Source organism: Lontra canadensis, unplaced genomic scaffold (assembly GCF_010015895.1).
Source record: "Lontra canadensis isolate GAN:19392208 unplaced genomic scaffold, GSC_riverotter_1.0 scaffold184, whole genome shotgun sequence".
Classification (NCBI taxonomy): domain Eukaryota; kingdom Metazoa; phylum Chordata; class Mammalia; order Carnivora; family Mustelidae; genus Lontra; species Lontra canadensis.
In genome coordinates, this window is record NW_022631178.1 from 332,965 (window position 1) to 456,713 (window position 123,749).

Below are 123,749 nucleotides of genomic sequence, written 5' to 3' on the forward strand. Positions count from 1 at the left end.
TGGAATGTTCTGTGCCCTGTACAGGCGCTGGTTCTTCAAGGGTTACAAAGTCCCAGCAGAATCTGAAAGGAAATGGAATTCCTGGCGGCCCTAATTTAAAACAAACAAACAAACAATGTGGGAAGGAGAGGAGGAATGCCAGGCATGTGGGCCCGTTTCCCCTCCCACGGGGCCTCCAGGGCCCACCCAGGCTCCCTCCAGCCTCTCCGTACTCCCTGCAGAGAAGCCAAGAGAATTATTAACAAAAAAGCAATCAAAAGGGCCCCAAACCCTCCTTCTGGCCCCCTTCTATTCCCGGTGTGAGTCCTTGATAAGAAGTTATCACCCGCAGAGCTGAGCATGGTAAGCAAGTGCGTGTCCTTGTCAGGGCAGCTGGGGGTCCGGGTGGGAGGTCCCCATGGTTCCAATTCTGCTCAGTCTGGGGTGTAAATGAACCCCCACGGAAGGTTCCAGAGACATGTGTCACAAGAAGAAATAACCACGAGATTTGCGGATTGTTGGAGAAACACAGGCTTTTTAAGACACCGTGTCTCTAGACCCGTGGCCCTGTGGCCCGGGCACATCCCGGCTCTGTCCGTGCACTCTGCCGGAACCCCACACAATATCTGGAAATGACACAAGAACATTCCGGAGGCCAGAGGCCTTTGGAGATAAACACGCCGTCTCAGTAGGTTCGTTTTTATTGTCGGGACCTATTTTATCTTCAGCAAAAAGGAAGTTGCCAAGAAAACAAGGCAGAGCACAGAAGCTGACTTAGGGGGCCTGCACCTGCCCTCCTGATTCTAGACTTTTTCATCAGAAGAACGTCTGGGAATTTAAACCCTGTTGGATGGATAGAGAAGCTTGGGGTGGGAGGCAAAATGTAGCTTTCTTTAAAAAAAATAAAATAAGGACGTTGGGTTTTGGAAAAGAAAGATTGTCACCTCGGCCCTCCTGGGTTTTTCTTCTTGTTGTTTGCTGGCCTTTGCTGTTCACATAGGAAGGCTCTTGGCTAACAGGCTGGTTGAAGGGAGGAGGGGCCGAGGGCCAGAGGATCAGACCGGTGGCAGGGCCTAGCGCGTCTGTGCTGGGGAGGCTCATGGCCCCTGTGGAATGTGGGGCCAGGGGAGCCAGAAGCACGCGTGTGCTGACCAGCGCCTGGGTTTAGGGCTGGCCGCAGCCCGTGGCCCCCGCGAGTGGTGCGTGCACATCGAGAGGCCGAGTCGGTGCCGAGCGTATGCGGCCCGGGGCAGGAGGGGCACGGCCAGCGAGATGAGGGCCCGTGGCCGCCACGGCCGGGGGCTCCCTCGTGGCGGGTGGACCGGGAGGAAGTGCCGCTGTCAGAAACCACGTTGAAGACGATGTTTTCCAGAGCCTTGGTTTGGGGAGGTGGAAGGTTCTGGAGACGGACGGGAGGGGTGCTGCTCCAAAGTGAGTGTGCTTGGCTCCTGCCGGCCGGGCCCTTAGGGAGCGGCTAAAGGGATACATTCTATGTTTCGTGTGTTTTGCCACATTTTCCTTTAAAAACTGATGTTTCGGGAAGAATTTCCGGATCCTTCAGGAAGTTTTAGGTCACCAACGGGCACGAGGGAGAACAGGGGAACTTCTTCTAGAGAAAACAGACTAAAGCCACAAAATGCAAAGTTTAAAACCTGCTCCGGGCAACAGCCTTCAAGGCCTTCAAAACAGCTGCTGTGGTCCCCTCGGGCTGACCCCTCGGGCTGACCTCCGGGATGTCCGTCCCCAGCCTCCACCGCAGCCCCGGGTTTAACTGTCAGCCAGCCGAACCCAGGCTTGGGTTCAGGCGTATCGAGGCGGAGGGGACAAGAAAGGCTCTGGGGCCGGTTTCGGAACCGGGGGAAGGGGGCCGTGTGGCCAGAAAGCACAAGGGTGACGGGTCTTCGGATCATTCTCAGCCACAGCTCGGGAGGTCGCCGCGGCCCCGGGCCAGGCGTGCGGTCTGCGCACGGTCCATGGCGAGCCGCTGCCCTCGTCCTCCAGGAGGCACGAGCAGCTACAGGCCCGTCCTGCCAGGAAGCCCCCAGGGACAGGTCTCGCGGACTCGGGGAGTGTCAGCCGGCCTCTGAGCCGTGCCTGGCGCACGCGGTGTTCGACACACGGATTTTAAGTTCCCGGAGGACATATGTGGACAAACGGCCAGAGGAGTGACGAGAAGCGCCGTCCCCGTCGGCGGCCACCCCCTGGCTCCCGGCGCCCCCAAGCCCCTTCCCGTCCATGGAGGAGCCCGCTCTGGGCGTGTCACCCACGTGGAACCGCAAACCTTCCGTGTCAGGGTTGAGCAGTGGCGTGTTTACCCTCCGGAGGAAGGGACATCCCACCAGGCAGGGACGGGGCTTTTAGCCCCGACATCCGGGCCCACGTGTGTCACCTGCCCTCGCCCCATATCGTGGTGCGGCTGGTCGTCCGGCCAGCCTCTGGGCAGAGATGTCCATCCAGGGCCACGCTGGAATCCGGAGCCCGTGGCTCGGCCCTTCTTGCCCCTCCGACTCCCCTGGTCCCCCAGGCAGCTGGGGGCAGACGCCCCGGCGGGTGCAGGACGGGCCTCACCAGACCCTTCGGGCTCACCCCCAAGCCCGGCGCCCATCCCTCGGGCCCCCGGACAATGGCAGTGGGGACACAGCGTCTCTGCTGTGGGAAGGGCTGGTCTCGGCATCGGTCACCTGCTGGCGCCTTCAGACCAAGGAGGGGGCGCCGGCGCTGCCCTGGGCCCAGGCAGGTGTCCCTACAGCCCCAGGGGCAGCTGCCCGCGATGCAGGCTCAGGTGTCTGTCCCGCTATAAAATATTGACGTGGCCCCAGTGAGGGGCTTGGTGTCGCGGGTCTCATGTGTCACCTGTCACGAACCCCACAGCTGCTCAGCCTTTGGCCCAGAGTCCAGGCCCGCCTGGGGTGGGGGACAGTCCTTCCTCTGTGCCTGGGCCCTTCCAGAAGTAGCTTCTGACCAGGACCCCCAGTCCGCTGACACGGGGGCCCAACTGCTGGGGTGCATGACCCCGAGGACACTTGGGGCAGGTTGCTCTGGGGGGCCACCCCACCCCGCCCCCAAGCCTGGAGCCCCCCAGCATGACAGCACAGGTGTCCCTACCCTGGCCAGTGGGCATGGAGCCGGCCTGGACCCGTCGGACCCTTTGAGAACAGGCCTCAGGCCCTGAGCGACAGGAGCCACGGCGCCCCCACGGAGGGGGGTCACAGTGCACCAGGCCTGGGCTGGGGCGGTGGAGGTGGCCGGCCCCTCTGTGCCTATGACCCCGAGGACAGGCAGGGGCGGGTGAGCAGGTGGCCACGGGATCGCTTACCACTCGGCTCACGTTCCGGCCCCATAATCGAGACATCTTCCTTGTCATGAATTTTGCAGAGCTGAGGAGGCCAGCGGCTCTGCTCGCCCTTCACAGCCTCTGTCCCGCCCGCCCAGCCCCCCATCCAGGTTCGCGGGAGAGCCAGGCTTCCTGGGGCCCATCACCATCACCCAGGGCCGCGAGCGGGCAGTCGGGGTTTCCGTAGCACGTTGCAAGTGTCCTCCAGTGCAGAGGCTGGCAGCCAGGACCAAGGTGTGGGTGGCCAGCTCTGTGTGGAAGGGCGGCCTGGCATCTCCGGAAACCTTGGTGCCCCCAGGGTCAGGGCCACCTCCCCCAATCCCTGCCTCTGTCATCATACAGCTTCTCCCTGTGTCTGTGTCCAAATTTCCCTCTTAGGAGGACACTGGGCGGTGCCTCAGGGCCGCCGCCTGACTCCCAGGCCACCTCATCGTAACCTAATTCCGTCTCCAAAGACCCTATTCCCAAGTAAGGTCGTGTTCATGGAGCTGGAGGTCAGCATGTAGACACATGTGCTGGGGGCCATGATGTAACCCACCACAGACCTTTGTGCTTCCCTCCTGTGCTCTCGCCCCTGACTCCCCAGGGACCGGCTTGCACCCCGGGTTCAGAGCAGCTGTCCCCTTCCTGCCTCTCTCTCTTGCAGTGGCCACTTCCTGTGGGGCTGGCACAGCTGCCCATGTTGCTACCTGTGGTCCTGCGCGTATCCACCTCCCCACGGCTCACTGCCCAACAGACATCCAGACATGACCACGGGCCTCTGGGCCTGCATCTCTGCCATCAGCACCTCGATGGAGAGACCCTGGTCCCCCCACATGGGCAGTGCAGAGCAACCCCTTCCACGAGGATGGTGTGGACCCGGCCAGCACAGCCGGCAGGAGACAGGGCCAGTGGCCACAGGCAGGAGCCGTGTGAGCAGCAGGGACCCCTGATGGGATGATCGCAGCCTGGGGACGTCCTGCGGGACCCCCGGCAAGCCCTCCTCTGACCTCCCAGGGCATCCACACGAGGAACCCCGGAGGGTCTGAAGCAGAGGGACAATGGAAATCCCGTGGGGTCAGGACGGGGTCCCGGGACACCAGGGGGACCGCAGCAGTGACGTCCAGTGTAGCTGGAGGGACACGAGCCCTCGACACGGCTGGTGGGTGGCACAGACACAGAAGGGCACATGGGGCAGCCATGGGGGAGGACTGTCCGCAGGTCCCTCAGAAGTGTGGACATGGAGCTATCGTGTGACGAAGTGAGTCCACTCCTGGGTGTTTGTCCTGGGCTGGTCATGTCACTTCAAAACACAGGTGTGCTGGAGTCCCAACCCCAGTGAGGGCCATTTGGAATGCAGGGTCTTTACAGAGGGGACCAAGTCAGGATGAGGTCATGAGGGTGGCCCGGAGCCAGCGTGACCAGCGTCCTTACAGAAAGAGGACAAGATGACACACAGGGACGCCCGCGAGGTCATGGGCAGAAGACAGCGTCTGTGCGCCACGGAGAGCGGCCTCAGCAGGCCTCTGGTATCCCCCATCTCCACCACTGGCCTCCGGAACCCCTAGTCTCCCCGGAGCAGCTGGGCCTGCGGGTCCCTGCTGCAGCTGCCACAGGAAATGCAAACCAAATCCACCCAGAAGTGAGAGGACACAGGTGTCCACACGGAAACCTGCACACATGCTTGGCTCGTGATGTGGGACAGCCCGGATGCCACCAAGGGACGAACGGACAAACACCACACGCGGAGCATCCCCGAGCCACGAGCAGGAGCTGCCCCAGGTCGGACCCGAGCCACGACGCGCGGGGAGGGAGCCAGACACAGAAGGGCACGTGGGATGTGAGTCCCCGTGTGTGACACGTCCACGGGATGGGAAGGGGGCTCACAGGGGCCAGGGACTGGGGGAGGGGCTGGGAGCTGACAGTTGAGGGGGACGGGGCTCCCTGGTGTGTAAACTGCATCTCACTGAGGCCATTGCGGGAAAAACCGTCTCGTGCTGGTAGCTTTAAGTCTTCCGAATACCGGCCGGCAAGCACAGGCCCGAACAGGCCTCCCAGAGCCGGGTGCCGCCTGCCCGCGACTCTGCTGTCCCCAAGAGCCCCCTCCTGAGTGCAGGTTGGCCGGCCCTCGCGTGTCTCTGGACTTTCCCTGAAAACACGCGTAGCCCGTCGGTTCCCAGCCTGTGGTGTGTCTCCCCGGCCCGCCCTGCACGCACGTGCCCTCCTGTGGCCACCCCCTAGCCCGTCCGGCTGCCCGTCCTGTCCCGGGACACTCGGGTGTCTGCGGTGGGACGTCTCCCAGCCGGGGCCCTGCGGCTGAGATGTGGGGCTCCCCAGTGTCTTACCGGAGGCTCCCATCTTGTTGGTTAGTGTCTGTGTGCTTCCCTCTCTGCTGCGCAGCCGCCCAGCCCACCCCACCCCAGGACCCTCCGAGGCCCAAGGTTACTGTTCCCTCTGCCTTCGATGCTGTTCCCTCCACTGGGCTCTTTGGGACGACATCTAGCCTGCGCCTCGGCCCCACCACCTGCCCACGCGTGGGGGCCTGAAAGACTGGAAGGGGCGTCGGATGGGGGAGACGGACCTCTGGTCCCGCAAAGCAGAGAAGCGTGAGGAAAGGCACGAAGCCGCCATGTCCGGCTGTGGGCTGGGACTTCCGCCTGTGCCGGTGTAGACCCCGGAGTTTACGGTGGGTGTGACGGGGACCCACACGGCTGATTGCACTTGGGTTGTGATTATGTGGCTTAAACAGCCACGTGGGGCCACGGACCGCTTTACTGGGTGGTGCAGACTCAAATGCGGCAGGTTTTCGTTCAGCACGGACTCTGGATCTGCAAATTGACTGACCCCGGGGTTTGCTTGTATTTGCAAAGGTGTTTATACAACCTCTTCGCAGGTTTGTCAAGTCTACTGTGGCTTGATGCTCCGGGTGAGTTTGTGGTCATTCCCGAGTCCACCGAGGGTAACTGGTGGGCACGGTCTTGCTGGGGGGAACCAGGCCTTGTGGGGATAGCTCAGGCTGGAAGGAAGGGCCCTTTCTTTCTTCTTTAGATTTTATTTGAGAGAGAGGGAGAGCATGAGCAGGGGGAGGGGCAGGGGGAGAAGCAGCCTGCCCGCTGAGCAGGGAGCTGGACGGGGCTGGATCCCAGGACCCCCAGATCACAACCCGACCCAAAGGCAGATTCTTCACCGACGGGGCCCCAAGAAGACCCCTATCTGCGGTCTAGTTTGCGCACGTGTTTTGCACGTTTGTGCTTTTGGCAAGTGCTTTTAGGTCGGCCCCACGTGTCCCCGGCCTCAAGAAGGCTGCCACGTGCCCTCTGGAGGAAATGCGTATGTTGGACGTGCCGTGTTTGTGGCGCTTGTCACCTGTGACCTCGACATTAATGAGTCACTACCGCGCGCCCCGTCAGGTGTCTTTCGACAGACATGCGTGCAAGGACAGGCAGTGGCGCGGACGGGCAGGGGCGATGCCATGGCCGGAGGCTCCCCCCGCTTCCTGCGGGGCGCCCTTCTCCAGGCTCAGCCATCCCGTGCCGTGGGGACCTCGTGGAAGAAGGACCATCAACAGTATTTCCTTGGCCGAATTTTTACTAAGCTTTAACTTACATCCGGCCTGTTGTCCCCACCACCAAGTCTTGTCCCCAGATGCCCCCTCTACCCCCTCGGTCAGTACTGTCTCCCATCCCGGCTTCTGTGACTCGTTCCTACACGTTTCTCTCCGGTAAACACACGGGAGATGGACGGCCTGGGCTTCGGGGAAGCATACCAGCGACTCAGTGAGACACTGCCAGCCCCCCTGCCGGCAGCTACAGCTCTGCCCACACGTCCTCTCCAGCGGAGGGCGTTCCCGGTGTCACAGGAAGTTCTCAAAAGCACCTTTATTAGACGTAATTCATGCCCTTACCCTTTCCAAGCCTACAGTCCAGTGGCTTTTAAGGTACACAGAGCTGTGCAACTCTCACCGCAGTCAGCCTGAGAACATGCAGGAAAGAAATTCTGGCCATCAGCCGTCACCCCCGCCCCTCCCCAGCCCCCCGCCGCACGAGCACCTTCCCTCCGTGGAGGGGCCTGGTCTGGCAGTGTCACACGCGTGGACTCACACCCCGTGCGGCCCTCTATGTCTGGTTGCCTCCCTGAGCGACCTGGGCTCGGGGTCCGTCCCCGGGGCAGCGCGTGGGGGCCTGGCTCCTGATCGTGGCCGAGGGACGCTCCCGCGTGTGGGGGGCACCTTGGGTGTCCACCACTTACCTGCTGGTGGACGCTAGGTTCCTCTGCTTTTTGGCCGAGTCCTGCAGCGGAGGGCGAGGGTTGGGTGCACGCCTGGAAGCGAAGTTGCTGGGTCTCATGCTAACTCTAGGCTGAGCCCCCAGAGCACTGGCCAGACCGTCCGCCCCACGCCCTGCAGCCCCCCAGCCAAGGTGGAACGGCCTGGGTCCCGCCGAGCTGGGGCCTTGCACAGGCTGGGGGGCTCAGGCAGCTCACCCAACCCTTCTGTATTTGGGAAAAGGAAATGAAAGTATTTCCTAGCTGAGAATTAAACGGTTACAACAGGAAAGCACACAGGGAGGTACGAGTCGGGCTGTCTGGAGCGAAGAGACAGCTCGGGGGCAGGCCCTGGAGAGAAGAAGGGTTCTTGGGTTTGCGGAGGGGAGTGGCTGCATCTGGAATGGGGTCAAGGATGAGAAGGCCCTTGAGAGGTGACCATGACAATTCACGGGAAGGACCTTGCAGGGCCAGGGTTCCCCCAGAGGCTGGGGGCTGGGCAGGGCCCGGCGGGGGAAGGGGAGGGAGAAGCCAGAGGCTCCCACCCCCACCATAATGGAAGAGGAGGATGGGCTCGAAGCCTTGGGACTGGGGAGTCTGGCCCCCGTCACAGGGCAGGAGGCAGGCTCTGGTGTGTCATCAGGCCAGAGTAAGCCATTTTGGTTTTGCCTCCCTGCTCTCTGTGGCCCAGGCCAGGATCCCGGCCACCCAGCTGGGGCAGGGGTGGGGCTCCAGCTTGCAGGGGCTGGGGGCAGCCTGCTTGGTTCCCCCCAGCCCCTGCTCAAACAGTCTGGTTGGAGAATGGCTCTGAGAAGTGGGGAGGCAGATGTGGTGACGTCCCCGGCCCACTCCCTGGACCCCTGCGCTGCCCCCACCCGATTGCTTTCATAATCCAGGCACAAATAAACAGACACATGAATAAATATTCTGAAACCATTAACCATTTCCATTTGAAACACAGGGGAAAGCCTACAGGGAGGCCTGGCTTGGTCCTACCTCTTTGTTTTGACAAAGGAGTAAACTGAGGCACCAAGGCACAGCCCCCCCTTCTGATCTGAAGAGAGGAATGGGGCCCCAGCAGGTCTCCCTGCCAGGGCCCAGGATGCTGGCTGTCTCCAGCCCCGTCTGGCCCCTCCCTCCCTTGCCTCTGCCATGGAGAGGACCCTTTTCCAAACCCTCTAACGAACACGAGGCTATCGCCGGTCCACAGTCATCCCTGAATCATTTATGAGGGAAGCAGCTGGCGGGCTGGGATGGGAGAGAGAGGAGGCCCGGCGGCTCCTACTGAAGTCAGGGGCGTCCACCTGATCCGCACACGCTGGGCTGTCTAGTCAGGAGGGTACGTCTGTGTCACAGGCCTCCAGCCTGCGGATCTCCTAACCGCGGAGATCAGTATGGATTCTCACCAGAGGCCCTGGCCCCTTCACCTTGGGGTCCAGCAACCAACAAGATTCGGGGGTGACCTGAGACCTCATCTCAGCGCAGACCGCTCCCAGTGTGGCCTCCTGGCCTCCCTGCCAGATTCTTTACCTAACCCTGGCCTGGATTTGAATGGGTGCGGAGCGCCAGTGCAGTGTGGAAATGAGAGGTGACGGCCTCAGCCACCTCGGTGGGGCACTTCGGACAAAGTCCATGGGCAAGGGCCCGAAAGAGGAGTATTTTAGGGAAAAGTCTCCCCAATACAGTCAGCCTCACACAGGAGGCCTGTGTAAATGAGGTCAGAACCAGACAGGCGGCCAGTGGTGTGGGGGTGTGGGCCTGCTGGCCGCCAGCGCTGCACCAGGACCCCTGGCCGGGCTGTGATGGGAAGTGGGTTTCAACACCATTCTGACAGTCTACACTGTCCAGTGCCAGCTGCGATCTTCTCCGCCCCCCCCACCCCGGGGCTGTGACACTGCCATGTCCCCTCGCTCCCCGCTGCTGTCCAGTGCCCAGGGAAGGAAGACCAGCAGCCGGCTCCTGGGGGCACCCACGGCGCGGCTCAAGGGGGAGACCTGGAGGGGGCAAATCCGCGGGAGTGTGTCAGAGACCCTCCTAAAGCCACGGAGAAAGTCATGATTAGCGGTTCTGGGGCTGGATGGCCTGTCCAGGCCGGGAGGCTGCCGTGCAGGTGTGTCGAGGCTCGGTGGCGCGGGGTCTGGTGCTCCAGCGAAGCCGGCCCGAGGCAGGGCGCCCACCCAGGGCAGCAAAGGTCACTCCTCCCCGCTCTCCGGTCAGGCCCAGACTGGAAACCCCCTCCTCCGCACGGACGCACAGCGAAGGGCATCGGGGGCGGTGGCCTCCGCACCCGGCGTCCACTCGGGGTGGTCTCCCGGGTCCGCGCGCAGTGCCCCGCGCGGAACTCCCTAGGGCCCTGCACGACCCTCCCTGCCGTCAGCGCTCTCGGGAACACGTTCAGGACGTTCCCTGGCCGCCGAGGTGGAGACGCAGCCCGTCCTGCAGAGCCCAGGACGGCGGGACGCTGCTCTGTGCGCCCGGAGCGCAGCCCCCCAACGTGGGCAGGGCGGGAGGACCGTCGGGGGCCATCCCGCACCACATCACGCTCTCGATATCGGAGTCCAGCCGCGCAGACGGAGCCCTGGCTAGTCTGAGACGGGCTAAGCGGCCTCCGCTTCCCCGCGTGCCAACCTAGGAGGAAGGGCTCGGTGCGAACCAGCCTTTTCAGCCACGTGCCCTAAAGCAAGATGGAACCTCACAGGTTCCCTGCCCGACTCCAAGATGGCGACCACCAACCCTCATGCCCGTGGACGGCCCCTGCCCATTTGCAAGATGGCGGCAGCCTGGTGGAAAGCGCGCTTCCCGCCGCCTGACTCGCCACGTACCCACTCTCAAGATGGCTTCTCCTGCAAAACCCCACGCAGGAGAGCAGCTCGCTCACTGGCTCAGCCTCCGTGATATGATCCCGCCTTCTCTCCCCTCCCCCGTCTCCACGGGTCGTTTCCGCTTCGAGCCCTGACGGACGGCCGCCTTCCCCAATGGCCGCCTGACATTCCTCTTGGCTCCACCCACCCCGGCAGCCTCCGAGCCATTGGGAGGCGCTGGCAGAGACCCGCGGCGCCCGCCCCGCCCCCTCCCCGTGGCGGGAGCCAATGGGCAGAGCGCGCGGGGGACGTGTTCGGGCGTCTCCGCCATTTTGTGAGTCTATAACTCGGAGCCGTTGGGTCGGTTCCTGCTATTCCGGCGCCTCCACTCCGTCCCCTGCGGGTCTCCTCCGTGTGCAATGGACGGGTAAGTATTGTCTCTCCGCGCTCCCCGACGGCCGTCTCGCGCTCCATTCCTCCCCTCGCCGCCGCCTGGGCATCTTCGGGGCCGCGGGCCGCGCGTCGCTCCGCCTCCGCCCGGGTTCACGGGCGCCCCCGGAGTCCCTCCTCTCCCTGGACCTGGGGTGCGGCCGCAGGGGAGGTTGCCGGCGGCCGCCAGGCGGGTAGCGTCCCCTGGGCTGGGAGGGGGTGGGCCGGGCCCGAGTCCTGCCCGTTTCCGGCCCCCGCGCACTTCGGCCCGAACGCACGCGGCGGCCCCGCCGCCCTTCCCGCTTCCCGTCCGTGCCCCGCGCGCACGCGCTAGCTTCTCGCGCCCCGTGTGGGCCTTCCCGCGCCCCGTACCCCCTTCGCGCGCCCGGTGTGGCCCTTTCCGCTCCCCGTCGAGCCTCCGCGCTTGCGTGCGCAGCTCTCCGCGTCCCCACCTCCCCCCCTCCGCCGTTGGGCTTTGCGCGTGCGCGGTCTTTCCCGCCGCGCGGACTCTGTCCTGGGCCTCCCCCGCCCGCCGGGGGCTCGGGCGCGGCCGGGAGACGCCGCCCTCCTGCCCGGAAGGGCGCGGGCCCGCCTCCGCCGGCCGCCGGGCCCCTCCCCGTCTACCCACAAAGGATGGCCGCGCGCCCGGCCCCCCCGCCCCCCCTTTGTTCCCTCCCGTCGGGGGCGCCCCGGGCCGGCCGTTCCCCGCGGGCGGAGCCCCCGGCGGGGCAGCCGCTCGGGCCGGGGCCGTGGTGGCGCTGGCTCGTCGCAGGTCCTGGGACGTGGGGCCGACGTGCCTGTGTCGGAGGGCACCTCGTGTTGGAGCGCTGGGCTGCTGGTCCGGGGGGAAGGGGTGGACTCTCGCGTGGAGGGCGCCTCGTCGTTTCCCCGTGGGGCGGGGCGGGGGCCACGGCTTCCGGAGCCGGAGGGTCCCGCGGGCGGCGCGGCCTCCTTCCGCCCCTGGGCTGACTCCCGGGCGGGGCGCTCGACGCCTGCAGAGTCACGAGTGCCGGGGCCTGGGGTTTGAAATGATCGGTTTCGGGCTGACTCGCATCCGGGCCTCGAGCGGGAGGAGCGCGGTCTGCTCGCTGGGCGCCGCCGCAGGGTCTCGGCCGTGCCGCGGCCTTGCCCAGGGAGGGCTCCCCGACCCCCGCAGAGAGGCCGTCTCTTGGGAGACCTCCGCGCGAGGCCCTGCCAGGGAGTGGGAAGCTGGAGCCGCTCCGGATCAGCGCGCGAAGCTGCGTGCTTTTCATTCTTCGGGGTTTTCTGGGAAGCTTTTTTCTGGCTCAGGAAGGGTTTTTAAAAGTCGGTTGATAATCAGTGCGTGGGTGGTTTCTTGTGTTGTGCTGTGTTTTGATAGCGGGAGGTCCTGCTGTGAAGGACCCCGAGCAGGTGAGAAAGGGCAGGTGAGGGGTGTGGACCCCATGACTGCAGCAGTGTTTTGAGTCCTGCAAGCTTGGTTCCCCGAGGGCAGGAGGGAAGGAACCAGGAGGTGGTCGAACCAAAGAGGGGAATAGTGCAGGAAGCTGGTTTTTGTCGGGGGGGGGGGGGGGGGCGCAGGGGGCTACCCCAGGGCCCCTGCCGGGTCTGAGTCTGCGACAGCCTTTCCCTGGCCGTGCTGGGGGCCGTTGTGATGACACGGTGGGTTTGTCCAGGGGCCTCCAGGCCTTGGCGCACGGTTGGGTAAACCCCTTCCTGGAATGATGCCCGTGAGTTGGCGAGGACCTGGTCCGTTTGTAGGTGCTACCGCAGTGCCCTTGGATGGTGCTGAGAGTGGAGGCGGGCAGGGCTGTGGGAACCCTCCCTCCGGTAGCCATGTTTTCCTCCCGCCTTCCGTGCAGGCCGCCTGAGGCAGGGAGAAAGTCCAGGCACGCGGAACCCGGTTGATGAGTAACCGGTGTTAATTGTATGTGACCGCTTCTGCGGAGCTACCCCCAGCCTTCCACCCTTCCAGTGTTGAGCCCCTGCCCCCCAGATCCCGAGGTCTGACCCCGGGGCCTGTGAGCCCTCTTCCAGCTGGTCTCCTTGCCCATTTGAAAACGTTCCTGAAGTGCTTCCGTGTTCCGTGGAACAGACCACAGTGCGTGAACCTCCGCGTCGAGGGTCCCTCCTGCGGTTTTTGCTGGGGGTGTCTTTGTTTGGGTCCCGTCTGGAGGCGGGGCCTGGGGTCCTGCTGGGAGGGAGGAGGAGCTGGAAGACAATGGTGGCTCCTTTTCAAGCGGAGGTTAACACAGAACGACGCTCACTTCCCTGCCTTCCGCAGTCTCCTGAGCAGAGGGCCTTGGAGGGGGATGTTGTGCAGCCAGAGGCCACGCTGGTGGCCATGGGGGGGGGGCCTCCCAACATCCCGGTGGCAGCCGCTGGGACAGGGACGGCCTCGCCCGCCTGCTGAGATGGCGGCACACCGGGCTAACTGTTGTCCTTTCTTTCTCTCTGCAGCATTGTCCCAGATATAGCAGTCGGTACAAAGGTAGGCGCTTCTGGCTCCGGTTCCTCCTCACGCTCGCTCAGCCTCAGTGTGCGCTGACCCGCGTGGGCCCGTCTGCTCGCCTCCAGTGCCCCCGTGAGGCCCCGCCCAGCGGCGTCACACCCGTCCCGGGCTGGTCCCGGGCTGGGCCTTCCGGGCCGTGTGGGCTCCAGGGCCTCTCCGCCGGCGGGAGGCCTGCTTGTACCCACTCAGGCTGAAGCGGCTGCACACTGGGGCCGACGGGACAGCCGCCCGCGGAGGCTTGGCGTGCCCCTGGTTTGGCGTGGTCCGCGTCAACGTCTTGCTATGCCCCGGGCGGTTTGTGGGGTGGGTGGTGGGGCCGGAGGACAGTGGGGGCTGCTGCTGGTGGTGGTACGGATCGCACGGCCTTTGCTGCGAAGGATTCCGTAGCCTTTCCGAAGGGGGGGGGGAGCCCCGCGGTCTCTGCGCAGGAACTGCGTTCCTTCCGAGAGGGAGGAGTGAGAACCGCCAACTCGGGGGGCGCGCGCTCCGCACAGGAAGTGGGGCCGCGGTGATTCTGCCCCCAGTGGGGGACCAGGCCTGCGTGCACCCACGTGTGTGACTTCCAGGAACCCTGGGGCTGATGGCGAGCCCTGCTGGTTTGCCGGTTCCCAGCTCTGTCCTGGCGGTGGCTGGGAGCCGGGGGAGTCCCCCCTCCGCGGTCGAGGTTCCTGAGCTCCCTACTGGGGGCTCAGGTGACCTGAGCCGGCAGCCAGATGGTTTCTGGTCAGTGGGCCATGATGCCTGGGCTGGGTTTCACTTTCCCAAGTGGGTTTTTGTCTTCACACGCTGCCTGTCCTGATGTTCCTGCAGATAAAACCTGTTTGTTTGGCGGCAGGAGGGGGGAGAGGGACTTGCATCGGCAGCATTTGTCACAACCACAGAGAACGTCTGGGTGGCGAGTCATCCTCCCCCTTGCCGTGGGGGCCGCCCTCCAGCTGGGGCAGCTCTTCAGTGGCTGTCCTTGGAGTGGCCCCCTTTGGCCATCCTGTTCCCAGGGGACCCTTGCTTCCAGAATCGCAGCTGAAGGGACAGAGAGACTCTGAAGGTGTTCTGCTTGGGGCAGGGGCTGAGGCGCACTGCCCGGCCACTACCCCTCAAACCTGTGCCCAGCCTGCAGGGGAGGATGTGGCCAGCTGTGCAGGAAGGGGGTGCTGTCGAGGTTTTTAGCTCTCGGTGGGAGAGGTGGTTGCCCGCTGCTGTCCCGGCAGAGCGGCCCTGAGCGTCGCTTGAGGGTCGCATCCTGTTGATCCTAGATGGGCTCCGGGGTCCATGCCTGTGGGGCCTCCCCCATGCTGGCTAGGAAGAGGGCCTGGCCTAGCCCAGCTGCGCATGGGGTCTGTCCTTGGGGGCAGTCGCCCCTTGAGCCCCGTGTTGTCTCAGTGCCTTAACGTGCTGCTGAGCACCCTGGCCCTGTGTCCTGGGGGTGGGGGATGGGAGCAGGAGCTGACAAGTGGGCACTTGGTCCTCAGGACATGGTTGCAGGGGGACAGGGTGGCCAGGAATGCTGCTGGTCCTGGAAGTCAGCCTGGCCCACTCCTGGTCAGAGGCAGGTGCCCAGAAGCCCTTTCTAAGGCTGTATGGCTAGCAGATGGGGGGGTCCTTTGTGAACCTGCGGGGGGAGGTCAGGGTCTCAGGCCAGAGACAGAAGGGGCTTTGCTATGGCTCAGGTTAGTGGGATCTGGACGTGCCTCCCCTTGGTGAGTGTCCTAAATGCTCTGGGTCCTGGGTGTGGGTATCGCAGGACGCAGCAGCTGGGGGGTGCTTCGTAACGTGCTCTGTCGCCTGGACTTCCGCGCCCGTGTGGGACCGGGCCTTAACAGTTCATTCCTCTTTCTGAGCTGTGATGCCGATCTGGGGGCTGTTGGCCTCTGAGGGGCAGCCCAGGGCCTGTGGCCTCCACAGAGATGTGGGCTGGGAGGCCCTCCACAGGTGCCGGCCTATCCTGGGGCCTGGGTCTGGGTTCAAGCCTGCTGGAGCTCTCTGAGCCATGTGGGTCAGTGGTTCCTGGTCCTTATCCCCGAGGGCAGTCTGAGCGTCTGGGCATTCCTTGTGCTGCTCTCACGGGCTGCTGGGCATGGAGGTTCTGAGGGGTTGTTGGGCGCCGGCACCAGCAGCGGGGAAGCCCCTGAGCATCCCTAGACGGCTGTGCGAGGCTAAGCAGGCAGTTCGGAAGAGGGGTGGGGACGTGGTATCCTTGAGACATAAGCAGGTGGAAAAGGCGGTTTGGGGGAGGAGGGGTGAGGCTGCTGGTGGCCCGGCTGGGCTGGTCTTCCCCGTCCCTGCCACGGCGCTGGGCCTCGAGACTCTCTCTGGCTCCCGGTTTTGCATCGAGACGTTCCTTGAGGAGTTATTCCTGGTTCCTGGTCATGGAGCCCAGGACACAGCTCTCGATCCTGGGGTCCGGTCTGCAGAGGGCAGAAGCGTTAGGCGGGAGCCAAGTCCCCGACCCGTGTGGTTCTTGTCGAGAGTGGTTCTGTCCTCGGGCCTCCGTGGGAGGGACGGCTGCCTGCTTGCTAGGCCCCGGGTGTGTCTGACGTGCGCTATACTGAGACCGGCAGGTGCACACGTTTGTGGAGACACAGCGGCAGGCCACACGTCCCCAGTGTCGTACACAAATGGGCCTTTGGGGTTTCTAGGTCCTCTTGGGCTCCCCCAAGTGCCCCCACCCCTCACTGGACGGCGCCGCCCGCTGCATCGAGGAGTAGTATTTCTGTCCAAAGCCGTGAGGGCAAGGCTCAGGTTCCCTCAGATGCCTGGAAAATAGGGCAGGCTCCTGGGGCTAAGCCGCGTGGCTGCCACGGGACAAGGGGGCTTTGTTCCCCGGGCCTGCCAGCGGCCCTGTGGTTGTCGAAGATGGTCCCCCAGTCTTGATACGGGCAGGGCTACAGGTGAGCTCTCTAGGACGGTGAGTTTGGGCTCGTCCCCATGTGGCCTTGTCCGCACACACGGAGGGTCTGCAGAATGGAACGGCAGTGACGTACGGGCAGAGCCTCTGTAGGGTGGTCCCCCACCCCGCCCTTGGGAGAGAGCAGTGCCGTGGGGTCAGGACCATGTGGCCGTGGCGAGGGAGGGGTGGTCACAGCTTCGGGTACCGTCGTAACGCCAGGTTGGAGCAGAGAGGGGGGCACAGGGTCTTGGGGAGGTGCTCTGGTATTTTGTTCTGCTCCACACGCCCCTCTCTCTTCGCAGCGGGGATCCGACGAGCTTTTCTCTGCCTGCGTCACTAACGGACCCTTTATCATGAGCAGTAACTCGGCTTCTGCAGGTAACCCCAAGCACAGGCCCCGGTTCCTGGCTGAGGGGGGTTTTCTCCCGTCCGTCCGGGCATGCTCTGCTGCTTTGGAGGACACTTGGTGAATTGGCCCTGGCTGTTATGCCCTGGAGCCCGGTTCATTCTCACCTGACTTCCCTGTGGACGGTCAGACAGGCGGGGTGGATACCAGGCGTGGGGGCTGCCTTGTCCTTGCTGTGGCTTGGCAGTCGGGGAGGAAGCTGGCTTCATCGGACCCGCATGGCGCTCTGTGCCCTACAAACCGCTCCTCTTTGCAGCAAATGGGAACGATAGCAAGAAGTTTAAGGGGGACAACAGAAGCGCGGGCGTGCCCTCCAGAGTTATCCACATCCGGAAACTCCCGGGCGACGTGACAGAGGGCGAGGTCATCTCCCTGGGGCTCCCCTTTGGGAAGGTCACCAATCTCCTGATGCTGAAAGGGAAAAATCAGGTACCTGCCTCAGCCGTGTAAGCCCCCATTCCCAGGAGGGCCCCGGGGGTCTGGGCCCGGCTCATGCCCTTGCCCTGCCAGGCCTTCATCGAGATGAACACAGAGGAGGCCGCCAACACGATGGTGAACTACTACACGTCCGTGACGCCCGTGCTGCGCGGCCAGCCCATCTACATCCAGTTCTCCAACCACAAGGAGCTCAAGACAGACAGCTCGCCCAATCAGGCAGTGCGTCCCCGGGCAGGGGACTGGGACGGGGCGGGTAAGCACGGGAGCTGGGGGCGTGGGACTCAGGGCCGCAACTGCCCCTCTGCCCCCACAGCGGGCCCAGGCCGCGCTGCAGGCGGTGAACTCCGTGCAGTCCGGAAACCTGGCCCTGGCCGCCTCGGCTGCCGCGGTGGATGCTGGGATGGCCATGGCCGGCCAGAGCCCAGTGCTGCGGATCATCGTGGAGAATCTTTTCTACCCCGTGACTCTGGATGTGCTCCACCAGGTGAGATGGCCGGGGGCTTGCGGCTGCTCAGGCCCTGGCCCGGGCCGCAGGGGTCCCTGGGCGGAGGCTGACCGCGTTCCCCCTCGCAGATCTTTTCCAAGTTTGGTACAGTTCTGAAGATCATCACTTTCACCAAGAACAACCAGTTCCAGGCACTGCTGCAGTACGCCGACCCTGTGAGCGCCCAACATGCCAAGCTGGTGAGTGGGGCCCTGGGACCCCCGCCCGGCCGGCCAGCACGCAGCCAGGGCCGCTCACGGGCCTCTCCCCGCAGTCACTGGACGGACAGAACATCTACAACGCCTGCTGCACGCTCCGAATCGACTTCTCCAAGCTCACCAGCCTCAACGTCAAGTACAACAACGACAAGAGCCGGGACTACACGCGCCCTGACCTGCCTTCTGGTGACAGCCAGCCCTCGCTGGACCAGACCATGGCCGCCGCCTTTGGTAAGATGTCCGGCTGGGTGCCCAGGACCACCGTGTGCCGTGGGAGGCGAGGACGCATAGCTCAGTCTCTGCCCCAGGCGCCCCGTGACGCTGGCTCTGCCCAGGGAGGTTGGTGCGTGTTGCTCCTTGCAGGGCCACACGGCCCCCAGCCCAGGCCGCCTGCTGGGTGTGGGTCACGGACACACGCAGCCCTCGCTTGCGGCCGAGGCGGTGGGTGCGATGATTAGTGTCTCGTTTGTTCCTAGGTGCACCTGGTATAATGTCAGCCTCTCCGTATGCAGGAGCTGGTTTCCCTCCCACCTTTGCAATTCCTCAAGCCGCAGGTACTCAAACACTTGACCTTGGTCCCCACCGTCGCTTGTGCATGCCCACACACCTTTCAGTAGTTCTGCTTCCACGGGCAGCGGACGTGGGCGCAGTCTCGGGGGGAGCCCGCCTTCCTGGGTGTGGGCCTCTGGGTTCCCCGAGGAGCCTGGACAGGGCAGTCATAGGGCAGGGCCATGCAGAGAACCTGCTAACCCCACAGTGTCTGGTCTGGTTCCCTTAAAGCACCTCTGGGCGAGGACGAGCACGCACGGTGGTTGGAGGGCTGTGTCCCTCGTAGATGCGTTTAAGTGGTCCGGTAAGCAGAGCCGCGTGGACGCACGTGAGCGTCCCCCGCCCGGGGGGCCGGCCTGTACTCACGACAGGCTCAGGCCTGCGGGGCCCACCCGCTCGTCGTCTGCATGGGGACGGGCGCCTGCATGCACGCTCGGCTGCGGCCCGCCCGGGGCTCAGTTCTGCGTCCGCGGAGCGGAGCTGTTGTACTGTTGGGCGCATGTAGACGGGTCCAGACCCGGTGCAACCTGTGCCATGAAGAGAGGAAGGAGAAGCTGGCAAGGCTGCCCAGTGGGCACTGGGCCGAGTGACTCCTTTGCATGAAGACAGGCAGGACCCATGCTCGCCTCTTGGCAGTGAACCCTGGGCGCCGTTGCTCACCTCCCGACCGCTCTTCCCTCTCCAGGCCTCTCTGTCCCCAACGTGCACGGAGCGCTGGCCCCCCTGGCCATCCCATCGGCGGCGGCGGCGGCGGCGGCTGCGGGCCGGATTGCCATCCCAGGCCTGGCCGGGGCGGGGAATTCTGTCCTGCTGGTCAGCAACCTCAACCCCGAGGTACGTGCCTCTTCCTTCCAGGCTGTCGGTCCCGGAAGCCCGCGCGGGGAGTCACACTCAGGGTCTTAGTGCGAACGGCAGCAGGCTGGGCTCCTGTCTGCCCCAGGAGCCAGGGTCCCTCGGGGGTCCCCCTGCGGGGCGCGGTGCAGCCCCTCTGCGCTGGCCCGCTCGCTGCCTCCTTCCTCTGTGCTCAGAGTTCTCTCATTCTTTACGCCTTGTTGACGTTTCCAATTCCGTAATACGCAGAATCGAAATGCTTTTTGATACGTGAAAGTGGTCCTTAGAATTTCTAGCCAAACTGGGCGGGTCTGAAGCGGCCCGTGGGAGCAGGAGCGCCCCGCAGCCGTGGGCCGGGGGATGGCCATGCCGTGCCCGTCCCCACGGCTGTGTCCAGCTCAGAGAGAGCTTGGGTGAGCTGGCGGGGCTCGCGGTCTTTGACTCTGGGAAGTCGGGACCGGCCTTAATGAGCGTTTCAGACTGTGCTGTCATCTGTCTGCCCCTCCTGTGACTTCCTGGCCTGGGGTGGCCGGCCCGCGGCTTGTCCGGGCCCGACACCAGCGAAGCCCTCCACTAACAGACTCGCTCCGCCTTGTGCTTGTGTGAGCCTGGCGCAGGGGCCCGTCCAGCGGGCGCGCAGGAGGCAGCGGCCCCACGGTCTCCTGCCCGCCTCGGGGAAGGGCCTCCTGCTGTGTTGCGAGGTGAACCTGTGACTTGTAATGTGTGTAGATCTTGACTGATGGAGCGCTCGTATTTCTTATGTATTTACTGACCTGTGTTTTTTTGCTACTTTTTTTCTTTTCTCCCCTTCCCCTTTCCCAATTTGTTTTCTTGCCCTGATCCGGAATTTCTTTGCCAACTGACTGCACGGTTCTTCTGCTTCCTGTTGTTGCTTGAAACAAAACAAAACCATAAATAAATAAAAAAACAAAATTCCCCCTCAAACCCTGCTCTCCGGAAACCAACCTGCCCTTGAATATTAACATCCTGACAACTTCATCATCCATCAACCTGCACGCCTGCGGGGCTGCCTCCTCGTGGTGGACGATTGGCATCTCGCCCCCTGACCTCTCCCTTTCCCTGTCCCTCGCTGCCTTGCTCTGCTGTCCTCTAAAGAGAGTCACACCCCAAAGCCTCTTTATTCTTTTCGGTATGTTATCATTCACACTTTTATTACCTTGTTTTCATTTAATGGAGGTTATTTTTGACGCCCTAAGATGTACTATGAGTTTGCAGTTGGGCCCTGGGCCTCGTTACGTGGCTTGCCTTCGGTTTGCGTATTTACCCGACTCCGTAGACGCATGGTTTATTGCCCTGCATGCTTTTCGAAGAGTTAAAACGTGTTGGTAGCATGCTAAAGTGATGGTTCTTGGCCATTGACCTTTCCTGGATTTTAGGACTTCTCTGCTGAAGGTAGTCCTCCTGGTAACGCTCCCTGTGGTAGCCGCAGGGCCCAAAGGCAGAATAAGCAACCTTCGGGAAGAGCCGGCCCTCTGCGGGGTGCGCGGGGCGGGGGGGGTGGCTGGCGGGGGAGGCGCCTCCGGGCCACAGGCAGCTCAGCGCCTGTCCCTGTGCTCTTGAAGGCGTGTACGGCGATGTGCAGCGGGTGAAGATCTTGTTCAATAAGAAGGAGAACGCGCTGGTGCAGATGGCCGACGGCAGCCAGGCGCAGCTGGGTGAGGCGGCAAGGCCCGGGCCGTGGTGGGGCGGGGCATCCCCGGGCCGGTGCCCATGGCACCTACAGTCACACGTGTCCCGCCCCTGCCCCCCCCAGCCATGAGCCACCTCAACGGGCACAAGCTGCACGGAAAGCCGGTGCGCATCACGCTGTCCAAGCACCAGAATGTGCAGCTGCCCCGCGAGGGCCAGGAGGACCAGGGCCTCACCAAGGACTATGGCAACTCCCCCCTGCACCGCTTCAAGAAGCCTGGCTCCAAGAACTTCCAGAACATCTTCCCGCCTTCAGCCACCCTGCACCTCTCCAACATCCCGTAGGTGCCGGGCGCGATTTTGGGGGGCCTCCCGGTTGCTGGGGGAGGAGCCGGTGCAGGAGGGGCTGGGGCACGCCTGCTAGACGTCCTTCCTGGGCCCCTCTCAGGCCCTGCCCGGGAAGCAGCCGTGTTCAGACCCTTATCCCCGCAGGCCCTCGGTGTCTGAGGACGACCTGAAGATCCTCTTTTCCAGCAACGGCGGGATCGTCAAGGGGTTCAAGTTCTTCCAGTGAGTGCCCCCTGCCCCCCCCCGCCCCGTTCCCCCCCGGGGCCCGCCCCCCCGGCCCCCCCCCCCCCCCCCCCCCCCCCCCCCGCCCCCTAGGAAGGACCGCAAAATGGCGCTGATCCAGATGGGCTCCGTGGAGGAGGCCATCCAGGCGCTCATCGACCTGCACAACCACGACCTGGGCGAGAACCACCACCTGAGGGTCTCCTTCTCCAAGTCCACCATCTAGGGCTGCTGTGGACCAGCCTGCCGGTGCCCGGCCACAACTTCCATCATTCCAGAGAAAAGCCACTTTAAAAAGCAGCTGAAGTGACCTTAAAAGACCAGAGATTTTATTTTTTTAAAAGAGAAATCAGTTTACCTGTTTTTAAAAAAATTAAATCCAATTCACCTTACTTACCCTGGGGAGATGGGGTGCCGGCCTCAGGCTCTCGGTGACTAGTGGACAGTGCGCCCTGCTCCCTCCCCAGCCCCCCCAGCCCGTGCCTTCTGCAGCCTCTGCGGGGTGGGCATTCCCAGACCTCGACTCGGCTATCCTGTGCCTTACAACCCACTGCTCTGGTGGAGCTCCTCCATGGGGGTGGGGGGGGGCCTCCCGCGTGGGATCATGTGCCTGGTGCAGCGGGGGGCTGTGAGCTGCAGGGTCCAGCCAGCACCCCAACCCGTTCAATCAAGTGTGTGATTCGCCCCAGCCCCAGGGACCCCAACCCGGGGCAAGGCCCCGAGGGCACCGGCCGCCTCCAGCTCTGAGCTCCGCCCCTGGAACCTCTGTATTAGGCTTCAACGCAGCTGCAGAGTCTGTGCCCAGCAATATTTCGACTTGACCAAATACTCTAATCTCCTCATTTATATGCAAAAGAGATAGTTTTAAGTAACTTTTTATATAGCAAGATAACAGTGGTATGAGTGTATTCTCCGTTTCCTCGTGCTCTCACCTTGCATACTGTACTCCGACCTTACTCCTTGTGCTGAAGTCGCGGGGCAGGATCCAGTTTCCAGGGCAGGCCGGCTGGGGGCCGGTGCAGGGGAGCCCCGGTCTTTCCCGAGGACACCCCCAGATGCCTTACACCTAATGGTCCCCCCACCCCCACCCCAGGGGGGACAAGCGCTCTTAAAATTTTCAGGGTTTCCGCTCTCCTGCAGATTTTGGACCAAAGTTTTGTTTGTTTTTTTGTCTGCCTCTAACGCTGGGGCCCCAGGAAGAGGGACAGCGGCCCCCGAGTCTTAACTGTCTCCTGCCCGTCGTCCTGCACTCACGGGTCCAAGGGGCTCCCCTGTGAGCAGACCCCATGCTGGCCAGCCCCTCCCTCGGGCCTGGACCCTCGAGTTTCCGTGTTGGGGTGGAACAAGGGTGTAAATATTTATAATTTTTTTATACCTGTTGTAAAACGAGGGGCAGCAAACATGGTTTTTTATAAAGGTGACACAGATGTATATTTTGGTAACCCACAGTTACAGGCTCAGTATTGTGACGGGGAGCGCGGCGCATCCCACGGCCCCCCCCCCAGCGGCTTGTAATGCAGAGAGAACCGAATTAAAGCAATTTTACAACTCCTACCTTTTCTGTAGGCTCTTCTGTTCATACTGTAGAGGGTAGCTGGCCAGTCTGCTGGACTTTGGAATAAATGTCTCTGCACCCTGCACTCGATCTCTGGTCTGCCTGTCTTCGCTGCTGTTCCTCTTCTGTGTGAACTCAGCTGCTTCCCTCGCTGCTGAGGCCGGGTGGGCTCAGGGGAGCCAGAAACATGGGTGCCCAGGGTCTGGCCACCTGCGTCTGCCACCCCCACCCCCAGCTGCAGGTCAGGACCTGGCTCCCTGCAGCCCCTCCCTCGTGTGCAGGGGGGTTCCTCACACCAGTGACTCAGCCAGGACTCTGGTTGCTTTCGACCTTTTATTGTCTGATGGTGAAATCGTTCACCCCCCCCCCCCCCCGGCGCCCGCCCTGTGGCCACCTACACCCCCATGCGCCATCCCAGCCCCCCCATCAGTCCTTGAACCTCCGGGCAGCCTGCATCTTGCGGTAGTAGCTCTCGGCCTCCGCCTCGCCCGCGGTCTCGCGCTCGCCCAGCACCAGGCCGCCGGCCTTGCGCCTCAGCGTGGACTCGCGGCTGGCAGGGCCCAGCGCGCCGTCAGCCGTGCCCAGCGGGGGCAGCCCCTCACCGGTGGCCAGGTTCACCGTGGCCACTGCCCCGAACCGCGGCTCCTCTTGGTCCACGTCACTGATGGACGAGCCAGGGGACACACCTGGCGGCTTGGGCCCCACGCGGAAGCCGCGAGCCGGGTCCCCCAGCTCGTAGCCGCCCTCACCCTCCACGCCCTTGGCTGCGCCGCCCGCCGTCTTCCATTCCCAGGGCCCATTCCCCGCGGACAGGTGGACCACAGGGTGGTGGGGCGCATGTGCGTCGATGGTGACAATGCTGGCTGAGTCGCGGTCCGATGGCGAGCGGTACTGCGAGGAGTCGGAGCTGGCGCTGGAGGACGAGGCGGTCTCCGCCACCTTGGGGCCGGGCCCGCCCGGCGCCTTGGACATGGCGATCACCTGCAGCAGCCGTGGTGGGTTGGCCACGCGGGGTTGTGCGGAGGCTGCGGCCGCCGCTGCCCCACTCTTCTCTGCCATCATGAGCCACTTGGCCCGCACGGTCGCGCTGCTCTTGGGAGACAGGCCCGTGGCCGCCTGCGCCCCCTCCTCAGGGATGTGCACCAGCGGCTGCGGCCCGGAGCGTGGGGGTAGAATGACCCGGGGCCCGAGCCCCGGCCGGGCCTGGACAGTGGGGTAGAGTGAGGGTGGGGCCCGACCCCCTTCCTCGCCCTCCTCCTCGCCCTCCTCCTCCTCCTCCTCCTCCTCCTCTTCCTCTTCCTCCTCCTCTTCCTCCTCCTCCGCCATGGGCTCTGTCGGTGCCCGCAGGTGGCCAGGGCTGGCCTCGTCCGGCAGCCCCAGGCCTCGGCCCTCCAGCGACTTCTGCTTCCACTCGCTGATGAGCTGCTTGGAGCGTGAGGCGTCGAGGGGCACGTGGATGGTCATGTGGCGGCGAGCAGGGTCATCCAGCGAGGGTGTGCTGACACGGGGCAGCGTGTGGCTGAAGGTGACCATGTTCTCCTTGCCCATGGGGCTGCGTGGGGCCAGCAAGTCCACGTCCACACTGGCCCGCTTCAGGCTGCCCAGGGAGGTCTTCTCTCTGGCTACCGGCCGGGGCCCGCCTTCCAGCCGCCCCGGTGGGCCCAGCTCGTCCGTGCTCACGGACTTGTTCTGCTGGTACACGGAGTCGTGGCCCCGCTGGGTCAGTGCCCGCAGCGCGTCCTTGGCCGGGGCCAGCGCCGTCGGCTTCTCTGTAGTTGGGGCCTGAAAGTTGCCCACAGCGTGGCAGGCCTGGGGGTGAGGCGGGGGCTGAAGACCAGACTTCTCACCAGGCAACAAACCTGCCCAGGCGGTCTGAGGGGAGAAGGCTGGCCCTCCGTGCAGATTCAGAGGGCAGAGTCCCACCCTTTCCCCAGGGAGACAAATTCTGGTCAGGCCACTCACGCTCTAAACACTCAGCAAGTCTGGCCCCTGAGACTCTGACTCCCACATTCCAAGGGAGGAGACCCACCAGAGTCCGCCCAGGGCAAGGCCAGTCCTACCCCCCTCCCACCTGCTCGCTGGGGGTCCGCCTCACGCGGCTCACAGACCTCCCCAATCCCACCATCCCTTGGGGACCGCCCCCCACCTCGGACCTCCCTCTGGGGGCCGGCCTCCACCCTAGGACCGCCCCCCAGCTCGGCGCTCCCCAGAGGGGGCCGGCCTCCCCCGCCCCCTCACCAGGTAGGCCGCGATGCCAGCCCCGATGAGGAAGCCGGCGTAGACGTCCACGGGGTGGCTGCGGTACTGCGTAATCTGGGTGAGGCCGCAGACGCCCGCTGCGATGGCGAAGGCGAACACCAGGATGGGCTTGAGCAGCTTCGTGGTGTCGGAGATGACCGAGTTGAAGTACATCTGGGGGCGGGGCGGGGCGGGGCGGGTCAGAGCGCGGCCCGGGGCGGGGGGAGGGGGGGTTGCGGGTCAGAGTGTGGGCCGGGGGCGGGCTGGGGGCGGGCCGGGACTCACCGACACGTAGACGGCCGCGAAGGCGGACAGCGTGGCGTGCTGCGACGGGAAGGTCTTCCTGGAAGAGGCGGCGGGTGAACGCGGGGCGGGGCGCCGCGACCCCCGCTCCGCTCCCCCCGCACAGCCGGGCGCGGCGGCTCACCGCGCGGACAGGATGGCGTGGGTGTCATGGCCGGCGCAGATGTCCTGCGTGATGTAGGGGTTGGCCTCGCACGACGTGCCCAGCAGCGTGTAGTTAGGCTTGCAGACGGTCAGGAAGAAGGGCGCGTGGTAGCCCGTGGCCAGCTGGATGACGTCGGTCACCAGGGCGGTGGCGCACAGGCCGAACACGTGGACTCCTGCGGGGCAGCGCCGTCAGGGCCGGGCGGGAGGTGGGCCCAGAGCCGGGTGCGCGCCGGGGCTGGGGACGGTGGGGGGGCGGGGAGGGGCGGGGGCGACTCACCCACGAAGCGCACGGTGCGCCGCAGGAAGGAGTTGAAGCTGCAGCCTCCCGCGCTGATGCTGCCCTCGGCCCCGCCCGGGCCCCCGCCGCGGCCCCACAGCCGGGACTGCGCGCAGTAGAGCAGGCCCTCGCCGACCATGATCTGCCCGACAGCGACAGCGAGGCGTTCAGCCGGCCGCCCCCGGGGCGCCCACAGGCCAGCCCTACCACCCCCCCAACCCCGCCACCCCCGCGCCAGGCACTCACCGAGGCCGCAGGGGCGGCGAAGGCCAAGCTGAGGAGCATGAGCAGAGGGATGAGCTCCTCGTTGGTCCCCACGTACGGCATGGAGAGCGCCCGGTCGTAGCACTGGAAACCCACCTTGGCCGGCTTGAAGAGGTCCGTCAGCTCCAGGAAGTAGAGGGACACAATGGACGACGCCACTATGGGGAGCTGGGGGGGGGCAGCAGCCAGGGTCACCCCACCCTTGCTCACCAAGCCGCCCGTCCCTCCCCATGCAACCATCTGTCCCTGTGGTCCATCCGGCCGGCCGTTAGCCATTCTCCACTCCTCCCGGCTGCACGGCTACTGCTTCAGGGACCTCCTGAAGGACACTGGCTCTCCCTTCTGGGCCACGGGTCTCCAACCAGAGCACCCAGAGGGGCCAGGCTGGGGCTGGCACTATGGGGACCGGGTCTGCGGGTGCCGGGGGGATGGGGGGCCTGGCTGCCTCAGGAAGTAGCCCTCTCCATTTCCCGGGCGGTGAGCAGACACAGGTGAAGCCCAGAGAGGCCTCCGTGTTCACTCCTGCCTTCGACGTCACGGGGGTCCTGGCCCTCCGTCCAGCCCTGACTGGGGTTCTCCAGAGGGAAAAACAGCAAAGCTGGCTTTGTTAAGGAGCTGGGCTCTTGTCCAAGGAGCACTTATTGAGTGCTCACTGTGTGCAGGAATGAGGCCCAAGGCAGTTAAGCGACGTGGCCCCAGCCATCTGCGGGGCTTGAATCCTGGTTCCGGCACCCCCCTTGCCTCAGCTTCCTCAGCTGAAAACGGGAATGACAGTCACCACTTCCCAGGGCTTCAGGACAGAACTGGATGAATTAAGTATACAGAAAGCGCCTACACAGAGCCTAGCACATGCGGAGCGTTTAGTTATTCTCTCCTCCACGACCATGAGCACCATCGGACTGGGGCGGCCATGGACAGTGCACAGGGTTTCCAGCGGGGCCTGGGAAGAGCGTCCATGGATCTGTCCTGCTCTGCGGACATGGCTTTCCAAGCTCCCAGGCGGTGTGGGTGCGGCCGTGACACCTGCCTGGCTCCCGCTCGGGACCTCTGCCCCAGCCTCCTCCCCGCCGGCAACATGGGCTGGCAAGGTCCGCCCCAGAGCCCCCCACCCCCAGAGGGTCTCTGTGCACCCACTTCTTGCATGTGGAGACCTGGAGACCAAGGAGCATATGAGGCCACAAAGCACGATGCCCCGCCCACGGGCTTGTGTGTGTGTGCACACACCCAGGAAAGAGTCACAATCGGAGAAAAGCAAATTTTGCGCAGACACGGGGCCTTGCGAGCACCCGACCGGTCAGCCTCCGAGGGCCACTAGCACGCAGTGCTGATGCCTGGTGGTAACGGGCACGGGCGCCCCATAAAACGGCCTGGCCTCCACAGTGGGGGGCACTCTGGGGCCTGTCCCCAGGGATGTGATCCGCAGATAAACTCATGTGGGGCAGACCAAAGGGTTTTCCTCCCAGGAGCGTCTGGGACAAGCCCTGAATGTGCAGCCACCCTGAGCTGGGGGACTGCAAGCAGAGGGCTCGCGGGAAACAGCCAGGAGCAGAAGCTTGTCTAAAAAGGTGGGGGGTTGTCTGGGGGACTCAGTGGGTTGAAGCCTCTACCTTCAGCTCAGGTCCTGATCCCAGGGTCCTGGGATTGAGCCCTGCATCGGGCTCTCTCCTCAGCGGGGAGCCTGCTTCCCCCTCTCTCTCTGCCTGCCTCTCTGCCTGCTTGTGATCTTTCTCCGTGTGAAGTAAATAAATACAATCTTAAAAAAATATATATATATTTTTTAAATAAAAAGGTGGTGGGGAAGGGCTGCACATCTGATAGATTTGAGTGGGCGTGGAACTCTCTGGAAGGATGCAGGTGAGAGCAGGGGGTGAGGAGGGCCAGGCGAGGAGGACCTGGGGGGGGTGGGGGGGGGAGGAGGAGGGGGGGGCGCGGTGAGGAGGACGGGGGGGGGGGGGGGGCGCTGAGGAGGGGGTGGTGAGGAGGATTGCAGTGATCCAAGAAGATGGGGATTTGAATGCAAATTTGAAAAACAATCAGTTTCTGCTCCTTGTGGAGGGACCCAATGGCCTGGCCCTGAGCCACTGACTCTGTGACCCTGCGGGGGAGGGGGTGTTGCCCAGGACCAGGGGTCCTGCGTGGACCCCTCCATTGCGGGAGGGGGTTCCCCTCCACCCTCTCCCTGGGTGGATGCAGCAGGGGAGATGTGGCCACAGGATGTATCCCAGGCTGGACAAACCTCCCCTGTGCCGTCATCAGCACTGAGTATGTGCCAACTGACTGCATGGAAAGTCTATTCTTCTAAACACTGGTGAAGCCCTCGCTGGGTGCCAGGCCTGTTCTGTCAAAGGCTTATGCGACGCCAACCTCCCGCATTAGCAGAGGAGGGCTCTGAACTCAGACCCCGAGTCCTCACAGCCCACCTGCTGAAGGAGGACCCTGCAATCCAGCCACCGGGTGGCCCCAGGGCCTTGCTCAAGCCGCCCCCCCGCCCCGCCAGGTGAGTTACCGACCCGGACCCCAGTCTGAAGGCCCCACTCCCCAGCATTTACCCAGACTGTTTCCTTAGCCCGGAACACGCGGCTGTGCCTCCCGAACTCCTACTCGGCCTGCACAGCCCGACTCCTCTGACCCCCACACCCGGGCACCCTGGCTGTGCCCACCCCTGTCCTTGAGCGGCAGAGGCCCCCGAGGGCGTGTGGAACCGGGGCCTCCGCCCCCGCCCCCCCCGGTACGCCGCCCCCCGCCCCCCTCACCTCCACGAAGTAGAAGCAAGGAAGAAGCGTCATGCTGTCCTTCGGGCTTTTATTCTTCTCCTTGGTCGCGATCATGGTGCCGCGGGCTCCACAGGCCGTGGCTGGAGGGGACAAAGGAGCGCTGGAGGAGGGGAAGCGCAGGCTGAGCCCTGGCTGGGGGGGGACCCGGTGCCCAGCGCCTGCGGGGGAGGGGCGGGTACAGATGCGCAAGAACCGCCCCGGGAAACTGAGGCTGGGGGAGAGGGGTGCCCCTGCGTCCTCCCCCTCCCCGACGCCGCGCAGTGCGGCGCTGCCAAGCAATCCAGCTGCGGGCCCCCCCATGCACCGCAGATGGGGGGTGGGCAGGGGCCCAGTAGAGGGCGGGGCCGGCCGGATTTAGGAGCCCCCCCCACGCCGGCTGGGGCCGCTGCCCGCGTCAGGGCGGGGGTCCCCGGGGTGGAGCAAGGAGGGTCCCGGCGGCCGGAAAAGGGGTGCGGCCCGGGTCCTCCGCTCGCAGGCCCCTCACCTGGCGCGCGGGCGCTCGGAGGGCGGAGCCGGCGGGCGCGCGGGGCGGGGGCTGCGGCGCGGCGAGCACAAAGCGCGGCCCCTCCCCCGCGGGGGCGGAGGGGCGCGGCGCGCGCGAGGGCTGGGAGGGGAGGGAGACGCGCCCGGCCCGAGACCCTGCGCCCGCGACGGCCTACGTGCGGCGCGAGGGGCGGGGGCTCTTTGTCTCGGCGCGTCGGGGGCGCCGCACGCGTCCGTCGCCGGGCTGGTTCCCCGGGCGCGCGCCGGGCCCCCGCTTCCTGCGTCTGGGGACCTCGGGGGTCTCGGGGGTCTCTGGGGTCTCGGGTCCCCGTAAGGGCGGACTAGGGCCGGGGTCGGCGCTCCCCTCCCCTGCCGGGCCCCTCGCGTCGGCCTCGGGAGCCCCCTGGACGCTGGGCGAGGGGCGGGGTCTCTGGGTCCCGGGGTCCCCGGCTCTCCGTGTGTCTTGCGGGGTCGCCGCCTGTCTCTGCCCGCCCCACGCCCGGTCTCTGTCCCCTCCCCGGGGCCCGCCGCTCGCCGGGGCGCGTTTCCATGGCGAGGGCCCCGTGCGCCAGCGCAGTCTGGAGACTAGAGAGGCCCGGGGAGCTTGTCCAGGTCCCTACCGTGCCCCCCCCGCCCGCGCTCTCGCCCGGGGTCTGCCCTTTGCTCTGCGGGTCTGCAGGCCCCTCGCCAGGCTCCCAGCGGGCCGAGGCGCACGGCACGACGCCCCGGGATGCGGGGCGGCGGGTACGGATCTCGCGATGAATGCGGGGTGCGCACCGAGGTGGCGCTTGGGGCTGGCGGGCGCTTCCCCCTTCCCACGCACACCGTGTGGGGTAGGGACTGGCTGACCCTTCATCTTACGAATGGGGCACCTGAGGCCCCGGGGAACTTAAATCACTGTCCGAGGTCGCCAGGCCTCAAACGGCAGGATTTTACTCGGTTCATTTATTCACAAACTCGAGCGCCCACTGTATACTGGACCCTGTAGAGTCTCTGGGGAGCCACTGAGAAGTGGGCAGACCCTGACTAATCCTGAAGTTAAGCGCCTCGTGGGAACAGAGGGTGGGGGCTGCATTAATTGAGCGCCTCCTGTTTGTCGCCTGTGGTCTTTATTTCTGTTCAGCCATTTAGACCCCATCCCTGTTGTGGCTTGGACCCTTCCGGCTTTCAAAGAGACAGCTCCTTGGGCTTTCAAAGACCATGGTCTGTGTGGTGAAGACTGAGCTCCAGAGGGTTCAAATCCACCTCTCCGGGGCCTCAGTTTCCTCACCTGTAAATGGGCGTGACGAGGGCTGCATCGGACTGGCTGGCCCACCTCCCCAAGACCTCGGGTGGGCAGCGGTTCGGAATCCAGGTGTTGAAAGGTGTCCACAAACAGCCCTCCGAAGGCAGGAGGAGAAGGGGGAAATGGGGCTATCTCTCTTGGGTGCTTCCTGGGGGCAGGAGCAGGAAGGGTTGTCCTGGGGCCCCCCTGACATCGCAGGGGTGGGTGGGAGAGGGTATGGGGGGGAATCTAAGGGTCATGGGTGGAAGTCCTTCTTAATATCGGATCCCCGGTGATGGAGATGGGCAAAGCCTGGCTGTGGGGGCACATCGCCCAGCTGGGGAGCCTGGACTTGTGTCTGGGACACTAGGGACCCATGGGAGAGTTTAGCAGGAGAGAAGGGCTGAGCACAGGGCGTGCTGCTCAGAAACACGCCAGTACTAACTCACTCACGGCAGCTCCTGGGGGATTGGTGCACGGGGACCCCGAGGGCTCCCAGGTGGGAAGGGACGGAGCTTTCTCCCACTGTGCTCTGGCCAGCCTGGTTCATGGGAGAGGAAAGGGTGGACGGGCCGGATCAGGAGGGGAGAGGGGAAGCAGACTTGAGGACCCTGGACTGAGACAGAGCCTGATGGGCACAAAGGGACACTGCACCGTGAGGCTTGGTGAGGACCTGGCCGACGCCCCCATGACTCCAGCATTCCACCCTGACACCCACTCCCCAAGCCGCCCGTGGGAGGGGAAAAGCACCCTGGAAGAGCCCCCCACAGCTCCAGACACTCTGGTGTCCCCGAGGCATGGGGGGGCCACCACCCTTCTCAAACCTCTCAGTCTCACCTTAGAAATAAATCCATTTTAAAAAATGAACTGTTTGGGGGCGCCTGGGTGTCTCGGTCAGTTAAGCCTCTGCCTTCATCTCAGGTCATGATCCCGGGGTCCTGGGATCAAGTTCCACATCGGGCTCCCTGCTCAGCGGGAAGCCTGCTTCCCCCTCTCCCTCCACCTGCCGCTCCCCCTGCTTGTGCACACTCAGTCGCTCTCATAAATAAATACAATCTCGAAAAAAATGAAAATAAATTAAAAATTAGTTGTTTTAAGGGCACATGGGTGGCTCAGTCGGTGACGCATCAGCCTTGGGCTCAGGTCATGATCCCTGGGTCCCGGGATCAAGGCCCACTTCTCCCTCTCCCACTCCCCCTGTTTGTGTTCCCTCTCCCGCTGTGTCTCTCTGTCAAATAAATAAATAAAAGCTTTAAAAAAATGAGCTGTTTTAAACTGTGCCATGCAATGGTTTTTTAATATCTTCACAGAGTTGTGTAAGCATCATCAGTCTAATTCCAGAACATTCCATCACTCCAAACAGACCCCATCTCATCAGCTGTCACTCCCCAGACCCCGGCCACGCGAGCCCCCTTCCCTCCCATGGATGAGCCTGGTCTGGGCGTGCACTCACACCCCGCGCGGCCTCCTCTGTCTGGTTCCTTCCCTGCGTGTCGTGGGCTCGGGCTCCGTCCCCCGGGCCACACGCGGGGGCGCCTGGCTCCTTGCGGCTCCTGCGTGTGGCCGCACAAGCGTATGGACATGTGGGGCAGTCCCCACCCTCTGGCGGCCGCCAACGTCCATGCGCACAGGTCTGTCCGCGTCCCTGGCCCTAACCTTCTCTGGGGTGTGCCCTCCGCAGATCTTCCTGAGAGCAGCCAGACTGTCCCCCAGCAGTGTCTGTGGCCCCGGTCACCCAAGGCCTCCAGAGGCCGGTTCCAGGGTCTCTCCTTGGGGCCGTCCTCGGGGGACAGGGCGGAGTCTAGTTGTGGCTCCGCCCACCTGCGCCTGCTCCCTGGCGCCCCGTTTCCAGCATCTTTTCACAGCCCTTAGCCCTTTGCACTCTGTCTGTGGGGAGTGTCCACTCAGCTGCTTTGCCCGTCTTGAAACGGGACCACTTGTCTTTCTGTTGTTACTCCTAAGACTTCCTAATTTTATTTTATTTTTATTATTTTTAAGATTTTATTTATTCATTTGAAAGACAGAGATCACAAGCAGGCAGAGGCAGGTGCAGAGAGAGTGGGGGAAGCAGGCCCCCGGCTGAGCAGAGAGCCCGATGCGGGGCTCGATCCCAGGACCCTGAGATCATGACCTGAGCCGAAGGCAGAGGCTTAACCCACTGAGCCCTCAGGCGCCCCCGAAGACCTTCTTTATATGCCCCAGCCTTGCTTCTCTTCCCCCTTCGGGGTCCTGGATCTCAGGCCTCCCAAGACCCTGCTGAGAGGTGAGGGAGGGGAGGCCGCTTCTGCACCCGCAGCTCCGGGGGGCTCCACGGGGGGCTCTACCCACTTCGTAGGTGCACACACTGACGGCGGGTGAGGACCCGCCCAAGTTCCCAGATAAAAACTGTCCCTGAAGGTCACAGAAGGCCACGTGGCGTGGGATTCCACATGCACGACACATCCAAACCAGGCTCGTCCTGGGACGGGAAGGGGTCTGGGGGCCGGGGACGGGCCGCTAAGAGTCAGGAGATTTCTTTCTGGGGTGTTGGGATGTTTAACACGGTGGGGGCTGCGGAACTCTGGGAAGGGCCTAAGGGCGCCCGCATGGCACACTTGACCGGGTGCCTCACGTCCTGCGGAAACGGTGACAAAGGCAGAAGGTGATGAAACGTACAGCCCAGGGCCAGTGGGAACCCGTCCCGGGCCTGCTGCCCCCATGGCCCGGTGGGTGGGGTTGGGTCCACCCTCACTCAGGCTGGGGAGATGGAGGCCTACGAGGGCATTTTGACTGGCATTCCCAATGCCGCTACCACGGTGGGCGTCTGTTTCACACGCGTCGTATGCCCGGTCTCCGCAACAGTGACTGCATCGGGGGAAACTGAAGCACGGGGCAGGCCTGTTGGAGCAGTCCAGGCCCGCCCTGGGAGCAGGTGGTGGTGGCCTAGGGCAAGACCCTGTTTTCCCGCTGGCAGAGGCTGACCGCACATCTGGGGAAGGGCGTGTGCCTGGGTAGGGGGGCCGCCAACTCCCCCCGCCCCGCCGCCCTAGCCCATCCATCGGGCCAACATGCAGACTCCTGGCTGCGCTGGCTGGCCTTTGGCAACCTCTGGGGCCAGCGAGTGCCCACCCCCAGCCAGGCATCTCGTCTGTGCTGGGGGTCCAGCTTCAGGATGGGAGGCCCAAGTGGGGGGGACCAAAAGGTCCCAGCCCCCACGCCCCTGGACTCAGAGAGGGGAAGCAACACAGCCCCAGCCACACAGCCAGACCTGCCCAAAGGGTCATGGACCTGGTGGGGAGGGGAGGCTGGGGTCTCCCCAGGGACAGGGCTGAGACTGAGGTGCGCCCCCCATCCCCACCAGGACCCCCAGCGGCGAGGGGACTCACTTCTGAAGGCGGGGTGGGGGAGGCTGGATCCTGGCTCATTTCCTGGTTCCGGGGCTGCAGGCAGCGGTGATGGGGAGGAGGGAGATGGGGGGCTCCGGAGAGCAGAAGGGTCTCTGTCTCCTCATCGGGACGCAGAAGGGGATCCAGCCGCCCGGTCCCAGGGGCGCTGGGGAAGGCCGGTGTCCACTGGGAGCAGCAGCAGAGGCCGAGCTGCCCACAGAATCCGCAGGACCTGCTCCGGCAGGTGGGGACAGGACAGGGCTGACGTGGGGGCGCCAAGGGAAAGCGGAGCCGGTGGGGGCCCCGGCCGGCCAGCCTTCTGCTGCTGGAGCCCTGTTCCTGATGTCTGCGGGTGATAGGCACAGTCACAGGGATTCTTCCGTGGGCCCCGCTTCGCAAGCGTCTCGGGGCAGCCACACCCGTGGAGCCAACCTGCGTCCCCCCAGCAGAACTGGAGACGTCCCACGTCCCCACATTGTTACTGACACCGGCTGCTACAACTGTGACATTTTGGGGGAAGGGTACCTGGCTGCGGGGCCGGCGTCTCCTGGGCAGGCCCTGCCCTCCGGTGCTGGCGGGCTGGCAACAGCCTTCCAGGCGGCCTGAGCCCTGAACCCGCGCCCAGCCCCCTGCTCCCGGCTCGTGGGCCCAAGGCCGTGGTCCACAGCAGAGCTAACCCATGTGAGCTGTGCAGACCACTGGCCTTGAGGGGTGGAGGCCTGACTTTCCAGAAGATAAGGCCAGCCTGCTTTCGGAAACCCCTGCCCAGGATGCCGGCAAGTCCGGCCGGGTCATGCCAACCGGCACATGACAGCCTGCCTGGCCTCTGCGCCCCCACGCGCCGCCCCCGTCCCTCGAGAAGGTGGCCTTCGGGGCCTCTGTCCCCCTCATCCCAGGTCGCCCATTTCCCAGATGAAACCCCCTCCCCTTTACCACCATGACCTGGCTCCCGAGTACTGATTGTCCAGACGTGAGTTGGAACCAGATCTCTGTCCCAGAACAAACCAGTGATTCTCCTTCTGAGGGGAGGAGCCCCGCGGCTGGGACCCCGTGGCCAGGATCCCGTGGCAGAGGACTACCCAAGCAGGGATTGGAACCCGGGTCTCTCTACAGACTGAAACTCATGTTGCTGCTGCTCTGGCCCCGGCTGGGCCCCAGGAGGCTGTCTCCTGACTTGGTTTCCCCATCCACTGGACCGTGATGCCAGCCTCCGCAGGAGCCTGGTGCTGGTACCCCTGTCCCACAGGCCGCCCAGGGTCCTCCAGGCCACCACAACCCCTTCAGACCAGTATCGCCCCAATACTGGTGGGCTGACAGGCCGTGCCCGGATCAGGGGGACTCCTTGCACAGGAAGAGAGCTACTCTGGGATGAGGCCCCCATCCCAGCTCGAGCGTTGAATGGGAGTCAGATGTCTCAAACATTCGAGCATTTTAATAGCGTGAGAAATGGTGTTTATTAAACTCCAGTGTTGAGCGCTCTGGGATCGCTGGGGGCCATGGGGAACAGCATAGGCCACAGCCTGCCCCTTTGGAGCTCCAAGGCCCCCTGGGTTTGGGGAGTCAGACGTGGACCAGGGTAAGGCTGTGCAACCTACAGCTGGGGACTGTGGGTTTGTGTCCCGGCCGGCATACCAAACTAAGGAGACACACAAGACAGAGGTACACACGGGACATCATGCTTGTTTTGGGGGGCAGGGCGCCCGACCCAGCCTTGGGACATCAGGGAATTCCTGGAGGCGTCTGGGACCCAAACTATAAGTAGGAGTTAATCAGGAAAAGGCGAGGGTAAGCGTGTAGAGGCAAGGGCCTGCATGTGCAAAGATCCTGGGGTCGGAACAAGATTTTCAGGAGGAAGGCTCAAGATGTCAGAGCAGCTGCCCGGTCGGGATTCTGGGGTGGGAATAGAGTAAGGAGCTGGGCCTGCGCCAGGGAGATGGGGGCACTCTCCTCATCTGTAAGGGCCTGGAGGCCTGTAACGGCCTCCTTGTCCCCAGGGGCCTTGTGGCAGGAGCCTGCAGGACGTCACAGGAGCAGCCGTCTTCCCAGACTGGGAATCTATTCTCCATTTCCCGGTAGGAGCAGACAAGCCTGGGGGAGGGGGTCGTGAGCTCTCGGGAGCCCAGCCCAGACCCTCACCGTGGTGCTGGCTTCCGGCTTCCGTGGTGCACCTTACACCAGCCACACCCTGGGCCTCCCTGCCCTTGGCCCCAGGTCCCTTACTAAGTAATCCCATTCCCTCCTGACTGCGGCTTTGCTGGGCTAGCGCTCCCGGCCTCCAGCCAGAAGGACCCTCTTCCCTGCCCTCGCCCTGGCAGAGGGGCCGCCAAGGTTCAGAGAGCCTTGGGAGCTCCATTCCGGAAGCATCAGGCTCTTGGTTTCGGCTCAGGTCGTGATCTCAGGGTCCTGGGATCAAGCCCTGCGTGGGGCTCTCTGCTCAGCAGGGAGACTGCGTGTCCCTCTCCCTGGGCCCCTTCCCCTGCTCCCGTGCTCTCTCTCAAAAACGAGAAAAAAGGCAAGTTAAACAATACACATTTAGTGTACGTGACTATATATTTACAAACGTACACATGCATACTCAATAACATGCAACAGACGGGCACTAACTCCGGCACACAAGGAGTCCCACGGTCAGGGCGCGGACGTCAGCCCAGGAGCAGGGGAAGGCGCAGGGTGGGCACAGACGGCTCAGCTGAGGCCCCGAGAGGCTCTGGAGTCTGTGGGGACCCCCTCGCCTCACTGGGGTTGGAGAGACATGAGCAAACCTCCCCGAGACCCTGTTTTTCAGCGAGAGGCTGCGCAGAGAGCTGCCCCCTGACGGCAGCAGTGTGGGTGCCTGGGCGGGTGGGGACGGGGAGCCCGGCAGGATCTCACAGTCCCGTGTCCCCAGCAGGAGACCACAGAACGCAGCCACCATAGGAACGTGGGACAGACGTGGAGAAGGCCTGGGCTCCTTGGGCCACCGCCCCGTGGGGTCTCCGTGGGACAGCGGCGGGGGTGGGGGGGTTGGAGAGACACCTGTCGGGGCCGGCTGGCGCACCCAGAGGCGGGGGAACACGAGGCTTAGCCGGGCGGGGACGCAAGCCTTTCCAGTCTTTCCGGCAGAGAATTTCTTTCTTTCTTTTTCTAAGATTTATTTATTTATCTTTGAGAGAGCGCGTGCGCGTGAGCAGGGGGAGGGGCAGAGGGAGAGGGAGACTCTCCCGCAGATGCCCCACCTACTGGAACCCAGGACCCTGAGGTCTCGGCCCTGACTGAGAGCATGACCTGAGCCAAAACCGAGGGTCTGCCGCTCGGCCGCCCGAGCCCCCAGCTGCCCCTCCTGTGGGGACGTCCTCGGCGCGCTACGGACAGCTGACCCCTCGGAGGGTCCAGGTGGAGTTAGGAATGCGGCACTGAGTTAGCAGCAATCCACGGTGGGGGTTGGGCCCCAGGAGGGACATGCCGCGGGCGGCGCTCTGAGCCTCACCGAGCACCAGCACCGCTGACCCTGCGATGCTGGGGGTCACTTGGAGTCTGCAGCCAGCAAAGACCTCCAGCCCCAGGGCCCACAGGGAGACAGCACAGCTCGGACCTCTCCCAGCCACTGGGGGGGCTTCAGGGACTACTTTCTTCTCCATGAAGGCGGGGACAGGGGCTCTCGGGGGCCAGCTCCCTGCCTGGAGCGGTCCCTCGGCCTCCTGCCCTGACCCCGGGTGCCCCAGTGCTGCCCTGCACCCCAGACGCCCCCCGCCGTGCTCAGCCAGACTTACTGGCCACCAAGGTTAGTTGAGTTGCTGTTATCCCATCTTACAGATTGGGAGGCTGAGGCCCAGAGGGAAATGCCTGTGGCTCAGGACCTAAAGAGATCACTGCCTGCTCATCGTTCAGAGGGGGAAACTGAGGCCTGAGGGGGCCTGGAGCTGTAACCCAGACCCAAGAAAGGAGTATTTTTCTCTTTGAAGGAGAAGAGAAGAGAGAGACGGACACACTACAGGTCGAGACTCCACGCTCTCCCCGGACGCTGGCAGACCTGCACGAGGTCGGGTGGCCCCTGGCCGTTGCCTGTAGCGTCACCCACACTTGCAGCGGGAGCCGGCCGAGGCCCCGGCTTCCAGCCCCCCACTTCCCTCCTCACCAGCCCAAGCCCCTGGAGGACGCCCCCCAGGCAGGCTTCCCAGCCCCTTCCCAACTTCTGCCTCCAGGCAGCCCCTCTGCCTGCACTCAGCTACCTGCCCCTCAGACCTCAGTGTGACCCACCCCTGCAGCAGAGCACCCGGAGAGGGGGTCACGGGAGTCTTTGTTTCTTTCCCCTCCCTCCCTCCCTCCCTTCTTCTTTTTTATTTTTTTTGGTTGAACTGTTATTTTTTTAAAATTTTTATTTATTTATTTATTTTTATTTGACAGGGACAGATCACAAGTAGGCAGAGAGGCAGGCAGAGAGAGAGAGAGGGAAGCAGGGTCCCTGCTGAGCAGAGCTCGGGATGCGGGACTCGATCCCAGGACCCTGAGATCATGACCTGAGCCGAAGGCAGCGGCTTAACCCACTGAGCCACCCAGGTGCCCCCTTGGTTAAACTTTTATTTAAATCCACATTCAGTACAATTCATCCATTTAATGGTTCAGTGGCATTTGGTACCTTCACAAAGTTGTGTGACCATCACTTCTGATTCCAGAACATTCCAACAGCCCCAAAAGAAGCCCCGCCCCCATCAGCTGTCACCCCCACCCCTCCTCCACCCCTCCCCCAGCCCCCAGACCCCACGGCCCCCTTCCCGTCCATGGAGGAGCCCAGTATGGGCGTGTCACACGTGTGGACTCACCCCGTGCCCTCTGTGTCTGGTTCCCTCCCTGCGTGTCATGGGCTCAGGGTCCGTCCCCAGGGCCGCACGTGGGGACCTCGCTCCTGCTGGTGGCCCGGGGACGCTGCAGCATGTGGGGACTGTGTGGTGTGTCCGCTCACAGGCGGTGGGCACCGGGGGTGTCCGCCTGTCACCAGTCACGCTGCCGTGAACACGCGTGTGGGTCCAGGTCATGGTTCGGTTCCTCACCTCAGCTGGGGGGGGGTTCTGGGGTCACAAGGGAATCCCATTTGATCTTTTGGGGGGACGGCCTGCCCGAAGTTTCCAGTATCCAGAGGAAGCCCGTGCGGGGTGCGGGGGCTGCTGGCTGCTCCCTGGGGAGGTGCCATCGTCCCGCCCATGGCTGATGGATGAGAGCAGCTCCGTGGAGCCTGGGGAAGTTTCCGTGGTTCCCGTTATAAATAGGCCGGGGGGAGAGATGGGCTGTGGGGCAGGCAAGAGGGTCTGCACTTGGGGCAAGGCGGCCCCACACCCGTGGCCACCTGTGGCACCTTCCAGGCCCCGCTGTGGTCAGGGCCACGCTGCCCTCGGGACAAACGTGGCGGCCCTTCCGTGGCCACTGCCCCTGTGCTCCCGCCCCTCCCCGCCCCGCCCTCCACCGCCCTTGCCACCTACCCTTTTCTTCCGACGGGTTCCCTGCACTGTTGGGCCTCCGAGCTGGGGTGTCTTCATGCGTCTTCATGCCCGGGAAGGCCCCACAGCCATCTCCCCAGCTGGGACACGTGCGCCATCTGCTTCCTGAAAAGGTCCGTGAAACCCGTGCCTGCGGCAAGATTTCCCCAAACAAAGTAGCGACGACAACCAGTGTCGGTTCTCTTGGCCAAACACTCAGGCCTTTGTTGGTGGGAGCAGATGGGACTCGGTTTCCCCAGCCCCACGCCACCCCCGCTTCACTCCCCTGAGTCAGGGACCCCTGCTCAGGCCCGCTTCGAAGGCAGACAAACTGAGGCCCTAAGAGAATGCCCCATCCCTTCGGGTTTCAGGTTCCCCTCGGTGCCGGAGGGACGAGAGGCCTCGTCCGAGTGGTAGCGGAGGCCAGGCAGATCGGGGCCCCCAGCTCAGAGGGACGCGGCTTCCCGCACACCCTGCAGGTGACACCTCTAGGGTCGCCGGGGCCACGGGACCGGGGGCAGGCTGGCACTGACCCCGCACGGCGGGCAGGTGCCCCGCGTCCTCTCGAAGCTGCTGCCCCTGCTGTGCTGAGGGTTCCTTCCAGGCCGGGAGCCAGCGCGGCCCCTCGGAGAGCCCAAGCTCCACGCGGACTTTCTGTCTGCCCTGCCCTCAATTTGGTGTCCTCCGTGTGTGCACGCCTTCCGTCCGAGGAAACCAGGCAGCGGGGGACACGGCTTCACCCCAACAAGGTGGCCTGGGCTGTGAGACCCTGAGCATTGGTCCCCCCACCTGCCAGCCCGGGTCGGGACATCGCCAGTCCCCGAGAGCAGGTGGGGGCCCGATGCCGGAGAGCCCGGACCGAGCGGGGCCGCAGCTGGGTCTGGCGTGAAGGGGCCCAGAGTTGCTCTCCGCACGCTCCGGAAGGGTCTGTAGGGCCGCCAGGCGCTGGCTCGGGACGGAGGACCGCGGGTGGCCCGGCGGGGACACTTGGCACCTGCTGCCTTTCTGGACACTCAGTCAAGCCTCCTGTGTGGGGAATTTTCGTCCAAGACTCGTTTTAAAGGCCCGACGCTGCAGTCTGCGGGTGGTGGTCGCGGTTTCCCTGGAGACACACGCCCACAGAAACCCGCCGGAGGGGCTGCTCCCCCTACGTACCCCTGCCTGGGAGTCGGCCGTACCTGGCTGGGGGGACGGGCACAGGCTTGGGTGGGGTGGGAGAGAGAGCTCTTCTGCTGGAGAAGACCAGGCCTGTTCTAGTGGGGAGGGGTCCCGGCCCTGGGCCTCGGTGTCTGCAGACCGGGGAGGGGCCCGGAAACCCACAAATGTTAAAAAACAGTGTTTTAATTGATGTAAAATTCGCAGAACATAAAATTCACCATTTTAAAGTTACAATCCAGTGGCATTAGGTAAATTCACAGGGCGGTCAGCCATCACCTCTGTCTACTTCCAGAACGTTCCATCTCCCCAAAGGCAACCCCGTCCCCGTCAGCTGTCACCCCACACCCCTCCCACAGCCCCCGGCCCCCACGAGCCCCCTTCCGGTCTGGGGAGGAGCCTGGTCTGGGGTGTCGCACGCGTGGACTCACACCCTACGTGGCCTCCTGTGTCTGGTCCCCTCCCTGCATGCCATGGGCTTGGTGTCCATTTCCAGGGTGGTAGGTGAGGGCCTCGCTCCTGTCCACAGCTGGCGGATGCTCCCGTGCATGGGGACCACACATGTGTCTGTTCATCTGTCAGCTAACAGCTGACAAGCTCCTCTGTGTGTTTGGAAACTGAAGCCCCATGGGGCAGGGCTGTTCTCATCGCCCCACTCAGCAGCTGGGGAGACTGAGGCTCAGGAGGCCATGTGTCCGCCCCAGGACCCCAGAGCCCAGGAGAACCCGAGCCCAGGCGGCAGGTGTGTGTCTGCTCCCAGAAGAGCCTGGGAATAAGGAGGGGCTAAGCCAGGTAGGGTGGTGACAGGGACAGGGACAGTGACAAGGGTGACAAGGTGCCTTCCCGCGTTTACCTCACCCTCGCTGTGGGCCGAACACCTTCCAAACATCACCGCCCTGAGGACGGTGCTACCACTGTCCCCATGTCACCAGTGGGGAGGCGGGGGCCTGGGCAGCTCAGCCCAGCTGGCGCGGTGGGGGGGTGCCCCAAGGCCCTGCGGTTTCCGCAGGCGCATGTGAGCCCCCACGCGGGCGAAGGTGGACGCCCCGGGGTGCGTGGACACAGGGGCTGGCCTGACGGAAGGCATGGCCCATCCAGAGGGCAGAAGCCAGTCGATGTCTGTGGGGGGACAGACAGAGGGACGCAGCGCTGGCTGAGGGTGTGCCGATGCAGGAACGGAGCTCTCGGAGCCGCCGGGCAGGGCTCCAGGTCAGCACCGTCCGCAGCGGCCTCAGAGGGGGTGCCCGAGGAGCCCCAGTGTCGCCCGTGGGACTCCCGCCAAGAACGCAGGAGCGCTGCCCACCGCCAACCGCACGCTCGGGCCCCTGCCGACCCGTGAGGTCCCTGCAAACGTCGCCAAAGGATGGGAGAGGCCGCGGCGCCGTCCCAGAGCGGAGGAGACAAGGGACGCCGGCCGATGCAGGAGGCCACCAGCCTGCAGTCCCGGCTGTGCCTGGGGAAGCTGGTGGCACACACGTGGGGCTGCTTCTGACTTCCGCAAGCATGACGTCATCCCAAAATGGAGAGAGAGAAAGCGTTTTTTTTTTTGTTTTTTTTTTTTATTTTGTCAGAGACAGAGGGAGAGTGAGTAAGCGAGCACAGGCAGACAGAGTGGCAGGCAGAGGCAGAGGGGGAAGCAGGCTTCCTGCTGAGCAAGGAGCCCGATGTGGGACTCGATCCCAGGACGCTGGGATCATGACCTGAGCCGAAGGCAGCCGCTTAACCAACTGAGCCACCCAGGTGTCCCAAGCGTTTCTTTTTTTTGTCCCCAAGTTTGGTGAGCTCCTCTCTCCACATTTCTGCGGGTTTAAACCTCTCGGTTAGAAATAAATGCACAAACATTTCCTCTTAGGGGCGCCTGGGTGGCTCAGTCTGTTGAGCCTCTGCCTTCGGCTCAGGTCGTGATCTCAGGGTCCTGGGATCGAGCCCCGCGTCAGGCTCCCTGCTCTGCGGGGATCCTGCGTCTCCCTCTCCCTCTGCCTGCCGCTCCCTGCCTGTGCTCTCGCTGTGGAAGGAAGGAAGGAAGGAAGGAAGGAAGGAAGGAAGGAAGGAAGGAAGGAAGGAAGGAAATCTTAAAAAAATATATCTCCTTTCCACCTGAACGTCTCCTTGCAGACGTGGACAGAGGATTGTTCTTGTAGGGGCTCCGGGGCTGGGCTGGGGCCGAGCCACATCCCTGACCCCAACCCCTCGGTACCAGAAGCTCCAGTGCAGCAGCCACAGACGTCCCTGGCCACTGCCCCGTGTCCCCTGGGACACAGTCACACCCCTGCGTCCTCCCTGGGGCACGGTTCTAAGCTCCCGCGCTCCCCGTGGTCCCAATGGTGCAAGGAGGAAGTGGGGGCGGCAGGCGGGGGAGAACCCCTGGGGCCCCAGCCCCACCATGGCCATTGCCCTCACACCCGTCCTGCTGGCCATGTGTCCGGCTACGTGTCCATCTGTCTGCCTGGGCCCTGCTGATTCTGGGGGAATGTGACCTCCAGCCAGTCTGTCCAGGGCCCTCACTGCAGAAGTGGGGACCAGGGCAGGCTCCACCTACTGCTGTGACGAATGCCCGGACGGGAGGGAGGAGAGAATGGGACATCTCTGGGCCGTTCGGCCGTTTCCACGTCTGTAAAACGGGCAGAATCTCGCGGGGGTCCTGGGAAGGAAACGTGAGTGGTGAGCTCTGGGTTTCCGCAGGTGCCGGTGCGGGGGTGCGGGGTGCGGGGGAGGGCACAGCCGTGGGTGCCGGCGTGGGTGCAGGGGAGGTGGGGGCGCGTGGTGGGGGGCGCACAGCGCATCGGGCCGGGGGTGGGGGGAGCGGCATGCAGGCAGGTCAATGACGAAGGTGCTGGAGGAGGCGGAGCCAGAGGCCGTCCAGAGCCTTCATCAGGATGAGGATGTTACGGTCCTCAGTTTGCTCATTTGGAAAATGAGCCTCACTGGCTCCCCCTCCTGCTTCTTCAAACCCTCCCTGGCCTTCAGGACCGCGTGCTTCAGAAATACTAAGGAGGTGGCTGCCAGGCTCCCCCGCCCCCCAGCAGTGGCTCTGCCCAGACCCACCTCCTTCCGCCAGCAGACCCCAGCGCCAGGTGGACAAGCCATGGGACACCCATTTTACAGATGGGGAGATGGAGGCTCCAAGAGGTCCTGGGCCTGGGTGAGGTCACACAGTGGCTTTGTCCTCTCCCAGTCTGGGGGCTCCCTGGGCCCCAGTGGTGGCAGAGACCATGCATGGGCCAGAAGCTGAGCCCCACTCACAGCCCTACGTGGCAGGCATCCGTTCAAGCTCTGTGCTGCCCACTGTCCACTCCCTGCAGTCCTGTGAGCCGGCCCTGCCCTGGGGTCTGCGGGGGAGGTAGCCCTGCCTGGCATCTGGCGGGGAGCCGGCCCTGCCCTGGGGTCTGCAGTGGGGAGTCAGCCCTTCCCTGGGGTTTGGGGGGGAGCCAGTCCTGCCCTGAGGTCTAGGAGGGGAGCTGGCCCTACCCCAGGCCACCCCCTCCTTCCCTCTGCCCAACCCTCTTGTGCCAAACTAGGTGAAGCCTTTCCCCTGCTCCGCAGCCTGAGCTGGCCCCCTGGTGTCAGGACAAGGCCCAGGAGGGGTGAGCTCAAGCCACATGTCCTGACCCCAGGCCCAGCACCCCTCATACCTCAGGGGCAAGAGCACAGTCCAGATGGTCAGGCCCTCCCAGGCAGCTCTGGGGAGTCAGTCACCGAGGGGGCTGTGCTCTGGGTGTCTCAGGGGCAGGGGAACCAGTGAACGAGGACGCCAGACGACAGGCACCTGGGTTCCTCAGCGGCTCCGTCCTGGTGGGTGTGGTGCCTGGGCCCACCCCCTGCAGACCCCGAGTCCACCTGCTGAGGTCCGCTTCGCTCACCTGTTTGAAGTCAGCGGCGATGCACAGAGTTGGGTAGGTGGGCTGGGCCAGCAGGCCTGCAGGACCCCATCACTCATCCCACAGTATGCATTTATGGAGTGCCTACTGTTTACAAAGCCCCATGCTGATGCTGGGACATGGCCGGATGTGCAACTGGCTTGGCAGCGACAGAGTCATCAGGCAGCCCCACAGTCACCCTTTGGGCGCCCCTGCCTCCCACCCTTGCCCTGGCCATCCCCAGCCTCACTGCCGGCCTTACCCTTCTTGCTATAACTTCCACCCCTCCCTGCTTTCCTGTTCACCTCCACCTCCACTCTACCTTCAGTCCTCCTCCCCTGGGCCTGGGCCTCCCACCCTGAAAATTGGCTCCCGGGGGGCAGAGGCAGGACCCCCAGGCCTGGTATAGGACCAAGAATTCCGCTGGCACTCGGTGTTTCGTGAGTGAACTAATCAACCAACGTGACTGATGTTACAAGGCAGAGGCCCCTGGAGTCCGAGAAAACAGCCCTGGCAGGGTTTAGAGGGTCGGCAGGGCAGGCTCCCTGGAGGAGGTAACTTCCAGGTGGAGCCGGAGGGTGAGCGAGAGGGGACAGGTGGAGCGGACAGTGTGGGCCAAGTGCTCGAAGAGGCCCTTTGGCGTAGGCAGGACGCACATGGATGCGGGGGGGAGGTTGTGGGGCTGGCCAACAGCGCTCTGTCCCAGCCGGACTTCCCCGCCGCCCTCCTTGCCCAGATGCTGGGGGCCCAGTGTCCCCAGCAGGACCGGCTAGTGCCCCCAGGTTTCCCGGACGCCCCTCACTATCGCTCGTTGCAGCCCCAGCATTGGCTCTGGACGTGCATGTCCCCAGCACCTGGCGGCCTGGCTGTGTGGCCGGAGGGGCTCCCGAGGGGCCTGGGTGTCCCGGAACAGAAGGGACCCTAGGGATGGCCCAGGGGATGGAGGGTGGCCGGGCACACACTGAGCAGCTGCGGGCCTCACTCGGTGTCCCCACCTGGACCTGGACGGGGGGCTTCCGTGGGGTGATGTGCGGGCCAGCCTCGCCCCCGCAAGGCAGGGTGGGCTGAGTGTATGCAGCAGCCTTCGCTGGGCCTGGGGGCTTTCCCCCCTTGGGGAAGTGTGGGTTAGGGTCATTTCGGTGTTGTTCAGGGAGCCACAGCCCGAATCCAGGGGCCGCGTATGCAGTAGGCCCTGCTCTCCCCTGGCCTTATCTCCCTCCTCGTCTGCACGTCCAAAAGAAAGATCCAGACTCTAAACATTTACCCCTAGATGGCGCCCCAGCCTCTCACACCGTGGCCACCTCGGCCCAGCCCGGGTGACCCACCCACCGGTCCCCACCCTTCCTGGAGGACTCAGCGGCCTCTTGGTCTGCAGCCACATCCTTAAGACTGTGGACCCCTCTGTGGTCTAGGACGGTACCACCCCCCAGCGCTCCGGCTGCCCCCCACCGGTGGATGGGGTCCGTGCAGGGTGCGAGGGTGGCCCCTGAGGCCCCCCACCCCTTCTGCAGAGGCCCCAAGCCAGGGGGCGACCACAGCCCCGAGCTGGGGAACTGTGTGCAGAGTTTGAGCAGGAGGCTGCTTCCTCCCTCCCCCGCCCGCGGATGGCCTTACCCGTGGCAGGGTTCTCAGGAGCCCTGCACCCCACGGCCACATCAGCAAAAGTTGAAACTCCTTCCCAGGCTTCTGCCTGTCCTTTCTTAGTGCGGAGAGTGGCCGAAGACGCCCAGCACCCCTGTCCCCGAGCCCCAAACTCAGGATGGGGGGTTGGGGCAGAGGCCTGGAGGGCCCAGGTCACAGTGGGTCTCACTTCCCGGACGCACACGGACTCGGGTTTTAACCCAGCCCTGCAGGGTGACCCTGATTAAGTCGCTACCCATCTCTCGGGTTCCTTGTCTAGACAGCGGAGTCACCCCTGACATTGCCAGAACTGTCAGGGAGCCCCACCCTGGCCGTGAGGGACCAGCTCTGTTCTCCCAGCTCCCAGCACAGGGATCATTAGGGAGGCTTCCTGGAGGAGGTGGCCATGCCTGAGCTGACTGACGCTGCATGGAGAGGGACGTAAGGGCCTCGGGCAGGGGCACAGCAGGTGCGAAGGCTCCGCCTCAGGACCAGCAAGGCCTGCGGTGTGGATGGGATGCGCAAGGCCAAGGAGGAGAGCAGGTCAGGGGGCTGGCGGGGTCCCGGAAATGAACTGGGCTGGGCCTAGAGGAGAGGTCGGAGGCTGGGAAGAGGTGAGGGTCATTGGCCAGGAGGGGGCGGGTGGTCGTGGCAAGGAGGCCCTCAAGCCTCAGAGAGGGGACACACGGACTGGGAAGGCGGGGCTTCCCCTCTGGATCGACTCTGCTGCCACCTGGCGGCAGCGTGCCCTCGGCGCCCCGCCCCCCCCCCACCGCGAGAGCCCCCACACCCGCCCTCTTCGCAGCTCTTGCTGCAGGGCTGACTGCCGTGGGGCAGGACGTCGTGGCCTGATCCTGGGAAACGTTTGCTGATGAGCATGCGAGGATGTCAGGAATTCCCTGAATTCCCCAGGAGCGCAAGGCGGGGAAGTGGTTTCCCTAAAAAGCTCAGAGGGACCTTTAGTGCCCAGAGAAGGGGGTCAGGGAGGCTTGCTGGAGGGCATGGAGCCCATTGATGGGAACGGAGAGCCCAGAGCGCCGGCCCCCACCACCCCCGGTTTCCCGTGGGCGCATGCCTGTGACGCTGGCTCGGGGACGTGGGCTCGCAGATGTGGGCTTGCAGCCGGGATCAGAGCCCAGGAGGGGAGGACCGGGGCATCGGGGTGATTTGCTGGAGGTGGGCTGGGCTTGTGGAGACTCAGGGACTCACAAAACCACAGAGCGGAGGCCTCTGGGAGTGAGGGTCCCCTGGAGGCCGGGGTCTGTGCCCCGTGGGGCCACCCCCCACACTCAAATCACTATCTTATTGTGGCCTAACACAGACCGCCTAAAGTGCACGTGCCGCGGAGTCACCGGTCACTGGTCTGGAATTAGAGCCTCCCTGGCCTGTGCTCCCCAAGGCGGCTCCACCTGCCCTCCTAAGCGAGGTTAATGGTTAACAACCCTCAAGCACAGCACTTTCTTATCTCAGGACTTCAGAAACCTCCGTTCTGCTCATCCTTGCGCCAACCAGGAGACAGAGCCCGGTGCGCAAGCTGTCGTCCTCCCGACGGGGACACTGAGGCACAGAGCGCTAGAGCCGGTGGCCTGGACCCGTGCAGTAGGCAAGCGGCCACATGAGGGTATGAACCCAAAGTCAGCATACCTGACCACCATGACACAGATGAACATGGTATACAGATGGTGCTCAACAGAGGCAGAGTTGGTTAAATCTGCCGTCCCTGCAGAGCCACTTCCTCCAAAGACAGGGCTGCCTCCCCTCCCCCCCATCCCAGACTGGAAAGGGGTGCTTACTAAGTGCTCTCTGGTCACTTGAACGAAGCAGGTTGGGGGGACCCTGCCAGGAGGGGAGGGGGCAGGCCTTGTCACTGTGCATCAGACCAAGGGGGGGATAAAGAGTAGACATGGAGCACCTGCTATATGCCGGGCTTGGGGACAGCAGGGCTGGTGTCCTCACCCCTGCAGAGTATGGGATTTGCTGTCTGCGGCCACGTGGGACAAAGGGTACCCCCGCGGTGGCCCCAGCTCTGGGAAGCCCTGGGGGCCCCCACCCGCCCAGCCTGCGGGAGCATCCGTTGCTCCTTCCCCCGAACCTTGCCAGAGCTGGAAGAACGTTGCTTCTTGCGACAGCGGCTCGCAGGCTGTTGGAGCTGGAGCATCCTTGGGGAGGCGGGAAGTGGAACAGGGGTCATGGGGGTGGGGGCTGGGCCCTGGGGACCCCAGCTCCATTGTTCCACTGAGTTCTTCTGCTGCTCCAGGCAGGAGCGCCCTAGCCTGCAGGCCTGGGCTGGAATCCAGGACCACTGGCTGGCCGTACTGGGGTGGGAAGGGGGTTCAGCAGCGCTCAGGGAGTTGGGGACTGGGGGCTGCTTCCCAGAATTTCTGGCCCCACTGAGAGTGAGCTCTGCCTGAGCTACAGCCAGAGAGGCTGGAGGGCCCGGCCCTGATCAGGAGGGGCTGCAGACCCCACCCTACTGTGAACCATGGGGCCTGGGGCCAGCCCCAGATCTCCTGGGGGTCACTGGATGGGAACTCATTGGGGAGGCCCTCGCTCTGCCTCGTCTCAGATGGGGGCCCAGCAGCCTTGCCGCCCCTGTGGAATGTCAGGACCTTGCACGGTGCCCTGGGTAAACTGAGGCACATGGGGGGCCCCAGCCAAGGACTTTTGGGCCTAGGGTGCCAGCTTTAGTAAACACACAGGACACCTAGTTCTACATGAATGTCAGGCGAACAGGGACTAACTACAGACAAGTGTGTTCTGTGCAATATTTGGGAGCTAATTATACTAAAAACAATGTTTATCTGACCCTCCCATTTACTTGTGCAGCCCTCGCTGAGACCCCGCTCGGCCCCTCGCGTACCCCTCAGACGCCCCTTGCGCACCTCCTCTCACCCTCCTCTTCCCGTCACTCACCTCCCAGGGTGGGGGAGAGGAAGTGGGGACACCTGGCCTCACTATGGGGCCCCTGTAACGGCCTCCAGGAGTGGGGCTATAAGAGGGACGGGTGGGAACGGGGGGGGGCAGACACGCCAGAGCCCCGGCCCCGCCATGACCCTAAGCCACAGCTCCTCCAGCCCTACCCTTGTCCCCCTGCTGCTGGCCGCGCTGCTGGGTGGTGAGTGGGGCCATGGGTCTATCTGTCTTTCCCTCCCCGCCTGCCCAGACCCTCGGGGCCCCTCGCCCTTGTTGGGAGGTAGCAGCTGGATGAGGGGGCCCATCTGCAGAGGAGGACGCCGGCTCTGAGTGCTGAGGCCGCCCAGGGAGCCCGGAGTTGGGCTGAACCAGAGGCCACACCCTGGGGACTCCGAAGCCGTCGGGTCTCAGTCCAGCTGTGCCGGGTCGAGGTGCAGGTGGTGGCAGGTCCCCTCTGCCCTCTGGGCCTCAGTTCCCTCATCGGGGCCACAGGCCCATGAGGAGCCCCCACCCTGCTGTCCCGTCGGGAGGACACCTGCCCCACAGGGCCCCTCCACGGTCCTCACCGCTCCACTCCCTCCCGGTGTCCTCAGGCCCAGCCCTGGCCTCGGAGATTGTGGGGGGCCGCGCGGCCCGGCCCCACGCATGGCCCTTCATGGTGTCCCTACAGCGGCGTGGAGGCCACTTCTGTGGGGCTACCCTCATCGCCCCCAACTTCGTCATGTCGGCTGCCCACTGTGTGGACGGTCTGTGAGTACCCCCGTCCTGCCTTCCCTCCTCGGAGCCCCGTTCCCGCATCTATGTGTGGGGAGAGAGGGAGACCGGGAGCCTGCGGTCCCCCCAGGGGTCTGCCCCGAGCCTGCCCCGCACCCCATGAGCGCCCCTTCCCCGCCCCCGGGCTCAGATGGCCCACCACCGGGGCCGCCTCCAGTCACCTCCTGTCTCTCCTTGCTTGAGGAACTTCCGGTCGGTGGTGGTGGTGCTGGGGGCACATGACCTGGGGCAGCGAGAGCCCACGACGCAATCGTTTGCCATCCGGCGGGTCTTTGAAAGCGGCTTCGACCCGCAGAGGCTGCTGAACGACATCGTGATCCTCCAGGTGGGAAGCCAGGGAGGGTGGGGAGGGGATGCCCAGGGCAGGACTCCTGGGGAGGGGGCTGGAGACTGCGGGACGTGATTGGGGCCCCGGCTCTAAGTGGGTACATCACCCCGTTGTGCCTCATTCCCCACCTCTGTAACAGGATGAAACAAATCCCACCCGGCAGGGCTGTTGAGAAATTAAATGAGATCATAGGGGAAGCTCTGAGCCATTGCCGATCAACAAACTTAATTTATGTGACCTAGCACAGGGACAGCTCCTGTCTTTGTGAAACAGGGCAAAACTCCCCACATTCAGCTGGCAGGAGATTTAAGGAGGAAACCCTCTCTTCCCCGGTGCTTGCAAGTTATGATTATTGTCTGAGAATGTTCTGGAATGCTGTGTTTTATTGAGTACCTACTGTTTACTGCATTCAAGACGTCCAGAGATGCTCTGAGCCACTGTGGTCGCTCCCACTGTAGAGATGGGGAAACTGAGGCCCGGGGAGGGGAGGGCCATGGCCCCCACCCCCTGGGACGCTCTGACGCGCCATCCGGCCCACTGCAGCTCAACGGGTCGGCCACCATCAACAGGAACGTGCAGTTGGCCAGGCTGCCTGCCCAGAATCAAGGCGTGGGCAGTGGGGTTCCGTGCCTGGCCATGGGCTGGGGCCAGCTGGGCATGGCCCGGCCACTGGCCAGGGTCCTGCAGGAGCTCAATGTGACCGTGGTGACCACACTCTGTCGCCGTACGAACGTGTGCACGCTGGTGCCTCGCCGGCAGGCTGGCATCTGCTTCGTGCGTACCGCCAGCCCCTCCCCCTGCGTCCCCACCCCGCTCCTGCCCCGGACACCCAGCCCCCCCAACACCCCCCACCCCTGTCCGTCTCTGTGGGAGGGCTCTGGCGGGGCTGGCCCGAGCCCCAGACGCCGGTCCTCAGCCCTGTCTGTCTCTGCAGGGGGACTCCGGCGGGCCCCTGGTTTGCAATGGGCTCGTCCAGGGCATCGACTCCTTCATCCGCGGGGGCTGCGGCTCTGGGCTCTACCCAGACGCCTTCGCTCCCGTCGCCCAGTTTGCAGACTGGATAAACTCCATCATCCGTCGCCGGGACGACCGGCCGCCGGTCCACCCACGGGACCCGGCCAGCAGGACCATCTAGAAGGGCTGCCCCAGGCCCGGCCCTGCCCGCACGGCCCCCTTCGCATCACACACAATAAAAACCCCCTCTGTTTTGTACGAACGTGTCCGGGTGTTGGTGGCTGTGCCGCTGGGTCTAGCTGGGTCTCTAGGATCTGGGAAATCTCGCAAGTGTGTTGTCACCAACTAGCGGCGAACTCAGGGCTTCAGGGTAGGAAGCCCCTTCCCCACCCTCACGGAAGGAGCCCAGTTGCCATTTCGGGTTCCCAGGCTCAGCCGGTGGAATTGGTGCTGCGGCGGTGACGGCGCCCAGCGGGAGCTCCCTGAGGGTCGCGGGGTGCAGGACCTGCCCGTGTTCACTCAGCGGGCCCTCTCTCTGGCCCTTGAAGCAGGTCCTACTCACACCCCATTTTACAGATGAGGGGCTAGGGGTCCAGACAGGAGCGAGGCCGCGCTGCCCAGGAGCCTAGGTTTGAGTCCCAGCCCTGTGACTTTGGGCAACTGGCTCTCTTTCCCTGAGGCTCAGTTTCCCTGTAGGAAGGAGGGAGGTAAGTGGTCCAGGCCCCAGACCGGCCTCAGCCCCACCCACCCCTCAGACCTCCACTCTTGCTGGGGGTCACCAACCTGGGCTCTCCTTCTTCCGGGCTTTGGTGCTCCCTCCGCCCGCCCAGGGCTGTTTCCCACAGCTCCCCTCACCACACCTCCTCCCCAGTCCTGTCCGCTACGGTGTCTGCCCTCCAATTTGCTCCTCCACCGGAACACTGGAGTATAGCCTAGTGGCCTGTCCATGCCAGCACAGCATCGGGGTGTCTATCCTCTACCTACCTACTTATTTAAGAGACCAAGCACAGGCAGGGGAGGGGGAGCAGCAGGCAGGGGGAGAAGCAGGGAGCCCGATGTGGGGCTGGATCCCTGGACCAACGCAGGGATCATGAGCTAAGCCAGAGACGGATGCTTAACCGACTGGACCACCCCGGGCCAGCTTCTGACGCCGCACCAGCGGTCTCTGCTCGCCAGCACAGCATCTGGGGGCATTCAAGGTTATTTATTGAACTGTCCTGTCTTGCTGAGTCATTCCCAAATTTTGTTGCAATTCGCAACTCTTACATAATCTGGACTCCATACCCTAACGGACTCTTGTTCAGAGTTTCTGATTTTAATAAGTAAACATGTTAGGAACTAACAAATCACACTGGTTGTATTTTTTTCAATTCTTCTGTGTATGAAACAGTCCACTGGGAAGAGGAAAGCAGCAGCCGTGTCCAGTGCAGTCCACCCCACCCTCGTGGTCCCAGCACTGGCCCCACCATAGGTTCACAAGATGTTGATCCATCATCCCCACCTTATAAAGGGCCACGTAACCCACCTTGTGCTCATCAGAGCCTGCCATGCCTTGCTCACAGTGATTGGTTTGGGAGGGGACACGCAATCAAAGCTCAGCGAACCAGACACAGACTTGAGAAGCTGGTTGGAATGAAAGGGAATTCTGGGAAAAGGCCCACTGAGCCACTGGGCTGAGTCTGGGGCTCCTGGGCCCACAACAGGAGAGCCTGGTGAGGAGAAAAGCCACCAAAGAGGTGAGAAGAAACCAGAAACATAGAAACCTGGTATTATTCAGGTACCTGGATCAAGCCACACCTGAAGGTAGACCCTGAAATTTCCATTTAAACTTCCTTGAAGACTCCACCGAGTTCAACTTGAGTATTCTATTTCTTTTTTAAAAATTTCTTTAAAAAATTTATTTGTCAGAAAGAGAGAATGTACAAGCTGGGGGAAGGGGTAGAGGGAGACGGAGAAGCAGGCTCCCTGCGTGGGGCTGGATCCCAGGACCCTGGGATCATGAGCTGAGCCGAAGGCAGACGCTTCACCGACTGAGTCACCCAGGCGCCCCATGTTCTTTTAGTTTTTCAAAAAGATTGTTGTTTATTTATTTAAAGAGAGAGAGAGAATGAGCAGGGAGAGGGGCAGAGGGAGAAGCAGACTCCCTGCTGAGAAAGAGCCCAATGTGGGGCTCGATACCAGGACCCCGGGGATCATGACCTGAGCCGAAGGCAGCCGCCTCATCTCCCCTTAACTTGTTTTTTCTGTCACTCGTATCCAGCAGGCTTCCCAGCTGCCCCTACGCGCCGCCTTTCTAATACTCGAGTTGTTGGGGTATCAGGCCCAGAACCACCAGGGACAAAGCCATCAGATGACCTCTCCGCCCCCACCCAACCTCCGCTCCCAGTTGGGGAGGAAGAGGAAGAAGGGAGGGGCAGAAGGAGGAAGTTGGTTGTTTGCAGCTGCGGCCTCCAGCTGCTGTTGGGTAACTTTGGGGCTGGGAGGGCGCCCTGGGGAGCCTGGGCTAGTGGGCGGGGGACTGGGGGCAGGAGAGGCTGGAGGGTGGGTCCATCCTGCTCTGCTCTCTGCCCGTCCAGAGGGTTTCCTGCCCGTCCAGAGGGTTTCCTGCCCATGCGAGGGCCAGCCCTGGCCCAGCCCTCCAGCAGCCTGTATATACTCTTGGGGTGGAGCACTGAGGGAGCTTAACCCCACTACTGGGCAGGCGGGAAGCAGGCCAGGCAGGTGCCCCTTTCCCCAACTGGACGGCTGCCCACCCAACAGATGGCTGGGCGGAAGCACCGCCCCCAGCCACGGCCCTACAAGTGCCCCCCTCACCAGGCTCCAGCCATACAGCAGCAGCATGGCAGGCCGCTGGATGCGCCTGGTGACTCTGGTCCTCCTGGAAGCCGCCGTCTGTGGTGAGTGGACCTGGACGAGGTGACAGCAGGAGCCGCCAGTCTAGAGGGCATTCAGGCAGCCAGCACCGCCCCCGCCCCACTGGCTCCACTAGGTGAACAGAAAGGGGGACAGAGTCCACGTGAATGGAAGGCTCTCGAGTCCAGGAACTTTCAGAACTTGGACTGTAAGGCCGGAGCTGCCCCCACAGAGAGGATGCGTGGCTTCACGGGGCTGCAGGGGACAGGACTGGGGGCCAGCAAAGCCGAGGCCGGCAGGACCGCAGCCCCCCTCAGCTCACATCTGCCTTGAGGCTGTTAGGCGCAGTGCGCAGGCCGGGAATTTGCCCCGGACCCCACCACTCCCTATCATTATGTCCGCTGGCTGTGCCCCTCGTCCCCAGCGCAGTTTGCAGCTTTGGTGGGCAGAATCCCAGGCGTGGGCTGCAGCGGGGCCGGGGTGGGGGCGTGCGGGGTTGGAGGGAGGTGTGCGGGCTCCGTGCGGGTCAGCCCTGAAGCGCTCAGGCCCACCTGCCCACCCCCAGCGGCGCAGCCTCGCGGGCGTATCCTGGGCGGCAGCGAGGCCGCGTCCCACGCGCGGCCCTACATGGCGTCGGTGCAGGTGAACGGCAGGCACTTATGCGGCGGCTTCCTGGTGTCTGAGCAGTGGGTCCTGAGCGCGGCACACTGCCTGGAGGAGGCGTGAGTGGCCCGAGGCGGAGCAAAGAGCGCGGGAGGGGGTTTGGGCGGGGTGGGGACGTGGGTCTGAGGTGGACCCCACTCCCAGGGCCGACGGGAAGGTGCAGGTGCTCCTGGGCGCGCACTCCCTGTCTCAGCCGGAGCCCTCCAAGCGCCGGTACGACGTGCTCCGCGCAGTGCCCCACCCAGGCAGCCGGCCCGACACAATCGACCACGACCTCCTGCTGCTGAAGGTCAGCCGAGTCCAGCCGCACCCCCTCCTGCCGCACGCATCCCGCCCGCCTCCCCTGACCCCCGTCCCCCGTCCCACCAGGCCAGCCGCACCCCCTCCTGCGGGACGGCCCCGCCCGCGCGCCCGCGCCCGCCCCGACGCTCGCTTCCGCCCCGTCCCGTAGCTGTCAGAGAAGGCCCAGCTGGGCCCCGCCGTGCAGCCCCTGCCTTGGCAGCGCAAGGACCGCGACGTGGAGGCCGGCACGCTTTGCGACGTGGCCGGCTGGGGTGTGGTCACCCACGCGGGCCGCCGGCCGGACCGCCTGCAGTACCTGCCTCTGCGGGTGATGGCCCGCGCCACCTGCAACCTGCGCCCGTACCACGACGGCGCCATCACCGAGCGCATGATGTGCGCAGAGAGCAACCGCCGGGACACCTGCGCGGTGCGCGGGGGGCGTGGCCACGAGGGAGTGGGGCGTGCGGCGAGGCGGGCCCACGGGCGGGGCTTGTGGGCGGGCGTGGCCCGAGGCCGGGACAGGTAGGGAGGAGAGAAAGGGGGGCGGGGGGGGTGCACGGACGCAGCGCTCACGGCCCGCTCCCACAGGGCGACTCCGGGGGCCCGCTGGTGTGCGGCGGCGTGGCCGAAGCCGTGGTCACTTCGGGCTCGCGAGTGTGCGGCAACCGCAAGAAGCCCGGCATCTACACGCGCTTGGCAAGCTACGCCGACTGGATCGACAGCGTGCTGGCCGAGGGTGCGGCCGCCTGAGGGGTCCCGGGGGGCGGCGGTCACGGGGACCAGCAATAAAGTCCTGTCCTGCAAGCGCCCGCCTGCCCTGAGCGCGCGCCGCCGGCTGCGGGGGGAGGGGACCCGGGACCCGAGGGCGGCAAGGGCCCACCTGGCGGAAGGCACCGCTCCACACTTCGACCGCAGCCGGACGCGCCGACTCTTCCACGCGCGATCGGGGAGGGGCTCACGTCCCAGATGCCCCTTCCCCTCCCGCGGAAGTCGCGCCTTCCCAAGCGGGCGGGAGGGCCCACTGTGCGCGACGCCCTGCTCTGGGCTGAGCCTTAGGCTTGCAGACCCTCTGAAGTCAGTCGTGTTCTTACGACCCATGTCCCACATGGAGACACTGAGGCTCGAAGGCTTCGCGACTCTCCTGGGGTCCCGGGAAGTTTCCAGGCAAAGGCCGGATTAGGCCGAACCCCTGCACAGGCGTTCAGGGTCATCTCCAGCGGCTCCCAGGGTCACAGGATGAATTAGGTTGACGGGTGTCCTAGAGCAGCCACTGACTGGCACCCTGGGCCTCAGTTTACCCTTCTGGGCAACAACAGGGAGGTCAGAGGGCAGAACCCAGGCCCTGAGGCCCTTTACTTTCTCCCACCTGGATGAGGAGCCATGGAGACCCAGCACCTGCTGGCCCCAGGTGTCAAGCTTGGTCCACCAAAGGGGTTCACGACTTTCCTTTTGTTGAAAAGGAGACTGAGGGTCTGAGAGGTGAAGTCATGGGCCCCACTGGGGGTTGGAACCTGTGGCCAAGTTTCACTTTCCTGCCATAGAGTGTTCACCTTGGGAGTCATACGCTCTGTATGAAATACGCACTTAGTGAGCACCTATTGAGTACTCAGCCCTGGGCTGGGCACTGGAGACAGACACCTGCTAACAGAAATTTAGTCCCATAGCCCTTCTGAGAGTCGATGGGAGGCTCACGGCTTCCTGCCAAATTTGACAAACTGTACGGAAACCCAAGGGAAAGGGAACAAAGGTGCAGGTCACTCGAACACAGGAGACTCATCCATTCAGGAGGTACTTCCTGAATGAGACAGTCCAGGTTGGGGATGGGGTGGGGCTACCAGACTTGGCAAAGAGAAATACAGTATGTCCAGGTGAATGGCGTTTCAGAAAAACGTGTATCATGAGTAATCACACAGTATCTGGGACGAGCTTGTACTAAAACACTTGTTCGTCTGAAATTCAAATCTAGCCAGCACAGTGGCCGGGGGCAGGTGGCAGAGGGCAGGCTGACAACCCGACACTGGGGGCCCAGACCCTGGCACCTGCAGGTCAGGAAGGGGACGGACACTGGGGAGGCCTGCCCTGCCCCGCCCTGTCTGGGGAGCCCGCAGGCGTCCTCAGTGGCCTCCCCTAGCGCTGGGGCTTCCTCACAGCGGCTCGGGCTCCAGGGAGAGGGGCCGCGAGCAAGGCCATGTCCACCCACGCGGAGACCAAGGGCATCACTTCTGCACAGACTCGGACGCAGGCGTGGGTGAGCCCTGCCAGACCCGAGAGGAGGGGACCCAGACCCACCTCTTGATGGGAGTCGTGTTCATGTCGTAAAACCACAACTTAACCTTAAACCTGTGAGATGTGAGTGCGAAACGGGCCCGCTGTCCTAAAGCAAGTAACCAGCTTAAAAAACAGGACTTAAGAAGGACACATGGCAAAGAACAGGGCCCAGTGGGAGGTGCGGGGCAGAAGCACGCAGGGGCCCCGAACCTGAGCACAGCAGAGGGGGCTGGGCACCATCTGGGAGGGGGCCCCATGGAGCCCTTCTCCGGGGAGGAGAGGCCACTTCCCCGCTCCCCAAAACCGTCCCCGCCTCTGCCCTCCGTCTGAGGCATACCAATGATTGGCACACTGCCCACCCCGGGCTCACGGATGGCTCTGTGCGTTCCCAGGGACCACACATCCAGGCACGCCTTAACCAGCGGAGGACGCCCTCGGGGTCCCCGTGTCACTAAAGGGGGACCGCAGTGGTGATGAGCAGAGCGGGCGGTGAGGCAGGCAGCAGGAGCCCACCAACTCCGTCATGGGCCAGCTCCCCACCTTCACGCCTGCCCCCAGCATGGGCCCACGAGTGCCAAATCCCCACAGAAAGCATCAGCTCCGACAGCCGGCCCTTGTGGGCGACAGGGCCCAGCCAGGTAACAGGCCTCACGGAGCCCTGAGCACAGGATACACGCATGTACCTCCCGGGGCCTCCACCTGGCCTGCACCCCCGGAGCCCTCATGCAGGACAACAAGAGAACAAACTAGCGCTCCACAGGCAGGGCACTGTCTGGGGGCTGTGGGGCAGGACATAATTGGGGGAAGTGCTTGTCGACAGAAGGCAGAACCCCAGGGGAACCAGGCCCGAGCTTCCAGAAACCCGGAGGCCTCGGTGTGCGGTGGGGGTTCGGGAGGATCAAGGGGGGATGCGGAGGACCAGCAGAGGTAGACACGGGCATCAGCAGAAGCTCCCCCCCCCACCGCGCCCGGCCCGGGACTCCCCGCAGGGACCTCGTGATTGGCACTAGGTGCTTGAGGAACGCTGACAGCGAGACAGTGAGACCCGAGGGCACAAGAGCCCAGAATGGGGACGGGGACAGGGAGGCACAGCAGCTCCGCACGGATGGGACACCTGTGAGCCGGCGGGACGTTTATTGGGCCTGCTGAGGTCAGAACCACTGGGGCGCGGCTGGAAGCAAGTGCCCCTGCTGGTGTGGCCCGCAGCACGCACGCAAACGCCCAACAGCCCGCAGGCTCGCACGGCACATTCTAGACAGAGGCCCAGGCCGCCCTGGACCCTCAGAGCCAGGACTTGGGGCTTCCTCAGGAGCCCCTGGAGGTCTGGGCACTCAGGAAGGGCACTGCGTGTGCTGTGGTCCTCCCCGTGGCCATGGGATCCACAGGACCATCTCCATCCCCACCTGGCACCGGCGGATGGATGCCGGGGTCCCTCCGCCTGGGAGCCACCGTTAGGCTTCGAGGAAGAGAAAAAAGCAGCACCCACCGGGCAGTGGGTGACACGTATGCCCCCAGGCCACGTCCTCCCCTGCAGGTCCGCTGACGGGGCACAGACCTCGCTGGACTGGGCGGAGAACCACACTCCCAGGACAGCTGTTTCTCGGTGCGCCTGACAAAGGTCCGGAGAGCATGGAACGTTGTGTCCCCGGCGAGGGCCCGTCAGGGGCAGCTGAGGGGCACCCGCCGCCACAGCCCCCCGCACAGACAGTTCTTGATCCAACGCTGCTCCCACTGCTTGACAGCTGTCGTCTTATTGGGTGACCTGAGCATGGTGACGCAGCCACACCTGGGGGCAGAGCCAGGAGGCTGAGGCCCTGGATGGGGCTGTCCTCCCACCTGCCGGGGGCCCTGGCACATGCAGCTCCCCCCAGCGCTGAGCTGCCTCCCGCACACCCTTACAGCCCAGCTCAGGCACTGCCCCCTCCCCTCTGGGGACGAGCGAGGGTCGTGGGGCTTCTGAGTCCCGGCTTGGCAGCTCCCTAGCAGGGGACCCTGGGAGCCGTAGCCTGTCCAGGGTTGTGAGCCAACAACTGGGGTTGTATCTGTCCAGGGCCCATGCTTCCTTCTGTGCTCTCGGACCTGTAGAGCTCCTGGGGGGCAGGCACAGGCTGCGTGCGCTCACCAGGACACAGACACCTGCTCGCCCCCGGGGCCGAGACCGTGCACCCAGCGGTCCCAGCAGCCGGCAGGCAGCGCTCACCTGGTGCACGTCTTGCACTCCTCCGTGGGGAAGGCTCCCAGGTGCAGCCTGCGCAGGTGGTCGACCTTGGGCTGGCCCGGAGCCCTGGCGGACGAGGGAGCACGTGAGCAGCTTGGGGCAGACCCCCGCTGACATGTGTGTGGGCACAGACCCCAGCTGACACACGCGCCCTCCGTTGCAGACACGGGGGTGATGGAAGGTACGGGACTGCCCATGGGAGGGGTCCTGGGGGCTGGGTGGGGCTACCCGGGTATTAAGTCCGTCTGAATGTTTCCAGAACGCTGAACTTAAAACCTCTTTGTGATCGATCCCCTCTTTTCTCAAAGTTTATCTTGAAACCCAAACACAAAGGGGGCCTGGACTCACAGGGCAGTCCCTCCCTGCGAGACAAGAAGGAACACGCCGGAGCTCACAGAGCACGTCACCCGGACGGGCCGCACAGGGCTGTCTTCCTTTGGCTTATCTGTTTTCGGACATTTCCACCCAAGGTAACAGACGGCGTGGGGAATTCATGCGAGTCTCTCGGTCACCCGAGTGTCTAAACGGGGAAGCCCTTGCCCGACCCTGGGTCGACGCATCTTTCCTGCCTCAAGAGCGGGGACAGAGGCAGCCCGGCAGTACTGCTAGGCCCTGAAGGCCAACCCCGCGCGTTCCAACGGCAGTGGCGTGTGGCGGGCTTCTGGAAGGGGCCCCTTGGCCCTGAGGACACCCTGCCAGAGGCCGTGGTTTGTCCCCCCGGCTGCGCCGCAGAGCCCGCACTGGGCTCATCCACAGCGGGCCGCAAGCCACGGGGCCACGCAGCACACGGTCCAGCTGCAGACACGGGGGTCTGGAGGGCCTGGAGCCCGAGTCAAAGGGCAGCGATGGGACGCTCCTCGCGGGGGTAGCAGAGCCCTAGCACGGCGGTGTCCCCAGATGACGGAGCGCAGGGGTGGAGAAGAGGCAGGGGTGTGCCTGAGGCCACGGGGCAGGGCGGGTGCTCACCGGACCAGGCCGTCCAGCGGCAGGGCGCCGGCGCCGGCAGGCAGCGGGGGGGCCTTGCCGAAGTGCAGGCGCAGAGGCTGCTTGGGCTGCAGGCGGCTGACCAGGCCGTCGCTGACGGGCAGCCAGTCCAGGCTGGGGATGAGCAGCTGGCTGGGCAGCAGGCAACACTCGTCCACCAGCGCCTCGTCCGGCTCGCTCGTGGGGCCCTCGTCGCGGCCTGCGGGGAGGGGATGGGGACGTACTGCCCACCGGGACACCACCTGCAGACGTGCCGTCTGGCGCCCCGGGACAAGCACACGGCTGCCGCTCTGGGAGCACCCGTGCTGGGCACCGGGGCCCGAGCCGGTGTGAGCCGGGGGTGGGGGTGACCGGGCCCGGAACTGAGCCGTGGCGGGGTTGCGGAGAGCCGAGGGCCGGGGACTCACAGCAGATCCAGAGCTTGGTGAGCAGACGGAAGAGCAGGGACATGCTGTCCTGGGTGTCCGAGGTGGCCGTGTACACGGGCAGGCAGCCGGGCTTCAGCAGCCCCCAGATGCGGATGACCACCATGAGCTCGCGCAGCAGGCCCAGCGAGGGGCCATCCCGCAGGAAGCTGTGGCCGGGCCGCAGTGGGGAGCCCTGCAGGGAGAGGCCCTCGGCTGGACACCTTGGCGCGTGGGGAGACGGGCCAGGGCGGACCCGGGCCGGCGGGCCACTGGGCCACCGGCATCGGGAGCGCACACTCAAGCCACTGCACGGGGCCGGGAGGAGGCAGAGTGGTCAGCCCGGGCAGCCCATGTGGGGAAGGGGAAAAAGGGACTTCACGTGGCTCCCGGGGGGACGAAGGACTTAAACCTGGGCTGGGAGACGCACTTGGCCACCCTCGTGGCCTGAGGTCAGAGCGGGTGTGGCACAGACCCGTCTGCACAAGCCCCCAGGGAGAGTGGGTGCACACAGCTCAATGCCCATGAGGTCCCGTGCAGGGTGCCTGTGGGGGGTGGGGCGGGGAGAGGACGGGTCAGGGCACCGCTGCAGAGAGGGACGGTGGGGGCGCAAGGGGGCCGCTACAGAGGGTCAAAGTGGGTCAGGCGCCAGGGGGCAGGCGGCCGCTGAAGAGGGTGAAGGGGGGTGGGGCAGAGCGGAGGGGACGGGGCCGCCCGGGATGCCGCACCTGGTTGGGCAGGCTGGCCAGCAGGTAGAGCACGAAGTCCCCCACCCACTGCAGGAGCTGCTGCAGCGCCTGGAGTGTGTTCATGTCCAGGACGAACTCCTCTGTCTTGAGGTTGATCATGACCTTGTCAATGTCTGGGGCGGGGAGTCAGGCACACCCGGGCAGTCAGGCACGCCGTGGCCTCGCGGTGCTCGCAGCACACGCGCAGACATGCGCACACCTGGCTCTGCACCCTGCGGCACCCACGGAGAGCCGCGCCCCAGGCCTCGGACCTCAAAGAAGAGGACCCTGGGTCAGCGTGGCCGTGGGGAAGGCCTGGCTGAGGCTCCCCTGCGGCTAACATCGGTCCCCAGCTCTGCCACGAGCCCCGAGGGCTGGGCTGCATCCACGCCTTTGGGTGACCGCCCCCCCCCGCCCCTCAGGTGGGGCTTAGGACGACCCTGTGAAGGGGCTCTGGGGTGGGACCCACCGGCGTCGGTGATCTTGCTGCAGACCTCGGTCAGCCGGTCACCAGGACTCTTGTCGGGGGTGTTAAGGAAGTGCGGGCGCAGGAGGGACTTGAGCGTGGAGCTCACGGCCACCAGGAACAGCTTGGCATGGTAGTCACACACGCGGGCCACCGTGCAGGGGGACAGCTTGCACAGTGAGGCCTTCATGGCCAGGATCCGGGTGGATAGGACCTGGGTGGGGCGGGGGGAGGTGGGAGCAGCCGGCAGGCAGGGACACTCCCTCCCCTCCCCCCAGGGGCCCGGGAAGCAGCATCCGCCACAGCAGGGTCGAGCAGCAGCCGGGCGGGGCAGGCCCGCCACCTCCTGCCCCCAGCGCCGCCTTCGACTGCGGCCGCGCAGGGCCGGGGGGCGGGGCTTCCGGCTCGAGGGGCGGGGCCGCGCGCGGGCGCTACCTGCTGCAGGGCGGCGTTCTGGCGGGTGTACTCCTCGTGCAGCTTCTCCACCAGGCTCTGCACCATGGCGGGCTGCACGTGCAGCAGCGTGTCCCACCAGTCGTAGCCCGTCACCATGCAGTACTCCAGCAGGAACAGCAGGTGCCGCAGGGCCAGGCTCACGTCCAGGGTGTGGCCCATGGACGGCGAGATGCGCAGCATGCTCAGCTGGGGGGAGCCGCCGGTGAGGGCCGAGCCCCACGGCGCCCTCAGGCAGGGAGGGGAGCAATGGAGGGACCCGGGCCCCGCCCCACACCTAGTGACCCCAGGCCCCCCACGCCCCTCCGCAGGCCTCGCAAATCCACTCTCCGGCCGTGGGGGGGGTCTCCGGAAGCAGACCCCCTCCGGCGAGGAGAGGCCCACTGGTTGGCCTGCCGCACAGACAGGCCGAGGTCGGGGCCGCAGGGAAGTGGATTCAGGCAGGAGGCAGGAGGAAAAGCGGCTCTCCGAAGTGATCTGTCCGGGGTCTGCACGGCCTGGGGTGCAGGGCAAGCGTGCACAGCACGCCCATCGGCCAGGCCAAGGCCCCCAGGAGCAAGGATTAGGGAGCTCCTATGAGGCCCCAGAGCCACAGGTCGCTTACCTGTGTCCCGGCGGTGGAAAACCGCCGACCCCACGGCTCCTGCTGCCAGGGCACCTACTCTGCGCCCCAGACCACACTGCAGCTTTCTCTGAGACCTCTGGGGCCGGAGGAGCCCCACCCCACCAGCGAGGAACCTCCTGGCGCCCGAGCAGCAGGGACCGCAGTCCCGGGGGCCTGCCCCTCACACCCCTCCCCCCGCCAGGCGCAAGCTTCACAGCTCACCTTCCCATGGTTGTCGATGCCGACCAAGGCCAGCGACGTCCAGGAGAGTTGCATGGCCTTGAAGTGGACGGCGGGGCCGCTGGCCCGTGGACGCTTGATGGCCGGCTCATCTGCAGAGCGCGGGGCGGCCGAGCTGTAGAAGACGGCCATGCTCTGCAGCGACAGCCGGTGCACGATGTGGACGCTGCCGTCGTGAAAGGCCAGGGCCAGCCCTGTGTGAGGGAGCACGGGCGGCTGAGCCGGGCGGAGGGCCGGGGACATTCGACAGCAGTCGGGGCCGGCAGGGCCTGCCCGGGGGAAGGGGGGCGGTACCGAGGCCGGGGTAGAACTGGGTGTCGCTGGCCACCTTCAGGTCGGTGTTGGTGAGCGAGATGGGCAGCTTCGGCAGCGCCACGGCGGACACGCGGTCCAGGTCATTCGTGGCCGACAGGATCCGCCATTTCAGGATCATGGGCTGTTTGTCGCCGACTGCAAACGGGGGTGGGGGTGGGCAGGAAAGCAAAACAGGATGAGACATGCAGCAGGCCAGACCCTGGCAGGGGCCCCCCACCCCCAGCCCCGGCCCCGCACATGGGGTCCTGGCCGAGTGACCACTCAGAGCGCTCCACGGCCCAGCCAGCTGCACGGTTCACGACGGGCCGGGGACAGCAGCTGGACCAGCCCGCTCCTGCCCTGGACTCCACGGGACGGCGAGGACGGGGCTGATGGGAGTGAGGCTGCCGTGCCCCTGGCAGGAGCCAACGCACCGACAGACAGACCACACCCCAGAGCCCGCCACCACACAACCCCCTCAAGACCTGGCCAGCCCGTGTGGGGTTTTCTTGTGACGTTAAGGGTCCCAGGGGGACCCCAGCTCTACCCGCCTCACGAGGCTTGAGCCGGACGGTCAAGGTGCCACAGATCGGCGCCCCTCGCACCCACACCCTTGGTGATGAAAGCCCCGACGACGGGCAGAGTGGCTTCCGTGCATCTGGGCTGACTGCTGGGTATCGGGAAACGGGACGCAGGCAGAGACTCATGAGGTGCGCCTGCATTGGGACACGGCAGGGCAAGCCTGCAGGGACAGGCGTGCCACAGGGGGAGACTGGGGGCCCAGCCGACAGCAGCCCGAGCCATCTGGCGGGTGATAGCAGACATACCAATGGGGCAGAGCAGCAGAGGCGGCCCTCCCAGCAGAGCGCAGAGTGCGCTTTGAGCTACTGAGTTCAGGGCTGGTTTGTCACACGGTGACAGCTATCACACAGCTTCTTCCTGCCACCGCTCTGCCTTGAGAACTCTACTCTGAATGGTTTCTCACAATTTATAAACCTGCCATGGGCCCAGGGAGGGAGTCCTAGCAAGCACTGTCCCCCAGGGAAACTGAGGCCCAGGGAGCACTGAGACTGCCTAAGGCCACGGAGGGCAATCCAGCACCTAACAGGGACAGCAGAGGGGGAACAGCAACCTTAGCGGCGTCCAGGCAGCTTGCCGAGCCACCTGCACCCGATCGGGCACAAATGCTAGGTCATGGGGCGCCTGGGTGGCTCAGTTGGTTAAGCAGCTGCCTTCAGCTCGGGCCATGATCCCAGCGTCCTGGGATGGAGTCCCACATCGGGCTCCTTGCTCCGCAGGGAGCCTGCTTCTCCCTCTGCCTCTGCCTGCCATTCTGTCTGCCTGCGCTCGCTCTCTCTCTCTCTCTCTCTCTGACAAATAAATGAATAAAATCTAAAAAAACAAACAAACAAAAAAACAAATGCTAGGTCATGGCTATGGCCAGGCTGTCCCTGGGGCTGGTCACTGTCTGCACAGGGCAGGGGGCCACACACACCTGGGGCCCTGTCCACCACCGACAAGCTCCCCAAGTTCGCGGGGTCTGGCGACAGGGCAGCTGGGACAGTCTTCACGGTAATTGCTCTGCCCCATGGTGTGCGGCTTATGTAACCGCCCGGTGGGGGCAGGAGCCGTGGGGCCCCCGACACAGCTTCATCAGCGGTTCCTATGCAGTACCCCCCGCACAGCCAGCCACTCTGGGCTCCATTAGTGCTCATCAGCAGAGAGCCCAGCTCGCATCTACTAGAAATCATCTCTGTGTGTGGGCCCCGGGGTGGGGGGGACATCCAGGGGCTTTCCTGACTTCTCTGTGGCTTCAAGTGGGGCCAGCATGTCCCAGGGTCCACTGGTGGGGGGTGAAGGGGGAGCGCTGCCATCTGGAGCCACTGGAGTTCCATGTGGCTGCAGGGACAGGGGAGGGGGAGGGGAGCCAGTAGGTATGTTCCGAGTGTACTCGGTCACACCCTCTGGGCCCCAGTCTCCTCACCACAAACCAGACATTTTGGAGGAGTCTGTGGTTTTTAGGGTTAAGTGCCCTCTGTGGCCCAGGGGGCTGCAGGTACCCCCACTCCTGCTGCAGTGCCCATTTGTGCCCCCCCCCTTACTTAGCCACTCTAGCTCCTGGCCTCTACCCCAGGACCTTTGCACTGCTGTTCCCTCAAGCAGGTACTCGCTCGCTGCAGGAAGCATCAGACGCGAGGCAGTTGGGCCACCTGCCTGTGGGCTGACCGGCAGACCTCACGTCTGAGCCCCAGCACAGGAGGCTCTCCAGGACAGGAATGAAGCGGCCGCAGAGCAGGGTGGAAGAGGGCAGTGCGGGCCAACATTGTGCAGCCACTCAGAACAGCTCCCACGTGTTGTGCTGGGAGCCCAGTGCCCCTGGGAGTGGGAAGACTCACCCACAGGTGAGATCTGCTGGAAAACATTGTTCACCGGGAGCCCCTCCTTCCGCAGGGACCAGCACTCCACGATGCTGCTCGTCTGGCTGGACGCACACAGGAGCACCTGGGGACGGCAGCAGCCGGTCAAGAGGGTGCAGCTGGAATGGCAGACATGGCCCTGGTGGCAAGCAGGGGTGCAGCCACAGAAACTATCAGAGCTTCATGAAGTTGGGGGCCTTACTGACATGTGGTTACACTGGAGCCCTGGGTGACCACTGACCAACGGCCACAAAGATGTCCCCGAAGAGGACCCCATCCCGAGTTCCGGGACCTGTAGGCTTTGGGGCCCGGCGTCCTCACCAGGTCCTCATGAGAGGGAAGCAAAGGGCAGGTGGGGGTCCCAGAGACGGGCGGACCCCGTGCTACTGGCAGGGAGGATGAAGAGGGGGCCACGGGCCAGGGAAGGGCAGGAGCCGGGTCTTCCTGGGGCCCCAGGCGGACCAGCCCTACCCGCACCAGGGTTTCAGCCTTGTGAGGCCCACGTCGGACCCCGGACCCCAGTGCTTGAGACGAGAAGGGTGTGGAGCTCTGCTGCTACAGCCAGAGGGGGGCACCCCCCAGGCAGGGCCTCACCTGCTCCGACATGTCGCGGGCCAGGAACTTGAGGTGGGTGATGGCGGGGAACTTGTCCTTGCGGTTGAGGTCGGTGGTGCAGCGCATGAAGAGCGAGGGCAGGATCTCGGTGTCAATGCGGCACTTCTCGCTGACCACGCTCACGCACACCTTGTAGAACTGCACGGGGGAGGCGCTGCTGCCGTCCGCAGTGGCCACCACGATGTTGCCACCACCAGTGAAGGCGATGTCAGCCAGGGCCACACGGCCACGCAGCCGGCACAGACTCTCCGTGGATGTTAGCACCTGCCCGCTGGGCTTGAGCAGAGACACGGTGACCAGGCCACTGACTGTCACTGCGATCCAGCCCTCCATAGGTTTGCCGCCAAACAGCGTCAGTGACGGTGAGAATTTGACGCGGGAGAACTTCTCCCCGAAGCTGGAGGCACCTGACTATGGGGGGAGAAGGGAGCACGGGGTCTGTTTACTGCCAATCCCAACCCCAGCTAAGGGCCCTGACCAGCTTTTAGGGCTCTGCCCTCTGTGACCTGACAACCCTGCTCTGGGGGCCCAGAAAGAGGAATTCTAGGATATTGCTGAATTAAACAGTGCCAGGAGGTGGGGCGCATCTGGGTGGCTCAGTTGTTAAACACCTGCCTTCAGCTCGGGTCAGGATCCCAGGGTCCGCGGATCGAGCCCCACATCGGGCTCACCACTCAGCAGAGAGCCTGCTTCTCCCTCTCTCACTCCCCCTGCTTGTGTTCCCTCTCTCGTTTTGTCTCTATCAAATAAATAAATAAAACCATAAAAAAAAAAAAAACACCCAGTGGGTTGGATTTTGAGAACCAACCATCAATGATCGATGATTCCCTAAGCATACCAACCACGGGAGGTTCACTGAGAATAGCAGTCATCAGTTAAATGAGTGGTTTACTAAGGACAACAGCTTTCAGTTAAGTGAAAGGTTCACTGAGGACAGTGGCCATCAGTTAAATGGGTGGCTCACTTAAGACGCAGATGCTGACGGCTTGATTGCAAGCACGAGTTGGGCCCAGGACTAGAGAAACCAAAGGATGCTGGTGCTGGGAGAGGAGGAGCCACATCAAGAGGAGCAGGTAGACAAGCAGGGTGAATGATCTCACCTACTGCACCTACTTGCTCAGACAGGACACCCACCTTTTCCACGTGCAGGGCCAGCTTCACACCATTGTGCAGCCAGGACAGGGCCACAATGGGGTCTCCTTCCACCAGGCTGCCCACGTGGCTCTCCCAGCTGTTGGCCAGGTGGTCCGCCATGCTCCAGCACTTGATCTGCCCATCGGCATCGGCCGACAGGAGCCGGGAGCCTGTTGGGGGTCGGGGGAGCAAACCTGCGTTACCAACCTTCATGGTCACCAACCTTCGCGGTGGGCTGGGACAGCGGCCACTAGTGCACCAGGGTCTGGGAGGAGCAGGCCTGGCAGCAGTGGAGCAGGGGAGGGGCACAAGGTGTGCTCCTGACAAGGGTGCCCTTGGGGAATGTGAACAGCAGTGGCCACAAAGCCACAGGTTGAGGCTTCCAGTCCCTTGTGTGGACTCTGGGGACGTCACCAGGAAGACAGAGCACGATACTCTGAGATTCAGGATCAAGGGTGAGCACCACTGTCTCCCTCAGCCATTCAGGATCACCCACCCCTGGCCCATCCTCACCTGACTGGTCCCACTCAAGGCAGGTGATGGCCTCGCTGTGCTCCGAGCTGACGGAGTGCACGTCCCAGGGGTGCTCCGTATCCAGGATATGGATCACGCGGGTGAGGTCTGCAGGGGGCCGCGCACGCTCAGCACAGCAGCCCTAACACCCCGAAGCTTCTGATGACCCCAGGAGGCCTCAGGGAGGACACCAGCGAACATCCCACCCATGGGGACGACGGGGCTGCTCTGCTGCTGACCATGTAGACGGCCCCAGTGCTAGCGCAGAACAGGCTTTTGTGTTCCTGGGTTCCCTCTGGAGACCAAAGCAGGCTTGTGACCACAAGCGTGGTCATGTTTTTTCAAAGAGACACAGAAAACAGGACTGGAAGAAGATGACCTCCAAACCCTAACGGTGGGTATCTCTCCGTGACTTTCTTACCTTAAGCTAAATTTCTCTGCTTTTCTAATTTCCTCTAACAGGCACACAGTATTTAACAACAGACAGAAAACAAGTCCCAACAAAGTGACTTTGAGGCTTCCAAAAGCAAGATAATGACATGTAAGTTCTGGAAAACTGGGCATCAAGTCTCCAAGCCCTAGGGGACCACACACCCCTGCTCCGCTCCATCCCAAAGGGGTGATTCCAGGGTCTTTCCCCCACTCTGGCCCAGCACCAGATGCAGGAGCGCAGTGCATCTGTCCTGCGCACACCTGTGAGGCTACGGTCCTCACCAACACCGGTGACAGGGGAGAAAAGCCTGAGAGGGCCCCCATGGGGGAGGAGCAGCTCCCAGGCAGGCCTGGAGATCCAGAGGCCCCCCAGTAGGACACCGGGGATGGGGGTGCTGGGCTGGAGGGCAAGGAGACACACCTTGGTCATCATTTCGAAGGTCAGTGGTGAAGGCAATGAGGTTACGGCAGGACCAGGCACAGGCCAGGGGCACTGACGGGCAGTGGGTACTCTTGGGCCATCTCTCCCACTCGCAGACGTAAGCCAGATCCATCGTGCCTACAGGCCACAGGTCACACACCGAGGACGGTCAGCAGCTCCTGAGGGAGGCTGACACGGACACTCACTGAGTGCCCGCAGGACAGCAAGCTCCACGCTGCGTGCTGGCTTACCCCAGGTAATGAAAGGAACCCAACCCCTGCCCTAGGGTCTCGTGTGCCATGTAAGGGCAGCTGCATTTTAAACATGGAGGGACGGCACCTGCGGTCTCAGTCAGTTACACGTCTGCCTCCAGCTGGCATCCTATCTCAGGGTCCTGGGATGAGCCCCATGACGGGCTCCCTGCTCAGTGGGGAGCCTGCTTCTCCCTCACCCTCTGTCTCTGCCCCGACTCGTGATTTCTCTCTCGAATAAATAACATATTTGGAGTGCCTGTGTGGCTCAGTGGGTTGAGCCTCTGTGTTCAGCTCGGGTCCCGTCCCAGGGTCCTGGGAGGAACCCGGAGTCCGGCTCCCAGCTCAGCAGGAAGCCTGCTTCCCCCTCTTTCTCTGCCTGCCTCTGGGCCTACTTGTGATCTTGCCGTCAAATAAGTAAATAAATAAATCTTATTTAAAAAATAAAATCTTTTACTTTTTTATTTCTTTTTTCTTTAAAGATCTTATTGTTTGACAGAGAGACACACAGCGAGAGAGGGAACACATGCAGGGGGAGCGGGGGGAGGAGCAGGCTTCCCGCTGAGCCCCACGCAGGGCTCAGGCCCAGGACCTCGGGATCACCACCGGAGCAGGAGGCAGACAATGAACGACTGAGCCACCCAGGCGACCCCAATAAAATCTTTAAAAAAATAAAATAAACAAACATGGAGGAACAGGAAGGCCTAATCAAGAAAACAGCATCCCAGCGTAGCAGTGCGGGAGCCAGACTCGCACATGCCTGGGGGAAGGTCACGGCAGGCAGGCGGAGGGAACACCTGCGCCAAGACGCTGAGGGTGCGCGGCACCTCGGATGTGGGAGGAGTGGCCAAGAGGCCCCTCGCGCTGGAGCAGATGCGCGAAGGGATAAGGGGGCAAGGTGGGGGCAGGAGATGATGCGGCCAGTCCCAACGGGCCCTGGAGGCTCTCACCCCAGTGGGCGGGGGCCCCCAGAGGGCCGCGAGCTACCCACACTCGAACAGGACCTCTGTGGCGGTCTGGAGCGCACAGGCAGGGACGGGGTGGAGGCACGAAGAGGGCAGGGGCAAGTGCGCGTCGAGGCGGGCCGTGGGTCTGTCCCGCGAGAGCCGCGAGGACACCACCTCCAGGGGAAGCGGCGGCGGGACTTGGAAGGCGGACGACGGTCCCGGGGGTGAAGCCTCCCCACGGCCCTCCCCGCGCCAGCAGCGAGCACGGGCTCCTGTTCTTTCCCTCACGGCAGTCCGGGGAGGCCCCGAGGCCGACCCGCCCCGTTTTTCTCAGTCGCCACCCCCACGTCCTGACGGGGACACCCAGGCCCCGCCCACATGCCCCTGCGAGTCTTGAAGTCTCGCCCCCAAAGCCTCCATCCCCTACGATCTCCGCTTCCCAGGTTGTCCCTTGAGCCCCCGCCCGGCCTAAGCCCTCAGACCCCATCCCAGACCCCCAGCGCCCCGCGCGCCGCCGGACCCGGGCCCTCCCGGAGCCCCGCTCAACCCCCGGTTACCCTGGGGCCCCGTCCCCCCACGCCCGCCCCGGCTCTCCGTGCCCCACCCCAGTCCGCCCCAGGCTTCGCGCCAGTCTCTGCACCTACCCCAGACCCCGCCCGCGCCCCGGCCGCGTGCCCAGCGCCCTAGGCGCCCCCGGGGCCCGCCCTCTGCCGCCGCGGGCTCCGCCCCGGGCCCGCCGGGCCCGCCTTCTCCGGGCTGCGTTTCCCCCGGCCGCGGGCGCCGGCCGGAGGCGAGCCGACCTCTCCGGCCCCGCAGCCCCGCGCTCACCAGGCCGGCCCAGACTCCAAGCCGAGCGGGTAGCCGCTGCCCGCACTCGCCCTAGCTCCCCGGCTCCGGCGCCGCCATCTTCCCCGGGACCAGCGAGTTGCCCGCGCAGCGCGGCCGCTTCCCAGGGACTTCTGGGAAGGCGGTGACTCCGCCCCGCGTCCGGCACATTTGCATAGGCCTTTTGATCGCGTTCCAGCAGACAACAGAGCTGTATTTGATGAAAAATAAACGCTTTTTCAACTACAGTGAAGGCTCCCTTTCATTATTCTCTATGTTGTACAGATAAAGGAAAGAAAATAGGCGGCTGACCCTTTCCTTAGAAAATCCACCCTCTCTGTAAAGTCATTTATCCTCAGCACTCTAAATACCTGCCGGGCGGACCTTCTGACCGTGCTCGCTTCGGCAGCACATATACTAAAATTGGAACGATACAGAGAAGATTAGCATGGCCCCTGCGCAAGGATGACACGCAAATTCGTGAAGCGTTCCATATTTTGTTCCGTCCCGGGACGCGCACTTTCGGCGTCTACGTGGGATCTTCTGCAGCACGCGCAAGCCCAGCGGGCCGGCCCGCGGCGCCCCCTCCGGAAAGCCCCCGGCCGAGACCCCTCGGACTTCCCGGCGACGGGCCGCCTGGAGCGCCGGCCTTGGTGAACCCTGCGGGCCTCAGTAGTTGGGCGAGTGAGTCCCCGCGGAAAGTCCGCTCACCGACACAGACCTGCCCACCGCCCCGGACGGCGCGTGCTAGGAAAGAGCCTCCCGGGGCAGAAGCCCGCCGGCGCGCCCAGCAGGGGGACCGGGGCCGGCGTCCGCAGGCAGGAGCTGCCTCGCCGGCAAGGACCCCCGGATGGACGAACCCAGCCTGAGGACGTCCTGGGGGGCACCCGGCCAGTCCCAGACACACGCAGGGGGAAGCCGACGGGAAGGAACACGGGGAGGCCAGGAGAAGACAGAGGCCGGGGCTGCCAAGCGGCGGTCACAAGCCAAGGAAACCAGGGACCCCGAGGGGCAAAAGGACCCTCCCCGGGAGCTCCCGGCCCGGCCGCACGTGGAGTTTGGACTTCCGGCTTCCAGAGCGACAATAAATTCCTGCGGTTTTAAGCCACAGCTGGGGTACTTCGTTCTGGCCACCCCAGGAGGCTCCTCCGAGTGACTTTTGGACCCTCTTGGACCCTCGACGGCTGGCAAGTGGCAGAGCTGGGGTTTGAACCTGGGCACCTGGGAACGGGACAAGCCAGGGCAGCAGAACCAATGGACCCAGCGCTCCCAGGAGCATCTCCCCACACACCCGCCTCCCACGGGGGGTGGGGGGTGTCACTCCGTGTGAACCTTCATCCCCTGAGGTCTGCAGCCCTCCCTGACCAGGACCTAAGCACGTCCTGAGCACCTGTTGGAGGAAAGGAAAACCCACAGCTGGTGACCAGAGCACCAGAAATTTATTGAATTCTCCACTTTTCCCAAAGCACAACTAGCCACACACACGGGAGGGGTGTCCCCCAGCTCTGCTCCTGTGGGACATGCCGGGGTGACCAGTGTAAGGACACCCCAAGGCAACAGGCCAGAGACGGGTGGGGGAGGGAGCAAGGAGACACGGCAAGGAGAATGGGGCAGTCCGAGGGCAGAGGCTTCTGGCTGGAAGTCCCAATCCCCCAGTATGAAGGGAGGAGGTGTGTAGACCAGAGAGGGCCCCAAGAGCCACCAAAAGCCACCAGGGGAGAACACACATTCCAAACGGTGGTACGATCAGCCTCTAAGATGTAGCTTCTGTCCAGGGTTGCAGGGCACACGCACACACAGGCGCACACACGCACGCACGCACACACGACAGAACACTCCTGGAAAAAGGGGCAGGGCCCTAGGGACCACCCCCCACCAACCAAGCAAAAAACTGGGTGGGGGGTTAAAGCAGGGACTAGAACAAAGCCCCCCATTTATCAGTTGGGGCAAGTGTTTGGTTTTTCTTCCCAAAAGGGAAATTTAAAAATGTACAACAAATCATGCCAAATTCATTAAAAGTGATAAAAACCCAGCCTCTCACTCCCCGCTTAGGCTTCAAACGGGGCTGGAAAAGCAGAAGAAAGGAACACGGAGGTGACCAGGCCGGGTCTCCTGGCTGCAATACAGAGCCGGAGAGGCAAGGCCAGGCCAGTCCCGCGCGGCCCCAGCCCCCAGCGCTTAAGGGGACAGGTGGACAGGAAGGGGCCAGAGCGAGAGAGCCGCCAGAGGCAAGAGCGCGTCCGTAAGTACTCGGCTCGGGGAGGCGGGGAGGGGCGGGGCTGCCATCAGCTCCGCTGCTCCAGGTACGCGGACAGGAGCAGCCCCGGGGGCAGGAAGTCCAGGTGCCGATTGCTGACTTTCATCTGCCTCTTGCCTTCCAGGTCCGCACCTGTGAGGGGACAAGGACGGCAGCTGTGACCGGACTACGCAAGTCACGGGTCCCCAGGTCGCCATCTCCACCCCTCCAGTCTCCTCCGGCATCCAGCGCTGGGTGGCCCCGCGCCCACCAACCTCCCTCCCCTCTCCCTCACCTCCCTTCACTCCCACACCTGGACTGGCCCTGCGCCCCCCAAGCTCGGCCCTGCTTTCAGGTCTTTGCGGGGCGGGGGTGCTCCGGTGCGCCTCCTCCCCATCGGCTCAGGGCCCCTCCTCCTGTGTGTTCAGGCCCCGCTCAGCTCCCGCAGAGAAGCACCCGGGCCGCCCCTGGGTCCTGGCTCTTCCAGAACAAATTTCGGAGTCCACCAGAGGGAGCCAGTAGGAGGAAGCGGCCTAGAGTTGCCATGGAAACCATCTCCTCAGCAACTCGGGCAGGTCGCCAGGATGAGGAGCCCAGACCCCATGGGGCACCCAGACACGGCAAGGGCCTGTGAGGACCCTCCCTGGGGGACTGCGTCCCGAGGACACCCGCATTATAAAAGAGAGGACATGGGCCCCAGGAGGGGGCACTTGCCAATGTCACATCCATGTCACAGCGGAGGGACTAGAGCTAAACAGAGCTCTGCCTCTGTGTTAGGGGCCCCAGACGCCTGCACAGGCCCCAGGCTCCCAGGGAGCATCCGTGCCCCCGGCATCGCCCAGCACGGGGCCAGGCACACGGGGGGCCTCTGATGCCTGAACACGCTGTCCCACCGCCCACCCGTGGCTCATGGCGCCCTCCTCCCTGAGAAGCCTCCCCCTGAGGGACGAGCCCCTGCGTGACTCCGGCCTCGGTTTCCCTGGGCCTCACCAGCCCGATGGGGCCCTGCGGGCCAGCAGCACTTACTGGCTGAGATGAGGTCCATGTACTGGCAGACAGCGTGAAGCAGGAGCCTCTCGAAACTGGAGGGAAACAGACGGTAAGTGGCCGTGGGCCAGGGCCAGAACCCTGGCGGACCACACGGTGCTCACTCCCACCCAGTCACCTGCTGTCCAGCATGGCCGTGTACACGGCCTGGGGAGACACTGAGAAAAACCTCAGCAGCCGCTCCTCCCAGGTCTCCAGCGTTCCCTGCGGGAGAAAAGGGCCTGGGGTGAGGCCAACCGCGAGACTGTGGACAAGCTGTCCAGGCCCCATGCCCAGGGTAGCCTCTAGAGCCCAGAGGCCTCGGAACAGGCCTTTGACCTGTTCCAGGAGGCTACAGAACCCTTCCCAAAGATAGCAGGAGTGAGATATGGCCATACTCTTGGACTTCTGGGCCTTCTGCCTGGTGGACTCCTACGCATCTCACAGTACCCACTTTCACTGCCCCTGCCCCCCCCCACTCTTGGGGAAAACCCTTTCCCAGCCCTGGTTCCTGCGCGCTGATCACACTGGTCTGGTCTGTACCCTGCCTCGTCTCCACCACCACCACCTGCACTGGGTAGCAGATATCCCATCACACCACTGCCGATTAGGAAGGGGACGAAGAAAAGCTATCAAAAAAGACCAATTAGGTGGAGAAAGACGCAGCCTGGCCTGGTATTCACCATGGGGATGCGGCTCCGCTTGAGGACGGCTCTCAGACGCCGGCTGATGCGCTGGAAGCAATCACGGGGTGTGTAGGCCGGGTCCTCTGCAAGATGTCCCTGCGTGGAGCCTCTGGAGGAGCAAGCCTCGGGCCTGCCCACAAGCCAGGCTCCTCCCCGTGCGTTCCCCGGGGCACCGCCCCCACTCCAGGCCCCTCCCCGTTCTTCTCCTAGGTACCGCCCACTCGCCAGGCTCCTCCCACCCACCCCAGGTACCGCCCACTCACCAGGCTCCCCTCCACCCGTCCCCCAGGGCTCCTCTCCACCTATCCCTGGCCCGCCCACAACAGGATCAACCAGGTCCGCTTTCACTCCTCTGGTTGCCCCAACCTCCCGTCTAGGCCCACACCTCTCCTTCGGTCCTCCCCACGGCCTGGCCCCCTCCTCCGCGTCTTGCTCTTGCCCTCATCCTCCAGGTAGCGGAGAACCCTTTCCTGCTCCTCCCCAGAGCGGTTCATGAAGTCATTCCAGACCTAGAAGAGAGGCAGGCAGGACCCAGGCTCATGAGCCCCAGGTTCTCTATTTAGCCAATGGCCAGAGAGGGCCCCCAAGTGTATGGACACACTCCTCTAGACACATCTGCCCACCGGGCTGGCCAAGAGTTTATGGGGTACCCGCAGACCTGCCTGTCTGGGGCAGGGGATTGTCATGGACCAGCTAAGCCTCCCATGGACTCATTCATTCCCAGTGATGGGCAGAGGAATCAGGAGTGCTGGAAAGTTCTGGGGTGGGTAGGAGTTCTGGCTTGGTGTGGGGGCCCCGAGGGAAGCAGAGCCGGTGTTCATCAAGGGACCAAGGGGGCTGGGTGCAGATGGGTGCTCCTGAGGGAGGGACCGGCACAGGCCAGATGTGGTGTGGAAGCGAGAACAGGAGCAGGGGGAGGCGGGAGGAGGGCACAGGAGCCGCACCTCCACGTAGGTCTCATTGCTGCAGGCCTCTGCGAAGATCCCGGGTGCTGCTGGGGGTGCCAGGTCCCCGTCGTCCAGACCGGCTGTGCCCCCATCTGTCTCCAGCAGGGTTAGGAGGTACTGGGCTAGATGGAAGCAGATGAGCTCTGGGCTGGGGGGATGCCATTTGGTCCCCCCAAATGTCTCCACAGAAACCCCTGGCCTCTGCATTTAGGGCCTGTACCCTCCGGCTCACACCATCTCCCCACCTCCATGCTGCAGCTCTTTCCCAGAAGGCACAGAAACCACCCAGCCTCCACCTCCAGAACGCTTGCTTCTCCCTGGCTTGCTGAACTCCTGGATGTCTTTGAGAACCCAAGCCCCCGTGCCCAGAGCGCCTCACAGCCCCGCCTCAGCACTGCCCAGCTCAGGGCCGGCCTCGTGGCAAAAGCAGCGGATGAGAGCAACAGACGGGCCATTCCCGTGCGAGCCCCAGGAAGCCCCAGGAGGTGCGCCCAGCCCTGCTCACTGTTCTCCAGTCGCTGGAGGCTCTTCCGCCCCTTGGCCTTGGGCACAAGGTCTGAGTTCCGCACAGCCTGGTTGATGAAATGCTGTTTCCGCTTGGAGGCCGACAGCCTCTTCGCCTGGGGGCCAGCTAGCGTGGGCAGGCAGTGCGGAAGGGGCCTGTGGGCCGGGGTGGGGGTGGAGAGGCAGGCCTCAGGGCCGACCCGGGCCAGGACCGCCAGGCAGAGCCCCATTCGGTCCCTGTACCATGACATCCCCTGCTTGGTTTCCCTCAGCAATGGACAACCCCAGACCCCCCCAATTCCATTGTGTTTCACGGTCCCATCACCCAGGAGGCCCGATCAGTAAGCCGGGGCCAGAGAAGAGAAGACCCGTGCCCGAATTCACATCATGGGTGGGTGGCCAAGAAAAGCTCCTCCCGCCTCCCCCAGGCTTCCAGACCTTAACTGCAAGCCGGTGCGCCCCAGTGTCTGCAGGACTGGACCGCCCCCCCGCCCGGTGAGGATCTCAGGAGGCATGACTGAACGGAGCATCTCCCGGGCAGCAGCCGATAAACCAGGCGACAGCCTCCAGCAGCTCAAGGTGAGGCCCGAGCCCATTGCGCAAGCCCCTGGGGTCCCCCCACCCCGAATGTGCCCAGAGGCAGGCCAGAGGGCCCCCCCCAACTAATCTGCTCTCCTCCAAGCAAATGCATTAATGTGGGGATGGATTAGCGGCTTGGCTGGGCCTCCCACTGGGACAGGAGGGCCACCTGCAGACACTGGGGCACTGGGGGGGGCCGCGCGCAGAGCACTGGAAGGAGGTGTCCTGGCAAGGAGTTTCTGGCCTTCCTGTCTGCCCCCGACAGCCCCCAGACCACGGGCCAAAGGCATGTGGCCTCCTCGCCCCACCCCCAGCATGCCTGGCACAGTCCCACCTACCCCCCCCGCCCGTTGCACACTCCCCCAGACTCGGACTGGCTCTCTCGCTCATCCCCTTTGGCTCTGCCAAAACCTCTCCAGAGCCCCCCCGGCCACTATATGACACGTCCCTTCACGTTTCTGATCACTAGTTCTGCTTCAAAGCTAACTGCCCCCGTTGCCCACGACGTGGCAATCCCCGTGTAGACATTCACGGCCATGCCCCGCATGCAGGATGAGGTCTCAAAGAAAAAAAAAAAACCCATGACTCCAAGACCAAGTGGAACCCAGAGTCCAAAGTACCCCCACACTTTCCTAGGAGCCAAAGTTCCCAGGACACAAACTAAAGGCAGAATTTCGGCCTCTCCCCTCTGAGCCACAAACCTCTCAGAGGAGAATTCTCGTAGGATTAGGGAGGAAGCCAGTGCTCTCCGGGCCTACACAGACCTAAAGCGTCCGCAGCATTAAGGATCTACCTGTTCAGTGCAGAATGGCCATGACCTCTCCAGCAGGCAAACAGGCTGAGACCCACGCCACGGACGTCCCAGCAGCAAAGCAGGTGAGCTGCCAAAGCCCAGTGGGTAACAGTCCCCCCAAAACCCATGCCGTTGCCTCACGAACAAACTCACACCTGAACCAGCACCCGTCAGCAGGGGCGCGCAGGCAGAGGCACGGCGGGACCCTGGCATGTCAGTCCCGGGTTCGAATCCCAGCTAGGATGTTTCGCTGTGGAACCTGGAACCCCAGCTCACTCCCGGCCACGTGAAGAGAAAAATGGCTTCTGTGGGTGCCTTTGGGTCTGAAAGGGGATACTCAGAGCCAAGAGGGCCAAGACAGACCCTTCCCGCCTGACTCAGCAGTGCCTCCTTGGTTTCCTCCTGCTATGGGGAGCTCACCCCCATCACACGGTTGATCAAAGCATCGTCCCTGGATTGAATGTTCCTTCTCACCATCACTATCATGCCACAAGGGTGGTGATATCACACTGACACCCATTATACAGAATTGCAACTGAGGCACAGGTCATGACACTGAGGTTCCCACCATTGCAAAGAAGCCAACAAAGACAGGCCAAGGTAAACCAAGTCAGCACCGAGCCAATGACTGTGAGGCTGGCTCCACCTGAGGGCTACGCCCTGAGGCCCGAGCACCCCCACCGCGAGCCCCAGCTCACCCCCAGCCTCCTCAGGGCTCCCATGCTGTGTCTCTACCTTGGCAGCTGGAAAGAGCCCAGAGCGGCAGCCTGCTGGGGCCGATAAGAGTCCGCATCCGGGGGGGCCTTATCAGGGATGTCAGAGCAGGGTTGAGCCCTGGGGACATGGGGCTCTGACGAATGGGGCCTCCCCATCTCCTCATGAGAGTGGCAGAACCAGGATTGGGACCTGGTCAGAATGGGAACACTCCCCATGAGCCATTCAGCCTCCTGCTTCTCTGACTCCACAGAGTTCCACCCCCAACCTAGTGAAGACCCAGCTGGCCCTGCCCTGCTCCACCACCTTGCATGGCTCCCCAGAACCCTCAGGGCCAGGCCCAGCCCTGCCCTCCCCAGTATTGGGAACACAGGGGTCTGTGCCTGGCCCCACAGGCTTTTGGGGGGCTTGCCACCCTCTCGTGGGCCTCCGGCTCTGAGCTGAGCGCTGGAGTTGAGTCCCTGTCTACAGCCATACCACCCTGAACGCGCCCGATCTCATCTGGAAATTGAATCCCACCACCAACTCAAGGCGGCTGACATCAACCACATTCCAGCAGAAGGCAAGAAACATGTGGCCTCCAGGGCCAACGGCTGGGCTTGGACCCTCACTCAAGAAGGAGAGGACAGGGGCGCCTTGGTGGCTCAGTCGTTAAGTGTCTGTCAGGTCATGGTCCCAGGGTCCTGGGATCGAGCCCCGCATTGGGCTCCCTGCTCAGCGTGAAGGTTGCTTTTCCCTCTCCCACTCCCTCTGCTTGTGTACCCTCTCTCACTGTGTCTGTCAAATAACAAAATCTTAAAAAAAGAAAGAAAGAAACAAATAAAATCTTAAAAAAAGAAAGAAAGAGGGGACAGCAGAAGCAGGCATGGCGGAAGCAGCAGGCCACAAATACCCAGTAAATCAGATTTGTAATGAAGGTTGCGGGTCCTCCGCTCCAGGCACAGCGACCCCCTCACAGGGCCTCAAACCCCCAGGAACAATCGACCTCAGGGCCTTTGCACATGCTGAGCCTGCTGCCTCCAGTGCGCCTTCTCAGCACATTCTGTTCGTATATCAACTGGGAGAAGCCGCCCTGCTCCTGGCTTGCCCAACTAACACCTCACTTCCCATGCCAGACCCTTATGAACAGGAGGGTCCCCAGCACCTGCCAAGGGCCAGGTCAGCTATTTCCCAGACCACCCAAAGAGACCACTTTACAGATGGGGAAACTGGGGACCCAGACAGGGCACCCTAGCCTTCCTGGCCTCAACAGGACTCAGGAAACGGCTGCATCGTGAAAGCTGCTGGTGCCCCACGAAGGTGGACAGGCCCAGGTAGAAACAGCGGCCAAATCAGGTTGAGCACCTTTTCTCTTGGGCTAAAATATACTTTTCTCTGGCACCAGGCCCCTCCCCCAGGAACAGGCAAGAGAGGAACCTATTTCCCGAAGCAGGAAACTGAGGGGGGAGGGCTCAGAGCGCAGAGGTGACTCAGGCTGGGGTGGGGTCACCTGGGGCCTCCAGCAGTGACCGCACCCCCCCAGGGACACACAGGGGTGAAGGAGCATTGGGGACATCCGTGGGGACCCACTGGCAGGTTAATACCCACTTGGATGGGTAAGGCCCCTTAAAAGAAGGAAAATACCCACATCTGTAGAGCCCACAGGCTTCTGGGTGAAAGCCCAGGGGGAGGTAACAAAGGAGTAATAATAAATGTATCATGAAACAAATTACACAATAAGATGTTTCAGATAATAATTAAAGAATGGCTGCTCCCTTCTGCTGGGCACAGGGTCGTAGACCTCCCCCCTGCCCCTCCTAGCCATTCTGAGAAGAGGCCGCTACTATACCTCGGTTTACAGATGGAGAAACTGAGGCATATACTGCCCAGGCGGCCGGGCCGGCACGCGGAGGAGGCAGCAGCCTCCTTGCCCCCCACAAACCAGGACCACAGGGTGGGTGGCTGTTTTCTGCGGGAACATCCCGGTTAAACAGGACTCTAGCCCAGCCACTCTAGGGTCTGCACCCAGAGTGGGCGGCTCCGCCCCCCCGGGTTCGGGGCACCCCACGCGTCGCATCTGTCAAGTACCCGGACGTGAACAAAGGGCCTTGTCTGCTCGGGAGGTGGGGGGCCGAGAGACCCCCCCCCAGGCAAACGCGGGCTGGCGGGGGGGGGCCTCTCTCTACCCAGCCTGGGGGCAGGAACAGCAGCCCGTGCGTAAACACCCCGAACAGCAAAGCGGTTTCCGGGGGCGTCTCGCGCAGGGGCACCCCCACCTGAGACGGGGGCGAGGCGCAGGAGACCCCCCACGTGAGTCAGCGCCGGGGCACCGGGCCGGGGGCGCACCTCTGGGCCCCGGAGGCACGTAAACGCACAGACCGGGTGTGCCCCCCCTGCCCAGACACCCGGACGCGCCGCGACTGGGCTCTCCCGGGTGGCAACAAAGCCCCCCACCCCCACCCCACGGCGCTCGGGGGGTCTCCGCCAGGAGAAGGGGCGGGGCGGCCTGGGGCTGCAGCCGGACAGTAGGGGAGAGGGGAGCAGAGCGGGTGCAGGAGTCCCCGGAGGCCTGGCCGCCCGCCCTGCCGCGCTCACAGCGTCCGCCGCCCGCCCGGGGCGCTTCCCACCGCCGCCGCCGCCTCCTCCGAGCCGCCCTCCGGGTTCTCCAGTGCGACCATGGCTCGGGCGCTGTGGTCGCCGCGGCCCGGCGGGGCCTTCTCGGCCAGAGCAGGAAGTGACGGGCGCCCAGAGGCGGGCCGGGGCGGAGCCTGGAGGCTGGACGCGCCGGGCGGGGGCCGAGGCCACGAAGCCGGCGGATCCCGGGCTGCGGGTGGCGGGCACCCAGCCCCGGGGGTCAAGCGGGACAGCCGGGGCGGAGAACGGGGACCGCAGCCAAGCCTCCAGGTTGCGGGTGTGGGATGGGGCCACACCCAGCCCCGAGGAACAGACGGGGAAACTGAGGGGGGAGGGAGCGTGATCCCTGCCCCTGAAGCCTGGGGGGGGGTGGTGCGCGGGGGGCGGAGGGTGGCGGGGAAACTAAGGCCTGGGCAGCCAGGAGAGAGGAGGGACATCCATTTCAGAGGGAGGGGACAGATGAAGGGACCCAAGCCCCAGCTCCCCTACCCCCCAGCACCAACTTGGCTTTTCCTCTCACCAGCCCCTCCCCGCCTGTGTTCCAGGGCAGCCCGGGAGCATGGGCTGGGTGCCTCAGTTTACTCGTGTCTAAAAATAGGATATGAGCTTCCACCTCCTTTCACCTTTAAGGACTTCTTCATTGAACGAATGCCCTCTGTGGGCACGGCCCAGTAATGGGCTCTGGGGATGCAGCAGTGACCAAGGCAGACCCTTTCCCCACCAAGTGGGATAGGAAAGAGGAGTTCTCTGAGAGAGGGACTGGTCAGCTGCAAAGTGGGAAGGGCATGTCAGGCAGAGAGAACAGCCAGTGCAAAGGTCCTGGGGCATTCTAAGTAACCAGAGCAGGGTGATGAGTGAGCACACGGGGGATGGGAGTAGACAGCAGAGGGTGGATCCGTGAGCCTGGAGGTCCTGGGAGGGGAGGTCTGGTTTTTGTTCAGAGGCAACGGTGAGCTATGGGGAGGGGGGGTAGAGAAGAGAAATAAAGCTGCTGTGGAATCTAGAACCCCCTTCCATCTACAAGAAGAGTGGGGGTCTAGGACCATGTCAAGTGACAGCACAGGGATATAACCTGCCACACGCAACCTGCTGGAAGTTGTGCAGGACACGTGACCAGATCGCCTTAACAAATAGAGAGCAACAGGTTCGGGAGGAGTGTGAGGAGGAGGAGGAGGGACTGCTAAGCGCCCCCAGAGCACGTGCTGTGTGACATCACATAGATAAATGTGAGAAGATACCACAGGAATCGATGGTGATTCAAACCCCAGGAGAAGGTGCCTCTGGGCAGAGGGACAGACAGGGGGTCCTGAGGGCCAGGAGCCTTTGGTCCCCTGGTCCGGCCCATGATGACTAGCTCCATGAACGTGCTGGTGGGAGAGGGCACAGCGTGGGCCTCGGCCTGATTCTGGAGTCTCCTGCGCGGGACCCTCCCAACCCCCTCACGGACCCTCCGTGCCCCAGGAGCCGCCTCCGCTGCCCGCCGCCCCCACCCCAAAGGTCCAGCCATGCCCTCAGCACTCTCCCAGGCCCTTGGACTCAGCTGCGGCCCCAAAAGAGTCCCTCCTCCTAGCAAGTCTGGGTTTCCTCATCCTGGTCTGCTGCTCATTCCCCTCCTGACTTTCTAGGCTGGTGTCGAGAATAACTTTGAAGGCGGAAAGTGGGTGAACGGGCAGTACCCCTCTCCCAGAGTCGCTGGCGATGGTGATGATGTGCCGCAGGGGCCCAGGGCCTGTTTCCCCGTTTCTCCCCTCCCCCACCTCTTAGTCACAGTTTCCTCAATGGTGGCGTCTTTTAGTCTCTGTGTGGTACTCCACGACGGCAGGAGCATTCTGGCACACTGAAGCATGCCTCGTGGGTAGTATTATCTGGGGTACATTTCTGAGTGTGGGTTTTGGGGGTCAGCGGTGTCCTTGCAGAATGCCCTCCACCTGGTTCCTGCCACCAAGGTCACAGGTGCCCACATCCCCGGTGTGAGTATCTGCTACCGGCGGTCGCTTAGGTGGGAGGCAGACACCCCAGTTACAGCAGTGGAGTCCTAGGGAGCTTCTTCAAGACCAGGAGTCAGCTGACGGCTAGATCCTAGGCAGCCCTGCCTGTGGCTCTCCAGGACCCCTCCTTGCATCCCCGGGTGCCAGGGCCCACCCACTGGAGCCCCAGGCACTCGGAAGGTCAAAGTCATGGCCACTACCAAGGGGCCTTCTCTTGCATCTGTGTTTTGGTCCAGCCTGCTCGCTGGTCCTGTGGGTCTCTACGTCCTGTTAGGATCGTCCTTCTAGGACCCATAGCAGCCTCCACGCAGCTGACCCCTCTCCCCTGGCTCCCCAAGCCCCTCCTTCAGCCTGTCCCCTCCAGTGCGCTCGCCAGGACTGTGGACTACAGAAGGAGAGGAAAGAAAGGGGGAGAAGTTGGCTGTGCACGTGAATGGAGGGCACGCGGGAAGGAGAGGGGGGAAGGCGGGGACAGGGCGGGCAGCAGGATATAAACTCGCAGGAGCTGATTCGAGAGCGGAGAAGCTGCCCAGCCCGGCGGAGCGGCCCTCCAGACCCGGTGGCCTCCAGCTGAGACCCTTCCCTGTGCTCGGAGGGCGTGTCCCCAGCAGGAGGCCAGGAGGAGGGTCCCCACGGTGATCCCAGAACGCAGCCAAGGAAGAGGACTGCGGAGCCATGAGCGCCGTGGCCATGTGGGCGCCCAACGCAACCTGGAGGGTGCTGGCCAACGCCTCGGGCGGCGGGGCCCCGCAGCTACCGCCGGTGGACGCCTGGCTCGTGCCACTGTTCTTTGCCGCACTGATGCTGCTCGGCCTGGCTGGGAACTCTCTGGTCATTTTCGTCATCTGCCGCCACAAGCAGATGAGGACGGTGACCAACTTTTACATAGGTGAGCGCCGGGACGCTGCACGGAGCCTGCCTGCCACGCTGGGGTCCCGTGAGGGGAGGGGGCTCCCCCAGACGGGTCCTGTCCCTGCCTGGGGGCTAGAGCTCCAGAGGGTTCCACGCACGGTGGTTCAGAGGGAGGTTGCAGAACGGCTCCCTGAGAGCCGGGCCCTGAGCCTTGAGGAAGGGGTCTGATCCAAATGTGGTTCTTGTAACCCCGTGCCCAGTGAACTAAAGTACGACCTTTGGTCCATGGCCCCGTTCACACGTTTGTGCCCTGGGCTTGCCCACCTGGCACAGGTGAGTGCTCAGCTTTCTGCATCCGATGGTGGCGGCCAGTGGCACCGCTGCCTCCAACCTTCAGGCGGACAGGGAAGCCCCGTGCTCTGGCTCTTCCAGTGGGACGGGGTGAGCCGCGCTGTGGACTGACCCCTGAATGCCTAATGAAGCCCGTGCAGAGGGGATGTTTGCAACGTAAAAGTGGGGGACTGGGGGGATGCCCCAAATTCTCTGCCTGAGGACGTCGCGGGTGAGCGATCCCGCTGGTTAGGAAGGCAGAGACCTGGGGCCTGGGCTCGGGCGTTGGGCGTTGGGCGTTGGGTGGTTGAGGCTCCCCGCGCGTTCGCCCCTGCAGCCAACTTGGCGGCCACCGACGTGACCTTCCTGTTGTGTTGCGTGCCCTTCACGGCCTTGCTCTACCCGCTGCCCGCCTGGGTGCTCGGCGACTTCATGTGCAAGTTCGTCAATTACATGCAGCAGGTGCACGGGCTAGGGGAGGGAGGGGGCACCAAGGGGCGGGGTCTGGGTGTGGGCGGGTTGGACCCTGGGTGGGGCGGGGTCGAGGAAGAAGTGGAGCCCGGATGCACCGACCTGGGGGAGAAGGACTCCGCGGGTACGTGAGTTACCGACCGGGTGTGGGCTACGGAGGTGGGCATAGGGAGGGCGATCTGGGTCCTGCGGTTTCTTGCCCGGTCCCTCCCGCGATCCTAGGATGGCTCTGCCTCCCCTGTCTCAGTGCCGGGTCTCCGCGGACCTCAAATGGCTCCCTCAAACCTCCGCTCTCCTGGGATCCTCTCTGGTGTCCCCCTCTCCTGCCCCTTCAACCGTGGCCCATGGAGACCTTCCCAAGACACGTCCCATTTGTGCCTGAGTGTCTGGAGATCTGGAGGGAGCCACAGTGTGGGCGCAGACAGGGTAGGGCCCAGGCCCGACCCAGGGCGAAACGCCCAGCTCTCCGCCCTCGCAGGTCTCCGTGCAGGCCACGTGCGCCACCCTGACTGCCATGAGCGTGGACCGCTGGTACGTGACCGTGTTCCCCCTGCGCGCCCTGCACCGCCGCACGCCCCGCCTGGCTCTGGCGGTCAGTCTCGGCATCTGGGTGGGTGAGTGCAGCGCGAGGGCCGCCCGGGGATGGGGATTCGAGGACAAGACTTTGTGCCTTGGGCACCCCCACCCCCACCGGCCCCTGCCCGGGCGTCGGTCGTGGGCCTCACTGTGCGCGCATCTGGGAAGTGAGCTAAATAGCGCGCCCTGGGGGCCCCGCGCTGGGGAGACGCCCGGTGACGCTGCCCGAGGAGGCGCCCGGCGTCCCTCGTCCCTCGGGCAAGGTCTTCAAGCTGCCCTGTGGTCCAGGCTCTGCGGCCGTGTCGGCGCCTGTCCTCGCTCTGCACCGCCTCTCGCCAGGGCCCCGCACCTACTGCAACGAGGTGTTCCCCAGCCGCGCCCTTGAGCGCGCGTTCGCGCTCTACAACCTGCTGGCGCTCTACCTGCTGCCCCTGGCCGCCACCTGCGCCTGCTACGGGGCCATGCTGCGCCACCTGGGCCGCCCTGCCGCCACCGACAGCTCCCTGCAGGTGTGCTGCTGGGCGGGGTTTGGGGGTGTGGGGGTGCGGGACTCAGGGGGAGGCCGAGCGGGAGAATGTGCCAGGGTCGAGAAGGGGAGCTCTGGGGGTGCCCGGCCGTGAGTTCAAGCCCCGCCTTGCGCCTAGAGCTTAAAGATAAAATAAAAGTAAAATAAAATACAAATAAAAACGGAGGGGAGCTCTGACGAGTCGCCCCAGCCGGCCTGCAGCCTTGCCTCCCACCACATCCCTCCATCCCCAGGGGCAGCTGCTGGCAGAGCGAGCGGGCGCTGTCCGGGCCAAGGTCTCTCGGCTGGTGGCCGCCGTGGTCCTGCTCTTTGCCGCCTGCTGGGGCCCTATCCAGCTGTTCTTGGTGCTGCAGGCGGTGGGCCCGGCGGGCGCCTGGCACCCGCGCAGCTACGCAGCCTACGCGCTCAAGACCTGGGCGCACTGCATGTCCTACAGCAACTCCGCGCTGAATCCCCTGCTGTACGCCTTCCTGGGCTCCCACTTCCGGCAGGCCTTCCGCAGGGTCTGTCCCTGCGCTCCCCGGCGGCCCCCGCAGCACCCGGGGTCTGGACCCTCGCACCCCGCCGCCCCCCACACGGAGTCGCACCGCCCGGCCGCCCACCCGGACACCGCCAGGACCCGGACACCAGGGAGCCTTGCATGTGGCCCGAGGGAGCCCGCAGGCTGTGTGTCCTGAGGGAACACGCTGCCCCCTCTGGGCCCACTCGGGTTTAGAACGGGCCCTCAGGGACAGGGGCTGCCTGGTTATAATTAATGTCTTTATTTCGTGCAACATCATCACAGTGAAAATGTCTTGTCCTCCTGATGGTTCCCCACGAGTGTGCTGTCCCGTGGGCTATAGATATTGTCATGACTTACTGCTGTTTCCTGACGCTGAAGACACTTAGGTACTGGCCCTCCCTGGAAATTTCCCCCAAAGCATCTGCGGACATTTTCCACACAGGGCCTTGCAGAGGTAACATTGTAAGCTTCATCCAAGTTTCCAGAAATATTAAAATGTGAACACCATGTGCATTTTAAAATGACAGAAATAGGGGCGCCTGGGGGGCTCAGTGGGTTAAAGCCTCTGCCTTCGTCTCAGGCCATGATCCTGGGGTCCTGAGATCGAGCCCCGCATCGGGCTCTCTGCTCAGCGGGGAGGCTGCTTCCTCCTCTCTCTCTGCCTGCCTCTCTGCCTACTGTGATCTCTCTCTCTCTGTCAAATAAATAAATAAAATCTTTTAAAAAATTAAAAAAAAAATGACAGAAAAATAAGGTCCTAGTGCAGCCACCTGGCGTGTGTCCAGAGTCCTGCTGGGGGAACTGGGCATCACTGAGGAAGCAGGTCCTCGCTGGAGCTCTGTACCCGGAGCCGCCCGCGAGAGGAACAGGACTGTAATAAGTCGCCCCAAAACAGAGGGCGGCCCAGCAGACTATCACTCACGATTCTGGGGGGTGACTGGGCTCAGCGGGACCAGGAGGCCCGAGGAGGCTTTGCTCTCATGCTTGGTGGCCGAGCACGGGTTGCTGGGGATGGTCAGACTCATCCCTTGGCAGAGCTTCTAAGAGGTGGCTTCTTCTAAGAGGCCTGGGCTCCAAGGTCCCACCACGTCGTTTTTCCACACTGAAGCCTGGGAGCTGCCCCAGGGCCACCCGAGGCCGCTTGGGTGGGGCTGTGTGTGTGCGCGGGAGGGGGGATGAGCTCAGCCTCCCCCCAACAGCCCTGCGGGCAGAGGCTTACTCACCCCGCAGGGCCACCGCCAGTCTCTGAGAGGGCCCCCATCCTCCCAGATTATCTGGGGACATCACGGACTTCCAAACAATCCAACTTGGCACAGATGTTACTGTGAGACCGAAAAGCCAAAACATAGGGCCATTTTGACATTCGCCTGAAGCTTACTGGTTACTATTATTACTTTTTAAAGTAGGCTCCACAGCCAACATGGGGTTCAAACTCATGAATCTGAGATCAAGATCAAGAATCACACACGGGGGGCGCCTGGGTGGCTCAGTGGGTTAAGCCGCTGCCTTCGGCTCAGGTCATGATCTCAGGGTCCTGGGGTCGAGTCCCGCATCGGGCTCTCTGCTCAGCAGGGAGTCTGCTTCTCTCTCTCTCTCTCTCTCTCTGCTTGCCTGTCTACTTGTGATCTCTCTCTGTCAAATAAATAAATAAAGTCTTTAAAAAAAAAAAAAAAAGAATCACACACGGAGCCAGCCAGGTGTCCCTGAGGCTTGCTTGTTGCTTCCAACACTAGCCTCCAGACTGGGCAGAACAAGAGGGTGAAATTCTCCTCCTTTGCCCACAGGCCCCGCCAACCCCTCCCCCGGCCTCCACCCCTGCCCTCCCAACTCATGGTCTCTCTGCAGCTGCTTGAACTGCTGCCATCCCTCTGCCCCTGGGCCTTTGCACACGCTGGTCCCTCTGTCACGCCAGCTGTTCTTGCTCACCCATCAGGTCTGAGCTCAGCTGCTCCTCCTCTAGAAAGCACTCCTGGGACCCTCTCACCCACGTGTCCCTTGCCACCCCCATCACAACACCGACGTCCTCCTGTTACCTGCTGGGTGCCTCCCTGACTCGGTCCCCACTGTGTCCCAGGACCCCACGCACAGTGGGGCTGAGTACACGTTTGTGGAGAAAGCACAAGTGTGCTGTGGGGGCTAACACAGGTATGTGCAGAGGGGGCGGCACCTTTGCTGCTGGAGAAGATGAATTTTTATTCTTCGTTCTATTTTATTTTTTTGGAAAATGAATTTTTAAAAAAATAAGGTAAAGAAGGGGCTCTGGGGACTTCATGTCGGAGAAATGAAAAGTCCCTTTACGCAAAACCCCTTCACGTGTTCCCACAGCAGCTTTACCTGAGGTCACTGCCACGGGAACAGCTCGTGGGTCCTCCAGCCGGTGAGTGGGTGGGCAAAGGGTTTGGCCTGCACCATGGAACACCCCTCAGTGGGAAGTCGTTGTGGACGCCCTGTGCAGACAGGTGGCCCCGGGGACGATCTCCCAGAATCACGCAGGACAAAAAGACACCCCCCCAATGTTACCTGATGTACGAGCCCACCTAACAGCACCCTTGTGATGAGGACGTTGTGGGAGTGGAGAAGAGATGAGCCCCTGCCCGGGGAAAGGGGGGAGGGGTGGTGAGGAGGGAGGGTGGGCAACGGGGAGATCCAAGTAGGGTGGGTGGATTCTGGTTGGGACATGGTGGCACAATTCTGCCGAGTGCGGCTGTCGGGGAGAACCTCGGGTTCCTATCAGGATTTACAGCGAACTCAGAAAAACACACACAGTCCAAGGGTTGAGAGGGAGGTCCAGGAGGAGTCCTCCAGAGCCTGCTCGGCCGGATCTTGTCTGCAGAGGCCCTCCCTGGGTGCCAGGCTCTGCCCTGGGGACTGGGCCACAGCAGAGACAAGGAGCAACCTCTACAGAGTCCCTGTGTACTTGTCCACAGAGGGGGCGAATGACCTGCGGAGACACAAAGCGACCGCAGGGAAGAAGGTTAGGAAGAGACCTGGGTGCCCTCTGTGAGTAACTGGGAGCCTGCCTCCGTGGGGGCAGGTGCAGGAAGGCTTCCTGGAGGAGGCGAGTCTGGGAAATGTGAATGCAGCTTGGAGGTGGTGGAAGAGCAAAAGGGTCGGAAGGCACAGGCAGTGCAAAGGCCCCGAGGCAGGCTATGTCTAGTGGGTTAAGGCCCATGGGGCCAGAGGAGGGTGAAGTGGGAAGGTCGCCAGCAGCAGGGACGATCTGGGTCTTTGCCAAGGGTGCTGGGAGCCATGGGGCTTCTAAGTGAGGAGGGACGCGGTCCCAGCTATTTCAGGACCACGACGGTTCCTAGCCACAGACTGCGTACCAGGCAGCACAGTCCACCTGCGAGGGAAGCAGTAAACAACCTGCTGAGACCGTGTTTACCCACTTACCGCGAGCGAGTGGGGGACCAGCAGGCAGGGGTGGGGGGAGGCAGGCTCCCCGCTGAGCAGGGAGCAGCACACGGGTGGACCTGAGACCATGACCTGAGCCGAAGACAGAGGCTTAACCCGCTGAGCCCCCCAGGCGCCCCGAAAACCTTTTAGTACAGGGAAGTCCCGTGCGATAGCAATACACCGGGGATCCCGCCCTTATCCAGCGGGTCTACCGCAGAGCGCTCCGAAGAGCTACAGGGGAGAAAAGACCTCCGCGGCCTCGGTTTCCCGGTCTGACCCGAGGATCTCGTTGTCAAGGGATAGGGCGCCACCTGGCGGCCGCCCGCGGGAGCCCAGGCGCGCCGGTGCCGGCCCCGCCCCTGACTGCAGCCCCGCAGGTGCCCGGCAGGTGGTGCGCGCGCCCCACGGAGGTTCCGGGCTCAACTCCGCCGAGGCGTCCCCAGCGCCTGGGCGGGGGGCGCTCATGGGTACCCCAACCCCGACCCTGGCCGAACGTTTCCCCGCCGCAAGATGGGTGAAGCAGAGCCGCAGTATGAATTTCCCGGGTCTTACCCACTTTTGGCTCATGAGTCCCGTCCTTAAAAAAGTACCAAATGTGATATTGTATAACTATGTTGATATAAAAACTAACAAAGGGGCGCCTGGGGGGCTCAGGTCATGATCCAGGTTTCCTGCTCAGCGGGGAGCCTGCTTCTCCCTCTGCCCCCCCATCTCTAATAAACAAGTAAAAATCTTTTAAAAACTTGAAAAAAGGGGCACCTGTGTGGCTCAGTGGGTTAAGCCTCTGCCCTTGGCTCAGGTCATGGTCCCAGGGTCCTGGGATTGAGCCCCGCATAGCTTCAGGCTCTCTGCTCCGTGGGGAGCCTGCTTCCCCCTCTCTCTCTGCCTGCCTCTCTGCCTGTTTGTGATCTCTGTCTGTCAAATAAATTAATTAAAAAATCTTAAAAAAAAAACAACTTGAAAAAAATCTACATTAAATTAGGCTGGATGTATTATCACATAACCCGTAATTACTAGCATATTTGCTTCTTTTTTGTTTTCAAAGTTGTAAGAACTGCATTTCCATGGAGCCTGGCTCACAGGGACAAGTCAACAAGAGGCCAGGGCCAGGGCTCAGTGACAGCGCCCAACACCCCGTCCCAGGCCTGTTTGGCCTTGATTTTGGAAATCAAGATGGTGAATTGTTCCATCTGCCCTCCACCTCTGTGTAGACAGACACCAAAAATCCCATGGGGTGAGACAGGGAACGCATGAATTCATTCAACCAACCAACCAACATTTATTGAGCACCTACTGTGTGCCATGCACAGCCTAGAGGGTTGGAGATCCAGCTTCCAGCAAGGTCGGACAGTTAAACGGAATCAAGACATTTCAGAACAGAGCACCTGGATGAAGATAAAATGGGCTGACGTGATGGGGGCACATCTGACCCTGAGAGGTCAAGGAGGGACACCCCCCCAGGAGCTGAGGCTGCAGTTTGCATCAGGACAGGGTGCTATCCGGTGACTGGGGAAGGGCACTCCCGCAGGGGAGCCACCAGGGCAAAGGCCCCAGTGTGGGAATATGTTTGAGCAGGAATAACATGGGCAGGTGGACAGTAGGGGATTTGGGTGAATTTTGAAGAGCGTGCCCCCCACCCCCACCCCCAAGTGGGGAGCAGGTGAGCGGGGACCTGGGCCTGCTGCCCACTCCCAGTGGAGCCAGCAAGTCTGTGTATCAATTCCCAGCTCCCTCCTGGCGCTAAAAATAGGGGCCCCCTCACTGGAGGCAGCTGGGAATCCTGCAGCCCCTCACCCTCTGGGGCTGGGCACCTCTGGGGGAATAGGGACAGCAGCTTTCCCCTGGGAGATGGGGGAGGGGCAGCACCCCACCTGCCCTTCTGAGTATCCCCACCATGCCCCCCTTCTTCTGAACAGAAGTAAATAGAACCCTCAAAACAATTCTGCAAGGAATGAATTGATGTAGATGTGTTTTACAGGGGGAAACTGAGGCACAGAGAGGCCCGGCATCCAAGCTGGGGTGGGGCAGGGGGTGCATTCAGATCTGTTTGGCTCTTTGGTAGGGGAGAGGCTCTCTTGCACTTTGGAGAAGTGGGGCCTGGGGCCTGGACCCTTATGGGGACCCAGCTCACCTGGGTCTCTCCAAACTTTCCCCTCCTTGGGCAGATCTCTCTGCCCCTCCCAGTGGAGGTCGGGGGAGGCAGGCAGCTGGGGCTGGGTGTTTAACAGCCTAAAGTGGAGGCCTCTGCCACCTGCTACCATTAAATAGGAGAGGCCCTGGGGCTGGCGGGCAGGGCTGCAGCCTGGGCTGGGGGTAGCTTTCCCTCACCCATCACCTTGGCTTGGGAATCCCCCCCCACCCCCAGCAGGAAACCTGCAATTTGCAGGGAGGCTTGATGTCCTAAAAAGGTGTCAGGGCTGTGTGCCTTAGGGCACAGGGACAGGGCTGCCCAAGAAACCAGCACTGAGGGCCAGACCCTTCAGAAGTTCCCCACCATGCCAACTCCCCCTCCCCCCACCATGCTCCCGTTTGGCTCTTTGGGCTGGGGCCTGGGTCTCTGCACTAGCCCCTGAGGATTGCCTCTGGGCGACAGACCCGCTGAGGCCACACACCCCCTCCCCCCCAGCCCTACTCTGTGCCTCTGGGGACACTGAGAGTCTCTTCTACGTAAGATGTGAGCGCCGCGCCCAGGGCGCACGGCCGTGGCAGGCTCCGAGGGAGAAAACTGTTCCTATCACCCGGGGAATAATCTTGTCTATCCTAGAGGGTGATAGTCCTGGAGGGGGTGGGGGTCGTCTTGATGTTCCTCGAGTCACTCCACCACCCCCACGACTCTGCTGGAGCAGTGCCCCCGCCCCCCCCCAGCCATTCCCTCTCCAGACCCCTCCCCACCCTGCAGCGCCCCCACCGCAGGGCCCTGGTGCCCTCCTGGCATCCCGGCCTGCTCCTGTTCTCGGTCTCATAGCCCTAGTCACTACCGGGTGTTTAATCCCCATTCTACAGATAAGGCCGCGGAGGCTGGGGTAGTGGGGGCAGTCACTAGAGTCAAGCCGCCAGTCTATGGGACAGGGGTGAAACTCCGAGCTCGGCAGGGCCGGCCCATTCTAGGTGCCGGTTAAGAAGGTGAAGTGGTCCCCAGCCCGGCTCCGGTCCCTCCAGCCCTCCCAGGAGGAGGTCCACCCCCCTCCCCTCCCCCTCCGACGCTCCAGTCCAGCCCGCGCCCTCCGCGCCCCGTGCGTTCGGGGCCCCGGCGCGCACTTTGCCCACCGTCCCTAGGCAGGGGGCGGAGCCTCCCGCGTCGCTGTTCCCCTTCCCTTTTTATTATTTATTATCATTTAAAGGGGCCCTGACCTGAAAATTTCTGGCCACTCTCCCCCCCCTTCCGAACACCCCTGGGCTGCTGGTGCGTCTTCGGACCGAGTGCGAGGGCCGAGGGGGCGTCCGGGAAGGGGGAGGGGGCCTCCCGAGACCCCTCCCCGCGTCCCGGGCCGCAGCGCTGAATCACCGGCGAGGTATTTGCATCTGAGAGCGATTTGTCACCCGGTGATTTGTCTGCGGGGCGGTGAGCGCGCCGGCGGGGGGAGGGGAGGGGCGGGGGAGGCCGCGCGCGGGGAGACTCTTACCAATCGGGTCGGATGGGGGTGTAGACGCGGACTCGGCTGGCGGCTCGGTGAGTCGGCGCGCGGCACAAACCCGGCGGCGGCCGGGAGCCAGCAGCGCGCAGCTCGCGGCCCGGGGCCGGAGGCCAGGCGCGGCCGGGGCTGGGCTGGACGCCAGGCGCAGGGCATGCGCCCCCCGAGCGGGCCCTGCGCGGTGAGGCGCGGGGGGGGGCGGGAGGCCGGCCTTTTAAGCCGCGGGTTCCGGCCCTGGGTGGGCGCAGTGCGCCCGGGAAGCCGGCGAGGGGGTCTCCAAAGTTGGGCAGGGACGGGGATGGGGGTTCGGGACCGACGAGGCCGCCGTAGCGGGTCGGAGTTGGGGGTGTTAACTCGGCGACCCCCCTCGGAGACCTCACCCCCCCACCACACTGCGCGAGGGCGATCGGGGGTCGCGAGGGAGCGCTGCCCCCCACCCCCCGGCGGAAGGAAATGGTCCCTCGGCGCGCGCGGGGGGCTGCACTCCGGGTTCTTATCGCACGTTCTCCCCGGAATCGGGCGCTGTGTTCCGGAGCCCCGCGGGGAGCGGCAGCGCCGGGTGGGGAGGGCAGGTCCCCGGCGACCCTCTCCAGCCCCGACTGCTTACTTAGGAGGTGCGGGCTTCGGAGGCGAAAAGAGCCCCTGGAGGGGGACCCCAGCATGCTCGCGCCCGGCGTGCGCTCGGCGGGGCGGCCCGCGCTCTGGCGGGGATCCCCGGGAAAAGCCCCCCTGCCCCGGTCAGTGCCCCCCAGACACAAAAGCGGGCGCAGGAAGCGCGGGGAGCGCGCGTTTGTCAACTCCAACGTTCGGCGTCCGACCCCAGGCGGCGGATTTGTCAATAATCTTCCGTTTTTAGTCGCCCGGGCTGGAGGGGTTGCCCCCCCAACCCATGCAAATCGGTCGCTTTCCAAGAAGCCTTTGAAATCCGGACTGGGGTTTTTGTCGTCTTATTTCTTCTCTTTCTTCGGTTTTTCTTTTCTCACTTCCTCCGGGCCGCCCCCCTCCCAACTCTGCTAGCCCCCTCCCCGGCTTTCTGCCCCACCCCACCCCCTCTTCCCTTCGTGGAGTGAGGGGCCCCTTTCGCCACCCGCGGGCCCCAGCCTTGCACAACTCTTTAAATAACCGTGTTTTGCAAGGCCCGGCCCGAGCGGGTGACCTCTCTCTCCGGGAGGCATTGGGGGGAGGGTGTGGCCCCGGATCCTTCTGGGCCCCTGGTCAGGTCTCAGCGACCACCCAGCACCCCCCACCCCTGCCTGGTCCCTGCCTGTGAATGCCTCTCCCTTGGGGTTGTCATAAAGTGGGGGTGGGGGCTGAGGACAAAGGGCTCTTGGGGGAGGGGTCTAGAGGGGGTGGGCGTCGCCAGCTTAGGGTTAATGGCGGCCATGGGGGCCCCAGGCACGGCCCAGGGGAGTTCTGGGGTTCCCACCTGCCTCCCCCCACCAGCCCCAACGTGGAGGCCTGCCCTGCTCCCCTCCCCCACTAGGCGACCCGGAAGGGTCATTAAACCCAGCAGGCCTGGGGGTGGGAGGCTGGGGGGGGAGTGGCTTCCTCTGGCCTCTTCCTTCTGCCCCCCAAACAGGAGGGGAGGTGTTGCCTGGAGCGTTTCCGTGAGGAGGGGGGGCTCGTCTTGAAGTTGTCAAATGTGGGGGAGGGGCAATGGACCAGACTAGACACTGGGTGTGAAATGTGCCCTCAGCACTTCTTTGGGCTGGTGGGGGGGTGACCACCAGTCCTTGAGGGGACAGGGAGTGGGGGGCTGGGTGCTGCTTTGCTGCCTCTAATGACAGACTGCATTGGCCACTCTCCAGCCCTGTGGCCTCGGAGAGGGTCTTTGTGCCCTGAGACCCCTGCCGGATACCGAGGTCCTCTGGGGACATGTGCCATCCCTGTTTCCCACAGGGGCCACCCACCTGCCCCACCCACACTGCCCTTTCACCTGTTCAGATGAAAGCTCCAGGGTGTCTGGGGAGAAGGCAGTAGGGCCACTGAACCCCCCCTGACTGGGGAGGTGCGGGGGTGTCTATACTGCAGGATTCCTGTGAGTAGGGTCAGTTTCCACTTCAGGGGTTGCCACTGAGTTGGGAGGGCTGCCGGCCAGGTGTGTGAGCGTCCGCTAGCTGCCAGGGTCGTGGGAACCTGTCTGCCCTGGGAGCCACTGAGGGGCTCACTTGCCAGGTCAGGGACAGTCTCCTGCCCCTCCATCTCCCGTCCCCCATCCCTGGGAGGTATTGTCCAGGGTGTCACCGCTGGGCCTGTTGGGTTCTGCCCGGTTGGTTTTACTGGAGGGCGGGAGGGGGTGTGGCTGGTGCTGGGGTCCGGGGCGGGGGTGGGACCTGCGTCCTTCTGTCCTGGTGGGGCCAGCTCTGCCAGGTCCCAGATGTTCCTGCCTGAGATGCTGAGGAGACCCCAGGCTGGGGCACGACACCTCATGCTGGGATGTTGGCCCCACTTGGGGTCCCAAGAGGCAGGAGAACTCCCCTGCAGAGGTCACATGGGGTGGTGAGGGAGTCTATGATGTCACCCAGACCCTGCCCCTAACCCAGCCTCCCCTGGAACCTGCTGTGTGTGTCTTCTCGGCCACCAGCTCACCCATGGGCCTCAGTGCTTTATATGCCTAATGTGAGTCCCACCCAGAGCCCCCTTCCCTAGCATGGATGGGGGCCCGCTGTATGCATGCTTGAGAACAGACAGGTGGGCGCTGTCAAGACACTGTCCTTCAGATGGGGAAACTGAGGTACAGAGAGGTTAAGGTTTAGAGATGAGGTGGGAGCATGAGGGAGGAAAGTTCTCTCAGGCCCTGTGTACAAGGAGTGCTCAGTCTGGGTCAGCCATTGTCTTGGTTAGCCTGGGGGCGGCGGTGCCTGGAGCCTTCTGCAGCAGGGGTGTGAGCAGCAGGGGTGGGGGCAGCGTCCGGAACTCAGAACCGGAACCCAGAACCCACCTGGCCTCTGGCGGCTGGTAACAGGCTATAGCCAATCAGAAGCCAGGCATGCCTGGTCCCCCACTCTGTTTATGAAGCAACAATCCAGGGTCTTCCCCAGAAGCTGTGGTCAGTACCTACGCTTCTCTGTGGCCCTGAGTGTGGGGGTTGCCTCAAGACCCTAGGGAGCTCAGTGCAGGCTGACCCCACTTCCCAGCCTGCTGGAGGGCAGACAGAGGGGGGCCCATGGGGAGAGCACCACCTCCCACCTCCAGGAAGGCCTCCCGGTTTGCACCCTGATGGGAATGGATGGGAGGGATTTTCCCAGAGGCCTCTGTGGTCTGACTTCAGTAGGGAGGATGGGGCCAAGGAGCCCTGGAGTGGTCTGATGGTTGGTCTTGCTGCCCCCAGGTTTCTGCAAACCCGTGAATGAGCCCGACACCAGCCGCTGTGACCTGGTGCCTGGCGTGAGAAGGAGGCAGCACTGGCATGCCCTCGGCCTGAACCCGGCGGTCCCCGCCCCCATCCCCCGCCACCCTGCACTGTCCCGGCTCCCCTGAGGCCCCCACACTGCAGTGCGGCCAGGCCCCCTCCCCGCAGGGGCCGCCCCTGCTGCCCAGCTCTGGTGCCCGGGGCGGCCCGGCCCGAAGGGCCATGAAGCTTCAGGCCGTCATGGAGACCCTTCTGCAGCGGCAGCAGCGGGCGCGCCAGGAGCTGGAGGCCCGGCAGCCCGCGCCGCCCCCGCCGCCCCCGCCGGCCGAGCTCCCCGCTGGCCCCCCAGCCCGGGCCAGGGCCATCCCGGAGGAGGACAGAGAGCCGGAGAAGGCGCGGATGCAGCGGGCCCAGATGGCCGCGCTGGCTGCCATGCGGGCGGCAGCCGCCGGCCTCGGATCCGCACCCAGCCCCAGCGGCTCAGAGGATGGGCCCCCCAGCCTGGAGGATGAAGATGCAGTCCAGGAAGGGGTGCCAGGCTCGCCTGCCCCATCAGGCCGAGGCCGGGAGGCACCGGGACATGCTGAAGACATCAGGCACCTCGAGGACGTGGGCTCCGACGGTGACCTGTGAGTCGGGTTCCGCGGGCTATGCACTGCACAAGTGTCGACTGAGCCTTCCATGCATCCCAGGCAGCTGTAGGGCAAGCCCTTGTCCCTGCTGACCACCGAGGTCAGCACTGTCCTTTAGAACTTTCTGGAGGATGGTGGGTATCTCACCAACCTAGGAGCCACCCCTCACGGGCGGCGGGGGAGGCTTGATTCCAGCCTGACTTACGTGGACCAGCCCCGTGTGGCCGGGAGCCCCATTGCCCAGTGAGGCTCCAGCAGATTCAGTGGCTCCGGAGGGACCCGTGCACAGTGGGTGTCAGCTGGCTCGTGGTCGTCCACCGTGCGTGCGTTCCTGCCAGACCCAGTGCAGGCCTCCAGCCAGCTACGGGCAAGACCCCAGGGGAATCACTCTGGGAAGATGTTTGACAAGCAGAGCAGTGGGGTGATTGTGGGTTATGACAGGGAAATAAAGGAGGGGTGTGGGGGGGAGGTGTCTGGGGCTGGGAACAGCATGCCTGGCAGAAGGAACAGCCAGAGCAAAAGTCCTGAGGCAGGAACTGGCTAGGCATTTCAAAGGCCCACACCAAGGAAGCCCGTGCCACGGAGGGCAGGAGGGGCTTAGCAGGTGTGCAGGGGCCCTGGGGGGCTGTGGGCTGATGGGAAACACAGCCGTGCCCCTTGCAGCGCCTGGAGCATGTGGGGGCCGCTGTCCCCGTGTTGAGAGAGGGAGACCAGGACTTGGGCGTAGAGCAGACCCTGCCCCAGGGCTGGAGCAAGCTGGCGCCATCGCCCCTGACCTGTGGCCTCTGCCTGCCCCAGGAAGCCAAAGTGGGAGGAGGAGGAGGAGGACCTGGAGGACGACCTGGAGGACGAGGAGGACGAGGAGGAGGAGGAGGAGGAGGAGGAGGAGGAGGACTACGAGGACGAGGAGGGGCCTCCAGGCTCTTCCGGCTTGGGCCCTGCAGCCCTCGTGCCCCGTAGGGCCCCGCCGTCCCAGGCCTACCGCGGCGATAGTGGGCCCCGGGTGCTTGGTGGCCAGGAACGCCAGGGGGCCAGCCTGGCCCACGCCGGAGGGGCTGCGCACGTGGCGCCGCAGCTGCAGCCGCCTGACCACGGGGACTGGACCTACGAGGAGCAGTTCAAGCAGGTGCGCAGTGCGCTGTGGGGGGCCGCGGGCAGGGGCACGTGCACCGCTGCTGGGTCCTGGCGCCCGGCCCACGCCAGCCAGGCACACGGCCGCATGCATGAAGCCTTGTGGACACCCCGTGGGTGGGACGGGCCGACGGTTGAGTGCGCCCCGTGTGGACAGGAGGGGGACCCGAGCCAGGAGGGAGAAGCTCAGGGGCTGCCCAGTGCCTGCCCAGAAGGACCTGCAGGGAGCCAGCTAGGCACGGGGCTCTGAGCTGGGCAGGTGCCCGGGCAGAGGCCGTGCGGCTGAACTGGGCTTGGCGTGGGCCGCGGTCAAGGGGCGAGGCCCGGCAGGCGGACGTGCGGGCAGGGCGCTGGGGGCTTGGGGACGCCGGCCCGAGGTCTGGTCAGTCGGCGTGGAGTCTGGTCACAGAGGCCACAGTGGTTGGTTGGGCAGGGGGTGGCCACGTTGGTGTGGATGGCTGAGAACTCCCTGGGGCTGTGGAGGGGCGGGGAGGAAGTAGGGCCGTCCTAGTGCCTTCCCTGCGGGCGGCCAGGGCAAAGGAAGTGGCCGGGGCGGGGGACCCTTTGAAGTTGCGCCCGAGCTGGGCTGGGCAGATGGAAACCAGATGGCGTCCGGCCGGGCTCACATTCCAGTCCGTGGCCAGCTGGGCCCTGCTCCGACCTCCAGGAGTGGCCAGCGGGGACCTGGCCTCCCCAGCCCGGTAACCCAGTAGCCCGGGCCTTCGAGGTCTCCCCTGGCTGTGGACAGCTAGTGTGCGCGAGCTGGGAGGTGGCTGTGTGTGGCCTTGGGACGGCCCCCTCTGGATACTGGCCTCCCAGAACCAGCTCTGGGCCCCTCCTGGAGGGTGCTCAAGGCCCGGCCTTGAGCCGGGTGGGCTGGACACACGCGGAGGGGGCTGGGCAGGGGGGCTCCCAGTGTGGGGGGCAGTACCTGGAGGCAGCAGGGGAGCCGGCAGGGGAGCCAGCAGGACGGATGGAGCTGCCCAGGTGTCTGGCTGGTGTGGGGCAGGGCCCAGGGCTGGGTGACAGCCAGCGGACTGCGCCTACCTGGGCGTGGCCAGCACCCCACACACCCCCTCCTGGAGGCTCTGCCCCTGCGCATGGACCCCAGTCACCCCCGCCACCCCCGTGTCCCTCTCCTTCTGGGCTGGCGCCCTGCCCAGAGCTGCAGCGCTGAGGGAGGGTCTCCAGAGCTCGCCGTGGTTCAGAACAGCACGCAGCCTGCCGTGGGCTGTTTGTTCTCACGGTAGTTACCGGGAGCCACACGCTTGGGGGCTGGAGCTGGACAATACCCCAGTGTTGCAGGGCCCCGGCCGGGCCACACAGGACCCCAAACCCCCAACCCTGTTCAGTGGCCTCAGCCCCTGGGGGGGCAGGGTTTGGGCGGCCAGGCCAGGCGAGGACTGGGGGCAGAGGCCAGGCCCCAAAGTGCCCTCGGCATGTCAGGAACAAAGGGCCACAGGAGCCTTTGTCCCACTTGTCTGGGATGCCCAGGGCCGGGGAAATGGAAGCGAGAGTGGATCAGGGAACCCCAGAGCCACTGGGGCTCAGCATCTCGCTGAGCTGGGGGGGTGACTCCCCTATGTGGAGGAGGCTGGCCTCAGGAAGTGGACAGCCGTGCTGAGGTGTCGGGGAGAGCTGGTCTGGCATCTTTGGCTGGGTGGGGGGAGGCCTCTCGGGATACACAATTTGGGTCAAGCCTCACGGAAGGAGGGACAGTGCACCTGGCAGAGAAAGTAGCCTGGGCAAAGGCCCTGGGGCAGGGCCGACATTGGTGTGGCGGGGGGAGCCAGATGCTGCCAGGTCGGGCCCTGCAGGAGATAGGATTGGATTCTGAGAAAGTGGCCCTGCCCTGCAGTGCTGGGACCTTCCTCCTGCCCATTCATGGCGGGGCCGGCTGCCGGCTCTGCCCTCCCGCCCAGCTGGCCGGGCACCTGTGTGGCCAGTGTCAGCAGCGTCCCGGGCCCAGCCGGCCTAGCAGACGTCAGGCCGTGTTGACTCTGGCGCCTTCCCCACAACCTTCCTGGCACGTGGCAGCCCAGCCGGCCAGCCGCCCACTTGGCCCCATCTCTTGCCTCTTCCTCCCAAGTCTTGGCGGGGCCTGGGGCCGACTTCCCCTACTAACCCTTAAGAGCCGTGAATATGGTCTCGGGGAGGCCAGGCTGGGGAGGGACCTGGGGCAGCGGGCTCGTGGCCATGAAACCATCCCTGGAACCCCCACAGCCTGTCTGCCGTGGGGCCCTGGGGATGCGCGGATGGAGGCCAGCACGCCGCGAGCCACTGGCCGGGGATCAGGCGTGTTGCAGACAGTGATTAGGATCTTAGCCTCCTGGCATCAGACATGGCATCCTGTGGCTTCCTGTCACCCACGTAGCTGGGCCCAGGCTCTAGAAAGTGCCCCCCCCACCCCGCCCCTGTAGGTCTTAACCTCAGATCTTTGACTGCTTAAGAATCAGGATCCTTGGTCTCAGCAGCTCAAACTTGGGGATTGTTTTCAACGGCTTTATTGAGATCAGACTCACGTAGCACATACTTCACCTGTTGAAAGTGTGCAGTTCAGTAGTTTTTAGTGTCTTCGTGGAGTGACATAGCCACCGCCAGGTTATTTTAGGACGTTTCTGTCACCTCAGACGTAAACTTTTATAAGCGTATCTTTTAGCTATTACCCCCCTGCCCCCGGCCCCCGCAAGCCCCCTTCCTGTCCATGGAGGACCCTGGTCTGGGGGTGTCACACGCGTGGACTCACACCCTGTGTGTCTTTCTGTGTCTGGTTCCCTCCCTGCATGTCATGGGCTCGGGGTCCATCCCTGGGGTCGCACGTGGGGCCTCACCCCTGCTGGCGGCCGGGGGACGCTCTGGCGTGTGGTGGACATGCTGTGTTGATTCTGTCACCTGTGATGGACACTTGGGTTGTTTACACCTTGGGCAGCTGTGAGTCGAGCTGCTGTGAGTCGGGCTGCTGTGATCACGCTTGCATGTCTTTGGTGTGGACAGGTGTTTTCAGCTCTCATGGGCGCAGAGCCAGGAGTGGAACCGCCGGGCCGGGTGGTGAGGCTAATTGGCCTCTCAGGGACCTACGGGCGGCTTCCCGCAGCGGCCGTGCTGTTCTCCTTCCCATGGCCTCCCGAGGCTCCGGCTCGTGCATGGCCTCGCCAGCACCTGAGATCACGGCTGTGCTGTCGCAGTCACAGGGTGGGAGCGTCTCCCTGCGCGTTGGTTTGCGCTGAACGTTGCGGTGTTTTCCGCCTGCTTTCCAAGGTGACGTCCATCCACTGCACGACGTGTCGATGAGCTCCAAGATGTAGAGGTGACCACTGCAGCTGAGACGTGTCCCCTAGCTGTGCAGGAGGCGGACTGAGCCTGTCTCCTGTGCCCCTCACGCCCCGATCCCGCAGGGAAGGGCGGCTGAGGGCTCTCCCCTTCGCACCGACGGAGACGGACGTGGGTGGTTGAGTCCGTCGACAACCTACAGACGCCCTAGTGTGTACCGGAGGGTGGACACATGGGGTCCCCAGGCCTCTATCTCCTTTGCCATGAACACAGTGGGTCCAGGGCCTCACATCAGGGTGTCAGGACCCAGGGCCTGGACCCACACAGGCACTTAGGCGGGAACAGTCATTGGTGGCCTCTTTGTCCTCGCCGTGGACCCTGCCTGGCCCCACCTCTCCCCGGGCCTCTTGGGGCCCATGTGATGCCCATGGGGGCCCTTCTCCTGTGTAGCAGGCCTGGCCCACGTGGAGGTGAGGCTGTGGGCCTCAGGGGTGTTCTTTGCAAGAGGCTGGGGTCCCATTTTGGGTTTTTTAGCCCTTTTGGCCCACGTAGGTTTTTTTAGCCACAGGAAATACACACGTGCAGATTTTTAGGGCCGTATCTGACTGCAGAAGCAGTGTTGGTACCGTCCTCGTCAGAGGGGAAGCGGAGAGTGCTCTCTGGGCCCCAGGCTGGCTGCCGTTCCCAGCACCGCTCAGCGTCACTCTGTGGGTCTGAGCATTCCCCATTCCCTGGTTCTCTTCCGCGATGGTTTCCTCATGGGGCTGACAGCAACACGCTGGCCTGTCTCGCTGCCGTAAACACCACTGCCGTGACATCTCTGGGCTCCAGAAGTCTGCCGGGCAGCGTGAGGTGGAGGCGTGGCTGGGATCATGGGGTGGGGGAGGGGAAGGCAGAGGGTTTCTTCATCCCACCTGGGGCCCCCACCGGGCTGCAGGGAGCCACAGCCGGACACAGGCACTCACAGCCCCTGGGGATCAGGGCTGGGCTAGAGGAGGGAGGAATGGGCTTTGGGGCTGGGGCTTTATAGGGTGTATAAGAGTTTTCTGGGGGACAGAGAAGGGTAGAGTCTGCGTATTGGAACATAAAGCAGGAGGCGTATGGGTGTGCAGACATTAGGGTAAATGAAAGGGGCCTTGGCAGGGTTTGGAGCTGGGGAGCAGAGAGGTGAGTGAGGACCCTTACAGGACCTGTCCTCTGGGCAGGAAGACGCTAGACCTGCAGGGCCAGGGGGAAGGATGAGAATTCTTCCGGTGGGGTAAGGGGTTATGAGCAGAGGGCATGGCCTGGGCAAAGGTTTCGAGGTCAGACGCTAGGTCCTGAACCCGGCGACGTCCGTCTGATATGCTTGGGACAGAGTGGGCTGGGGGCCAGGCCCCGTGTGTCCTAGGGGCCGGCTCTGGCGCCGGGCCTCTTCCTGGGGCTCCAGCAGCCGGGGCCATGCGCCTGGGGGTGGGGAGGGTGTTGGGAAGCCCCTGGGAGCTCAGCCCACCCCGCCTGGGACAGCGCCTGCCTCATCAAAGCTGCTGTGGCTGCTGGCATGGAGCCAGCGGGCCGTGGCAGGCCCGGGGAGGGTGCCTGCCCGCCAGCCCCTGGCACCGTGCCTCTGCCCGTGCCAGCCCCGGGAACCACACTGACTCAGCCGGAAGAGCCTTATCTGGCCCCTGTGCCGCCACCAGCCGCCCAGTCACCGCCGTGGGGTCACGGCCGCCGGGGCCTGGCCCCACGCCCACCATCTGCTCCCCACCCTCGTGGCCTCTGCCAAGTGCCTGGCCCGCCCCACGCTTTCTAATAACGCACGCTGCTGCTGGAGGGAGTGGTGCCCGGCGGGCAGGGACCACGTGCGCCTCCCATCGGGGACGAGCGTGCGTGTGCCACGTGGGGTCCGGCCCACTGACGTGGGCTTGGGTGTGCGGTGGGCAGACACGCGGTCCCCGGGAGCTGCGGGGGAGAGGTCCTGTGTCCGCCGGGGTCTGTGTTCAACTGGGCCAGGCCCCGGGGGAGTCTGGAAGCCACGTGTGTGCCAGTGCCGTGGCTTTTCCACGTGTGTCCATCTGCGTGTTCTGGGGCCGCGAGCTTCTCCGCAGCATCTGTTACGTGTCTGTCATCTGGAAGCCTGTCCGTGCGTCCACATGCTTGGTATGTCTGTGGACAAGGGCGTGAGCCCGGTGTGGCCCGTCCCACCTCTCACAGATGTGTGGGTGCACGTCCTGGGGTCTGGACACAGCAGAGGGAGGCTGGGCCACGTACCCCAGCGCGTGTGGAGAGCACTGCTGGCACGGTCCCTGAGCCCACATGGGATGGGGTGGCAGCGCCCTGCGGCTGTGGGTCTGTGGCACGTGTGTGTGCGTGAGTGGGCTCCAACGTGTGTGCGCTCACCCTGCCCCATGAAGCGTGAGGTCGGGGGGGACCCATCAGCCATTAGCAGAAGTCACGGCGTCCCGTCACTGGCTGGAATTGACTGCCGTGGACCTGTCCGTGGGCCCGTGGCTGACGTCCCCCGGGAGGGTGAGGTGTGAGCAGGGCCGGGCACGGTCCCTTCTCTCCGCCCTGAGCTGCGGGGTGCCCTGTCTCTGGCCTGCAGTCACCGTCAGGGAGACGCTAGGCAGGGCTTGCCCCACTCTGTGCCTTAGTTTCCCTGCCTGAGGCAGAGACCCTCTCCTTCTGAAGTTCTTGGACCCCCAGGGCCAGTGCCACTGATGGGGACATAGAGGGGCGTCCTCCCGGCTGTTTTGCAGCCACCCCACGACCCCTGTGCTCTGAGCTGGGTCAGGGGGAGCCGCTGAGGGTGCGGGCTGGTGGGTGGGCACGCGCCGGGGGCGGGGCATGGCGCCGGCCCCTTCTCCACCGGCCAGGCTGCATGCGGACAGAGGACAATTGGGGGTCATGGGGTTAAACGGTAACCAGTCTGCCTATTGAAGGCCCCAGCGTCAGGGCTGGCAGGGTCTTGTGGGGCGGGGGTAGGGGGAATAGGCACCGCCCACTGCCCACTGCCCACCATCCCTGCAGGCCCAGTGCCTGGCACCTCGGGGACACACTCCTACCCTCCCAGCCCATAAAAACCCACACCGCAGGGCGAAGCGCCCCGGGAGGTGAGTGGCAGTGCCCCAAGCTGCTCGGACATCAGACGGCCTGTTTGGGAATAGGGTCTTCACAGGTGTCCTTAGTTAAGACGGACACCCCCCCCCCCCCCCCGAGTGGCCTGGGCCCTGAATCCAGTGGCAGGTGTCTCGGGAAGAAGAGAGACCCTCAGGCCGACCTCAGGGAGCCGTGGTCTGAGGGGCACAGGACGAGAGGCCCCGCCCCCTGGAGACAGGGACCCTGGCAGTCCCAGTGAAGGGCTCAGGGGAGCGAGGGCAGGAAGGCGGGGCCGCACCCCTGCCAGCGTGCGCTCCTGAGCCGGGCCCTCCCTTGGCACCAGCGTCTTGCGTGGGTGCTGGGCCGCATCTGTGGACCGCGGGCAGAGGCAGGCGATGCGTGGCACACGGTGGGGGTGTGGGGCCCGATGGGTTGGCCCGGCACCGTGGCGAGGGCGGGCCGTCTGGGCCATTATCTGCCAGCGAGTGAGGGTGTGTCTGTGCCTGCGCCAGGGGACCATGTCGGGGTGGCTTGGCCGGCCCAACCGTGGGGAGGGCCACGGGTGCGTGGGGAGGGTCCACGAGTGCCCAGACAGGGGTCGGCGGGTCTGTGCCACCACGGCGGGGAGAGGTCCCGGTGGGGGCTGTGTAGGTGTGTCTGGATGGGGCCACGGGTCATGGGGCTGCTGTCCAGATGGGATTGTCGTGGGGGTGGGTCTCACGTCTCTGTCCAGGCTGGAGTGGTGGGGAGTGGCCATAGGCCCCTATTCCTGGTCAAGCTGTGTCACCCTCTGCCCCCCAGGCGGGGTCTCTGAGGGTCCCCTGCCCCATTAGGCTGTGTCTCCAAACCTCCATCCTGAGTAAGGGTGTCAAGCCCATTGCTGCAAACGTGGGCCTCCCGTACTTGTGAGGGTCCCACCCAGGGGGGCCGCTAACCTTCCTTGCGTCCCTCACTTTACCGCCCACCTCCTTTGTGACCAGCGGCACAGATGTCTTCCAGGACTCGAGCTGGGCCTGGACCCGATCCCTGGGGTCTGCTCCCCAGATCTCTGGTGGTTCCATGGCTCCATGTCCTCCTGCCCAGCCCCTCCCCACCCTCTTGCCCCATCCTTTCTCCCCAGCTGCCACTGTCCCAGGAGCGGCAGGCGTCCCCTGCCTGTGAGTGCCCGGGGACAGTCGTGTGCTTGCCTGCGGGGAGCCTGACTCTGGAAGGGGACGTGGGGCGGGAAGCCACGCAGTCCTCTGTTTCCCCACCATGGCTGGAAGGCCGCCCTTTGAGCCTCAGTTTCCCTGTCTGTAAATCAAGGCAGTGCTCACGGGAGTGCTGGCCGTTGCCATAGTTAATAACCGTTCATGGTGTCCCGGCCCAGGAGCGGCAGGGTGGGGCCAGCGCCTGCTGCCTGTGCCCGGGGCTGCCCGCCGTGTCCGGCTCACAGCTCCCCACGGAGCTAGGCTTCACTGGGGCTCTCGGGCTGCTGGCCACCATGGGGCAGATCCCGTCCCTGTGCCCCCGGCTGGGAGTGTGCCCAGTGGGGTCCCTGGCCAGGGTCCCTTCCTCGACTGCTGGGCAGAGGATGGGGGCGGGGAGTAGTCCCCTGGCTTCCTATAGTGCGTGTGGGCTGGGCTGCTGTGGCCGGGCCAGGCAGGGCTCTGGCTGCAGCTCTGTTCCGAGAACCCGTGCAAGGGAGGGGCGGAGGGGGCAGGGGGCTCGCTCCACAGCCGGCAGGTCACTTGGAGCAGCTCCTGCCTCGGAGGGTCCCTGCCGGCACCTTCTGGGGCTGCTCGGGGCACGAGTGCGGGTGGAGACGGGGTCCCCTTTCCGAGAAAACCCCACAACGGGACTTGAGTTCCCGGGTGCCAGGCTCTGACCACAGCCCTGGACCCTGGGGCCACTGCAAGGCAGCAGTTGGGTGGGCGTGACAGGATGATTTTGTGCGGTGACCCTTGTACAAAATACCCCAAGACTGTGTGTGGCAGTTGATTTGTAATGGCTCGGGGAGAGGATTCTGGATTTTTGGCTTGCCCAGAGAGAGCCCGGGTCTGAAGGGCAGGCTGGGACATCCACATCCCTCCAGAGGCAGCGAGGGCTCCATCCCGGGGTTCCAGAGCTGCTCTGCAGTCTGTGCTCAGTGGCTCCCTCCCCCGCTCTGACGTGGGCTCCTGCTTGGACAGCCGTCTGTGTGCTTGGGGCTGGCCTGTGGCTGAGGGCCTCCCCGGGGACCGGCGGCTGTTCCGACCCACGTGTCATCGGCTACCTGGGCCATCTGCTTCCTCCCCGCTCACCGCTTCCCACCATCGTCCCTCTGCCGCTTTCCAGCCTGTGGGTGTGCCCTCGTGGGCCTCAGTTTCCCCAGCTGTGACATTGTCTGGCCCTGAGGTCGGTGCTCCCCTGCCTGCCCCCCAGCTCTGTCCTGTGCATCCCACCTGGAGGCCGCAGGTGCCCTCGCCCACTTCCTGGGGGACGATAGCGACGCCCTGGGGCGGCCGTGGCCACACGCAAGGCTGGTCAGGAGGGGGGCGTTGGTCGGCCGTACGCGCTTGCCCAGCCTCCACCGTCACCCAGAAAGCAGCGCCTTGGAGGTTCAGCTCCGTGGGGGCCTTTGTGACTTGTTTCTAGAGCTTTTTATTACTGTCCGTCGTGGGTGGGGTGCCATGTCTCTCTGAAGGGACACGTGGCCGGCTGAGCGGACAGATGTCTGTGCCCTGCCCAGAATCACTTCCCCAATTTCCGGCGAGCCCGCCGGGGCCGCCACATCTGTGAGGAGGAGGCTGAGCCTGTGCTGACGGGAAGCGAAAGGCAGCCTGGGTGTCCCAGGGCTCAGGTGCGCCGGAGGGCAGCTCGCGGGACGGCAGTGAGGACAGACAGACGTGGCCACGGCCCCTACCGCACGCCGCAGCCGGACCTCGCCGACGCCGCGGTGGCCTCGCTGGATTCTTGCCGCATCCCCCACCGGCCCGGGGCTCTGTCGCGCGCCCGCACCCCTGGCCTGGACAGGCAGAAGGTGCCGGATGACGGCCGCCCAGTGGGTTGTCCCGGCCGACCCACACCGTGCGGGCTCCCACCGCGCTCCGCGTCCTGGGAGTCCCCGGGACCGACCGGTCCCTCGGAAGCGCAGCTCCCCGGGCGCCCAGCCGGGCCCTCCGACCTGCGTCCTTTGCAGTGCCGGGGCCTGGCTGCCGGCCTCGGCTTCCTGATTGCGTGGTCCCCGCCCCCTGTGATGGGTAAACTGAGGCTCAGTGCACAGACAGGGACAGTTCCACCCCAAGCCGCCGCCTCCTGAGGCCCCACTGAGCCCCGTCTGGCTTTCTCCATGCACAATGACGTGGTTTGCTCTGGGGTCACTGCGGGGAGGGCCGAGGCCAGAGCTTTGCCGTTTGGGGCCGCGGGACCTTGGGTGAGGCCCGTATGCCCCGGGCCTCCCGCCTGGTGCAGCCACGGGGAAGCACAGATAATGCACTTAGCACGTTGTTGGCGCTGCACAGACTCCTGCCTCAGTTTCCCCAAGTGCCCCATGGGCTGAAGGGGATGGCCCCGCCTGCCTGGCCCTTGGCAGCTGTGGTGTTTCAGTGAATGGGGGAGGTTGGGGCAGTCCCGAGGGACTCTGTTCCCAGCCCACCTGGGGCCCCCCCGCAACGGCTGTGCACGCTGAGTCATCTCGGTCGGGAGGGGCTTCTGGGGGGATGGGGCGGGGGCCGCCAGGGCTGGGAGAGGTGCATCAGGGCTGAGCTGTGACAGGGGACAGGCGGAGGAGGTGAGAGCCTGAGGAAGCCTTCTCTCCTTCCTTCCTTCCTTCGTCAGTGGGTGCCTTGTATCCCAGGTGCCGTGCCCGGCTCCTATGGTCCCTGGTTCTGCCCTCGGGGGGCTCTCCTCTGGCTTGGGGGAGACCATCCCAGAATGAGCGCACACAGGCCCCTGTGAGGGTGCCGAGGCCTCACTGGATGTGCAGCCTGGGCCCGGGGGTCAGGCTGGACTGTGGGAGGGCGTGCAGAGGTGAGGGTTAGGGTTAGGGCTCCAGCCGGCGGGCCCACGGCCGAGGGCTGGTGCGGCGGGAGCATGGCCAGCGACGGGGAGCGACGGGATGCACCTGGCATGGGAGCAGCCGCTGGGAAGTGTGGACTTGCCGCTGAGAGCGGTAGGGAGCCATGGTCAGCTTGAGAGCAGGCACACGGTGGCATCTGGGTGTAGAAATGAGAGGTCCCTGGCAGGCTGCGAGAAGGAAGCAGCATCTGACTGTCTGTCCTGGCCACTCCCGGGTGTTTTCTGGGGGGACGGGGGTGAAAACAGCCGGGCCACCTTCTCCCTGCTTCGCTCTGCTCTCAGAACTTACAAGGAATCAGTTCTTAACCCAAAACCCCAAGGGTATGAAGATAGGGGAGATGATAGCTCCTGTCCTAGCAGCGGGGTTCGTGAAAATAGTCCAAAGGTGGCAGCACCCTAGCATCCACCAATGGGCAAACAGGGAACATCCCGGCCACCAGCAGCAGCGAGGCCCCACGTGCGGCCCCGGGGACGGCCCCCGAGCCCATGACGCACAGGGAGGGGACCAGACATAGGAGGCCACACGGGGTGTGAGTCCACGCGTGTGACACGTCCAGACCAGGCTCCTCCATGGACGGGAAGGGGCTTGTGGGGGCCGGGGGCTGGGGAGGGGAGGGGTGATGGCTGATGGGGACGGGGTTTGTTCAGACTGATGGAATGTTCCGGAATCACAAGGAGGCCATGGTTGTAGGACTCTGAATCCACTCAACACTACTGAAACACTCACTTTAAAGTGGTGAATTCTGTGTGATGTGATTCTCGATTCCATAAATACATTTTTCTTAAGGTTCAGAGACAGTAGGTAGATTGACAGCACTTGGGGTCCCGGGCCTGCCCACGGCCCTTCCACCCGTCCCCGTCCCCTCGCAGCCCTGCTCTGAGCACGTCTGGTCTGGGGCGTTTGGGACCCGCTGGTGGCTGTGGAGGGCGCGTTTCTGGTTTCCCGGGAGCCGCAGCTTCGGGAAGCCTCTGTGTCCTTGGGCGTCTCTCTGCTGCCTCTTCCTGGGGGGCTCAGACTTACTGGGCCCTTCCTTGACTTTTCCTACTTTGGGCCCCTGTCTCTGCCTTGGAAGGACCATGGCCTCAGGTGGGGCCCTGCGGACTTTGGAGCCACCCGGGTGGCAGGAGGGGGCCTGAGCAGACACCGTTAAAGGGGCAAAGGTCCTCCCGGGGGCCCCATAAGCGGGCGGCTGCTTTACAGCCTGGGCCCCTCGGCCTTGGGCTGGACGCCACCTCGGGCCCCTGGGGACAGGCTGGGAACCGGCGTGCTGTTGGCCGGGTGGGGCCTCACGCCCACGGGACCTTCTCGGGGCCAGTCACGCCTCGGAAGGCAGCCCTGGTGGTGCCCAGCCCACATGGACATGACCAAGCCCCTCTCCTGCGGGTCAGTGGTGGCTGGGAGGGACCTTCTCCTCCTACCTTCTGTGCTGGGGGCCCGGGGATGGGGCCGGGCGCTGGGGCTGAGCTGCTGGGCTCCCGAGGGGTCTGCTGTCTTCTCGGCCCGGAGGCTGAAGGGTCCCCCCACCCCCAGACATGGACACACAGCTCTGCCGGGTCAGCATCATGACCCCAGGACTTTCTCAGAGGCCCAGACAGAAATGCTCGTTGGCCACAAACAAGAATTTCCTGTTTGCCCATCCGTGCGCCTGGAGGGTGGGCTTGCCTCTACCTGAGCCTTCCCGACCTTGTCTGCCTCCAGCTCACGTGGCCGCGGGGGGGGGGGGGGGGGCAGGATGTTGTCCCTCAGAAAGCCGGGGAGGCTGGGGAGGACTCAGGGCCTTGCTGGGGGTGACGGGGATGCGGGAGACTGTGGGGCGGGGGGCTCCCGCTCAGGCTGCTGGGAAGGCCCTCTGGCTGCCCAGTGGGGTGACAGGGGAGGCTTAGCCCTCACCCTGTGCCTCAGTGTCCTTTTCTGTGAAGTGGGTGGTGTGATTTGGGGAAGACTGAACCAGGGTCAGCCCAGCCTCGGCACTGAGTGGCCCGACACCCTCCCTCACCCTCAGCTGCAGCCCAGAGACCAGCCGGGGGCCCCACGGGGGCGCTGAGTGTGACCCCCGACCCCACCGGGCTCTGGAGCCAGGGAGGGACTTGGCTGCCGTGCTTCTCAGCGGGGACCCTGGGGGCATCTAGCCCAGACTCGCCTGTGTCCACATCCCCCATCTCAAGATTCTGTACCCATTTCACTGGTGGACAGACAGGTGTGGCCGGGCGGGTGGACGCAGGCGGACCCAGGTCACAGGGCAGAAGTGACAGGGTAGAGCCGGCCTCCGCACCCCCCCCAACCCTGGCGCAGGGTGTCACCCACCCAAAGCTTGAGCCTTGCAGGGCACATAATGGGTTTGGGAAGGGACGAGCGCCCCATCACCGGGGTGCCCTGAGCTGTCAAGGGCGTTTATTAAGCAGCTACTGTGTGCCTGCTTCCAGACATGGGGCGGCGGAAGGGCTGGGAGCAAGGGTGTCAGCGAGCGAGAAAACGGGCCACCCCAGCACATGTCCCTGAGGGTGCGGAGCGTGGGGTCTCCCAGAGGTGGGCCTGCCTCTGCGCCCAGCAGGTTCCGGGAGCAGCGAGATGCCTGCAGGGAGGGTCCGTAGACCCTGGGGCTACAGGGCGTCCCTCGTTAGCCGGGAGCCTGAGTCAGACCCCGTGAGCCAAGCACCCCGCGTGGGGCCCCTGGGAACACCGGCTGCGGGCTCCGGGAGGCCGGTAACCCAGGGAGGGGCTTCTGGAAGGTTCTCCGGTCTCCAGCCCTGGTTTGTGGCTATGGCAGGCGACCTGTCTCCGCACCTCCTGGACCACCCTGAGCAGGGCAAGGTTTCAGCCTGAGACTCCCATGGGACAACGGCCCAGGCTCGGCACGGGGCAGCCTGGAGCCCAGCGAGGACAGACGGCGGGCCCGCCGGCCCACAATGGGGTCTGGACGCCAGCCCCCACGCCCCCATCCATCTGGTCTGGCCAGGGCAGGGCGCAGCCTGCAGGGGAGCGGAACTCGGGGCCAGAGCCCCATAAAGCCGGGGCGGCCTTTACTGCCCCTTTGTTGCCGGCAGCCCCCAGCAGCCATTAGAGCTCCCTCCTCCCCAGCAGCCGGGGGCCGGCACAGCCCCCTTTACGGCCCCAGACAATACCCTGGCCCCACGGGGGTCTGACCGGGCTGTGCCGCAGGCCTGTCCACCCACCATTGGCCTGGGGTTAGCGGCTCCCCACCAAGCCGGCTGCCCCTGCTGCCAGGTCTCCATCCTGAGCCTCAGTTTCCCCAGCTGGAACCCGGGTGTCACGATGGCTCTGGGAGCTCAGGGCGAAGCTCCTGCATTGATGGGAAGGAAAGTTGCGGCATGGCGGGGTGCAGGGGGCACTGAGGTCTCCTTGGGGGCTGGGTGCAGGGAAGGTTCTGGCAAGGTGGTTCCCCGGGCCGGGATCTCACAGGAGTTGTTGGCCCTGTCAGGAGGGGCATGTGGTCCCTCAACCCCATGGGAGTGGCCTTAACAATGACCACGGACTGGGGGGGCCGAAAGCAGCAGGACTCTGTCCTCCCGCATTCTGGAAGCAGAGGTCTGAGATCCAGGCTGGGCTCTGGGGAGGGTCCCTCCTGCCTCTTCCAGCATCAGGCGTGGCCACATCTCTGCCTGGGCCCCGTCTGACCTCCATAAGGACACTTGTGGTCGGGTGAGGCTGGACCTAACCCGGTGAGTACGACCTCATCTTAGCGGGTGACGTCCGTGAAGACCCCGTTAGGTGAGGTCATGGTCTGAGGCGTGGGTAGAGGCGAATTGTAGGGCCCCTGCCATCCCGGCTCCCGCTGGGGCTGAGCACTCCGGGCCCGTCGGACGTCCACTCACTCAGCTGCTGTGCACTCACCCCGTCCGGACACTAGCGACGAACCGGACAAAGTGCCCGCGGGCGGGCGGGAGACCGCACCGCGTGTTGCCCCATGTGGTGGGATGTATGGTGGGGGACAGGCGCGCGCCCACGGGGAGCCATAGCTGCGGGCCGAGGGCCCCAGGCAGGGGGAAGTGCAGGGCCTCCCAGACCACCATAAATCAGCCCAGGAATGCGGCTGGCCAGCCCGGCTGGATCAGGGCAGAGACAAAGACCCAGCCTGGACCACCCCGGCCTGTGCCCGGAGGCCCCACTCTGTCTCCGCTCCAGGACCGGGAAACCCAAGCCCAGAGAGGAGCGAGATGGCTGAGGGGTAGCTAGCCCCAGGCACCCTGCCTGCCCAGGCCCCGGGGTTGGTCAGGCACAGGCGCTGGGTGTTGCCGCATTCCTGGGCCCTAATGATGGGCTGCCCTGGCTGTGGCTGATGGGTGGTTTCGAGGCCCCCCCACAGTCCTGAACCTTCAGGGTCCGTTCCCCAGGGCTTAATTTGAAGATTGCTGTTTGCTGCTGTCCCCCCAACCCCCGCCTGCACAAACTCCAGCCCCCAATTAGCTCTGCCGCCTTCCTATACTGCCTGCTGGCTCCTGGGAGCTGAGGGTCTGTGCATCTGGGGGCCCCTAACCACCAGTGCAGGGACGGGAGAACCCCAGCAGCCAGTGCCCAGGACAGAACGTGGGCCCAGAGGCCTGGACATTCCCAGGCTCTGGATTCACGCCTGCCTCTGGGCCTCAGTTTCCGCATCTACAAAATGGAGCCACGCCTGGAGCAAAGGCGAGTGTGTGCCTCGGGACAGCAGCAGATGCGTCTGTCCGCTGTAAGGCAGCGGTCGGCCCGAGTGTTGTGTGTCTTAGCCCAATTGTGTCCCCCAAGTGACGGGTTGAAGACCTGACTCCCAGGGCCGGAAGACGAGGCTTGGCTTGAGATCGGGTCCCTGCAGCCGCAGTCAGGCAGGGAGCCCTCAGATGAGGCGGCCCTGGGCCAGCAGGCACAGCCTTCAGGACGCGTGGAGGAAGCGTGAGAGGCAGAGGTCGACACTGGAGGGGTACCTGGGGCCCCCGAGTTGGGGGGAGTGGGAGGGACCGTGCTCTGGACCCTCCCTCCGGGGGGCTCAGCCCTGATGCGCATGGACCTGGGCTCTGCCCTCCACAGTGGGGGGAGAGTAAACCTTTGCTCTGAGCAGCCCTGTGTGTGGCTTGGTGGTGGCCACTGCTGAGGACGCACGTGGGGACCGGCGTCCTCATCCGAAAGTGGGGGCGGGCTCTTTAGGCTCCGTGGGGACGCGGCGCCCGCACCTGGGCTCTGACGCTGACCTCCCCATCCACTCCCTGACCCCACAGCTCTACGAACTGGACGGGGACCCCAAGAGGAAGGAGTTCCTGGACGATTTGTTTAGCTTCATGCAGAAGCGAGGTGAGGCCACCCACCGCTGGTCGCTGGTCGGGGGAAGCAGGAGGGGGCGGGCAGGAGGGCGGGGCCTGCTTGGCCTTTAGGTCTGATGGGGGAGACACAGCTGGGAGCATCTAAGGGGTGGGTCCTTGGGTAGGATGTCTCAGGTCCCCAGCCCAGACCCGTGGTGTGATGAGGTTCCCACCCCTCGGGCCCCACCGCCCCTAGGATCTCCGGCCGCAGAGCCAGCCTACAGGGAGCCGGGCTGGATTCCCGGGAGGGCAGCAGGCGCTGGGACAGAAGCAGCTCCAGCCCCTCGCCTGCGCCTGCCAGGGCCTCAGTGCCTCTCCCTGTGAGGTGGGGCGTAAGCAGTTACCACTGTGCAGCAGAGCCCCAGACGGGCTGAGTGCCAACAGTGTGCCCGGCCCATCCCACCCTCAGGCCCCCCTGGCTCTGGGGTGAGACGGACGCCATAAATAGCCTGGCCTGGGCACAGAGAGCGGGGACTGGTCTGGGTGGGCGTCCCTGTGGGGAAACCGAGATCCAGACACTGGAGGGTATCCGAGGCGTTCAGGGTAAGCCAAGGGCAGAGAGGACCTGGGGCAGCAAGAAGGGCCCCACGGCCCTACCCGTGGCCTCAGCCTCAGCTCAGGGCTGCCATGGGGCAGAGAGAGCTGGATGGACGGATAGACGGACAGATAGACGGACCTGGGGGAGGGGTTCTAGAGGTACCCCCTGCAGTGTGGGGCTGGTCCCTCTGACCAGAACCAGCCCCCATGGTGGGAGCTATTACAACGCCTACTGTTCAGGGAAGGAAACTGAGGCCCAGGGAGGGGACTTGTCCTTGAGCCCTGGACGCAGGAAGGGGCGGGGCTGGCGGGGTACTGCAGGGTCCACTCGGGCCCACTGCAGGGGCCGGCCACCGGCTGCTTTGTCCAGGGCCCTCTGCATGCCTCTAGCTCTCCAACAGCCTCTGTAAACACCAGGCCCAGCAGCCGGAAGGGAAGATGAAAGGGGAGGGGCCGCAGCCTTCCCATTAACCCCTCCCGTGCCTTGCCAGGGCGGAGGAATCCAGACCCAGTCCTGGGGCAAGGGGCCCCCTCGTTATCGTTGGGAGCAGTCCCAGCTGGGCCGGCTGCCCCCCGTGTGGTCAGAGAGATCTTGCCCCACTCTCTTTATCAACCCATCCACACCTGTGGGAGCCCCCCACCCACCCCCCACCCCCCACCCTGCAGGGAGCACTGAGTCCCCAGGCCAGGAGCCCACCCACCCTGCCCAAGACTGGGCCTGGTGTCCTGCAGGTTCAGAAGGTGTGGTGAGCAGCCCGTGAGTGTGGTCGGGGTGGGGAGGCCCCAGAAACAGCAGTGGAACCAGCAGCCACTCAGGGCTCTGAGGGTGTGAGTCCAGCCCTGCCTCTAGCGCCAAGCCAGGCTCCCCCGGAGGACAGGGAGCAACAAACTCCTACACATGCCTCAGAACCCAGCCCCAAGCGCCCCTCGCCCTTGCTGCCTTCTTGGATCCTCGCCCTCTATAACTGGCACCCACCCCGCAGACGCCGCGTCCCACATCCCACAGGCCTTCACTCCAGACAGAAAGTTCTTTCTTTTCCCACATCACAAAGTAAAGGCCTGTCAGAATTCTGGGGGCTGGGAGTGCGGGAGGGGTCCTGCCTGCACCCCACCCTCCTGCTGTTTCCTCGAAGACCTCCCCACCCTTCCTTATCTCCCCCGCGGCCCCCACGCCCCCGTCCTGCACCGGAGCCTCTCGGCCCTCCGCCCCGCTCCTTCTGTAAACATCCGATCAGGCCCGGATGCCGACCTTGGGCGCGGGGTCCCCAGAGGACCTTTTGTGTGATTCTTTCTGTTCTTGCCCAGTGTGCAACATACACCAGCATCCCGGGTGGGCGGGGGGAGCCCCTGACATGGGGGTTGCCTTTTCCTCTCTCTCTCTTGTGCTGAGAAATGGAACTGGGCAAGGGTGGGGGTCTGAAGTCCAGCTCCCCTCTGCCCTCTCCAGGCAGTCCTCTGTTCGTGGGGGTTTGGAAACCTGGAAAGGGCAGACGTGGCCACAGGTGGCAGGAAGTGGTTCTGGAACCTCCAGCTCCAACCGACCCGCTGGGCCGGGCCTTCTTGGGGAGCCACAACCTGGGCCCACGGTGGGCCCATCTCTGGGGGGGCTGCAGGTGTGCGTGACGCAGGCTGGGCACCAGGGGGTCCAGGTCGGGGACCCCGGGCGACAGGACAGCAGCTAGGGGCCACAGACGGCACCCCAGGATTGCAATGGCAGGGAGAATTCTAACGGGAGGGGCTTCCCCCCAGCCAGGAAGGCGCCACCCAGGCCAAGCTGAAGGCCCCCGCACGAGGGCGATGGGGACAGGAGCAGAGGCTTGAGGCTCAGGGCCGGTGGACAGGGGGACCAGGCCTGTCCGCTGGGAGCAACCCCCCGTCCTTGGCCAGGTCCACTGCCCCCCTGTCTTAAGCAGCAAAGTGGCCCAGCGGAGCTCTGCCTCCTCCCCACTGCAAAGGCGGTGGGCGGTGGGCGGGTGGCCGAGGGCGCAGGCCCCTGGGACTGGTCAGAGTGATTTTGTCACTCTGGGAGCAGAACTAATGGAGGCCCAGTTTCTGCTGCGGCTCCGCAGCCTGGCCCTGCGCCGGCCCCCATCTCTGTACCCCCAGGTGAGATCAGCCAGGAGCCCGGATCCCTGATGGAGAAACAGGCTTCCTCACACTCTCTTGGGGGGGATCCCCGCCCCCCCACAGCCCTACCCCCTAGGAGACACAGGGCCGCACCAGGGACGCCTGCGGTTGTCACGGTTGTCACGATGGGGTGCTCTCGGTGCCGAGGGGGTGGGGCTGGGGCTGCGGCTCAGCAGCCAGGACGCCCCCCAGAGAGCAGCATGCCCTGTCCCCCTGTCGGGAGAGACCCCTCTCCCGTGGGCGTGTCAGTCCCAGACGGTGGCGGTGACGCCCCCTCCACTCACCGCCCCCGACCCCCCACAGGGACGCCCGTGAACCGCATCCCCATCATGGCCAAGCAAGTGCTTGACCTGTTCATGCTGTACGTGCTGGTGACGGAGAAGGGCGGCCTGGTGGAGGTCATCAACAAGAAGCTGTGGCGGGAGATCACCAAGGGCCTCAACCTGCCCACGTCCATCACCAGCGCGGCCTTCACCCTGCGGACCCAGTGAGCGCCTGTGGGGAGGGGGACCGGGGTGGGGGGGCGGGGGTCCGCACTGTGCACTGTGCGGCGGGAGGCACAGCGCCCGCGTGCCACCCTCACCGCCCCCCTGCACGCAGGTACATGAAATACCTGTACCCCTACGAGTGCGAGAAGCGCGGCCTCAGCAGCCCCAACGAGCTCCAGGCCGCCATCGACAGCAACCGGCGGGAGGGCCGGCGCCAGAGCTTTGGGGGCTCCCTGTTCGCCTACTCGCCTGGCGGCGCGCACGGCATGCTGTCCTCACCCAAGCTGCCCGTGCCCTCGCTGGGCCTCGCCGCCAGCACCAACGGCAGCTCTGTCCCCCCTGCGCCCAAGATCAAGAAAGGTAAGGGGCGCCCCCCTCGGGGCCCGACTCGGCGCCGCACTGGCGGGGCCCTCTGACCGCAGAGGGGACTCGGGGCCGCCGCTCCCCCCAGGTCACCGGAGGATGACCCCCAGCGTGCCCCGCAGGGAGCCCTTCGGCGGCGGCCCGGGAGAGCGGGCGCAGCTGCCCCGCCGGGGCCCAGGGCAGACGTTACTGGCCGACCACCGGCCGGGCCACAGGGCGCACATGTTGCTGACTGCGTGCCGTGTTCTTTCCTGACGCCGGGGCAGGCATCGTGAGGGGTGACTGTCGCTGGGCCAGCGGTGTGGCCGTGGTCATCGCCCCCAGCAGACATTACTAGCCGATTGCTGTATTCTTCCCCCTGGGAGCTTTGGAGCCTTCTCAACACAGCGTCAGTCCTGCAGGTGTCTTGACCTTGTAGCCTATCAGGCTGACCTTCACCCACCCCGGAGCTGCTGCGTGGTGCACCCTGAGGCTAGCTTCCAGCCGGGATGTGGGGAAAGTTACCCTGTGCCTGTGGGTTTGTAGAAGTGGGGGCTGCAGCGCGACGGTGCCCAGCGGGCAGTGGGCCGAGTTTTCGGGTGTCGGCCAGGCAGCCCCCCATCCGGGGCCAGCGTCACCAGTCGATGACAGCCTCTCTCCCGCTGAACCTCTGAATCCCGTGTAACACAGAGGCACTAACTGCACGTGCGGCCCCAGGCCTCAGGCCGGGTCACTGAGTGTTTCTCCCCTGCCCCACGGGCTTTGACCCCCTATCCTCTGAGTAGCCTGAGGGCCCAGGGGAATCCCCACGGTTCAGGCTGCTCAGGTCCGAGGCGAGCGCGGTCTCTAACGACTGCTCCTTCAGTCCTCTGGCACCTTGGTTTACCCACCACCACCCCCTCCGCCCGGGAGCTCCGGCGGTCCCCGCCAATGGTTGTCAGCCACTCGTGGCGCCAGAGCTGGGGCGAGGGCGGTGGGCGGGAAGGAGCCTTTCCTACAGGAGGGAACCAGGAAGGGATGGGCAGCTGTGGGGGCCCATGGTGTAGGGTCCCAGCCCCCAGGTGGTGTTCCCTTGCAACCTAGACAGGGGTTGGGGGGTGCCACAAAGCTTCTGGGTGAGGGTCTGGTGCAGAGGGGGAAAACACGCCAGGCAACAGGGGAAGGACACGGGGGAGGAGTCAGGAAAAAAGAGACAGCGGGTCACAATGGGACCCTGGTTTCCCCCACAGAAACGGGAACGGGCGGGAGCTGGTTCTGGAGCTGAGCTGCCCGGGTTCGAGTCCCAGTTCGGTGACTGCAGCTCTGTGGCCTTGGCATAGCCGTTGCCGCCTGGAGCTTGGGTCTCCTCATCCGTGAGGCGAGGGTGGGAGCATGGGGCTGGCACGGGGTCGTTGAGAGTCCTCTCCGGACGGGTCGTGTTGAGTGCGTTAGGACACACAGGGAGGCCTTGCTGCTCTCGCTAGTGTCGTTCGTGACCAGCGCCCTGTCGCGGGCTTTTGGGATAGCATGGGCGCCGGGCACACCTGCACCCACCACGGCACTAGGCCGTGGTTTCCGACACGCCAGTTTCCGACACCAGGCTGACCTCAGGAAGGGCTCCCCAGCACTCATGTGTGTCTCAGAGCCTTGCCGCTTCCCCGGAGAGGGTGTGCACACCTGCACCTTCCTGCCAGGGGGGAAGGCAGCACCAGGCTTCTTGGTGCCCCTCTGGCTGCCAATGCCTCTTCTCTCCCATCTAGAGGAGGACTCGGCCATCCCCATCACGGTCCCGGGCCGCCTGCCAGTGTCGCTGGCGGGCCACCCTGTGGTGGCAGCCCAGGCAGCGGCTGTACAAGCAGCAGCAGCTCAGGCAGCTGTGGCTGCACAGGCAGCTGCGCTGGAGCAGCTGCGGGAGAAGCTGGAGTCTGGGGAGCCTCCTGAGAAAAAGATGGCCCTGGTGGCAGACGAGCAGCACCGGCTTGTGCAGCGGGCACTGCAGCAGAATTTCCTGGCCATGACAGCCCAGCTGCCCATGAGCATTCGTATCAACAGCCAAGGTACCCACCCGGCACCCAGACCCTCCCTGCTTCCTGCCTATGCAGCAAAATCAGGGCCTCATAGCCAGCATATGTAAAGAGTGCCCACAAATCAATAAGAAAGAGAAAGAGATAAAACGAATTAATGACTAGTAGAAAATGCCCATGGAAAGCTGAGTCGGGGATCTACATGCTAACAAGGAGATACCGTTTTTTAAGCCATCAGAGTTTGACGATATTAAATGTTGGTTAGGATGTGGGAAAATGCACCCATTGAGTCCTGCTGCTGGGAGTGTAAACAGGTGATAATTTGGCAATCTCTTCTTAAAATAGAAAACATTCTTGCCCTGTAACCCAGTGATTCCACTCCGTATCTCCGGCAAAGCTAGTAGGAGTGGAGCAAGTCAAGTCCAGGCTACTCTGGGGCTGTTAAAAAGAATGAGATGGTTTGAGGGATGCTGACGTAGCTTCAGATTTATCATCATGAGAGAAGCAAATTTTAGACAGATATCTTCTTCAGTAAATATTTAGTGAGCACCTACTGTGTGTGCTGACAGAAGCAGGTCCTCGCCCAGATGGGCCTATGACTACCGACGGTGGTGTTTCTTCTTCCCGCAGCCTGCGAGAGCCGCCAGGACTCTGCCCCGAACTTGACCGGCCCCAATGGCAGCAACAGTATTAGCATGTCAGTGGAGATTAACGGGATCATGTACACAGGTAGGACCCGCTGGGCCCTGAGCACGGTCTCCTGTTAACTCAGGAGCGCGGGGTTGGTGTTGCCCCTGCCCCCACCAGGGCCAACCAGTAGGGCTCTGCCCGGGTGTGACCAGAGTGAGCCAGCACCCGCGGCGTACTCAGCCCCGTGACCCAAGGACACTTGTTTCTCCCACGGCAAGTGGTTGTCTGGGGTTCCTTCTGAAACACCCTGTAGCCAGCCCGTAGCTCACAGGGGCCACCAGGGGGTGCTGTGGACATCGAGCAGCTCCGTGGCTCTGCGAAGGTGCCGCCAAGGGACAGAGAAGGGACCTGTGGCTGCCATGGGCCTCCAGATCCCTGGGTGACTTTGCAGGGGGCCCGTGCTCATGGCGTCCCATGACGCAGCCCCCGCTGCGTCGTCTTCCCAACCACGTGATATGTTTCTCCTCCTGTCCTCACGCTAGGAGTGCTGTTTGCTCAGCCACCGGCGCCCGCACCACACCCAGCTCCCAGCAAAGCCGGCGGCGGCGGCCGGGCAGGGACCAGCGGGACCAGCAGCAGCGCGGGCAGCCAGGCCGGGCCGGCGGGGTTGTCCACACCTGCCACATCTTCTACCTCAAATAACTCATTGCCTTAACCGTACCACTCCCCACCCGCCACTCCCACCCCAGGAGCCCGCCTGGGCAGGGGGGGCGGGAGTCTGAGGTGGGCCACGCAGGGGCCGGGATGGCGGTAGATACGGGTGGGGAGGGGAGGTATCCATAAAGGAGCCACAGCTAACGCCAAAAAGAAAGAAAAAGATATATACATATATATATATAAAGAAAATTTAATAAAACAGGGGAAAACCAAGGAACACTTGAATTACTCAGGTTCGGACATTCAGAGACGTGAATTGTGAGAGCAGCAGAGGAAGTCGGAAGAGAGAGGGGCCGCCTTTCTGAGGGCTGCAGCCCGGCTGGGCCAACTGGCTGGGTCTGGTTCTGTGCAGATCGGTTGCCACGGAAGCCGATCCTGTTTACCTCATACATCCCTGCACTGTATGTTTTCATTTTTGTCTGTTTTTTTTTCCCATTCATCTCACACTCACCATACCCAGCTCCTTGTGTTGAAAGAAACCCCTGAGCCAAGATCAGCTGAAATTTTTTTTTTCTTGTTGCTTTTGGGAACTACTTTTTTTTTTTTTTTTTTTTTTTAAGAAACAGCGATACTCGAGATCTATAGGGTTTTTAAGAGGTTTGGGGGTTTTGTTTTGTAAATAATCTATTTTATTCTTGGGGGAGGAATCAAACCTTAGGAAAAGTATATATATATATCTATATATTTGTGTTCATTCAGGGAAACTGGACTTGAAAAAGCAAAAAAACACAAAAACAACCACGAAAAAAAAGAAAAAAGTAATACCCTTTCTATTTTCCCATGACTGACTTGGGTTCCTTCGTGTGTTTCCTGTGGTGCAGGGTGGGGAGGGGCAGCTGGCCAGAGCCAGGACAGGTGATGAACTCAGGTGCTTTGGGCGGGGGCACCCGGGGGCCTTTCCCCCACTCCCTGTGCTCCCGAGCTGGCCCTCCCGCCAGAGACTGGAAGTCTTAACTGGAGAGGAGGACGGATGGATGAAGGGCCCTGGGCGTGGGAGGGGCTCCACCTATGGCAGCTCCCAGGCTCCTGTCTCAGGGATGAATATGGCCTGGGGGCGCCCCCGGGGAAGGGGGGGAGGGCTGCTCTGGGTGATGATCTGGGGGGCAGGGGAGCCGGGCTCAGCTCAGGGCGAGGTTTTTGGAGCGACGGCACCTAAAAGCCCCCCTTCCATTCTCTCCTCTTTAACTTTGCTCGTTCCTTCTCTCTTGGCCCCTGGGCTTGGGGCCACAACCCCCCGGAGTAGGTACAGTAACAGGAGGCCGCACCCTGTCTCCGCACGACCCTTCCTCCTGCTTAGAAGGTGGGTGTCGGGGGGCACAGCTGGTGGGAGGCTGGGGGCTGGCCGTGGTCTTGGGGAGACAGCACCGTCTGCCCTAAGGCCCAGGCAGGTGGGGGGGCCCTCTTGACACCCGCCATGTCCCTGCGGGACTTTCGTGGGGGGTGGGGCACTGACTCTGCTGTTCCCAGGGCGAGCCTGTGTTCTCTAATTGGGCTCAGGGGCCTGACCTAACAAGGCTGAGGGGGGGCAGTGCCAGCCTGGGAGACCCGAGGCGGGGTCCTGGGCCCCCAAGGCTGGGTTTTCCCTTGTGTGGGGCTCTGCTGGGTCTGGAATAGTTCAGGGTCCTTGACACTCCCACCCCCCAGCCTTCTAGGGGTGGGGTCTCCCTCTGCTTTTCCTTCTGGAAAGTTCTGCCCTTCCCTCTCGCTGCAACAGCACAATCATGGTGGGAGGGGGATCTCTTTGTCGTTCCCCACCCCGCACAACCCGGCTCCACGCGGAGAACCCCCCTCGTCTCCTCTCGTCCCAGCCCGACCTGTGGATGCCCCGACCTGTCGCCTTCAGGGTTTCCCGGCCGCGCCCATGTGGGGGGTGTCTGCTGCACGTTTCCTTCTACCTCAGGTCTGACTCTTGATGCCAAACCCCGTGCCCTGCCCCCCCGCACCCCCCTCCACCTGGAAGGCCTTAGGCCCGCTTTGTGGGTGCGTGCGCGTCTTCGCACATGTCCGGGCGCGTGTCCTTGTGTTGGGACCCATGTGGCCTCCAGAGGTAACTCAGGGTGCGGCCTGCTGTGCAAGTGATGATTGTAGGGGACAGGTGGGGGCAGGGCATGGGCCCTGGCGAGCCCCAGGGGCAGCTGTGCCCGGCGAGCCCACCCTCGCTGGGAATGCAAGCGGGGTCCTCCCCCGTCTCTGCTCTCGGTGCCCCATGCAACCCCCTGCCCCTCCTATCCCTGGAGCGTAGGGAAGGGGGGCTTTCTGGGGTGCAGAGCTGTGCCCCCTCTGTAAACCCCAGGCAGGGGAAGACGGGGGCAGCTGTCTGTGCCCTTGGCCCGTGTGCTGCTCATTCCTGAGCAAGCTTTGCATGGGGAGGGCGGGGACCCCAAACAGGGTGGAGAGGGGCTCTCTGGGGCTCCCTTGCTGGAGATGATGCTTCCAGAAGCTTCCATGGGACCCTGAGCCAGGAGGTGGGCAGCGGGGTGGGGCAGCATGTCCCTTTCCATAGTTCTGCCTTTGTACACCCCCTTTCCCGTTTTTATCGCTTTTGTCCACTTTGTCCTTTCTCCCCTCTTTAGTTTTGCTTTTGCATTTTTTTCCTTGGCAAACATGAATGCAGCCTTTCATTCCTGACATGTGAAATTTCAGTTTCTCTGGGGTTCGTCAGACGGCGTGGGTCCTGCGCCAGCACTCAGGTTAAAGCG

At 64.0% G+C, this 123,749-nt stretch overlaps 9 protein-coding genes and 1 non-coding gene across 14 annotated transcripts; 6 read left to right on the forward strand and 4 right to left on the reverse strand.

Annotated features, from left to right (window-relative positions):
* Nucleotides 1-10,656: 10,656 nt before the first annotated feature.
* PTBP1 (polypyrimidine tract binding protein 1) lies at nt 10,657-22,863 on the forward strand. 2 transcript variants are annotated; one of them, XM_032846924.1, is made up of 15 exons: nt 10,657-10,783; nt 13,225-13,255; nt 16,466-16,541; nt 16,826-16,998; nt 17,080-17,226; nt 17,321-17,491; nt 17,581-17,691; nt 17,766-17,940; nt 18,186-18,263; nt 18,944-19,092; nt 20,206-20,239; nt 20,673-20,765; nt 20,864-21,080; nt 21,232-21,309; nt 21,403-22,863. In XM_032846924.1, the coding sequence occupies exons 1-15, from the start codon at nt 10,776-10,778 to the stop codon at nt 21,533-21,535; spliced, it is 1,674 nt and encodes a 557-aa protein (XP_032702815.1). In that variant the 5' UTR covers nt 10,657-10,775; the 3' UTR covers nt 21,536-22,863. The 2 variants fall into 2 exon arrangements, with proteins under 2 accessions (XP_032702815.1, XP_032702816.1); XM_032846925.1 differs by lacking the exon at nt 18,186-18,263 and having other exon boundaries at nt 21,403-21,535.
* Nucleotides 22,864-23,290: 427 nt separating this feature from the next.
* Nucleotides 23,291-29,223, reverse strand: PLPPR3 (phospholipid phosphatase related 3). 2 transcript variants are annotated; one of them, XM_032847066.1, is made up of 7 exons: nt 28,847-29,223; nt 26,076-26,261; nt 25,830-25,971; nt 25,530-25,725; nt 25,388-25,445; nt 25,103-25,276; nt 23,291-24,736 (listed from the first exon to the last, which is right to left on the reverse strand). In XM_032847066.1, exons 1-7 carry the CDS (start codon nt 29,165-29,167, stop codon nt 23,291-23,293), a joined length of 2,523 nt encoding a protein of 840 aa, XP_032702957.1. In that variant the 5' UTR covers nt 29,168-29,223. The 2 variants fall into 2 exon arrangements, with proteins under 2 accessions (XP_032702957.1, XP_032702958.1); XM_032847067.1 differs by having other exon boundaries at nt 23,291-24,673; nt 28,847-29,221.
* A 19,871-nt stretch (nt 29,224-49,094) lies between these two features.
* LOC116860780 (neutrophil elastase-like) lies at nt 49,095-51,250 on the forward strand. Its single transcript, XM_032847028.1, has 5 exons — nt 49,095-49,176; nt 49,568-49,724; nt 49,932-50,073; nt 50,620-50,850; nt 51,011-51,250. Exons 1-5 carry the CDS (start codon nt 49,110-49,112, stop codon nt 51,209-51,211), a joined length of 798 nt encoding a protein of 265 aa, XP_032702919.1. The 5' UTR covers nt 49,095-49,109; the 3' UTR covers nt 51,212-51,250.
* A 1,449-nt stretch (nt 51,251-52,699) lies between these two features.
* On the forward strand, nt 52,700-55,634 carry CFD (complement factor D). The gene is made up of 6 exons (XM_032847062.1): nt 52,700-52,766; nt 53,848-53,927; nt 54,449-54,605; nt 54,691-54,835; nt 54,998-55,255; nt 55,417-55,634. Exons 2-6 carry the CDS (start codon nt 53,870-53,872, stop codon nt 55,576-55,578), a joined length of 780 nt encoding a protein of 259 aa, XP_032702953.1. The 5' UTR covers nt 52,700-52,766; nt 53,848-53,869; the 3' UTR covers nt 55,579-55,634.
* Nucleotides 55,635-58,717: 3,083 nt separating this feature from the next.
* MED16 (mediator complex subunit 16) lies at nt 58,718-71,172 on the reverse strand. The gene is made up of 15 exons (XM_032847005.1): nt 71,046-71,172; nt 69,020-69,198; nt 68,167-68,274; nt 67,654-67,823; nt 66,499-66,930; nt 65,884-65,989; nt 63,488-63,643; nt 63,176-63,387; nt 62,332-62,538; nt 61,900-62,110; nt 61,431-61,564; nt 60,706-60,898; nt 60,281-60,497; nt 59,297-59,380; nt 58,718-58,882 (listed from the first exon to the last, which is right to left on the reverse strand). Exons 2-15 carry the CDS (start codon nt 69,150-69,152, stop codon nt 58,756-58,758), a joined length of 2,490 nt encoding a protein of 829 aa, XP_032702896.1. The 5' UTR covers nt 69,153-69,198; nt 71,046-71,172; the 3' UTR covers nt 58,718-58,755.
* Nucleotides 71,173-71,435: 263 nt separating this feature from the next.
* LOC116860842 lies at nt 71,436-71,542 on the forward strand. The gene has a single exon (XR_004381349.1). It is a non-coding gene; the product is annotated as a U6 spliceosomal RNA (small nuclear RNA).
* Nucleotides 71,543-73,293: 1,751 nt separating this feature from the next.
* On the reverse strand, nt 73,294-81,223 carry R3HDM4 (R3H domain containing 4). 2 transcript variants are annotated; one of them, XM_032847009.1, is made up of 8 exons: nt 81,102-81,223; nt 76,443-76,597; nt 75,935-76,059; nt 75,376-75,499; nt 74,988-75,073; nt 74,444-74,529; nt 74,305-74,360; nt 73,294-73,431 (listed from the first exon to the last, which is right to left on the reverse strand). In XM_032847009.1, the coding sequence occupies exons 1-8, from the start codon at nt 81,182-81,184 to the stop codon at nt 73,328-73,330; spliced, it is 819 nt and encodes a 272-aa protein (XP_032702900.1). In that variant the 5' UTR covers nt 81,185-81,223; the 3' UTR covers nt 73,294-73,327. The 2 variants fall into 2 exon arrangements, with proteins under 2 accessions (XP_032702900.1, XP_032702901.1); XM_032847010.1 differs by lacking the exons at nt 73,294-73,431; nt 81,102-81,223 and adding an exon at nt 73,688-73,758 and having other exon boundaries at nt 76,443-76,803.
* Nucleotides 81,224-81,300: 77 nt separating this feature from the next.
* Nucleotides 81,301-86,610, forward strand: KISS1R (KISS1 receptor). Its single transcript, XM_032847008.1, is given in 7 exon segments — nt 81,301-81,410; nt 83,724-84,017; nt 84,648-84,772; nt 85,260-85,395; nt 85,646-85,866; nt 86,117-86,533; nt 86,536-86,610. Coding segments are annotated over 6 exon segments (1,176 nt in total). The 5' UTR covers nt 81,301-81,410; nt 83,724-83,803; the 3' UTR covers nt 86,599-86,610.
* A 2,552-nt stretch (nt 86,611-89,162) lies between these two features.
* LOC116860775 (basic proline-rich protein-like) lies at nt 89,163-94,322 on the reverse strand. 2 transcript variants are annotated; one of them, XM_032847015.1, is made up of 2 exons: nt 93,405-94,322; nt 89,163-89,326 (listed from the first exon to the last, which is right to left on the reverse strand). In XM_032847015.1, exons 1-2 carry the CDS (start codon nt 94,073-94,075, stop codon nt 89,284-89,286), a joined length of 714 nt encoding a protein of 237 aa, XP_032702906.1. In that variant the 5' UTR covers nt 94,076-94,322; the 3' UTR covers nt 89,163-89,283. The 2 variants fall into 2 exon arrangements, with proteins under 2 accessions (XP_032702906.1, XP_032702907.1); XM_032847016.1 differs by lacking the exon at nt 89,163-89,326 and adding an exon at nt 90,913-91,166.
* ARID3A (AT-rich interaction domain 3A) lies at nt 93,126-121,473 on the forward strand. Its single transcript, XM_032847014.1, has 9 exons — nt 93,126-93,293; nt 96,745-97,394; nt 98,196-98,523; nt 114,126-114,198; nt 117,174-117,357; nt 117,471-117,718; nt 119,440-119,736; nt 120,334-120,432; nt 120,876-121,473. The coding sequence occupies exons 2-9, from the start codon at nt 96,988-96,990 to the stop codon at nt 121,046-121,048; spliced, it is 1,809 nt and encodes a 602-aa protein (XP_032702905.1). The 5' UTR covers nt 93,126-93,293; nt 96,745-96,987; the 3' UTR covers nt 121,049-121,473.
* The last annotated feature ends 2,276 nt before the right edge of the window (nt 121,474-123,749 follow it).

Bases quoted from the DNA above. Each gene is read 5' to 3' on its own strand.
- LOC116860775 (XM_032847015.1), bottom strand. From the start codon at position 94,075: ATGCTGGGGTCCCCCTCCAGGGGCTCTTTTCGCCTCCGAAGCCCGCAC. The intron at 89,327-93,404 runs GTAAGAGTCTCC...GTGTCTCCGCAG, and splicing joins ACCCCCATCCGACCCGATTG to GTCATTCGCCCCCTCTGTGG.
- LOC116860780 (XM_032847028.1), top strand. From the start codon at position 49,110: ATGACCCTAAGCCACAGCTCCTCCAGCCCTACCCTTGTCCCCCTGCTG. The intron at 49,177-49,567 runs GTGAGTGGGGCC...CGGTGTCCTCAG, and splicing joins GCTGGCCGCGCTGCTGGGTG to GCCCAGCCCTGGCCTCGGAG. The intron at 50,851-51,010 runs GTGCGTACCGCC...CTGTCTCTGCAG, and splicing joins GGCAGGCTGGCATCTGCTTC to GGGGACTCCGGCGGGCCCCT.
- PLPPR3 (XM_032847066.1), bottom strand. From the start codon at position 29,167: ATGGGGGGGCCCGCAGCTGGATTGCTTGGCAGCGCCGCACTGCGCGGC. The intron at 26,262-28,846 runs GTGAGGGGGGCG...GCCCCCCCCCAG, and splicing joins CTTGCTTCTACTTCGTGGAG to CTCCCCATAGTGGCGTCGTC. The intron at 25,972-26,075 runs GTGAGTGCCTGG...GCTGTCGGGCAG, and splicing joins TCGCCGCCCCTGCGGCCTCG to ATCATGGTCGGCGAGGGCCT.
- MED16 (XM_032847005.1), bottom strand. From the start codon at position 69,152: ATGGATCTGGCTTACGTCTGCGAGTGGGAGAGATGGCCCAAGAGTACC. The intron at 60,899-61,430 runs GTGCGGCATCCC...CTCTCCCTGCAG, and splicing joins TGGCCAGCCTGCCCAACCAG to GGCTCCCCACTGCGGCCCGG. The intron at 60,498-60,705 runs GTGAGTCCCCGG...CCCTCCCCGCAG, and splicing joins CACCAAGCTCTGGATCTGCT to GCCGCGACGAGGGCCCCACG.
- CFD (XM_032847062.1), top strand. From the start codon at position 53,870: ATGGCAGGCCGCTGGATGCGCCTGGTGACTCTGGTCCTCCTGGAAGCC. The intron at 54,836-54,997 runs GTCAGCCGAGTC...CCCGTCCCGTAG, and splicing joins ACGACCTCCTGCTGCTGAAG to CTGTCAGAGAAGGCCCAGCT. The intron at 55,256-55,416 runs GTGCGCGGGGGG...CCGCTCCCACAG, and splicing joins ACCGCCGGGACACCTGCGCG to GGCGACTCCGGGGGCCCGCT.
- PTBP1 (XM_032846924.1), top strand. The intron at 17,941-18,185 runs GTAAGATGTCCG...GTTTGTTCCTAG, and splicing joins GACCATGGCCGCCGCCTTTG to GTGCACCTGGTATAATGTCA. The intron at 20,240-20,672 runs GTATGTTATCAT...GTGCTCTTGAAG, and splicing joins AAGCCTCTTTATTCTTTTCG to GCGTGTACGGCGATGTGCAG.
- ARID3A (XM_032847014.1), top strand. From the start codon at position 96,988: ATGAAGCTTCAGGCCGTCATGGAGACCCTTCTGCAGCGGCAGCAGCGG. The intron at 98,524-114,125 runs GTGCGCAGTGCG...CTGACCCCACAG, and splicing joins ACGAGGAGCAGTTCAAGCAG to CTCTACGAACTGGACGGGGA. The intron at 120,433-120,875 runs GTAGGACCCGCT...TCCTCACGCTAG, and splicing joins TAACGGGATCATGTACACAG to GAGTGCTGTTTGCTCAGCCA.
- R3HDM4 (XM_032847009.1), bottom strand. From the start codon at position 81,184: ATGGTCGCACTGGAGAACCCGGAGGGCGGCTCGGAGGAGGCGGCGGCG. The intron at 76,598-81,101 runs GTGAGCGCGGCA...CCCGGCCCACAG, and splicing joins CCGGGCGGGCGGCGGACGCT to GCCCCTTCCGCACTGCCTGC. The intron at 76,060-76,442 runs GTGAGCAGGGCT...GCTTCCATCTAG, and splicing joins CCTCCAGCGACTGGAGAACA to CCCAGTACCTCCTAACCCTG.